A 144179-nucleotide genomic window follows, 5' to 3' on the forward strand; every position below is an offset into this window, starting at 1 on the left:
GAAGTTCAAATTTTAAATTGATTATGTAGCTAACGCAAGGCAGAGGAGATTGAGTTATGTTTCATTGACAAGTTGAACTCTCCTCACCATCAATGAGCAAGATACACTGCAAGGAAACTTAGTTGCAGTAGGTAGAATAAAGAAATCTCTAGTACAAGCAGTTTCTCTACTGCAACTTCACTGGACTCCTTCGGCTGTAATCACTATGCATTGTATTGTTAGGATAAACCACCGACCAAGTCTGCTAGAGACTGATGCCAGGAACAAGATTTGACAATGGCCAACAGGTTAACGATTTCTAAAGTCCCTTTTAATGCTTTATCCTGTAGAATTCTGACACCGATTTTGTCAGTGTGAATAAATGGCCAGGGAAGTGGCTGTTTTTCCCACTTACTGCCTCCCTCCATCCGTTAACAGCTGAGATGTGAGAAATAAAGGCTACATCAAGGGGAAACTTTCTACGGTTATATAGAGGTTTCAACACAGAAGTCATTATTCTTTGGTAAGATCAGATTCAACAGGAGTTTAAAGCAATGATCTCACTTCGATCTTCTGAGAGCAGTAACAGCCAGCTGTGCTGGAGGGAGCCCATCACCTGAGACTCAGAGGCTGTGAATCATCGTGTGCCAGGTGCGGTGAATGGTAACGAGTCAGGGTTTGCATCTTTATTGACCTTTTTAGCCCAAGTAAATCTTTAAGTACTCCAGATTTCTAAAGGCCAGCTTGGTTATGCATCTAAATTAGCTGCTGAAATCCCTCTTTGTCATATCAACTCTAATTAATAATCTGACAACATATACACCTATTCTCTCTGTCTAGCGGAAGGAAGGAACTACAATTTATTGAGCACTTACTACCTGTCAGATAGTTTGCCGAGCATTTTATGCATTCCTTCATTTAATTCTAACAGTTAGGCAAGGTTGATTTTATTATTCCTTTTTTAGAAGCTGAAACTAGGGGCAAGATTGTAATTAGCTAACTCGGGTGGTAAGATGTGGAATAAGACTATAGTTCCAAAGGACCTATTGCTCCCTCTATTTCATACTTCCATGGTAGGAGCTGACTTTCTCACTCTTCTGTGGTTTTCTTAACTATTTGTGGTGTAAGTTTATGTTCATCCTCATTTCTGTCTGATGGCAGCCTTCCTGATATAATAGGCTAAATATATTTTTAAAGTCTTTCTTACATATGCCAAGGGATGACTGCAATTTTGTGCACACACATAGAACATAGCAATGAGCAGAGAATTAGCATCTGTGAGATCCGGTTCCAAAAAAACCAAGTACTAAGATGATGTAAACAAACTAGGAATACTGAATAAATATATATAATTTTTAAAATGCAAGCAGAGCTCACAACAAAGTATTATTTGGGTACCAGAAATGAAGAGGAAACTAAAAAGCAAACATCTAAGCAACTGCGCTTATGCTTCATTCTCTTTGAGATTGTACTGGCAGTAAGTTTGGGTAAACTAGGAGCTTTAGTTTCAATGCCTACATTAAGATAGTAGACTAGAATTTCAACCCAAGTCAAGGGAGTATAAATACGGGACCCTCAAATAGCTGTTCCATGTATATACAACAAATAGTAAAAGATAAATAGAAAAAACCATGCCACTGGCCTAGCTACCCTACCTGTGCCTAGATCCTGGATGGGAAAAAAGCCTTCATAGGAACCTAAAACACCAAACTGTAAATCATATGGGTTAGAGAGTTATGCTTATTTTAACTCCATAATGCAGGAACTTGTAAGGAAAGTCATTCACATAAATTGGTTGGTAATTCCCCTGCACTGCCTGGCAGTTGCAAACACAAAACTACTCAGAAGGAACACATCCCCCTCCCTATCCAAATTGTATGGAGTTCCTATAGGGTAAGGGGAACAAAAAAGAGGACTGAGGGAAGAAAATCCAACACTGGGCAATAAACACCAGTACTCAATATGCAAAACAACATCTGAAAGGGTGCATCACACGAGGATGTATTTAAAATAATTAGAAACATAAAAGTGAATCAAAGTTCTAAGAAAAGAATACAGCACTATGCATAAATAGAAAAAAATTTAAGTAACAAAATAAAAATTCCAAAAATAATAATTTTAAAACTAGTCAAATTAAAACTGAATGAATGGGGTGAGCAGCAGATCAGGCTTGCTGAAGAGAAAGTTAAAATTTAGAAAACAGATTTGAAGAAATAATTCAGAATACAGCCTAAGTAAACACATATATGGAAAACAGCTAAGAGATTTAAAAGTTTTGAATGTAGAATGAGAAGGTTTATTCAATAGAATTTCAAGAACAAAAGGATGGAGAAAATAAGAGGCAACATTTAAAGAGAAAATGTGAGTTAATAAAAAGATAAATCCTTAGATTTTAAAACACAATAAATACATAACAGAATAAATAAAAAGAAATCTTATATCTGAACACATGGTGGTAAATGTCAGACCACTAAGACAAAGACAAAATTTAAATGCTGTCATAGAGGAAAAGATAGATTATCCTACAGATTTAAAAAAAAAAAAAAATCTGTTTGAAAGACTACAGACTTCTCAAGATCAATAATGGAGACTAAGAGTCCATGGAATACTAGCTTCAGAGTAAGAGAAAATTACTAGAGATGTAGAATACTATACCCACCTAAAATGCCATTCAAGAGTTAAGGTGAAATAAAGATGTTTCAGAAAAAGACTTAGGAAGTTTGCTATTCCAATGTCCTACTTAAATGAACTAGTGAAGATTATACTTTAGGAAAAAGGAAATTGAACCCAGAGAGAAGAAATACATCAAAAGTAGCAACCGTGAATTTAAAAGTTGCTAAAATTGGTAAATATAAATAACAATTGACCATGTAAAGACAGCAGAAATAACCATTTCTGGCTTAGAAGGACAAACGAACCAAATGCCTGGGTGGAGGGGTAGGGGGGTGCGGTATTTGACTTGACTAATTCTAATGTCCTTATTTTGTTCAGAAAGATAAAAAAAATAATATGCAAACTAGTAGAGAAAAAGGGGGATAAGGAGCCTTGATTTATTCAAAAAAAGGCAAGAAACAGAAAATAAAGAAGTTTAAAAAAAGCATGGTAAACAGATCAAAATAAGATGGTAGAAATAAATCATAGTAAATGTAAATTCTGGTGACCCTTGAACAAACAGGGGTTAGGGGTGCCACATAGTTTAAAGTACATGTATAACTTCAAATTCCCCCCAAACTTAACTATAGTCATTACTTGGCATCTGATACCAAAATCATGGATGTTCAAGTCCCATATATAAAAAATAAAATGGTGTAGAATAAGGGATCAGTCAGCCCTCAACATCCTCACATTCCTAACCTCAAATCAAAAATACTGTTTTTTGATCCATGGTTGGTTAAATTTACAAATGTGAAACCCAGGGATGCAGAGGGCTATTTATTGAAAAAAAGAATGTGTATAAGTGGATCAACCACAGTTCAAACCCATGTTGTTCAAGGCTCAGCTGTAGTCTAAACATGTTAGTAACAAGAACTTACTATTTAAATTTTTTAAATAACTGTATTTTGTTCCAAGAGATACAACTAGAACTTAATCACTCAAAAAAGTTGAAGGTAAGTGGATGAAAGAAGATAGGTAATAAAGCTAGTGGAGCTGCATTAGTGTTAAACACACTAGACTTTTAGGCAAAATGCATTTTCAGAATAAGGGGGGGTTCACTGCATAAAAATAAAAGAAGTCTTTTCAAACAACAAATTCTATCTCAGCAGTTCTCAATGCTACCTGTCCCTTATGACCATAGTGATCGTATATAACAAAAACAGTGGGTGAGAACTCTACTGAAAGGAATACAACGATTTGAAATCCCCACAGGTAAAAAAGATGTAACACAAATAACATGGGTGGTATAGTCCAACAGGCCTGGTTTGGGGTTCCAGCTCCCCACTTACCAGCTTTGTTGCCTTGTTTCAGTTCACCTCTTTGTGCCTCAGTTCCCCCTCTGTAAAATGTGGCCAGCAATACCTGCCTCTCATAGTTTGTACAGGATTAAAAGGATTAAACTAAATAAAAGACCCGTTTATACCAGCTTCTCAACAAATGTAAGCTCTCTAATACCCCATTTTTTAATTACAAATAAAAAACAAAACCTGTAAAAGATAACTTTAAAAGGCAAATAGCTGTTTAGAATTTCAAGTTGAAATTCTTTGTCTTATAAAGAGCTAATTATCCATGAAATTAAATATTTAATGAATTCACAGAACCAATGTATTTATGTTAGAATATAAAAGTGGCTAGTCTAGAAATTATAAGAAATTCTTAATGTCTTCACAGCTGATGTTTTTCTACCATGAGAATATTTTTAAATTACCTTTTACAATTATCCAAAGAGAATAGTGTACTGTAAGGTCACTTAGGAAAGTAACATGCAGTTGAACGTTTATATTCGGGTGTATAGTGATAGTTGGTTGACATGCACACTTAGAGTCTGGCACTCAAGGTATACAGGGGTGGACAAAAATATGTTTACAGTTTTAATACAAATAAGTAATACAGTAATTAATAAATAATACAAGAGTAAACTGTGTTTCACATACTCACAACTATAAATCTACTTTGGCCCACCCCTGTATTTTCCCTTAAAACAAGATCATAAATAGTGGTTTGTAGGGTGATTAACTGCCCTGGTTTGCCTGGGACTGAAGGGTTTCCCAAGATGCAGGATTTACAGTGCCAAACTTCAAAAAGTCTTGGTAAATCAGAATGATTGAGCACCCTTCCAGGCCAACACCCCAAAACTTATCTGTGTGCATCAGTCACAACTGCTGGAGCCCTTTGTGAGAACCCTGTGCTGCCGAGTGCCTAGAGTTTCCTGTTGACTGCTGGTCACAGCACTTGATCTCTGACGGTTACCTGAGTCCCCAGGCTTAAGTTACCCTGGAGTCTATGTGTGGGAGAGAAGTGTCTCTTCTCTGTTACACTTTGCCACTTAGACCCCAATGCAGCCTATGCCTAGAACATCACTTCTTTCAAAAACAATGTGTTTAGCTTTGTGTACTTATTTTTCTCACAGTGTTAGTTCAGAGTTAGTCCCTCATTTTCATGGTGAAGGTATCAGTCACCCATCCCCTTCATGGTCTTTACTTGCTCATCCCAGCTTCCAGGTACTTCAACTTAATAGATGCTCACTCTGAGGTGACAATTAATGCTCACTCTCAGGTGGATGGCCAATCCCTGTTCCCCAGACAACCATTTCAGAATCCCAGTTGGAACTGGCTTAGGCACCTGCACAGCCTTTTTTTTTTTTTCTAGGAACATAACATAGATCTTAATGACCTTGGGATCCACAAAAGAGCAGCCTATTGAACTGTTGCCATACACCACGATACATTTCAAATGGCACACCCCACTCCCTCCGCACAATAGTGGAAATGATATCAGCCTCCCCTGTTCTTCCATAGCAATTACTTTATGCTTCTATTTAAACCTCAATCATCATCTGCCTTATATTACAGTCACTTAAGCATGTGTCTCTCTCCTTCATAAATTGTTAGCTCTTTAAGAGCAGAGAAACTGCCTCACTTAATCTTTATATCACTCTTAGAACCTAGAAGCGTACCTGTCACAGAGAGACTACTCAATTAATATTTCAGGAGTTGATAACATCCTTGGGACGCTAGAAACTCATCAGAGATGAGCTGGCTCCATTTTAACTTGGTCAATAATTCAGTCTGTTAGGAAGAATGACTATATTAAATATGTTCTGCCAACATTGCTTATTCTTGCATTAAAATTCACAGGCCAGTTAATTTAGTAGGTTGCTATGATTTGAAAAGATTTGGCAGTGATCAAAAAGAAGTAGGAATCAGAATAAATACAATTCAAACTATTCCGGGCAAACTTTAATTGAAAAATTATTTGAATGCTGCAGCTTTCTCTAGTAGATACTATCCATGTAGTAAGGTGTTAACTAATGAGAAGAAGTGGTAAAATGTGATTTTTACATTTTACTAAAAGGTTTGCATTTCAACTTTAATTTCCCTCATAATACCATAGTATAGCAGTCAAGTCAAATTGAAGTAAATATACTGAACAACTCAAGTTTCAAACTTAACTTCTGAGAAAACAAAGAAACCTAAAATTAGGACTAAATTGGTAATTAAAGGAATCTGTGAGTTCTAAATAGAACAATTTGTTTAAAAAGATTCTTTGGATATCTAAATATCAAAATAACTTGCCTAAAGACAAAAACAATTATAAATCCCAAATTAGAGTCAATACATTAGTAATATGGGTAATAATGCTAATATGACAATCTAGTAATATGGCACTACATTAGCAATACAACCAGTAACGATTTGCAAGAACTCCAAAATGATCATTAAACTTAAAGCCAGGCAAAAATTATTAGTGACCCAAATGACACTCTGAAAATTTTGGTACCACAATATGCAGAGTTGAATAAAATTCTTTATGAATGGCATATTAAAGGTAATTTTAAGTGAATGAAACTTCTGAGATGATAGGAAAGAACACTCTATTCAATCAATAGATTTGAGGGCTCCAAGAAGTTTAAATAAACTCCTATAGTTCTGTCAAAAATGGTGCCTGTTCCTCCTGGAAGGATCACAAAGACCCCTTTGAGGTTATTCAAACATGGCATATGTTCTGGCTCCTCTGGGATCACTCTCGGTTATCACATTCAACGACAACGTGAACTGGCTCTCACTGAGCACCTACTATGTGTCTGGCAACAAGGCAGATATCATCCCATGCAATCACCATGCTCTCATAATTGCAAAAAGTTTCAATCCTACAGCATTAGAATGAGCTTAAACTGAGAGCTATTAGCACATTAAAAAATGAGCCCAGATGACACATACGATTAATTATGTTATTCCACTCTGATTTTAAAAAGAGAAAATGATTCTGTGTGATTTCACACTGTGCTAATTTTTTAATAGGCAGAAGAAAAGGCAATCATTTAGTTGTGACAATATCATAAAGCTCCTACCGTGAACCACAATAAAAGAATATCCCACTGAAACATCTTATTCAAAAGGCTGTTTTCCTTTATGATGATAGAAAAGGGTATTTGTTTAGTTCTGGTGACACTGTAACCCAGTCCAATGTTCTGCATGAAGGAGAAAAAACATTTTCTCTTGCCTGCATAGTAATAAGTAACATATAAGCATAATGCGTGTGTATTAGAAAGAGGGGGATAATTAAGTGCCATCATATTTACAGTCCTGTCATCAAAAGGGCCACAGAGTCTACACATGGGCATAGCCTTGACAGGGGCATCAGTCATCCTTACTTTACTTAGCGGGAAGCACTGGACCATGGTGTGGAAGTCCCAACTCAGTGCTGATTTTCCCTTTTCTTTGTATCTGCCTCTCTATTCTGACCCTTATCTAGACAGGGAAAAGAGGCTGGAGGATATTCAGGAAGCTCAAATATTGCAAAGGAAATAGTGAGTCCCCTTTTTGCTGAATTAGGGGATAGAACTGACCTTAGAACACTTATTCTCTGAACTTGCACATTTGTCCATAAGATCATGTTTAAGAGATCTCATATGGAAAAGTCTAGTCCTGATTTAGCTGAACGAAGAATACTATTCCAGGTGAGGGGGTTGGTTTGCCCCTGGAGCCAAGTCCACAAGAAGGACAAATGGGATTGGAAGTGGAGGGAGAAGGAAAGAAGGGCTGGGGGAAAAAAGAGTTGGGGCTGGCTAGAAGACTTGATTTCATACCTAACAGGGTTTTCCCTTTAGAATAGTTACCCAGTGGCCCACGCCTAGCATATGGTCAAATTCAAAGTAGAGGAATCACAAACAACTTTTAAAACACTCCAAATATGTATTGCTCTCTCATATCTGCAAGTCATCCACCTGCTATCTCATGGTCTTCTTCATCTAGCAATTGGTAGTCCTCCTTCAAGCGGCAGCAGCTCCAGGAAGTATGGTCTGCCTCCTCCTCTCTCCCCAGCCTGGGATGGGTACCCCTCCAGGCTCCTGTAACACCTCATGCCCACTTCTTGTTAGGGAAGGAGGAGACATCTCTGACCCTGCAATCGGGCCTAAACTGTGGCCTTGGCCCATAGAGACTCTGACCCCTTCCTCTCTTCTCTTCCTGTCCCCATCTGCATGGGAGGGCAGCTGCTGCTCTGATTGTTTCTTGAGACCACGTTGCACTGTGGGCAGGGACAATGTGTCGGAAGGCAACATGCATTCATGAGTGCCCATTCTCTTCTTCCACCTGCTGCTGCATGTGTGGGCTGGCGCTTCTTCTCTGCGTAGCTGTCTGGGTAAGTGGGTCGGGGAGGCTGCCCCGCAGAACTCACTAATTCCTGTCACTCACCTTCAGGATGCTGAGTTTGACATGGGGGCAGGGAGGTATTTCAGAATCTTGGGACTCAGTGAGGTGCTCTGACTCAGCCTAGAGCAGCCCTGATTCTGGCCTTGTTGGAATCTTGCCCATCTGGCATTTTGTTCCCCATTTGGCAGCTGATTCTCGTATCTACAACTCCTTTGTCAGGAAACTACAAAGGAAAGCATGACCAGTGAGAAGGACGACCTAACTATATCCCAAATCTCGGACACTCTCATCTTAGCACTTCTAATAATGCACTGCAATTACCTGTCTCCCTCATTAGATGGCAAATGGTCTGAGAAAGTATTATTGATCTTTATATCTCCAGTGCTTAGTACAATGTCCAATACATATTAGGTGCTCAAAAAATGTTAACTGAGTGAATGGATGAATGGGGGAGTTTGGCCATTCTTGGACCTACTTCATCAACCCAGCCCCAGGCTACTCCACCTCTGGTCCTGCCAGGTGGACACCTGGATGTTTCCTACACAAGCTGTAGCTGTCCTGCCTCTGTGTTTAGCTCAGCTGGTAACCTCACACAGAATGCCCTCCATTCCGGCTCAACACTCACATTCTCCATTAAGCCCTTTCAGCTACTTCTGCCCACGCTCATTTATTGTCTTTCCTAAATGTCTCTTGTACAATTTAGTGCTTTGTTAGTCTCTAATTGTTTTAAGTATGCCAGAGAGTCTTAACTAGATTGTGTATGGCCTGCTCTTGACTTACTTCTGTGAGACATCATCAGGCAGGGTAAAATTTGCAAGTAGAGGAGGTGCTGTCTGGTCCCTCAACTTGAATGAGGTGGGGAAGTCACTTAGTTTCCATATCTGCAAAAATTGGGGGGGGGGGGGGAGCGGATAATTATCCACTTGAATGTGTCATGGCAATCTAAGAATCAAAGTAAAAACATAATGACACCTGTAAAACACTTATGGACAATTTATACTTCTTAGAATGTAGAATAAAATTTGGATCAGAGGAGAGCTTAATAGTACTTATAGATTTACTTGATAATAATTGAGTCACTATAGGCATCTCATTAATAAATGCTGAGCTGTTCTTACTGTCACTCAAGTGAGGATTATGACTTGCAATGACAGGTGGGTGATCTGGTGTCTTCACACCTATTCCAAGGAAAGTCAACGGGCTGAAAATATTTGAGAAATACTACTAGGGAATCTCTTGGAATTTGGTTTTGCTATTTTAAGAAGTTTACCATTATTGTATTTCTCAAAGCTAGTTCTTCTCTATCAGGGATATCTTAGTCCATTTGGGCTACTATACAAACTACCATAAATGGGCAACTCACAGCCATGGAGGTAGGAAGTCCAGGATGAAGTCACCAGCACTTTCAGTTTCTGGTTAAGATCCTGCTTCCTGGTTTATGGACATCCATCCTCTCATGGCGTCCTATGTTATAGTAGGGACAAGAGAGCACTTGGGGGTCCCTTTAGTAACAGCATTAATCCCTTTCATGTGAGCTCATGACTTAATCACCCCCAAAGAACGCACCTCAGAATACCATCACAATGGAGGTTAGGGTTTCAACATATGGATTTGGAGACATAAACATTCAATCTATAACAAGGGATTTGTAATTCAACACAGAAATCAGCAAAACCTTTATCCTTATCCACTTCCCTACTATTACTTACTTGTAACAATATCCAAAGTTGAATTTTAATGCTAATAGACTTAAGTGGAAAGTTGGGCAGGATTTATTATTCCCATATTACAAGTGAGAACTTAGTTCAGAGAACATGAAGGCCAGAGAATGTGGAAGCCACTGAGTCAGCACCACAGAACTCACATAGTGTGAAAGTTCAGTCCTCTTTCTAGTAAGGTGAGGTGAAGAGGTGAGACAAGGTAAAATGTAGTCTATTTAATATTTAGCCTTCCAGGCATTTGTATTTGGTAGGATAATGTTTTATTTAAAACAAAATTCCCAGATCATCTTTCAGTGGTTCATATACATTTTTCCTATTTGCTCTGTTCTGTTTATGGTGATGAACATTTTAGCATACCTGTGCTTCCAAATAAATCATTGAGTCAGCTTTCTCTGCATAATGCTGACTTCAGTAAAGAAAAGCTCCAAATATGCTAGGTTAATAAAGAAGTTTGATGTTGTGTGATAATTAATTGTGACTTACTAAACATTATAAGTTTTTTAAAAATGCTTTTCTTACATATTGGTATTTAAAGCACAAAGAAACAAAAATAAGGAGAAATTTAGGCAGATTGTGGAACAGTTTTTATCTTAGTTTCATTAAAGGAAATTATGCTTTGTAGTGTTATTGACTTCACTGGCTAAAAAAATTAGGCTTTCTTGTATAGAGAATATTTTCTATATGACAGGTTTCCCTAAGTCATGATGTGTATAGGGTTTTTGTAAACAGTTTTAAGACCTCACATAAAAATACTTGTGCATATTTTTTGCAGTGTGGTACAAAGTACAAATATAGGATGACACCTGGCTGTTTTTATTTAGAAATTACAAGTAAGAACCTAATAATGTTAATTTTAAACTAAGCCCATGCAAATAAGTATACAAAGGAGGGGGTGTAATAACCACAGGCTAAACTGATTAACATACTGCATGTTGTGGGAAAAGGTAATCATCCTACTCAGTGTCTTTCTGCTTATGACTCAGATTCCAAGAGTAGGGGCCTAAGGAGCTGTATGTACCTGAGCTGTCTGACGCGGTAATTGCCAGAAACATGTGGTGATTTAAATTAAAATTCAATAACATTAAAAACTCAGCTTCTTATTTGCACTACCTACATTCAAGTGCTCAAAAGCCACATGTGGCTAATAGCTGCATATTACACAGGGCAGATGTAAGACATTTTGCAGAAAGTTCTGTTAGACAGCAATCCTTTCTGCTGACAGCACAGGCCAATGAGGTTAACAAAGAGTCCATGTGAAAGGGAGGAAAAATCATCCAATTGTTACAAATTAGCGCTCCCCCCACTCAATGTTTCCAAATACTTCTGTTGTTACACACACACACACACACAGCTGAGTCTTGGTCATCAAAATTCATCATATCTTTATATCTTCCATAGTCACTTTTATTTTTAAATTCTTACCCAAGGATATGTTCATTCATTTGAGACAGACAGACAGACAGACAGAAACGTCAATGTGAGAGAAACACAGATTAGTTTCCTCCCATATGTGTCCCGAAAGGGGATCGAACCCACAACCTAGGTATGTGCCCTGACCAGAAATCGAACCTGCGACCTTTTGGCACACTGGATGATGCTCCAAACAGCTGAGCCACCTGGCCAGGCAGTCACTGCTTTAATATGGGTGAAATAAGCCTTGAATCTGCTACTTGAAGGAGCCTGTGCTTTCATGAATAACTTCAAATAATTCTCACTGTTGCAACATCAGATTGAATGCATGTTACTTTATTGAAATGCACATATATACAATGATGACAAAGGAGAACTCTGCATAGTGGAGTACAGCGGCTGCATGCATTGGGAGAACAGGCAGACTCTAGTTTTACAGAATGAAATAGGGGTTGAAAGGTAGGCAAAGACCGGAGAGCTACTTTCATTTCCCATCACCACACAGAAGGGTCTTCCAGCCTGTCAAACATAAGAAAGCACAGCATGTAAGAGAAGCTTCCCAGCTTCCTGGGAGACTTACGAGAGTGAGACATTCCATTCTGAACTGAAAGGTGGTCAGAAACTGTTGAAAAGGCTCCAGCTGTCATTCCGAATGGGAGGCCGTGTAGAATATCAGCACGGAAGACAGTGGTTCAATGTGCCAAGACCCAGCTGAGTACCTTTCACTCGTGGTAACAGGAGTCTCAGACAAATCTCAGAGGGACTATCGAAAAGGCTCTGTATTTATCAAAGAAGCCAAAGAACTCTGCAATATTTCTGAAGATCAAAACTACAAGAATCACACAAAACTGTTAACAAGAAAGTTATTGTCGCTCAACTGTAAATATGCTTCCTTTGTTTTCCTGCAAAGCTCTCTATGCTATTTATTGGACTATAAAGAACACCTTTTAATAAAATAGCACTCACAGGCAACTTCAAGACTGTCGAGTTTTGTTTCCTTCTAACTGCACTTGATTGTCAATCTGCATTAACTTCATTTCATGCACTGACCATGCAACCTCAGGCCACAAAACAAAGAACAGCAGAAAGCTTATAAGTGGGTCTGGATAGTTGTTTTTCTTATCCTAAGTAGACATAGCGTACCCTAACTTCTTACTGTAGCAAACATCATATGCATGTCCACAAAATATGGAAAAGCATTTATTGGTTAATATGTAGGAAAAAAATCCTTATGAGTCTCCCATCTGCTTCCCTTGCATTTTTAATTAAACGTATTAGGGTGGCACTGGTTAATAAAATTATATAGGTTTCAGGTGTACGTACAACTCTATAATACATCATCCGTACATTGTACTGTATGTTCATCACTCCTGCTTTCCTTTGCATTTGCTGTTTAAATCTGGCTGCTACCTCCAGGGACAAGAGTACTGGAGTTGTATTCTAGTCCAAATGTCTGTTCCCTCAGAGAAAATGAACCTGACTCCTCTAGAGCTGCACCTTTGCCCTGGCCGCCCACTGCACAGGACAGCGGAGGGAAGGCTGGAGGGAAGCTAAGGGACAGCTCATCGGGTCATCTGCTTTATTTATTTTTTATTTATGTATTTTTATCTTATTAAGTGTATTGGGGTGACATTGGTTTATAAAGTCATGTAGGTTTCAGCTTTACATTTCCATGATAAGTCAGTCATCTGCTTTAATCTCTAAGGAGAACCCCAATGAGAGTGACACACCAGTCACACTCATTGAGCAAGTCTTCTAGTGACCTCTTCTGGGGAATTTGGTTCTTGCCATATGGAGTTCTGGGTTTAAGGCAGACAAGCTACCACAGAGATGGGTGAACCATATGCCATGAGATCTTACTGGGGCGGGGAGAGGCAGGCAGCAGAGGACAGAAGAACCAGTTATGAGAACCAAGGCACCAGAACATCCTGGCCCAATGATTGACCCCGAAATATTGGTGGGCACCTCTTCCCAAAACAGTCCACACTCCAAGAAAGCCCCAAGGCTACAGATAAGCCCCTAAGAACAATTCATTGTTCATCCATTCAGAGTGCTATAAATTACTGCATGACATCAGATGAACCAAAATACATTAAAAAGTAGATGAGCTCCCTGTAATTTATCTGCGGTTTCAGGTAAAACCAGAGGGACTAGAATAAGGCTGATGAGGGACATATCCTAGGATATCCAATCACTCCACGTAGATATAAAGACTAAACATTACTCTAGCCGGAGTTGGAGAATAGGTCATTTCAACATAGCATGAGGACCCACTCTGTGCTCCCCCAATTCTAACCCAGCAGAAATTCTATACAATTTCTAGAGTACAAGTCATCTATATTTAAAGCTTTCCAAGGAGCACCACGAAACTGCAGTAGAAATATTATCCCACAGAAGTTTAGAGATTTACAAATGACTACAAGAAAAGAAAGGTCCTCCCCACTTTGTTCCCCATCCTCATTTCTCTCCAAATCCTACTTAGTCTGGAAGACCTGGTTCCAAGGCTTCCTCCCCAGGCAGCCCTCTCTGATTTCCCTCCCTTGGGTACCTTGAGCTTTGCAACGATGTCCCCACAAAAGCTTTTTCATACCTAGTTCTGGGAATATTTTCTGTGCTTTCTCTCATCAAGAGGTCTGAAATCAGAGTCTCAGGGCTGGATCGCTTCCCATATCTAACAACAAAAAAAGGAAAAGTTCTTTAAATCAAGTTTGGCATATTCATAAAAATCTTTAGAAAAAAAAGAAGATAGTCTCCTATATGAGGTATTATATCTAAAAGTTATTTGCAGTTAATCTCTGCTAACAACTAATCTAGGTGTACAAAGTATACATTATCAAAAGTAGTATAAATATGATTTCAAATTAAATATATATAATTTTGTTTAAATACTCAAATAACATCAGATTATTTAAACTCAACCAAAATTCCAAATAACTTGTATTTTTATACCACAAATAATACATATGTAGATAACTTATATAACTAGGTAACAGAAAATAAAAAGACATCAAAGTATGATTTTAATGTTGTCATAGTTAATTGGCAATAGTTCTGACAACATACATCAGTTTAAATCTTAACTAAGAGACCAGGTGACATTTCAGAAACATCCCTGGGGGGGGGGAAATCAGTGACTCAAGTTCTAGACCCACCTGAGTCTTTCGTTCTGTTTTCTTGTATGTAAAAACAAAATTATAACTCATGATTATATCAGAGTCTTTGTGAAAATTCAATGTGAGTCACGATGCTGGAAAGTGACAAAGTGATGCACACATGCAAGTCACTGTTGTTGAAATCCACCCACTCTTACAGATGGCAACGGAGCCTGAGGCCTATACTTTTCATATTTATTAGGGGCACCACAAGCTAAAAGCCTTCTCTCATGCTGTGATTTTAATTTGCCCCGTAAATATAAAGAAATCCTACTGGCCCATAGAAATATTCCTGGTCTCTTTCTCCTGTTGTCAGACAATATACAAATGCAAGGCATTGCTTTCCTGCCAGGATGGCTTCTTTTATTGGCTCCAGCTGAGTGGAGTACACAGATCCACTCCGGCCTCCCTCTTTCTCGCTCTCTTTCTTTCTCGCTCTCTTTCTTTCTCGCTGCTAAAGAGTCTAATAAGTATCTAGTAACAAGTTGCATTTTTTTTTTGAAGAGGCTGTTTTTTCCCCTTTTTCAAAAAAGGCGTTGGACCCCAGCAGCCACTCTGTTCACAGATGAAAGATTAGCCAGGCATGGACTGATTAACTAATAGATATTTAGCTAATAGATGGAACAGGAACAAAGCTATCACGGTGTGTACTCTAACTGCCTGTAAAGCACAGTTAAATCTAAATTTGGGGGGAAATTTTCCTGTTGTTGCGCCTTTTTCGGGACTCGAGGGGGGAAAAAAAAGCAAACTCCCTTATCCCCATCATCTGTAAGATTTCCTCAAAGGGTTTCTGGAGTGGTGATATCAGACTGTAGGCTGCTACTTATGCTTATTTATTTTGTCCATCAGTTGGTTTTATTGATCTTAAAAAACTCTTGGGCAACCTTAATTCATTTATCTTTATCATACTCCAGTGAATGAAAGAACTGACCCAATATTTTTACGATTTACCAGTTAAAGAATCTAAATTATAAAGCAGGATTTGCACAAAACAGCACTGCTTACTGTTTGTCCTTCTCTAATTTATTCTGGATTATTCTTTTTCTCTACAATGCTTTAACTTTCAAAGATAGAGTCTTTGGGGGGGGGATCCCAACCTGGGCTGCACATTAGAGGCACCTGGAGAGCTCCTAAAACCACTGTGAAGTCCAAACCCACTCCCACCCCACCCCCAAGTTCTGATTTAACTGGTCAGGGGTGCAGCCCAGCATCAGATTGTATTTTTTATAAATTCCCCGGGTGATTCTAATGTGCAACCAGGATGGAGAATCACTCACTAATCTAGGACTGGGTTTCTCGGCCTCAGCACTAGGGACATTTTGGGCTGGATAATTCCTTGTTGTAGGAGGCTATCCTAAGTCTAATGGGATGGTGAGCATCATCCCTGGCCTCTACCCACCAGATGCCAGTAGCACCACCCCTCATTGTGACAACCAAAAATGTCTCCAGACATCGCCACATATCCTGGGGAGCAAAAAGTCAGCCTGCGTGGAGAACCACTGATCCAGCAAAAACTGACGTAGCTTTCAGAAGCAGTGAACCAGGGTATATAGCTTAAAAACATGGACTGTGCAGAAAAAGCAAGGAAAGAAAACATTTATGACAAAGCCAAACATATACACAAATGACACTATAATTTTCAAAAATACCAACATGTGCCTCTGAGCAGGTGTGTGTGGTGGGAAGCAATGAACATACAAAATGGCAATTATTGGTGCAGATTATAAACCTCTGCTGGTTTCTAGAGAGGAATTTATATGAAGATGAGACAGAAAACTACAGGACTAACTCATTTTTACTGAACCTGAATCTCTTCCCATGAAACTCAAGTCCCTTTCCCTTATTTTTTCCTCATCAAAAATCTTGGAGATCACACTAACAGCTGATGGTGGTGTCACATCCAAGGAACATCTGTAGGAGGGCTCCAATTCATCACCCCTAAAAATATTTCATGAAATGTTCCTAAATGGAAATAATTATACTCACTCCAAAGCGCTGAGGTCAAGACTGAACAAAATAATGCCTAGAAAAACATTTTGAAATGCTAGAGCTTTATACTGTATAATGGTAAAGCTTTATAGCACTGTCTTTGCAAAAATAAGTCCTCTGGTTTATAAAATAGCATAAGAAGAATTAGGAGCAATTAACTTTCTGAGAATCTATTAGGATATAAAATAGTGTTGCTTTTTACAAATTAATAGTATCAGGCTTCAGGGATCGTGAGCCAATACTATTTAATTTCTGGCACTTCACGTATTTCTGATTCTATATAAACTGAGATTTTTTATAAAACTTCTCAGGATTAAAGAGCTTTTTGATAAAACATAAAAAAGGAAATTTTAATAAACAGAAACTCTCCTCACTTTGCAACTTTCTGACTCTTCCCTGTCTTGTAAACAGTAAAAATGAGGTTAAAAAAAAAAAAAAAAAAAAAAAAAACACTTTAGAAAACACAATTTAAACATGTTAAGTAACATTAATGTTTTTAAAGGGTTCATTGTTTTTAGCTTATTAAGGTCATTTGATCTCAGGAAGTAAAATAAGATACTGAACAGTTTAGAACTAAGATGAACCAATTTTGGAAACAAATTTTAAATCCTATATTATTTGTAAAATTGATTGATTTTTTTGCTTAATATTTGATGTTGAAAGTGAAAATGTGGTATTTTATCTTAGCTTCCTGGGGGTTCAGAAGGAGGTTTACAGTTTCTCAAATTCCATGGAATCTCTGAATTCATCCTAGAGTGGCTAGACCAGTGTAAGTTTCTAACTAATACAGCACCAAGCAGGCACTTTTTTTCAGAACTCGCCTGGTGTAAAATGGGAACGACTCTGCATTTTAGATCAGATGTTTTCTGGGAATCTCTATTTATTTGGACCAGAATTTTCAAGTGAAGTTCTGAGACTGGGGGACAGGGGTAGGAGGTGGGGTGGGACACTGTACAGGAGGGAAAAAATATAGCTCTCCTTGTCTTTCCTAAATACTGTCATTCAATTCGCTCTGGGCAGGTTGCAATATTTGGCAATATCTTTAGCAGCCCAGCTGTTTCCTGCTTGGTTTTTGTTGTTTTTCCTGGACACCCTGCCCTCTGTTTCCCCTGCAGCCCTTCCCTGGGGGTTACTTCTGACTCCCTTCACAGAGTACTTTCCCATTCAGGTTTCCAAACTTTTCTAAGAACGAAAAAGACAAAGGGATGGGTAGGAGGAGGTGCCAGCCATATAGCCCAGAGAACTTGAACCTTCGGGTCAGGGATTTTTGCTGTAGTTGCAGAGGGAAAGTACTCAGGGCCCTGCACAAACAAAACTGGGAGCTGAGTAAGTCCTGATATTGTCCTGCCCTGGGATACAGCAAAGGAAAAGAAAGGATCCCTGTCTTCTTTGAGATCCACAGGATCTCTGGGTAAGCAGGCAAGACAGGAGCGCCCGGAGTAGATCCCGCCAAGCCCACCCACCTCTGCCTGGTGATGAGGTTGATGTAGTGTCGCAGCGCAGAGTAGTATCTGGCCAGGTCCTCCGCCGAGGCGTTCTCTCCCGGGTTTTCGGGCTTGGAGGGGTACGCCTCGGTCAGCGCGCCCAGGCACACGAGCAGGGACAGGGCGAGGGTCAGTCCCGACAGCCCCAGTCGCTTGCTCCCCAGCATCTGAGGGCACCAAAGGCACAGGGGAGGGGCTTGGAGGTTTAGAGGACACATGCCCCACACCTCCCTCCTTCGCTTCCGGGAGCCCGCCGGTCCCCCGCTACCACCCAGGACCCTCGCATCCTTGCTCAACCCAGTGATGCAGAGGAGAGGAGAGCGTGGCCAGCACCACCTGCGGGCTTGGGGCACAATCGGCGCTGGCCCGGCCCCTCTGCTCCACCTGAAGACTCCGTGCAACTTCGCTGTAAGTCACAGGGAGTCACAGAGGGGATGGCGGAGGGGGCGCCCATTTAGACACTAATAACAGAATTATAAGTTCTTCCTGCTGGGTTGAGGAGCATCACTTTCCTATCCTCTTCCCCAGAATCCCTGTCAGAGGAGGAAAGTTTCTTCTCTGATACTTTTGTTCTGTCCAGCTGCATTAGCCTGAACGAATGCCGAATGTTGGGACTGCTTCGGCGTGGCAATGTGGGAGAGACGGGAGAGAATTGCTCCCGGGCCAGTCAGTCTCAGGTAGGATCCCAGGTTGGATGCGCTGGGCGTCCAAGTTCTGGGGATTCCTCATTCAGGGAAACCTCCCTGCAGCCCGAGAACCCTGAGGATACTGCCAGCAGCTCCGGGTTGGGGGTCGTGTTCTCCCTCCATTTCCTCCAAAAGAGAACCCAGAGAACCGCCCAGCCCGGAGGATGCAGAAGAGGAGGTCGGATTTAGTCGCCCAGAGCAGCTGGAGCGCCTCGAGGCAGGGAAAGGACCTAGCGAGGAGCGCAGAGGCTAAGGAGCAGGGCACGACCCTCCCAGGGCGCCAGGGCTCCGCAGAAGCGAAACAGGACCCCAGCACCAACACCCCCCTCGGGTCCTGTCAAGCCCAGACGGTAGTGGCACTCACGGTGGCGGTGGCTGGCTGGCGTGCGGGAGTGGCTGGGCGATGAGTGCTCTGCTGTCCTGTCCGGAGCGCCTCTCCCAAGGGTGAGAGCTGGTGAAAAGAGGTGTGGAGAGCTGCTTGCGACGGGGCTTTTATGGTGCTCCTCGCAGCAGCAGGAGGGGCCTTGGACAAACGCGCTCCGCTCGGGTGACTCCCACCCTCTATTTCCCGCCCCCAGTGTGGGAAGGGGAGGGGTTGGAGCGGCAGCCACTGGAGTGTCTCTGCAGGAGCCACCCACAACCCAATTCTCCTGCCCCAGGCCCTGTCCCCGGGGAAGGGGACCTGGCACCGTGCGAGCAAGGCGGCGCATTCCCAAAGCGCTATACAGCGCCAGAACCAAGACCCTACCCTCCCGCTGCGCCCGAGTCACTCTTCCCTTCACGTCTGGTCAAGTCCTGCCAGAGATAGGAGCAGCCCAGCATCTTTGTCGCCTGTCACCAGGACCACCAACTCATTTGGCACCAGGGTAGGGTGTACCTGAATTCTCTCCTTAGTCGGGCATCTCCGGAATCCAAACAGAAACTGCAGCGGGCACAACTCCTGGGCACCTTCGGGACAGACAACTTGGCGCACAGATTTCCCTGCGCTGAAAGCAGGTGGGCGGCGCCTGCCCCAAGTCCCAAGTGAGAGGGTCCAGTCTCCTCCCAGGGGCTGAGAATGGGCTTCCGTGGCTTTGGCCCCTCTCCCGGCTGGTTTTGCAGGGATATCAGCCCTTCCCAAGTTCGCCCGCAAAGGCGGAACCTCAAAGTGTGGAGACCGAAAACTCAGTGAGGCGGCACATGGTAAACTCGCTTCCTCCGTTTGGTGGGAAAGAGCTGTGTTTCAGAAGGTCCAGAGACCTCTTAAAGCCCGATCAAAAGAAACATTTTGGTCCCCAGGTACATGTAGTTAAAAGAACAGCAATTTCTCGTTTATCTGCTAGCCCTTGATTAGTCTCAAATACGTGCAATCAACGATGATGAAGAATGTGGGTTCTGATGGAAATAAAACAGATTTTTAAAAAAGATCATTTATTTGAACAGCACGTTAAACTGTTGAATAAATATGAAAGATACAGAAACTATTTTTGCAGGTTCAGGATTTTATGTTGTGGACTACATCTTTAAATTTCCTGAATGCTCCTAAAAGCCTGAATCTTTCTAAATAAAATGGCACATTAGGATATTAAAGCGTTAAGTTACACGTTATTTTAATGTTAAAATGACGAGTGATTCTGTTAAATGGAGACACTTTATCTCTGTGTTTTCTGATAGAATTAATTTAAATACCAATTACTATGTAGCAAGCAATCCTGTCATGTGTGAGAAGTTTTGAAGACCAACATCCCTTTCACTTAGCTGAATGCTTCTCTTTCCACGTTACAAAATCAGATGCCAGAAAAAGAAATAGGGCTCTCAGCATTGCTCAGAGGTGCTTCTCTGGAAGAGTCTTTGGTAAAGTTAAAGCAGAACACCTTTTAATTTAGAGTCCCTTTCTTGATAAGGGGTAGAGCACAGTCCACTTTTCTATAATCTTATTTTTAGACTATATCACAGGTTTACATTATCTGAAACCCAGGCTTAGAAGTGTAATCCACCCCTCTATCCTTTTAATACTGCCTCTGTTAAAATTGTCCTTTTAAAAGATGAATTGTTAACTAATATGCAACCTGTAGATAAAGAGCATATTTGTGTAAAAGTTTCAAGAACTCACACCAAAAGAAGCTGACTCCAGCAACCCCATGTTCCTGCTCTGGGAGACTTGCTGATTTGCAACCATGCACACCAGGCCTTTGCTTGACCAGTTTTGATATAATCATTGGAATAGATTGTGTGCTGACTTACATGTAGAGAACTTTTAACTCCTCTCCCCCCCGATTTCTTTGTCTTCCTCTCCCTCTCCCTCCTAGTGAAACGCCTGCCTGCACTGAGATGTTAAGATGGTCTTTAGAACAAAACTCCACCATGTTCTCAGGCTGCTGGCACTTGAATAAACCTTCTTTCCTTCCATCAATAGATGTCTCTTGAGTATTGGCTTTCAAAGTGACAGGCAACCAAATCTGAGTTTGGTATCAGATAGAGTCATTGAATTAGGGAGAAATTACTTCTAAGGAGATATACTACTCTTGAGTGGGGAAGAATGTGTAAATTAGATTAATTTAGCTTAAGATAATGTCACTGGTACCCCCAAATAAGAGCTTATTCTCAGGGTTCAGCATTTGGAGAATAAAAAATAGAGCCATGTGTCCTACATAAATCCTTACATCTTTATCCCCTTCCTCTAGTCCCAACTGCTTCAGGCTCTGAATAATCCATTTTTTCTCTCAGGACTTTGCTTATTAATTGCCTCCTCTCTCCTCTATAATTTTCTATTTTTGAAATCTTCACCCCCAGGACATGTTTATTGATTTTTAGAGAGAGGAAGAGAGAGAGTGAGAGGGAAGGAAACATTGATCAGTTGCCTCTCACACATGCCCCAGCTGGAGACCAAACCTGCAACCCAGACATGTGCCCTGACTGAGAATTGAACCTGCAACATTTTGGTTTATGGGATGATGCTCCAACCAACTGAGCCACATAGTCCAGGGGTCTTTCCTGTCATTTTCTGTGCATACAAATATATTTACTTATAGCTTATAAATTTGCTTGAGTTTGTTTCATAAAAGAAACAAAGCAAAACCAAAATCACCCCCACAAATAAAACAACCATTACTCAACCTAGTATCTCCTTCTAGCTACGGAATCATTTGTCTCCTTTGTTTCAAAATTATTTATTATATGTATATATGCATTTATTCTTAACAAGTTTGTTGAGATACAACTGAGATATATTCCACTGGATATATTCTTACCTATATACTCCCATGAAGTCATCATCACAATCAAGGTAAGGAACGAACATCACACCAAATGTTTTCTCCTGTCCCTTTTTAATTCCCTCTTCCTGCCTCTTCCTACTTCCCTCCTCTGTTAAACTGCTTTCTCTCATTCACGATTTGTCTGCATTTTCTAGAATTGTGTATAAATACAAGTCCATATTATGTACTCCTTTGTTTTCCTTTAGCATCCTTATTTTCAGATCTACTCAATAGCTCATTTCTTTTTATTGGTGGTATTCCATGATGTGGGTATATATTAAATGTGTTGTTTAAAACATATTCAACTACCCATGAACTTAGGCTTGTTTCTAGTTTTTACTCCTGCAGATAAAGCTTTCGTGAACATCAGCTTACAAGTCTGTATGGACATATGGTTTCATCTGTTTTGGGAAAATACTTAAGAGCAGAATCATTGGGTCATATGGTAGGTGTATACTATCCCACAGTTTATTGATGATCTGTTTAGTTTTTATTTTATCTTGCTTTTTTCCCCTGTGTATGTTTTATTGGATAATTTCTATTGCTATGTCTTTGAGTTCACTAATTATTGCTTCTTCAATGTCTAACAATACAAAGCTCATGTAGCTATTATCTCTTGAATTTCAATTTGGATCTTTTTTATATCTTCAGTGCCTCCACATGTCTGATCTTTAGCTTTTGAATGTACATTAATAATAACTTATCTATTACTTCTATCATCTGTATCATTTCAGTATTGCTTTGGATTGATATTTTTCACTTCATTTTGGTTCCTATTTTCTTGTCTTCCTAATAATTTTTGATAAGTGTCAGATATTGTAAATTTTACCTTGTTGTTTGTTGGATGTTTTTGTATTTCTAAAACTATTCTTGGACAGTCATTTTGGGATAGAGTTAAAAACTTGGGAACAGTTTGTTGCATTCAGGTCTTCAACTTAAGTTTTTTAAGGAGAGACCTGAGCTGGCTTTATCTAGGTTTAATGTTTTTATTTATATCTACATTCCTAGTGTACTGAGTCATGGGAATGAGAAATGCCAAGTCATGAGTCCATGAAATTATGATAAATGGGTATGTGAAATGCTGAGTTGTAGATATGTAAAATGATGAGTCACATATCATGCTGAATCATGTTTTGACAAAAGCTAAGTCATTAATATGTGAAATGCTGTCATGTCCAGGAATGCTGAATTGTGGAGTAAAAAATGCTGAGTCATTGGTGCATAAAAGGCTGAGTTATGAGCACAAAAAATGCCAAGTAACAGTTTTTAAAAATGCTAAGTCATTGACAGGTAAAACATCAAGTCATGGTTACGTAAAATACAGAGTCATTGTTATGTGTCATGTTGAGTCATGTTTTCAACAAATGCTAGGTCATTGCAACATGAAAGGCTGAGTCATGGTTACGGAAAATGTGAGTTATGGTGTCAAAGAAGTGAGTCATTGATGCGTAGAATGCTGAGTCATTGTTACATGAAACGGTCAGTCATAGTGCCAAAAAATGCTATTAATTGGCCTGTGACATGCTGAGTCATGGTGTTGCAAAAGGTTGAGTTTGGTACATGAGGTGCTGAGACATGGTTTTGAGAAATTCTGAGTCATTGTGTCAATACTCAGGAGTCATTGAAACGTGACATGCCAAGTTGCGCTGCAGAAAAATGTTGAATCGTGGTGTGGAGAAATGCTTAGTCATAGTAAGGAAAAATGCAGAGCCAGAGTCATACTAACATAAAAGTGCCAAGTCATCATTTAAAAATGCTAAGTCATGGTAACATTAAAACGCCAAGTCAGAGATCCAAGATGGCGGAGGAGTAAGTGGAAGCTACACTAACCTCCTCCCAGGACCAGTCTGGATTTACAACTTAATTTTGGAGAAATCATCTGGAATAACCAACGGAACACTAGCTGGAAAGAAGTCTTATAACCACGGAGAGACAGAAAAGGCCGCTACATCACAACGTGACCGGTAGGGAGTGCGGAGACGCGGAAGGGCTGGCTGGGCTCACACGGGTGGCTGCTGAAGGGACTGAGAAACAGCTCAGCAGCCGGGGATTCCCCCTGAGAAGGGCAGGGTCTAAACCCCCAGCTGGGCTTCCCAGCCTACAGCGACAGAGTGGAAAGTAAAATAGTATCAGCTGTGAAAAGCGAAAAGCCACAGGCTTTCTTGCTAGCCGGAGAGAAACAGCAGGAGAAAAAGAGCTCTTAAGTGGATCACATACGAAAATATTTTGGCCACCACTTACCCTGGGCTCAAGCAGAGGGAAGGCAGAGAGGACTGGAGACACTTGGGGAGAATTTGGCACGGTGGCTTTGAGGGGAGAACTGGAGGAGCAGCTGACTGGGTCCCAGTGCTGACTCATCCCCAGTACTGCGGGTAGACCATTCCCCTCCAAGTGGCGTCAGCCTGAGGGGAAGCAAAAGCCCTGCCTACAGGAATTAAGCTGCCACACCCACAGTCCTTAAGCCTGACAGCTAATCACAGATTGAGCAGATTAACAATCAAAGAAGACAGACAACAGCAGTAGATCCCTGGAAGTCTCCAACAGGCTGCCTAGGGCCAGACTGGTACATGATCTGACGCCACCAGAGGCAGATCCAGGAAGTGCAGATCATTCCAAGAAGCACCAACAAACAATAGGAGTCAAAAAAATGGGGAGACAGAGAAACAACCTCCCATCAAAAGGAAAGGTAGAATCCCCAGAAAGAGTGCTAAATGAAATAGAGGGGAGCGAACTATCAGATATGGAATTCAAAACATGGATTATGGAGAAGCTGAATGAGCTCAGCGGAAACTTCAAAGAACTCCAGAAAAACTACAAGGAACTCACAGAAAATTACGTGAGCATGAAAAAGGACATAGAAGCTATCAATAAGAGCCAGGAGGAAATGAAAAATACGATCTCTGAATTGAAGAACACAGTAGAAGGAATTAAAAGCAGGCTAGAGGAAGCAGAAGATCGGATCAGCGAGCTGGAGGACAACCTACACAAAAACTCCCAGACAATGCAACAAAATGAAAAAAGACTGAACAAGACTGAAGAGGTTCTAAGACAGCTGCAGGACAACATGAAACGTAATAATATCCGTATCATAGGAGTTCCAGAAGGAGAAGAAGAAGAGCAAGGGATAGAAAACCTCTTTGAAAAACTAATGACAGAAAACTTTCCTAACATGACGAGAGAAAGAGTCACGCAAGTCCAGGAAGCACAGAGGGTCCCAATGAAGATGAACCCCAACAGGCCCACCTCAAGACACATCATAATTAAAATGGCAACATTCAAAGACAAAGAGAGGATCCTAAAAGCAGCAAGAGAAAAACAACTAATAACATACAAGGGTACTCCAATAAGGCTATCATCAGATTTCTCAGCAGAAACACTACAAGCCAGAAGGGAATGGCAAAAAGTATTCCAAGCAATGAAAAACAAAGGCCTACAACCTAGAATACTATACCCAGCAAAGCTCTCATTCAAAATGGAGGGTGAAATAAGGAGCTTCCAAGACAAAAGAAGGCTAAAAGAATACATCTCCACCAAACCAGCAATGCAAGAGATGCTAAAAGGTCTGCTCTAAGAAGATAAAGAAACAGAGAGAGACAGAGAAGAACACGAGTACAAAGGGGAAAAATGACAATGAATAAGTACTTATCGGTAATAACCTTAAATGTAAATGGATTAAATGCTCCAATTAAAAGACATAGGGTAGCTGAATGGATTAGAAAGAATGACCCACATATATGCTGTCTACAAGAGACCCACCTTAGAACAAAAGATCTACACAGACTGAAAGTAAAGGGATGGAAAAATGTATTCCAAGCAAATGGACATGAAAAAAAAGCCGGGGTAGCAATACTTATATCAGACAAAACAGATTTCACAGCAAAGTCCATAAAAAGAGACAAAGAAGGGCATTTCATAATACTTAAGGGAAAAATCCATCAAGAAGATATAACCCTTATAAATATATATGCACCAAACTTAGGAGCACCCAAATATGTAAGGAAACTTTTGAAAGACTCCAAGAAAGATATAGACAACAACACACTCATAGTAGGGGACTTTAACACCCCATTGTCAACAATGGACAGATCTTCGAAGCAAAGAAACACCAAAGATATGGAGGCACTGAACAACACTCTAGATCAAATGGACTTAGTCGATATATATAGAAGTTTTCACCCCAAAGAAGCAAAATATACATACTTCTCAAGTGCACATGGAACATTTTCAAAGATAGACCACATGGTAGGACACAAAACAAGCCTTAACAAATTCAAGAAATTTGAAATTATATCAAGCATCTTCTCAGATCACAATGGCTTAAAATTGGAAATCAACCTCAAGGAAAAAACTCAAAAACATTCAAACTGATGGAGAATGAATAACATGCTATTAAATAATGAATGGGTTAACAATGACATCAAGGAAGAAATCAAAAAGTTTCTGGAAACTAATGAGAATGAACACACAACAACCCAAAACCTATGGGATACAGCGAAAGCAGTCCTAAGAGGAAAGTTCATAGCAATACAGGCCTACCTAAAAAAGCTAGAGGAATATCTAATAAAAAATTTAACCCTACAGCTACAAGATCTAGAGGAAGAACAACAAGCAAAGCCCAGATCAAGTAGAAGGAAGGAAATCATCAAGATCAGAGCAGAATTAAATGACATAGAGTCTAAACTAACAATTCAAAAGATCAACAAAAGTAGGAGCTGGTTCTTTGAAAAAATAAACAAAATTGACAAGCCTTTAAGCAGGCTCATCAAGAAAAAAAGAGAGAGAACCCAAATAAATAAAATCAGAAATGAAAGAGGAGAAATCACAACTGATACCACAGAAATACAAAGGATTATAAGAAATTATTATGAACAACTGTATGGCAAGAAATTTGACAACCTAGAGGAAATGGACAGATTCCTGGAAACCTATAGTCTTCCCAAACTGAATCAAGAAGAAGCAGAAAGTCTGAATAGACCAATAACAGCTAGTGAAATTGAAGCAGTAATCAAAAAACTCCCAGCACACAAAAGCCCTGGACCGGATGGCTTCACAAGTGAATTCTACAAAACATTTAGGAAAGAACTAACTCCTATCCTTCTCAGACTATTCCAAAAGATACAAGAAGAGGGAAGACTGCCAAACTCATTCTATGAAGCCAGTATAACCCTAATTCCAAAACCAGGTCAAGACACAACAAAGAAAGAAAACTACAGGCCAATATCGCTGATGAACATAGATGCTAAAATCCTCAACAAAATATTGGCAAACCGGATCCAGCAACACATTAGAAAGATCATACACCACGATCAAGTAGGATTCATCCCAGGGATGCAAGGATGGTTTAACATTCGTAAATCAATAAACGTAATACACCACATAAACAAAATGAAAGACAAAAACCACATGATAATATCAATAGATGCAGAAAAAGCATTTGATAAAGTACAACACCCATTTATGATAAAAACTCTCAGCAAAATGGGAATAGAGGGAGCATACCTCAACATAATAAAGGCCATATATGAGAAACCTGAAGCCAACATCATACTTAATGGGCAAAAACTGAGAGCATTCCCCCTGAGATCAGGAACAAGACAAGGATGTCCGCTCTCCCCACTCCTATTCAACATAGTCTTGGAAGTTCTAGCCACCGCAATCAGACAAGAAAGAGAAATAAAAGGCATCCAAATTGGAAAAGAGGAAGTAAAACTGTCATTATTTGCAGATGACATGATAGTGTACATAGAAAACCCTATAGACTCCACAAAAAAACTACTCGACCTAATAAGTGAATTCGGCAAAATAGCAGGATACAAAGTCAATATTAAGAAATCAAAGGCATTTTTATACACCAACAATAAAAACTCAGAGATAGAAACTGAAAGAAAAATTCAATTTACCATAGCAACAAGAAAAATAAAATACCTAGGAATAAACTTAACCAAGGAGGTAAAAGACCTGTACTCAGAAAACTACATAACATTGAAGAAAGAAATTAAAGAAGATACAAATAAATGGAAGCATATACCATGCTCATGGATGGGAAGAATCAACATCATTAAAATGTCCATACTACCCAAAGCAATTTATAGATTCAATGCAATCCCTATTAAAATACCAGCAACATATTTCACAGACCTAGAACAAATACTTCAAAAATTTATATGGAACCAAAAAAGAGCCCGAATAGCCACAGCAATTTTGAGGAAGAAGAACACAGTAGGAGGAATCACAATACCTGATATCAAACTATACTACAAGGCCACGGTAATCAAAACAGTCTGGTACTGGCATAAAAACAGACATATAGATCAATGGAACAGAATAGAGAGCCCAGAAATAAACCCAGGTTCATATGGTCAACTAATATTTGACAAAGGGGGAAAGAACATCAAATGGAGTGAAAAGAGCCTCTTCAACAAATGGTGTTGGGAGAACTGGACAGGGACATGCAAAAAAATGAAACTAGACCACCAACTTACACCATACACCAGAATAAACTCAAAATGGATCAAAGACTTAAATGTAAGCCGTGATACCATAAAAGTCCTAGAGGAAAAAATAGGCAGGAAAATTTCAGATATCCCACGTAGCAACATTTTCACTGATATATCTCCTAAGGCAAGGGAAATAAAGGAAAGAATAAACAAATGGGACTACATCAAACTAAAAAGTTTCTGCTCAGCTAAAGAAAACATCAGCAAGATGAAAAGGAAACCAACCATATGGGAAAATATATTCGCCAATGACATCTCAGACAAGGGATTGATCTCCAAAATATATAAAGAACTCATACGACTCAACACCAAGAAGACAGACAACCCAATTAAAAAATGGGCAAAGGACCTGAACAAACACTTCTCCAAAGAAGACATACAGAGGGCCCATAGACATATGAAAATATGCTCAACATCACTAGCCATCAGAGAGATGCAAATAAAAACCACAATGAGATACCACCTCACACCAGTCAGAATGGCCATAATCAACAAATCAACAAACAACTTGTGCTGGAGAGGATGCGGAGAAACGGGAACCCTGGTGCATTGCTGGTGGGAATGCAGACTGGTGCAGCCACTATGGAAAACAGTTTGGAATTTCCTCAAAAAACTAAAAATGGAACTGCCTTTTGAACCAGCAATTCCATTACTGGGATTATATCCGAAAAATCCTGAAACACCAATTCAAAAGAACCTATGCACTCCAATGTTCATAGCAGCACTATTTACAATAGCCAAGTGCTGGAAACAACCTAAATGCCCATCTGTAGATGAGTGGATCAAAAAACTGTGGTACATTTACACAATGGAGTTCTATGTAGCAGAAAGAAAGAAGGAACTTCTACCATTTGCAACAACATGGATGGAACTAGAGAGAATTATGCTTAGCGAAATAAGCCAGGCAACGAAAGAAAAATACGTTATGCTGTCACCTATTACAGGAAACTAATGAACAACACAAACAAATGAGCAAAATTGAACCAGAGGGCATAAGCCTATGACCGCATTACCTGAGTGATTGTCTGTACGCATAAGCCTCACTTAATCCTCTCTGCAGCGCTGCCTCCGGAGACTCAACAGTTTGGCTGAACTAAATGGCTGAGTTGGTGAAGAATGGGGTGGTCTGTGGGCTTCACTTTAAAACTGAATTCTCTTTTCTATCCTAATGGCTTGGACAGAAAGGGCCCAGAGGTCTGAGAGGGGGGAAACATAAACTATTTCCCTCAGCCCAAACTAAATAAAATGGGCAAAAGGGTTTTGGACAGGAGAGATGTGCCTAGCACACCTTCCTCCAAAGAAGCCCTTTTTTTTTTTTTTTTTTTTCTCCTAATGTGGAACATTGAAAAATTAATCCCTGCCTTTTGCCACCTAGTAGTTATGGATTGAATGATGCTTTTTAACCCTTTTTGCCAAATCTGTTGCCCCCAGAACACAACAAGGATGCCAGCCTGCTAAACCAAGCACGCCGTTGTCCGGAGACAGCCAACTGACCTGGAGTCTGCATGATCCTTCCCCATGTGGGAAGGCCACCCTCCCCTCCACACCCCCACTCTTATTAGGGATTTCTGGACCCAAGGGTAGGTAGGACGACGACCATGTCCAGCTTGAAGCAGCTAGAGGAGCTTGAGACCTTCGCCCATTGTCCTTTACAAGATTACAAAGGGTCTTAATATCTGAGAGGGAGGGATAGTTATTTTTTACGAACCATGGGTATGGACTTGGGGGGGGATGCTGGGGGAGGGAGATACTGGGTGGAGGGGAGTAAAGGGGAAAAAATTGGAACTACTGTAACAGCATAATCAATAAAATATATTTAAAAAAAAAAAAAAAAAAAAAAAAACGCCAAGTCATGCTAACCTAAAAGTACCAAATCATGTTTATCAAAACACTGAGGCATTACATGCTAACCTAAAACTGCCAAGTCATAACCATGGCGAGTCATGGTTACATTAAAAAGCTGAATTTTACATTAAAACGCTGAATCATGGCTACCCCAAAATGCCAGGTCATGGTTATGTGAAAATGCCAACTCATGGTTATCAAAAATGCAATCATGGCTCCCCCAAAATGGTGATTCATGGTTGCCTAAAAATGCCAAGTCGTGATTACATAAAAATGCTGTCGTGGTTACCAAAAGCTGCCAGTCATGACACAAAAATGCCAAATCATGGTTATCAAAATGCAGTCATGGCTGCCCCAAAATGCTGATTCATGGTTACCTAAAAATGTCAAGTGATGGTCACAAAAAATGCTGGGTCATGATGAGCTAAAAATGTCCTCTGATGGTCACCTAAAAATTCCGAGTCATCGTTACCTAAAAACACCGAGTCATGGTTACCCTAAAATTCTGAATCATAGTTACCATGACTCTCACGTTAGTGGCTGCCTGTTGCGATAACAGCACGCTGTTACAATAGAGACCGGCTCTCATGATAGTAACTTCCTGTCCCGACAGTAGAGGCCTGTCGTGGTACAGGTGGTCTGTTGCAATGGTAGCTTTCTCTCATGACTATAACCACCTTCCATGATAGTTGCTTGCTATCTGGTGAGAGGCTAACTCTCAAGATATAGCCTGGCTCTCACAAGAGTGGCTGCCTCTCGTGATAATGGAGCACTATTGTGCTACAGATTGGCTCCTGGCACTGTAGCCTTCTGTCAAGACGATAGAGGCCCATTACCACAGTGGTGGCCTATTACAATATATTACAATAATGGCCACCTGTTGTGATGGCGGCTTTCTCTCGTCACTATAGCCACCTGTCGCAATAGTGGCTTGCTGTCGCGATAGAATCTAACTCTCAAGAGTGGCTACCTGTCTTGATAGTAGCTTTGTTGTCATGATATCGGCCGCATAGCGCGATAGTGGTCTCCTCTCACAATAGTGCCGTGCCTGTCGTGATAGCAGTCATATGTCGAGACAGTGGCCTTTTGCTGTCACGATAGAGGCCCCATATCGCGAAAGGGGCTGCGTATAGCAATAGTAACCTTTGTATCGCGATAGGGGCAGCATATCGCGATAGCAACCTTCGTATCATGATAGGGGCCGCATATTGCTCCATATGTCGCAACAGTGGCATGCCTGTCGCAATAGTGGTCGCATGTCGTGAGAGCAGTGCACCTGTCACAATAGCGGGTGCACGTCATGATGGTGGTCGCATATCACGATAGTGGCGCACTAGTCACGACAGGGGCCGTATGTCGTAACAGTGGCGCACCTGTCACGATAGGGGGTGCATGTCGCAATAGTGGTCGCATGTCGCGACAGCGGTGCACCTGTCGTGATAGTGTCCTTGCTGACCCAACATCAGTTTTACTGTCACAATAGTGGTTTTTGCTGTCGTGATAGTGGTTGCCTGTCATGATAGCGGTTTTGCTCTCAGGATAGAGTATAACTCTTGCGATAGAAGCTAACTTTCACGAGAGGGGCCACCTGTATCGATAGAAGCTAACTCTGGCGATAAGGCCGCCTATCACAATAGAAGCTAACTCTCACCATAGTGGCCACCTGTCTCCATAGAAGCTAACTCTCGCTGGAAAGGCTGCCTATCACAATAGAAGCTAACTCTCACCATATTGGCTACCTGTTTGATAGAAGCTAACTCTCACTAGAAAGGACGCCTGTCGCAATAGAAGCTAACTCTCACCATAGTGGCCACCTGTCTCGATAGAAGCTAACTCTCACGATAAAGGTCACCAATCGCGATAGAAGCTAAATCTTGTGAGAGTCGCCACCTCTCTCAATAGTGACTGTCTCTTGTGACATTGGCTGACTCACAATACTGGCTGCCTCATAACAGTGTCTTGCTCTCGTGATTCTTGCTACCTCTTACGATAGTGTCTGCCTCTCATGATATTGCTTGCCTCTTGTGATAGTGTCTCCTCTCATAAGTGGCCTCCTGTTTCAATACTGTCTGTCTATTGCGACACTGTCTGCCTCTTGTGATCGTGGTTGCCTCTTGCAACATTGGCTGCCTGTCATGATAATGGCTTCCTCTCCTGACAACTGTTATCTCTCATGATAGTGACTGGCCAGGTAGCTGCCTCTTGTGATAGTACCTACCTCTCACAATAGTACCCAACAGGAAAGTTGCCTCTCACAACAGTAGCTGCCTGTTGTGGTATTGCCCAGCCAGGAAGCTACCTCTGGTGATAGTAGCTGCCTGTTGCGATATAACTCAGCCAGGGAGATGCCTATTGTTATATTGTGGGGCCCAATAGTTGTCTGTCGTGTTATTGTCCTGTAGATGAAAAAGGGGCCATATATTAAACCTGACAAGCTCAGGTGAGGCCTGCATGGCAGTCTTACAAACAGAGACATAAAGTAAACACATAGGATGGTCTGAAATGTAAACTTTCTAATTAAAAGTGAGTCATGCTTTGTAGTTATGTCCCACACTGATGTCTTTCTTGACAAAGGTCAATCTTTACCTTAACTGAGCCTATTTTTTTTTTTTTTTTTTTGCATCTATGATAACATACCTTTGGAATGTCAGGGTAATTTCCTTTTTCCACATCTCTCAGGGCACAAACGCTGCACCAAAGTAGAGACCACAAATACCCTCATTGTTATTATTATCATGTTAAGTATGTGTCTTTTCATTTTACTTTTTATCCAGTCCCAGAGGTTTACCCCTTTGCTTCCTCCTGTCTTCCGAAACTATCACTAATGGGTTTCATGTAACCCCCTTACGTCTTCCCCCTTTTATTCCGATCTATAAAATAAGTGGTAAAACTGCCATTTTCTGGAGTATTTTCTCAATCCCTTGAGATTTTACTTCCCAGAAATTGTCAGTTTGGCTCAAAAATACTCATAACAATTCTTACAGGTTTGGACGTTTCTTATGTTAACAGTCCAGCTCCATAGCTGCATGTCATGAGATTTAGGGGATTCTCAGAGAATATATATATTTTGTTATTTAATTGAATTTATTGGGTGACATTGGTTAATAAAATTATATAGGTTTCAGGTGAACAAATCTATAATACATTATCTGTATATTATATTGTGTTTGTCACCCCAAGTCATGTTTCTTTCCATCACCAATTGTCTGCATTTTACCCTCTCCTGCCTCTCCCCACCCCCACTTCCCTTTAGTAATGACCATATTGTTGTCTGTCTATAAGATGGTGCTATTGTTTTCTTTTTGCTTAGTTCCCTCACCTTTTTGACCTGACAGCTATGAATCTGTTTCTATTTTGTTTGTTAGTTTATTCTGTTCATTAGGATCCACATATAAGCAAAATCACACGGCACCTGTCCTCCTCTGATTGACCCACCCCTCCAGGTCCATTCATGCCTTTACAAAAGGCAAGATTTCCTTCATTTCCATTGCCAAGCAACATTCTTTTGTGGAAATGCACTGCAGCTTTTTTATCCACCTACACTTATGGGCACTTGCTAACCTTACCAAAAGTTGTCTTATGGGTAAAGTTTCTACCCCAGGTCAAAATGGTTCCCAGGTCATAATTTGGAACCAGAAGCCATTGGCAACATCTGGCACCACGAAGGGCCCAGCATTCAAGGTCAAATGGGGCCAAAGTTGTGATCAGAAAGTGAGTAGGTGAGGTCAAATGCAGGGCCTGATGGAGAGGTGATGAAGCCAGTGGACCACACTGTGGAGGTGGTAAAGGATGGCATGAGAGTGCCTTCTTGGCTTGTCTTTAAGTGGAGCAGAAGGCACAACTGCATCAGCAAGATGATGTCACTCTGAGAGCATTAAAGGAAGGACTCCCTGTTCAAAAGTCCTTTGTCTGCTTTTAATAACCCCGCAGGCTATGTGGGATGCAGTGTAATTTGTATTAGTTTAACCCAGGAAGGGATAATGCCTTTCAGAAATTGGGACTAAACATGATGACAATGGAGAACATTATGCAAGATTATCCTCTCAACAACTGACTTTCATAATTAATGCTTGAATTTGGTCTAAAAATTTAATGGCAATGTCTACAAGGTGTGGAACACCATGGTTAAAGCAACAAGAATATGTGCATTCACTTAAAACAGAGGATTGCTGTTTTAATGAGGTCTTTTTAGGACAGAGGAAAAGAAAATAGTTTTGTAAACTAGCATGTATGAATATGTCTGATCTAAAATATACCTGATTTTTAAAAATGGGTCGGCTTTCACTAGAGCAAAGCAATGAAGGAATATTTGATATGGCACAGTCCTGGACCACACCTCCAATATGGAAAAACCATTTCTTGATACACACTGGAATAGGGTTTAACCTAAGATACAATATCACCCTCTACAGAGAACAGATCGGGCTCCTTGGACCTGATGCAAAAATGAAGCATTTGCTGACTCTCTCCCCAAGCATCTCCTGAGACAATTCACAGCAAGAGTTATAAGAGCTTAGTTGTGTAATGACAATCCACTGGGGATTATGCTTTGACCTTGAACACCTGGAAGAGCAGCAGCCTCCCTCAAGGACTAGTTAGTCAGGAGTGTTCTATACCCCTGGTAGGAGTCAGCTCATCGTTTTGTCTTCTTTTAACATTTCAATCACATTTAATTCAGTAGTTTTATTGTAAAATGAGATTAAGACTGCTTATCAGAGAAGGGTTACCATATATCAATATATTTTCAAATTGGACAATTTCCTTATATGTATTACTTTTTAAAATACTATAAAACATTTTAGCCACTTGATAAATCAATTTATAAAGTAGATGCTAATATGTAGTTCTGAAGACATCCTAACACTACTTAAGTCAGAACTTGCTTGCTAACTAGGAATTTGTAGTTACTCATCTCTCTAGAAGCTGAGCAGAATGGATTTCTGAATAAATCATGGAATTAGATGTAAAGGGGATTATTAAGCCAATAAGATTTTTCATGAACTCATACATTTTTGCCCAAACAACAACAAAAAGCTGATGATAAATAATTTATTATTAAAGAAGACCCCTTTAGAATCTCTCCTGGGATCTATTTATAGCCTAGTTCTGGTTACCATGTACAGCAATGAGAATCTGGCTTTGTTCAGACTGGCTAGTTATTCAGGGACTATGGATAAATGATACCCTGACTTTTCAGTAAAAGTAAATATAAAGAGTTCTGTGGAATAAAGGTTGTTTCTCCTGGGAAGGGTGGGGCTTTATTAGGGCTGCCCAGGGTCACCAGTTGGCTCCTGTGTCCTCAGAAGTGAAAAAAGCAGTTTGGATAGATGTGCCTATCTGTCCTAATTGAGCAACATGGCTGTCAAGGTGGAGACCACAGTTCCGACAAAGCCAGTGAGAGCCCACCAGGGGTTCTGGACCAGGAGTCCCACCAGAATCAGGATTCCACTGATGGGGTTGCTAACAAACACTACTTGGGCTAGGCCCCAAAGAACCCAGTCAAAGAACTGGAGCACTAGGGGTTTGTCTGGAAAAGATGAGATGGGCAGAGCTAAGAAGCTAGGTGTCCCTTCCCAAGTTTAGGGCCCTCTTGAGCAAAATTATCAAAATCCCCTCTAATGAAGGTGAAACTTATTTTTTATATTCTTTGAACCCTTTCCTCTTTAGTGGCATGCAGATCCTTAAAAGCATCCAGTTTCTTTATGCTCAACCCACAATGCCCCTACTAGAACCTCAGCCCCAGAAAAGCATCAAATGCACTTACTTACCATGCTTTGAGGTACAGACCTTTAAGCCAAAGGAATGAATTGAAAATAGTAAAAATTTAGATTTTAAGTACCAAAACTATAAAATGGAGCCAGTTGCCTTCCTCTGATATTAGCCAGACTCTGGCCCTGACCACCATCTCCAATACAAAAAAGTTTTAAGAGGCTTGCAGGTTAGGAGATAAAAAGTTTAAACATGAAGAGGAAAGAGATAGAAGGTAGGTGAATATAACTAAAAATGTGAGTAGAAGAACCAGCAAACATCAAGTACAGGAATAATTAGGTATACACAGGTTATTCCAGGGTGAACCAATTCACATTCTCAAACCTTCCAGCCCATATTTATTTATTTTAGAGGGTTTAAATTCACCATGGCCCCAGAGATTTTCAAGAGATAGATAGGAAACTTGATATTACAACTGGCCCGGATGTGCCTGGGAATCTGAATGGCCTGCATTCTCTGTAGAACCACTCAAAGTTAAATAAAGAGTGAATTATCCACCGCCCACCATAAAGAAGGCTTATTGCTGGGAATCGCTCCAGGATCCACATATTGGGATGGTGGTGGGGCTCCCCTGTCTAAGATGGGTCTTCTTCGTGGAGCAGGCAGTGGCCCGCTGATTCCCAGCCCCCAGGAACCATTTATTCTGAGCTTCTGGACACCGAGGGAGCACCGACTACTTGCTCCAGAACTCGGGCTTGAGTACTGGTTATGTGAAATTAATAACTTAAAGGCTGCAGTTCATCCTAAAATTTTATCACGCTAGAATTTGTGCATTTCTTTAGCGCACTTTAAGGATCCACACACCCTAATCGGGAAGACAGCGGAAGACAGTGGAGCAGGGACCATCTACTGATGCCTTCTCATATCCGACTAAGTTAGGCCATGAAATTTCAACTAAACAGGCATGACAGGAAAATGAAAAGAAGAAACCCTAATAAAATAGAAGCAGGATAAAGTCGTCGTCGTCGTCGTCGGCAGCCGTCCGTCTCGAGAGACGATGGTGTAGCTTCTTAAGAGTCTATCTGCACCGCCGAGAATGGCTGTGCAGTCCGACTCGGGAGTGACACGGTATCTGTCTCCTCCCGTGTTGAATCGACATCTTGCGATGACGCTGGAGTGTCCTCTCCAGTGAAGCTGAAGCTACAGAGCCTGGGCAGGGTGATATGGAGGGTCTGCTGTTGCCCATGCAGCAGACCCCCCCTCTCTTCGCAGCTGAAGGGTCCAAGGGAAAGACGGAGTCAATACAGCTTGGCTTCAGGTGCGCCGCAGGAGTTGCCGGTGTTGACTACAACGTCAAACCGCCTTAGGGACTCCGGCTCCGGATTTTCTGTCGGGGTTTACTCCCTTAGCCTTTCCCCTGAAGAGGTATGCCGCCAGGCAGCGGAGGTTTTTTGGAGTCAGAGTTTTCCTTCTCTGATGTGCCCTGACTGGAAGATCGAACCAGCGACACTTAGCTCGCAGGCCGACGCTCAATCCACTGAGCCAAACCAGCCAGTGTAGGAAGCAGGATAAAGTAAACACAAAAAAAGACTATCTTTCCCTAGCTTTTCTGTGGTTATCAAAATCCCACAGCTCACCGCGCAGCATCTGAACCATAGAAGTGCCATGTGAGTTTCCGGACAAAGCCCCACGTCACCCATCATCCGGTCAGCCCCAGCCGCACCGCTCAGCGGAGCAGGAGGACCCCAGTTCCCAGCCTCTGTTCAGGAAAGACACAGTGGCACAGGTGCTGACATTCCCAGAGACTGAGGCCGCATGAAGGAAGCAAACGTGTTCTGGTTGCCCTCGCGCCAAGGCCAGCTTTATCTGGGAGAAGCCTCCGCGTGTTTCTTCACCAGCTTTATTTCCAAAACGGTCCTTCCAAAAAGAAACAGGAGAGGAGTCATCAGTGCCGCCAGTCAAAGCCTGTCCATTCATCCTCCTTCCTCTCCACACTCTCGGTACACGACAAACACGACAAAGGGCAAAAAGCACATGATTCAGCAGGATGCATGCCCTGGCTCTGATGAGCAGGTGAACTGTAAGGTGAAGGGAGGCGGGAGCGCAGCAGGTGGGTTCCTGAGAAGAGATGTGGCCCGAGACCGAGACCTCTAACAGAGAGGGCGGACTTCTCCATGAGCCAAGAGCCCCAGCAGGAAGGAGACAATGAGTTGACTATAGACATTGAATGTTCATTTTACTTTGCTTAGAACAAAACACAACAAAGCAAAAATGACAGCAAACCATCCTGCAGAGAGACCAACGCACAGATCTTGTTCTGTTGCGCTTTTCCACGACCAGGAAGTTGGCAGATCTGAAGCCTGTTCCAGTGGGAGGGGTGGGCTTCAGGCTCTGAAATGCTTCGGGGCAAACTGTTAGGGTTCCATTTGGGGGACCAAGGCCAATGCAACCATTTCCTCAGTCTTGTTCTTTACAAATGTAAGAAGATGAGGTGTGGACTCTATTTTCTGTAATAAGATCCTAGCTACACTTAACGCACAGCAAAACCCCAGCTAAGAGAATGCTCAATGGCATTTTTTCCCCTTGTATCTGTATAGCAATTGTTACATATTGGACATCATCTTGTTAATAACAAATAATCCTTAGTTGAATTCTACAAGTGTGGCAGCTTCTTATGTATTCTTTCTTTTTAAACTTCGGTTGCATCCAAGGATATCATTCTTCCTTCAGCAGTTCCAGAAAACATTAAAAGTTGTATGTGTGGTATTTCTTTTCTTCTCCCCCTTTTATTTAACTTTTATTTTCTTCTACTGGCTTGGTTTTAAACCTGAGAACTTACACTCTACTAGAGTGATTCAGAACAATCTCCAATTGTGGAAAATATCACTGTCATGTCTTAGAAAAAAATTGCGTGCATGTGTTGTTTAACTGCGGTTAAACTATCTGATTAGGTAAGTACGAAACTGATGTGTCTATGGGCTACATTATGCACGTTTTTGTTTGAGAAAGAGCAACATTAAGAAGCCCAACAGTAGGACTCTCATCTTATACACAGCTAAAAAAAATGAAGAAAGAAAAAAGAAAAGAAAGCGATACGCAGGAACTGTCACATTTCGTCAGTGGTTCCTGCCTCTCGCCCACCACCAAAATCACACACATCTCAGAGAATCACATCCTTTAAGATTAAAATCAATCTTTACTTAGAGCCAAGAGATGGAAAAATTCCAGAGCTAGGTGAGGTTTGAGCGAGTGTATAGCTTAAACCTTCATTTTATAGAAGAGAAAACTGAGATTCAGAATCGGGGCATCCAAGCCCACTCAGCAAAGTCAGCCTTCTGGAATAGATAAGCCTTAGTGGTTCTATGTCTTCAGGTCTAGAACACATTAATGCCACCCAAGGTTGTATTGAAGTCAACAAACAGGGAGGAAAGAGTTTCTGAACGTAGCCTGCAGTGGGCTCTAAGGCTCAGTGAAGTATGATAGTAGAAACAGCCTGTCTCCATGACCACCTTGGAATAACTCTGAGATGGGGGTTGAACAATGACAAAGGGGTTGGCCATCCACAGTTTCAGCCTATGCCCTTGCCAGAACCAATAACTGTCCTGAAAAATAAACATCTCCTCGTGCCTCAAAGTAAGCCCCATTCCCTTATATCTCTGACACATCCATAACAAGGCCTGTGTGTGCAGAACTTAACATCCCAAGAATATTCTGGAAGCTGCTTTCTGGCAAGAGTCAGAAAGCCTGGATCATTAGTGAAACAAAACAGTGCTCATCATTCTAATACAAGGCAGTATCAAAATTTCAATCCAACCAACATTTCCTATTTTATTACACAAAGTAAAACTCATTCCATTGTCAGCACATATTAGAAATTTGTCCAATTGGAGAGACCTGAAAGTCTTCAATTATCTATGTTTCAAGTACAGGCATAATTTGGAGATATTGCAGGTTCAGTTCCAAGCCACTGCAATAAAGGGAATATCTCAATAAAGCAAGTCACACAAATGTTTTTGGTTTCCCAGTGCATATAAAAGTAATGTTTACACTGAACCATAGTCTGTTAAGTGTATAATAGTCTTATATCTAAAAACACAATGTACACATATTAATTAAAAATAATTTATTGCTAAAAATTGCTAATCGTGATCTGAGCCTTTGGTGAGTCATAATCTATTTTCTAACAGAGGGTTTTACCTTCCATTTGTAAAAAGAAACCCCACAATTTACACAAAGCACAATAAAGTGAAGCACAATAAAATGAGGTATTCTGGTATCACTTTTTTAAATAATCAAAGTTTTGGATATGGATATAGAATAAAGAATTTAAACACACATGCTTTATCATGTTAAAGAGATTTTCAATGTTGACATTTGGTACTTGCAATAATCTTTATTTTAGGTAGTTTTGATATTAAATGGTGGGCAGTGCTCAGTTTTCTTTAAAGCTATAAGCCGAAACAAAGAAAACTCTGTCAGGTATTGTTGTCTCCTGATTAAAGTACTTACCTCTTAGGAACACACAATTCCTAGCAGCCCTGAGGTCTGAATTGCACGTTAAAAAGTGCAGCTGCAAAGAACCTGCCAAATTCAAGACTTCGTTGTGACTGACAAGTTCTCCTGATGGGTGATCACACTGTTTTCAGCACGACAGCATAGGCAGAAGGACCCATTAAAGCCAGACTGCAAGGGCCATTGCTAGTACTTCACTTTTTAGAGCCACATTGATATGTCTCCAACTTTACTTAATTATTTCAAGAACACAGTCCAGAACTCCTATACAGCATTGATGAATCAGAGTCATTTAGCACATCTGGGAGACATCTTGCTGAAAACCCTCTTCTACATGGAACTGAGATCATAAACAAAGACATTGCTTTCAAGCTTCCAGGAAGAAGCCAGTGGCTTTGGGAACTTGTTTTCTAGTCTACCAGAACTCTGACTTTGCTCTTTCTACTCAGTTCCAATCATCTGAAACATTTCTCCATTAAAACAAAGAAAAGGGAAAAAGAGCAAAAACTAAAGGGCACCGAGCACCCAACAATTAAAAGTGACTAGAAATGAGGAGGGACTTACACTCCAGCTGGCTTCCCAGTGGCAGAAAGCGCTGGCTGATAAAGCCTGACCGTGCTCTGCTAAGAGGGAGGGTGCTTAGGAGGAGGCAGTGCTGGGACAGAGGCACCCAACAGTTTTATACTCAGAACCCCACTCTGCATATCCATGCCCTCAGCTGTCTCCTCCCACTTCAGGCACCGGTGACAAAGCATTGCTGGGAAACTGGCCCCCTACTTGTACCTGTCTCTCTCTTCTAAAAATGCCAAGCCATGATTACGTAAAAATGCCAAGTCATGCAGAATAAACAATAATTTTTAATATACCTAATACCCAGCTAATATTCTGGTTTCCCCAATTGACCTTCAAATGTCTTTACAGCTGGTTTGTTTATTCAAAGTGAGACCACTTACTATATTTGGTTGTTATGGCTCTTGAATTTCTTTTAATCTTGAATAAAATTCCCACTCTTGTCTTTCCTCCCACCCAAGGAAGTGATTTGCTGAAGAGACTGAGCCAGCTGAACTATAAAATGTCCCACCCACCTTCCAGGTTGCTTCTTTGTAGTTTTCTTATTTTCCACTGTAACTCATGTAAATTAAAGTTAGATCTAAATGTCTGATTAGATTTAGGTAAAGCACTTTGGCAAGAAGCTTTCATGGGTGACACCATGCACTGCTTATTGCACCCCATTAAGGGGGCAAATAATGTCCAGTGCCCACTATTACTGGTTCTGAAATGGAGTAGGTCAGAGCATCGGACCCTGGAAAAACAGGGGAACCCCACCATCCCCCCCAAATCCTGCAAAGAGGCAGGGGGAGGGGAAGGGTGCCCACAGAGCAGAAAGCACAGGTTTGAGGCACATTGCGCAACAAAGGCATATTAACAGCCCGGAGCCTTCCTGAAGGGAGGAGCTGCAGAAGAAGGCTGTTGCCCAGGGCAAATTGTGAAGGTGACTGTGTGAACATGCTGGCAGAGTAACTTGTGACATAGCTGGGGGCAGGCGGGGATTAGGGGAGCTCAAACAGCACCTGTGTGAGCTGTGGGACCAGATGCCCATTCTGGATGTCTGTGCATGGCTGGGAAACACTCTTGCCCTGAATAAAGATGGCAGCCAAAAGGGGGTCAAAGACACTGAGGAGCTGACAAAACTGGAGGACACTAACGTACCACAGGAAGAGCTAGACGTCCGGCCAAATTTCTGAGCCGAGCCTTTAAATGGGAAGTATGCCAAGAAACACGAGGTTGGTCCTGCTGCAGGGCTGGAGTTCAGTAGGTCCATTGCAAACATCTTTAGCACCCCTTTCACACAGAAGATAGTGACAGGGCTGGTGGCACTGCACGGGACCTGCCTGACCAAACACAGACACGTGATAGGTGCTAGGAGCTGAACTGGGACTGGGAATGCTGAGCTGCAGACTTCTACATTTGAGAGGGACTGTACTTCTGAATGGCATAGTTTGAAACTGATCTGGCTTGTCAGAGGGAGGCAAGGCTATTCATTTGTGGGTGTTTTAAACAGAGCAGGACTTAATGGCATAAATCCGCCATTACTCTAAATCTGTATAACCTTTAAATAAACAACCCCTTTCCTTTTTCACCAAACTCTTGCCTTGGGAGTCATGCTTCTTGGTGACGGGCATTTGAACCCCACGGTTGTTCTAGAACACCATTGACTGGTTCTGTAACAGTTCTACAATTCATTGGGTCAAGGTGCCAATAATCTGATCCTGCACTGTAAAATTATGTTTTTCTAGTTGTGACCAATATGAAATTTGCGAAGAGACATTCTGGTGATATGTGAATATCCAGTTCTCCAATATCTAATTCTTCATTTATTTCTCCACTAATCACTTCAGCATTCACTGATGATCTTAGCCTGAATAAATATTTTTCATTAGTGGTTGCAAAATGCCATTTTCTACTTTTATCATTTGCTCAACATTTATTAGCTGGCACTCTTCTCTGAGAAGCTATCCCTCATCAACAAGGGGCTACTGGATTATCCTAATACAGAGGTCATGCTGAAAGGGCAAGATTAGTAATTAATTCTTCTGCTTTCTATCCAGTTTTCAGAGGAAGGAGTTAGCTTAATCACTACCTCCAATAATGTTTCTCCTTTTGGCTTTCCAAAAAAAAAAATAGCTTTCTCTTTTTAAGTATCTATCCTATGGGGTTATGCTAGACAAGGCTCCTCCAACCCCATAATGGAAGGCTGGCCAGAGGACACCTGGCCAGAAGGAATGTATACTGCTTTGGAAATGGATTATAATTCCCTCCTTATCTCCTTTTGGGAGCAGCTCCTTGTCCTGTGCGACTGTTTCTTGACCTTTTCCCTCCACGTGTACACACTGAGGTAATGTAGTTTAGAGTCATGCATGAGACGTGTGCCCCCTTTGTCTGGGCCCCTAAAAACAAGTCTCAGACTCAGAGAGGTGCAGTCCTGCTTCACTGATCTGCCACCACTGGTGCTCCTTGTAATGTGAGTAATAAAGGCTGTGGCTGCTCCATCCAGTCCTCTTTGTGGTTTTTTGGCTTATCCAAATGAGCAGTTGAGATCCCCAGGCTTGACCTCCTGCGTTACACCTACCTACTTATCTGTCAGGGAAATAAGCAAACTCTGATGTCAGAGAATGACTTCACAGCTAGGCCTCAATGTTACAGATTGATCTAAAAGCTAAGCCACGTTCTCCTGTTGGACATAACATTCTCACAGAAAGCCATTTCACACAAAGTCACTATGTAACCCACAAAACACCATACATGCCCCTTTCTCAACTAATATGAGTGACTGCTGCATTCTGCCCTCCCTGTAGATAATATTTATTCAGATATTCAGTTACACTGTTGCCTCTGCTTTTTAACAACACACAAATCTCTGCTTTCTCAGGCCTCCCCAAAATTACTTAACCAAAGCCCAAATCACATAATAGATTCTTTCTAACACCTTCTTACTGGTGTTACCAGAGAAACACTGGTTCTTCTCATTGACGCAGTAAAGAATTACAGGTCAGCGAGCCTAGCAGTGTGCATGTGAAGCTTATTAGTGACTGGAAGAGCAAAGCAAGAGTGGCCAAAGGCCGGCGGCAAGCTCTCCCTAGGGCCAAGAGAGCCAAGAGAGTGAGTCCTTTGTTCTGAGAACTTGTATAGTTGGTGGGATGGGGGTGAGGAAGATACATATTGATTGATGAGTAAAGGTAGTGCCAGCTTTTCTTGGGGAAACATGACTACCCAACTTAGATATGTGTGGGAGTCTGTTAGCCCAAATCCTTATCTTGCTCCAGACTCCATTTGTTCATCTTGTTGTAAAACATGTAGTGGAGGGAGGTGGTTAATTAAAGTTGGGTCAGTTACCCAAAGTTCTTTATGGGCTCTTTCTGTAAGCATTAGGGACTCCCTCATAAAACAGAGAGTGACCAGAGCTAGGCAGTTAACCAAAGTTGTTTTTGGGGATTCTTCTTCGGGCCCTGTGGATCCTCTCCCACTTTGCTGGCCTTGGGATGAAAGCAGTTTCAAAGGCTTTCTTTCCCAGATAGTGGAGACCAATACATAGAATTTCAAGGACTTTCCTCCTCCAGTGCTAACATGGTGTTCCTTATGGTGTTGGAACACCGGGCAATATTACCGGACCAGGCCCAGGACTGCTGAGGTAGCAGGTGAGACATGTCTCCTCCTGCTACTCAGTCTACTGCAACACCTGGACGCCACCTTTACTGGCTGCGTTGTATATACCCTCCCTTGTCACTTGTTCAGTGATGAGTGTTCCTGGTAGTCTTTCAATGAAGAAAATTAAAGAAAAAAATTTTTTATAATACAGTGTGTTTCAACTCATTACATTTATTATTCTTTTTGATGCTTAAGTTGTCCCAATTTTGTTAGTGGGAGACCCTGCAAACCAACTCATGTGACTCTTTGGCAGAATACAATTAGTCTCTGAAAGCATCCTTCTGTTTTGGCACACAAAGATGTCCCAAGCTCACCTGGTATATTGCCTGACCCAGACCTGGGTGAAGGTCAGAAGAGTAATATGAGCTAATGACTTCAAGGATGTGGGAAGTCAAATACTTTCATACCTTGCTGCTGGAGGTTGAAATGTTCTAATGTTTTGGGAAAGACTTTTAAGGTATTTACAAATTTTTTAAGTATTCAGCAAGCCCATGTTTGGAAATTTAACAAGTAAATAAGAGCGAGAAAAAGTAAAAATGTAGGTACAAGAATGTTTAGTGCAACATCATTTATGTTGGCAGAAGAATGGAAAGTGAATATCCAGCAAAGAGAAACTGGGGACTAAATTACGGTACATAATCCAGAGTACAGAATATAGGCAGGTATTTTTTTTTAATGAGGTAGAGCTATAGCTCAAAAATATCCATGAAATACTGATAAACAAAAGAAACATGTTGCAGCATAGTCTAATCTGGAGGCAAAATTCACTCCATGCCTGTATTTTTGTTTGATCAAGAAGAATTGTATCACACTGTTAACTCCAAGGAGAGGAAATGGATCTAAATCACCTTTGATTTGTTTTGGTATGCAGCACATATTATTCCTTCTTTATTGATCCAAAAATGAAAACATGAAAAAAAATAAGAATAACAAAAGGAAAACCAGACTTAAAAAAAAAAGATATTTAATTTAAATGGTTCTTTTACTCACAGGTAATCTATAAGACAAAAAATAGACACTTGAGGGAGAGAGTTAACCAGCTTCTTTAAAAGGGCCTGTGTTTCTCCCAGGAGGCTATATCATGAAGGCCTCCATTGGAACATATCCTGTCTACTATACTGAGTCCCAGCTCTTCCATCAAGACTGTCATGGTGGCATGGATTGAGCCACTCATACTTCTTCACCCACTGTAACAAAGAGAAAAGCACTTGACTCCTTAGTCAATGCAGAAAGTTCACCTTGTAGCATTATAGACTGCCCAGTAACTAAAGTATGCATTCATCTTTTCACAGGAAATGTACATACGTATGCAAACTTTATGGGATTAGGGACAAAACAACTCTGGGAAAAGTATCTAAAGTCACTATATTTGGGGGATTTAAAAATAAATTAACAGAGCTTTTCAAAGATACGGGCACTAAAGCTAAATGAAAAAAAGAAAAAAAGAAAGCTGAAATAAGAAAAAGGTTCATCCTTACCACAGCAGAGGGACTTTTTGCCCAAAGTAATTTCCGTTTTCCAGGTAAGTGGGTTTGCATTCTGCCTACACTAATGCAATAGTTCTATGTATGAGTAATTTTAGAATTCTACTCAGCAATTCTAACTGCACTGATAAAGCCTTCTTGTGCATGAAATATGTTCACCTTTATCAAAAATGCATTTCTATATGAAAGCAAATTTAACAAACACAAAAAATATTACTACTAAATATACTATAAACAAACCATGGCTCTGTTCAAGGCCATGAGAACTTTCAGTAATCACATATTACATAGTTTAAGTATAATTTTCTGATGGCACAATAGCCCCGAGGAGTTGTTTTGTTTGTTATTTTTAAAGCATGAGGTATTATACAGAAAGTACACTGCCTTCAAGCCTAATGTTATAGGAACAGGAAGGCTATTAATTCCGCTCTTTGTCCAAACACATTTTTCATTTATCTTGCTGGGGTTTCAACAGAAGTGGGAGGAGGTGACTCTGCCCATGTTTAATCTTATGATTTGGCTGTAAGGTCTGTTGTTGAGGCACCCATTTGTCACTAGTTCCTGCTTAAATATCCTCAATAATTTAGATACATGGGGGTAAGTGTGGGGGATGGTGAGTATCAAATTTTCTCCCCAAGCAAAAGTTAAAAGTTTCAAGTTTCACTGCGGTCCTGCGTACTCTCCATAATTTATCTAATTTCTTCTAGTTAGGTGACTGTGTGGTTGGTTGTTCAATTTGCCTTCCCTTATTTTAACTCTAAGAGAATATCCTTGTCAAATAAGTTTTATCTTCTGTCAAAAAAAATTATTTCTTTATCTTCACTATCAATGGGGCACACTCTTTCCCTGTCCTCCCTGGGGTTGTTGGTGATGTAGGCATTGGAATATGTGTTCTGCTTAATGTAAACAGCTCTTCTGCTTTCCATTAATTGCAGGGAAAACCTCTATTACAGACATGGCAAATATCTCATGGACACTGCAGGCTATACATTCTATCTACTGAAGCTGGCACATGAGATGTCTTCTCTTAGGTATAAAATATTTTTATTTTCTATTTTAAATGATTTTCAATATAAACACAGTTCATATAAACTAGCACAATGCCAGCCACATGTCAAATAATAAATATCTGTTAGCTAAATATTCTCAGTCGTGAATCTGATTCTTACATACAAAGCTTGGGGTGATACATTGAGAAAAATGTGATAGGATGATGCTGATTTATAGTCAAGAAAATACAAAGGTGCTATACTCAATGGTCATGCATTTTTTGGTAGAAATACCACAGAAGTAATGCCATGTCCTTCTCAGGGCATCATATCAGGAGGCACATGATTTGTATTTGTTCCATTACTGGTGTTGGTGTCATTACCTTTACTTATTTAGTTTAGGTGTGTTCCAGGTTTTCCATTGTAATGTTGCTGGTGTTCCCCTTGGAATTAGTCAATGATTTGCGGAAAGGTACTTTGAGACTATTTAAATATCCCCTTTCTCATCAAATTTTCACCCTTTGAGGATTCTCTTCTGGTTCTTTTTAAGTTTGTTCTTGCATCAGACAGTATTTTCTCGAGGGAAACTAATAATATCCCTCCTTTCCTTATATAAAACATTCTGGAATGGTTTAGGCAATTCTACGGAAGTGTGATTTTTGCTGTAATAACTTTATCCATCAGAATGTTGTGAAAATTTGGTAGAAAAAAATTAAAATTTCTATTCCTCCCTTGTTTTATGTGTACAATTAGAGCAGATGATTCTAATACAATTAAACTAGTCCCATAATTCAGCAAAATGTTTAAAGCTCCATTAATTAAAATATACTAATATAATTAAAGAGACATAAATTCAAAAAATCACAAAATGGGCTTCTAGGAAAGAGGTGGAAGTAAGAAAGTTAGCGATGACGTGCTGATAAAGGAACTCAAGAATTAAAGACTTTTGCCTTAGTTGATGGGCTTAAGTGATTGCATGTAGAAAGCTGTTATTCCGGGAAATGGAAGGCATGTTCCACAGGAACCCAAGAGGTCAAAAAGCAATTTGACCTGATCAACAAACAAAGAAATACTAGGAAAATTACCTCTGACTGCAACTCTTACCCGATTAACCTTTTTTCTGAACCCCTTACCTACCCTTTCTTCTTCTTATAAAAAGTTCTGCTTGAGAAGGGATGTTAAGACAGTTTTTGAGGGTGCATAACCCACTGCCCACTGTCTTCTCAGAATGTGGGCATCTAAATAAAGCACCCTTGTCTCTACTTATTGGTTCTGGTAGTGATAGGCAGCACAAAAGCAGCTTTTTCTAGTTTCAGTGCTAATGCTGTTGTTATTTAAATTCACAACAAAAAGAAAGACCTGACTCAATCTGGGCATATTTAAATCAAGTTACACATTTTCTCCAGCAAAAGAGTAAGTGAAGGACTGAGGCATTCAATCTGAAATTAAAAATTGATGACTAATTACTTCCCACACTCTCTTTCCTTGAAGTTGCTGTTTCTTTGTTTTACAAATGTTTATTTGAATCATAGCTTTCTGTTTTATTCTGCATAACCTCTCCTTCTCTTGTGATGTTCCTTCTCTGCCTTCAGTTCGGGGAATGTAAAATTCACTCATGAATGGCAAATAGAGAAGAGTTGTAGAAAAATTTATGAAACTCCTACTGAGCGGAAAATATGAGATTATTCAACCAAACTAGAAATAGATTAATTCAGCTCTCTCAAGATTACCTACAACTGTTTGTAGCTGTATTTTCTCTGAAGTTCCCAGTAAGTGGTGGTTTAAAAAGTCTTCTGTAATCGAGAGAATATATTGTAACATAGAAAGGCCCTCCCCAAAGTCCCCACAGCCCATAGTTTTGGGAATGGGGAAGGAGATAGTACAGCTTTTAAGGTACTTTGCATATCTATGGCAGGCTGGTAGCTAGATAAAAGCTGTACTGCTGGCTGGGTAAAAGGCCAGTAAAAGGGAAGATGATACAGCTTAAGATACTTTTCACAACAACGAGGTATGGTGCTCTGAGTCAGCATTTAAAATTAGGGCGGCCAGCCAAGAGAAGAAGAGAGCCATAAGGGAGGGGGCCATGCTTTTCGTAGGATGAAGAAGGGCTTGCCCTCTGCCATGAAGTCTGATGTGAAAGAAGGACCATGCTATTTGAAAGGATGAAGAAAGACCCTTGTCCACCATGAGAAGAAGCATGATGGAAGGAGCACGTTAAAGGAGCATGATGGAGGAGCATGTTGTAGCAGCCATGTGAGAAAAAGTAGCTATGCAGTTTGTAGTCAGGACTCGGCCATGCAGCCTGTTCTAGTAAGAAAGCAGGCGCGCTGCTGCTTTGACCTTGCCCACTCTAGCTGACTCTAAAGCCACCAAGGACTCTGTCTTTCAGACTCGGACTCTTGGAACTCGGGACATATGGAGAGGACACTCTCTTAAGGCTTGTGCCTTTCCTGGACTTCACCACAATCCAGTGTAACACGGCACATGCTTTCCTGGACTGCTGTATGGAGGCTGAAGACAACGTACCCCAGATCCTAAAGGAGGGAGCTGACAGGTAAGGATTGGGGAGCTATTGGGCTTGGTTTTGGTTTATAGCCTTTTGGGGAGCAAGGGAAGTGCCTGGTCTCATGGGAGAACAGGGCTCCGAGCAGGAGTGCACCCAACACCCCCCACCGACTCCCAGTTGGAATATTGTAAACAAAACCCTGTTTTTCTCAACACTAATTGTTGGGTCTCACACCAAGGGGCCACGGGAATGAGCTTCCCTTTGCTGAGTAGCTCACTGAGCCCCTAGTAACTTGTCCATGATAGCACACTTTCTTGTTCCTGGAGGGTGGTTTCTGAGAGCCATGGCTCCCTGTATTTGTCATCTGCCTCTGCAGTCTTGGTGACGATGGTTTGCCCTGTGTTCTCCCATTTCTTACAGATCCAAGAAGAGTTGTTAATTTATCAGTCTGTTCAGTTTTTCACTCATTGTTAGGGTGAAATGCAGGTGCCCAGACTTCTGAAATGCAAAACTGGAAACTGGAAGTCCTGTCTGGAGCTTCTGAAGGTTCATTCAGTCCATGCCCCCAATTGAAATGGCTCAAGAGGGAAAAATGATCCTCTATGAATATTTCTATGGTCTATCTTATTTAATCCCGAATGCATTTGGCTGGACCTAGAAGTAGCAAGTGGACTCCAATGAACTGAGGCAGCTGAGCCTATTGCCTCCATTAACTTTCCAGAGTTCATAAAGGAAAAGAGTAAGGGAATGAGCCAAGATTATACTTTCAAACCCCAAGGCTGCAGACTGTTGCTCTTTACTCTTTGTCAATGAAACAACGATACTTTATTATTCTCTCTCCGAGCACTCAATGTGTTTTAATACTTGCATTTGCTAGGAAGGCATTCTGCAGCCAATCTATCTTTATAGTTATGGTCAAGTTCCTCTTTATTAATTCTTACAGAAATCAATACAAACAGTGCCCATCACTCAGATGGTTGTGAGAGGCCCCAGCCCATACATCAGACCCTTAGCTTTCACACTTTGTCACAATGATTCAGGCTAAGTACTTCTAGCTCCTCAATTATACTTTTGTTTTTATCCCTCTGGGACTTGTTTCTAAATATTTCAATAAGCAAAATAAAATAAACCTAGCAACTAGAGAGGTCCTTCCTGCTACTAAATAGCTTATAGACAATCACCAAACAATAAGGCCTCACTTAACATCAACATGGCCTTGGAAACTGCAACATTAAGCAAAATGACATATAACAAAACCAATTTTACCATAGGCTAATTGATATGAACAAGTCAAGTTCCTATGGCATATTTCTATTCACAAAAATATCACCAAACTTCTAAATGAGGTCCCCAAACCCTTATAATATTAAACATTAAAATAAGTGTGAGCAATATGTACACTTAAGAAAGATTAATAAAAACAAGTTAGAGGATTCTTTTCTAACCCACTTATTCCAGTTCAGGGTCATGGGTAGCCAGAGACTATCTGGGCAGCTCAGGATGCAAGTGAGACCCAATATGGACAAGATGCCCTCCCATTGCAGGGCCACTCACACACACGCCCTCATTTACTCAGACTGGAATAATTTAGATGCACCAGTACACCTAGCATGCCCATCTCTGGGATGTGGGGTAAACCAGAGTACCAAAAAAAACCCGCACAGACTTGGGGAGAGCGTGCAGGCTCCACACAGACAGTGGTCCCAGCCAGTCATCATTGTTATAGCTCATCAAGGTTATAACTAAATGACCTTGAACAAAATGATGTTATTGGAGGACCTGCTATATATATTTTATCCCTAAGATGGCCAATTTTCAAGAATTTGAACCCAGGAAGAAAGTGAACTAAACCCTGAAATACTTGTCAACCTTATTTAAACTTCCTTGGGTGATTTGTAAGGATCTCCTGATATCCTACAGCATCTTTTTCATAACCATCAATCACAATTGGGGAACAGATGTGCAGAAGTGACAGTCTGTAGAGAATTCTGGTTAACAGAATGTCAGCTAATCAGGAGTTCGCTCTTGGGGCAGTGTTTCATGCACCACGAAGAATTTATTTAAATATTGACATGATGACAATCCCTTCATCTGAAACACACACACACTTACTGACCTGTCTGAAACTTCCTATTGTGCCTACAGTCAACTCCTAGTCATGCCCAACCAGATTGTCACTATCTGGATCATAATACCAGAAAAACATGATACGTAGTAAAACTGATATGAGTGTGATATCAGGAGCTGCCCACATCATAATACATACATGGTGGGAAGAGGTATGAGTTTACCTTTCCCAGAGAAGCCATGACTTCCTCTGCAATGAGTCCCTGCTTCCTGTATCAGTTGCTCAGACAGTGGCATGGCTCATCTTTTTCTTGTTATCCAAGCATGACTTGCTGAGAGTCAGAGGTATCTTGAATTTCTATTACAACCTACATGATAGAAGAAAGAGAAACACGTGTAATCACTAATACTCATGCTCATCAGGACCCTCCAGTGGGGGACACTCCCTGCTTAGAAGGGGTTTCTTTCAGCCTTTTTCCCTATTCTTAACAATTGCATATACCCATACACAACTTCCACCATCCTCTGTCGGCATATAACATTAAGAGCTTAGAAATTGGAGTGTGGATTCTTTGGGAAAGTTATTAGGAAAGGGGTTATAATGACCCCTAACTTGCAGAAGCATTGTGTCTGGTGCACAGGATGTGCCCCAGAAGTGGAAACTGGCCCTGGCAATACCCTCTCCCCTGAGTTCTATTTACCAAATGAGGTCACCCTGCATCTTTCAAGCTGTACCTCATACCAACTCCAACTGTATGCATCACAGGGGACACACCAGAACATGCTCAATCGGCTTATAAATCATGAGGCCTGCTCTCAGCAGCTGATCTGTTTAAAACATATCCAGTATTTAAGACAATGGTTGGTGGGATCTGTTCAAATTGAGAAGGAAAAAGATAACTTGAAGAAACACAGAATCTAAGAAGAGAGGATAATTGCCTCATTATAAGCTCAAAAAAAAAAGTTTTTCAAGGGATGTCACTAACTTTAATGAAATATAAACATGTTTTAATAATGACATTATTTGTAAACTAGCTAATTTGTGAAGGTGTGTATAGATACATGCTTACCTCATATAGGGGTGAGGCAAAAGTAGGTTTATAGTTGTTCATAACGAAAATGATACAAGAATTAATAAATACTAATGCAAGAATAAACTGTTGCATGTACTCAGAGCTGTAAACCTACTTTTGCCCACTCTGTATATTCAGGTTCTTTTCCTGTGATGTTAGGCATTTCTGTTTTGTCACAATATTGCAGAAGTGTAAGCGCTCTTCTAAGTCCCTCAGGCAGGCAGAGGACTCTTTCCTTCCTATCGATGGCTTAATTCTACTGTTCCTCTCCTTTCTGGCTCCTCTGCTGAGAATAAGCTACATGTGAACCAACATTGCTTCCATATCATAGTGTCAGCAAACCCTTATTTAGCTGTCTTGCATGAGCTCATTAATTTACAGAAATGCACGTCAAGTCAAGCAGAGTGTATGTAATTTTAACTCAGATGTATGTAATCATTACTTGTCTCTTTCCTACTCAGGACGCAAGATCAAGTTATTCTGTGCTGCTGTTTCAGATATCTCAGCTGAAGTTCCTTGGTGCCAGTTTTGATGATCAATTTTACATATTTAGAAACTTAAAAAAACAATGGCCTCAGGGTGTATCAGTCTGTGGAAGAGGGCTCGCCTAAGCAACACTAACAATAGACAGATGTATAAGCTAAACTCTGTGGTAGTTTAATCCTCACCAAGGATATGTTTACTGATTTTAAATACAGAAAGGGGGAGAGAGAGAAACATTGATGTGAGAGACAGAGATAGGTTGGTTGCCTCCCATACGCTCTCCAACTGGGAATCAAACCCATAACCTAGGCATGTGCCCTGACCAGGGACCAAGCCTGCAGCCTTTTGGTGTATGGGACAATGCTCCAACCAACTGAGCCACTCAGCCAGGGCCTGTGTGGTAGTTTATAGGGAGATTCATATGCAGCTAAAGAGCCATAGCTGATAATAATTGGCAAGGCCTCCACGAAGGGCTAGTCCTACTTGGGGAAAGTTGAAATGGAACAGAAGGTCGTTTGGTGATCTAGCATGAGGACAATCTGTACTGGAGGCCCAGAAGGCAGTGATTTTCAACCAAGAATGATTTCTCCCCCAGGGCGTATCTCATAATGTCTGGAGATACGGGGATCATAGAGGCACAATGTATTGACTGTGAAGGCTTTGTGTAAAGGGGCACTTGAGCTGGGCCCTGATGGATGGGTAGGAGTTTGATAGGAGAGGTTGGGGGAGTACCCTGGCCAGAGCAGATACCATAAACAAAGGCTCAAAATGCAGGCAGAGGGAGAGAGAGGTCGATATGGCTGCCATGTGGGGTGGAGCTGAGTAAAGCCTGGACTACGGCTTGGGACCAGATACTTTTCCAGCGTGATTCTCTGGAGCATCTCTAATAAAACAGCATGTGAACGAAAACGTAGCTTGATAAATAATTGATATCTTTTTCGTTCGCAGTATTTTCTTCTACTTCTTGACTTTCCTTCATTTCATCATCTAGATATTACACACTATTCCTTCAGGGAAGAGATGATATCGCAGAAAGCAAAGAAAATAGTGATCAATTCTTGGCTTCTGAGTTCCCAAATACAAGCCTTCAGGAAAGGACCGTGGGTAGGTACAAAATAGAAATGCAACAGAGGAACACACCGAGAGAGAACCGATCCAATAAATATCATTCTAATCCCATTAAAATATAAAGAGGCCCCATGTCAAGGATGGGGGGCTTATTTTTCAAAAAGCAGCAGCAGCAACAGCTGGCTATGCCTTGTTGCTAACCTAGGCAGCTTCACTCCAGGCCACTTGAAAAAGTCACTGACGGAATCCCCAGTTCATCAGTCACCGCATGAAGCAGCTCAGCCAGCAAGGTGCGCAGAATTTCCAGAACATTTCCTGAGCATTAACAGTTCAATGCTGACTGCTGGGCAGCCTTCGGGAAAACTCCATGTCTGACTCCCTCTGCTCTCTTTAATTCTCAGCCCTTCAGCTGCCTTCCTTCGCTCTTCACCAAACCTGACGTTGTCTCATGCAGTCTTTCTTCTGATGCCAAGGCCCAGTCTCGCATAGGCCACATGTGCCTATTTTCCTGGTTACCCTCCACTTCCAGTCCCTCCCTCTGATTCTCCACCCATCGCTGCTGCGCCCTGTGTGCTGGAGGTGGACCTCCTCAGGCATCTCCCAGGCTCCCTCAGTTTCTGGCTCTCGGTAGGGTTCACCAAATAGGAGAAGCCAGGGGTTCAGAGGGTAGGAAGCATGGTGTAAAGAGCCAGGCCCATATTTATCTCTTGAACATCTTCAGTTATTGTTGCTGGTACACGGGGAAATCCTCTGCTGTCCAACATAGGACTAAGAAAATCATTGTAAAACTGACCTTAAAACTGAGATATACTCAGTTAATGTTAAAATAGTAATGTCGAAGTTGTAAAGGACGCTTCAAAGGATTTTAAAGGAATTTCTTAAAGAAAAGTGGAGTTAAGGCATGGTTCTCAACTGGGGGCAGGTTTGTCCCCAGGAGCCATTTTGGTTGTCACGAGCATAGACCAGGGTTGCTGCTAAGCATCTTACAATGCACAGGACAGCCGCCAACAACAAAGAGTTACCGGGCCAAAATGTCAACAGGGCCAACTTAATGTAAGGCAGTTCAGTTATGTACCTGGGACTCCCGAACTCCCAGGTGAGGGGCCCCTGAGTCTATCTGTGATCCTGGCTCCCTTATTTGGCAAAAGCTAAATACGTGCCTGGCTGTGCTCATGCAGCAGGTTGTACCCTCTCCTGTGCACTGTCTCCCAGCCCTGGAGGCAGCCCTGACACCAGAAGCAGGCCGCTTCCATCAGCATCCTCTAGAGTAATGTATTTTTAAATGTTTACAAAGCCACTGGGAAGAGTAAAGAATCATAGAACATTTGAGAAAACATCCATTCCCATTCATTTGTTCTTGGAATTCATGACCAGCATGAAAGCCATAAAGAACAGGGCTGGCGTTCCAGGTACCAGTACAGACCAGGGGACATTAGCAGCCACCTTGCTTGCCACAGCATGTTGCTTTATACGTTGTCTTTGCCAAGGTCAGGCTCTGTCATCATTACTTTTTTATTTTTATTTTTAATCGCACCATGTCATGCGCCTTTTGCTCCCTAAAAACTGTACTCTCACCATTTCATCTTGTATCGGGTTGGCCAAAAAGCCCATTTAGATTTTTTTGTAAAATAAAAGACACATTTTTTCATTTTCACCAAAAACCTTATTGACTTGGATATTTTGAGTATGTCTTCTAGCTCCTGCTATTGCCTTCCACTGGGTAGAGGTCAGAGTGCTACTAAACATCTTCCAATGCATAAAGCGGCCCCACAGCAAAGAATTGTTTGGCCACAGTGTCAACAATACCAGGAAACTTTGGAAACCACTTCTGACACGTTCTATCAGGCACAGCACTTTCTCTATACACTACTTAAATCTTTTTTTGCATTCCAGTTGTGTTTTTATCTTTACTGAAATAATAAAACATAATATGCCAAAAATGTTGCATATCTTCTTCCATCTTCAATATTAAAATGGCTGCAGAAAAATTCACCAATTTTCATAAGTTATTTTTTAATGCACGTTGATATGACAGCTGTCACAATACAATCTAACAAAACTGTTTCAAATGAAGTTAAAGACAAATAAGCACTACTAGAGCCATCCTACAGAAAAAAAAAAAAAGCTTTTTGGCCAACCCAATAAAAATCATCTTACTATCATGCATTTAATGCCCACTTAACTTATGGTATAATTTCAGAGATTTTTTTTCAACAGTTGATCCTTATTAGTTTTCACGCATCTAGCAGGAAATTTCATATTAATAATTGCTGGGGCAAATCCATACCTTGAAAGTAGTTAACTGAGTTCATCATCTAGTCATTCATGCTTCATTCCCTATTTGCTGAGCCCCTATAAAGTGAGTAGGATTGCTGTCCTAGGGTATGTGTAAAACAGTCCTGGTGCTAAGCTCAAGTTTACAAAAATGAAAACTACAGCTCACGATCTAGCTAGCTAAAACAGAATTATTGTAAAAACTGCTGCATGTCTTATAACTCAGCAACTCCAGTTTTCAGGAGCTAGGTTGGGAAATGCTCACATATGTGTACCAAGAGGCAGACAAAATGTTTCTTGTGGTATTTTGGGTCTAGAAATAAAATTGGAAACAACCCAAATCTACATCAGCATTATCAATGCTAAATAAAATGTGTCATAGGCATACCATGGAATTTTATGCAGCATTTAATAGGAAGCATCTATTTCTATATGTAACAACACAGACAGATATCTGAGACCTATAGTCTTAGCAGGAAAGTCCCCAGGGATACACACCAAACTCAAAGCAGTGGTTATCTCTGGGCACATGGGAGGGGAGGGGATGTAGATTAGACATGGTGGTCATAGAACACTTTAACCTTATGGAAAATAGTTTCATTTTTTTAAAGGATTAAATGTGTTGTTTATGCATTTTGCATATAAAAGTAACATTTTTTAAAAAACACAAACCATTGCAACTCTTAGGTAAAGCGGTAGAATAAAGGGAGGCTCCACTCTGTTTGAGTGTCTTGAGAAAGACGTCAAAGAAAAGGGGTGTGTGAACTGCATCCTTACAGGCTGAGGTAGAGGTAAGAAGAAATTATTACATACAGGGGACAGTAAAGATGCAAAGGTATAACACAGCTTGGAGCATTTCCACATGACTGGGCCATTCAGTGGCAAGGTGACCTTGAATGAGGCAGACACATATGGCCCATAAAGATGTATTAGAAAAATAAACGATGTTTATATCTTGCTGAGGAGTTTTGAATTTTCTCCTATAAGCAATGGAAAGCCTGCAAATGAAGGGTGACATGACCAGATGTTGAGTTTAGAAATATCAATCAAGTAAGAGGAAATTTTCTTTCCAAAGGCTGCAGAGGACAGATGTGGCCATTGCTCAACTCATCTATGGCATCACATCAAGCCATCCCTTGCCCATACTGGTTTTCTTGCATGGCCTAGTACATGTGGGTCACAATAATTATTTTTATAAAGATTTTCAAACTTAAAGGAAAGTGGTAAGTATAACACTAAAATATCCATATTTTCATAATTTTAAAATTAAAATACACCATACATAGGAAAGAGTGCACCAATCTTAAAAGTAAGTTTGATGCATATTTACAAAGTAAACACACCTAACTAACCACAATAGAAACCAAAGCATTAAGCATTACTAGCAGCATGTTATGGAGGTAATAACCCTAACCACTCTGTAGCCACTTGGCTCCCTGCCCTCTGCATCATAGCAACACTGTGCAAGTTTTATTTCCCTTGTCTTTTTTCTGTTATCACTTTTAATTCTATCTCAAGGCACATCATCCTTTATTGTTTTTTATTCCCTTCCTTTCTCCATGTCTCCTCTCCCTGTCTGTGTTCCATCTATGAATTAGGGAGGGAAAAACAAAGCTCAACTCATAAAATGAATGATAAAAATATGCTAGAGACACATGAAGGAAGAGGAGCTGAATGTTTTGGCATGTGCTTAGATCATCAATTTTTAACCCTTTGATCTCATGGCACACATAAACTAATTACTGTGTTTTTCACTCCATAGGACACAATTCTTTTCCCCAAAAGTGGGGGAGGGGGGTGTCTGTGTGTCTTATGGAGCAAACACTGCGTCACAGACTGTGATGTGTGTTACCTGACCTGTCAGCGGTGGCGACAGCTGTTAGAAGAGGAAGCGGTGGGCCCATGCGAGACCCTCGGGGAAGCTTAAATGTCCCACTTTACTGCTGAATCTCAGGGCGTCTGGTCAGTATGAAGGTAGCGAAGAAAGTGATATCAGTGATTGTGAGCAACTGAGCCTCATAAATTCTGACACTAGTGATGATGAGTTCTTGGGGTTCCCAGAAAACTAGAAGAGCACTTGAACCTTAAAGTCTCTCCTCATTTGTTAATGACAGCGATGACAGTTCTTAATACCCCAGTTGACTGCTGTTCACTTTACATGGTTGAAATACTATTCTGTTGTATTTTATTAAATATTTTAGTACACCATTTGGTTCAGAATATTTTTTTTCTTGTTTTCCTCCTCTAAACCTAGGTGCATCTTATGGTCAGGTGTGTCTTATAGTGCAAAAAATACAGTACTAAAATTCTGCAGCACACCAGAAAACATATTGTACCCTTTGCTGGCCTGACAAAAAAATAGGTATAATTTTCATTCATCCACACTGGACAGCTATTGTTGTGTTGACTGTTGTTATTATTTACTTACTTATTATTGACAATCTAAGGGAAAAGAGGTCAGTGCCCCTGACTAAATAGTCAGGTATTGCATGTTTTAAAAATTCTTGTGGCACACCAGCTGAAAAATCACTGGACACAGAAGGAGCAATGGAAGTCCTTCAGAGATAAGGAGGCCTTTTTCAGAATATGTGAAGTCTCTCTGTGCCTTTGTAGGTAAGGCAGATTTTCCTCAAGCTCAAAGATTTAAGATATATCAAAAACTCTGTTTTATCTTTTTTTTTCAGTTATATTACAGATCAAATAAGATTTCATGGTTTGGCCTGTCTATCCGCAATGCAATGGGGTTCCCATTACTCCACACCATGGTAAGATCTTGCAAATTCTTGTTAAACTATACATATTGATTATTAGATCTAGCCTAAAGGCAACTATAACACTCACTGATAGACTCCCCAATTCGTGCAAATGTGATACAGCTATTGTGAAACTACAGAAAAAGAAAAAACGATTGTTTCTGGCTTATTGCCACAGAAAACAATCTCCAATTGGCCAAAGAAATAAAAGCATGGCATAGTGGGGGTTTATTTCTTCAAGACTGTACCAGATCTTGAGCTTAGAATTACAAAGAAAAACAAACAGGACAATATTGAAGTCTCCTTTAGCAGAGCCCCAACGTGGCCATCTCTCACCACCAGGTAAGCGCCTGTACTCCAATGAACTAAAGCCAACTTTAGTCCCAGAGAAGCCAAGAATTCACGCATTAGTATTTTCATATTGCACAGTGAAATCAGTGACTGATCTTATTAATTTTTTTCATTAGTAAAGCATGTCACTCCAGTCAGTCTATATGTGCCCCCCATCAGTGTTCTCCCAGGACCATTATCATCCCCTGCATTGCAGGTACATTCCAAGACAGTCCCTTATGGAGACCACTTTAAATTCTACATTATTCCCAGTAGTTTCTTTCTTTAAGGGCCCTTTCATACAGGGGAATAATTTTCTAATTGGAAGTCAATAGACACAACTTAACATTTATTTTTTAAAGAAAAAAAAGTCAGCACTAACAGGTTTAGTCTCCTGGTGGGAAGTTAGGCTATCAACTAATTCTCCTCCAAGCTATTTGTAGAGCCATTAATTGGGAAATTAGAGAAAGAAAGGGCGAATACGCCTATGTAATTAAACTGCCCATTTTGCACTAGAGCTCCTGCTCTAAAGCAGTTTCCCAGGATGTTAGCTGTCTGGAGAGTTGCTCTGTGCCCAGGAAATCTTGATATTTTGTGCATTGAAAGGCACTGCTCCTACCCTGAACTGTCAGGGGGCTTTTTTCTTTCTTTTATTTATTTATTTATTTATTTATTTTTTGAAGCAGACTTAGTGCTTTGAAGAGTTAATTACAAATCCAAAGAATATTTCTATTTGGTGTGCCTCTTGGCAGACTGGATGCTAATGGCTCCATCCTGCCATTAAATGATAAAAACTTCCTATTGGATTTTCTGGTTTGCCTGGGGCTGGAGGGAGAGGCTTTCCTGAGAGTAGTCACCAGATTGCTGCTTTGTTTTCAGAAAACCATCAATTTCCTTGCTGTTTTGCTTTATAAGGAAACTCTATTGGATTTGTGTATCTGCCATCCTCCCCCCAGTCCGGTGCCTGCCCTTCATCACCCCCAGCTGTCCTGGTGTCTGCACATGCATTCCCCTTTTTATTAGGATTCTGGGAGAAATAACCATCCGAGTCCTTGGCTTCTATATGTCTTTATCAACCCTAACTCATTCATCTTGGTGGTTAATTGTCCCTTTTTTCCTGATTTTTATTTCTACAAACTAAAACACATGTATGCTTTCCTTTATTAAAAAATAGATAAATGACCAAAAAAAGAGACAAATTGAGTTTTGCTGTTTTTAAGCAACCAGTAATAACGACTGGCAACAGTCCTTTACATAGTTTTTTATATTGACAGTTTACAGCAACCATTTTCTGAAACAGCCTCAATTGCATATATTCTTTCCTGCACTGTCTCTTCAGATAAACGCATTCACAAATGAGAAAGAAAATAACTCCTTTGTTGATGAATATATACTAATTTTTATGTTCAAAATATATAAAGAAAATAATCATTTGAATAAAGGTTAGTGTAAAATTAGATAACACTCAGGCGAATCTGGCATATTATTTAATTTTGTATGTGTGTGTGTGCATGCACACACATGCACATGCTATTTTGTTGTATAGTAGAGGCAAATAAGCAGGTCAATAAATAAGTATAATTAGATGTATTGTCAATTTTTTTTTTAAATGCAAGTTTTTTGGGCAAAGGACTTTAATAGACACCTTTCCAAAGAGGGCATACAGATGGCCAATGGACATATGAAAAAATGCCCAACATCACTAGTCATCAGAGAAATGCAAATTATTTATAAAGCCACAATGAAATTTCACTTCACACCTGCCAGAATGGCCATCATCAATAAATCAACAAACAAGAAGTGTCGGCAAGGACACAGAGAAAAGAAAACACTGGTGCACTGTTGGTGGGAATGCAGACTGGTGGAGCTACTGCGGAAAGCAATATGAAGTTTCCTCAAAAACTTAAAAATAAAAAATGGAATTGCCTTTTGAACCAGTGATTCCACTGCTAGGATTATACCCGAAGAATCCTGAAACCCAAATTCAAAAGAACTTATGCACTCTATGTTCATAGCAGCGCTGTTTACAATAGCCAAGTGCTGGAAACAACCCAAGTGCCCATCTGTAGATGAGTGGATTAAAAAACTGTGGTACATTTACACAATGGAATCAGAGAAGGAAAACTCTGACTCCAAAAAACCTCCGCTGCCTTGCGGCATACCTCTTCTGGGGAAAGGCTAAGGGAGTAAACCCCGACAGAAAATCCGGAGCCGGAGTCCCTAAGGCGGTTTGACGTTGTAGTCAACACCGGCAACTCCTGCGGCGCACCTGAACCCAAGCTGTATCGACTCCGTCTTTCCCTTGGACCCTTCAGCTGCGAAGAGAGGGGGGGTCTGCTGCATGGGCAACAGCGGACCCTCCATATCACCCTGCCCAGGCTCTGTAGCTTCAGCTCCACTGGAAAGGACACTCCAGCGTCATCGCAAGATGTCGATTCAACACGGGAGGAGACAGATGCCGTGTCACTCCCGAGTCGGACTGCACAGCCATTCTCGGCGGTGCAGATAGACACTTAAGAAGCTACACCATCGTCTCTCGAGACGGACGGCTGCCGACGACGATTTACACAATGGAATACCATGCAGCAGAAAGAAAGAAGGAACTTCTGTCATTTGTGACAACATGTATGGAACTAGAGAGAATTATGCTTAGTGAAATAAGCCAGGCAAAGAAAGAAAAATACCGTATGCTATCACCCAATACAGGGGACTAATGAACAACACAAACAAATAAACAAAATTGAACAAGGAACAGAGTAACAGTTATCAGGGGGGAGAGGGAGGGGGAGGGAGGGAAGAGGGGAAGGGTTTAGCAAAGTAACTAATATGAATAACCCATGAACATGGACAATGGGGTTGGGATGGACTGTGGGAGAAGGAGTGGGCTGGGTCAGGGGTAGCAATGAGGAAAAAAGTGGAACAATTCTAATAGGAAAACAATAAAAAATAAAATTAAAAAAAAAAAAACTTAAAAATGGAACTGTCTTTGACCCAGCAATCCCACTTCTTTGAATATATCAGAAGAAACCCAAACCACTAATTCAAAAGAATATATTCACCTCTATGTTCATTGCAGTGTTGTTCAAAATAGCCTATATCTGGAAACAGCCCAAATGCTCATCAGTAGATGAATGGATAAAAAACATGGTGCATTTACACAATGGAATACTATTCAGCTATAAAAAAGAAGGAAATCTTTGCGACAGCATAGATGGACCTGGAGATATTGTGATAGCGAAATAAACCAGTCAGAGAAAGACAAATACCATACAATCTCAGTTGTGTGTTGAAACTAATGAACAAAATAAGCTGATGAACAAAATAGAAATAGAGGCATGGATACATGGGACAGACTGACAGCTGTTGGAGGGGAGGGAATTTGGGGGGCTGGATGAAAGAAGGTAAAGGGAGTAAGCAAAAAATATATATATGAATATATGTAATAGGGTCTGTCTGGAAAAAGTCCAGCCATTGTTAATATAACAAGAACAGTTTGCATGACATCAATGTAACCTGGCAGCCATGGAGAGTGGACTGGAATGCACATGCATGAACAATGACGACTTCACTGTACTTGTCAGTGGGGGTGATAGATGCCATCAAGTGAGCATTTATACTGTGTGGCCATCACATTAAAAATGACTGAGCAAGTAGAGGAACAAATCTGCATCAAATTTTGCACTAAGCTTGAATATTCCTCCATGGGAACTATGCAGATGATTCAGAAGGCCGCAGCTGTGGGCAACCAGTGATTGGCAGCTTCAGCAAGACAACGCACCCGCTCATACATCACATCTTGTGCAGAGTTTTTTGGTGAAACATCAAATTACCCAGGTGATTAAGCCCTGCTACAGTCTAGATTTGGTGCCCTGTAACTTCCAGCTTTTCCCAAAACTAAAATCACCTTTGAGAGGGAAGAGATTTCAGACCCTCAATGAGATTCGGGAAAATACAACAGGATGGCTAATGGCAATTGGGAGAACTCTGTGAGGTCCCAACATGCCTACTTTGAAGGGGACTGAGGCATCATTGTCCTGTGTACAGTGTTTCTTGTATCTTATATCTTCTTCAATTAATGTCTCTATTTTTCATATTACATAGCTAGATACTTTATGGACAGACCATTTTATATTTATATATAAATACAGTCTATATATAAAATATAAATATTTAAATATATATAAGTAACACATAGACACAGACAACAGCATGGTGATAGCCAGAGGGAAAGGGGGTGGGGGAGTGGAGGTGGGCAAAGGGAGGATAAATGGGAACGGAGACTTTGCTTTGGGTGATGGGCACATGATGCAGTGTGCAGATGATGTTTTGTTTAGTTGTATACTTGAAACCTGTATGGTGTGGTGAAACAATGTCACCCCAATAAATTTTTTCCTAAGTGCAAGCTTTGAGACCAAATAAATCTGGGTTGAAAGCCTTCCTGTCGTTAAGGAACAAGCCCCCACCTAACATGTCTGAGCCTCATCTTGAATGAGAATGTAATAAGAGCTGAGATTTGTAAAGTCCCTAACACAGTGCCTAACATTAAAAGAAAAAGACATTCATATTAGTATTTTTTTGGAGAAATACACATGCAGTTAAATAAAAAAAGACTTTCTGGATGGGGCTGTAAGGAGAAAACTAGACCAGGAAAAGGAACGCAGAAGTTCTTCCCATGTCCTCGAGACAGAGCAAGCGCTAGGGAAGCACTTCTTTATTCACCAGATCTTGTCTTAAATCAGGCTCTGAGCAGATCTGAGCTGTACTGCCCAGGAGCAGATGAACCGGAGTGGCCCCAGCGCACCCCCTGGATTTCCCTTGTCAGAGGTGTGTGCCCCTGAAACACAGACTCAGCTCTTTTGATCTCATCTTCGTGGTTGGGCAGGGCAGCCCGCCTGCCACATGTACTCTCCTTGTCCTCATTCCAGGGCCCCACAGGATGAGTGAGAAGCAACTTGCTGCCTCAGACCACCTTGTCCACAGCTGCTTAAAAGTCCGCCATTTCCAGATTCATTTTAGTGAACTAGGAGACTTCACAGCAACTGCAGGTCAATTCCACTTTAGGATGGATTCCAAAAGTGGGTTCTGAGCTAGATGCAGGTAGGAATGATCTGGTTAAACAACGGCTCTCGAAACTCAGATGCATTAGCCTCACCTAGTGGGCTTATTTAAAATGCAGATTCCTAAACCGTTCCCGAAAACATTCTGATCCAGTAGAAAGTTCAATAACCTAAAAGAATGAGTTTCTCGATTTATCTGTTATTTGTTAGTTACTGTGTGCCAAGCCCAATGCTAGGTCCTTGCCATATATAATCCATTTTTAGATCCAGTGAGGTGGTAACATTTAGGACAGGAACCATAACCTGGACAGAAATCAAAAGGGCCCATAGGAGGAGCTGTCACACTCACTCCATGTCATTGTGTGAGCCCTCCGGGAAGACCTCTGTGGATGAGTCACCCCTGAAGCCTGTGCCGCAGGCCGCACTTGCCTGGGGTCATCGGCTCTCATGCTCATCAACTTCTAACCAGCATCCCAAACCTTCTCCACATCAGCTAAACCAAATTTTGGACTTGCGTTGGCCAAGTACATGGTTCTAACTTTGTTCATGAAACAAACAAGGAAAACTTCAACAGCACTTGCAGAGGACCCCAGGCCCTAAGGGTCTCACCTGGCATTGTAAAAGAACCATTACCAGGCACAAAAGAAGAACCACTTCCCCAATGTTCTTGCTGCCCTGCAGTAAAAGAGTTATTGCAGACTTCTTTCTACATATCTTTGATTTATGAAGTAAAGATGTCCTAGACCATCACTTCCATAAATCCTTCTAGGTTTTTCTTTCTATACATCAAAAGCAGGAATATTCCATCAAAATGCTTTTTTCAAAAGGCAAGAGACAGTTTGAACTGCTAGGCTTTGTTATAATTCTGATGTTTCTATTGGTTTCTATTTAATAAAAAAACATGTAACCAGAGGCTTACAGACCAATTCTTAGAGTGCTACAATTTCCCAAGGGTGTTATCATTATCTTTCAGGTGGTACTCAAAATAAATAAATATTATTGCGCCAGCCATTCTACTTAGCATGGACTCTGGATATCAGAATTGTGCCCAAAGACTGAAAAATCCTTTATTAATTTCACTAGAAATAAAAATGTGCATTCGTTCTTAGCACTGAGGAGAAATTTATATTTTTAGTTACAAAGACTGTGGAGAAGAATAATTTTAAGAAGCAGTTAGGAAATCTTTTCAGATGTTTTATTTTGTAACATGAGGAACATAGCGGTGACATGTGGAAGTAATGGGGTGCCCCTCCCCTTATCTGGAGGCTGTGTCTATCACTTTAAAAATATTAACCAGAACCAGCACTATTTTGCTCCCCTTCCCCCCAGAGGACATTAGGCAATGCCTGGAGATGTCTGGTTGCTGACTAGGGAGTGCTCTGGCTTTGAGTGGACAGAGGTTAGGGATGCTGCCAAACATCCTACAAAGGACAACACCCCCTTCAGACAAAGAATTATCTAGTCCAGTATGTCTGCAGAGCTGAGGTCATTGGGAAACTCTGCTCTATTAGAATTGAATTCAACCCTGAGCAAGAGAAAACACCCTAGTGTTGCAGCGACTTAAATAATTTAGAGGCTTATTTATTTTTCACAGTAAGTAGCATAAGGGTTTCCAGGCCACAGCTTGGTGCAGCTCAGTGGTGTCATTAAGTTAAGGGCCCAGGACTCCTGATGCAGTCCTAGAAGATGTCATTTTCGCTGGGCACATTACAGCCCAAAAGCAAATTGAGCTTGCTAGTAAGAAAGAAGGGTTATAGTGGATATTATACAGACAAATGGCATGGTTGCCCACAGATACATTTTTTCTTTTCTGTGATGCCTCTCTCTCTAGCCTGACTTAAGGACCAGCAGAACTCTACCCAGTCATGCCCTACCCAAATCAAGCTCTTCCGTTGCATCTTCCATGCCATTCCCAGGCAGTGCTAAATTCTCTGAGCCAGAAGTTTCTGTCTTTGGGGACAAGGAGAACATCAGGGCCAGAACAAGGCCCCAAAAGAACAGAAATGGAACCATACCTAGTGCATCGAACATGTTACCACACAAATGGAAAGGTTACAGTAGGAAGCCATGGGTATCTGAGAGCAGGATAAAGAAATGCCAGTGGAGGAAAGGAAAAGCTTTTTTAATTGGGCAATAAAATCAATAGCAAACTCAAAAATAGAGTTTGAGGAATTTTTAAAGGGTTTCTGACAACCAACATATAACAAATGGTGGGAAAGAGAACATAAAAGGTAAACCCAAACAACAGGCTTATTATTATTAAAATGCTAATAATGATAAAGATGACAAAAATTAATCATAAGGCAAAGTCTTGGAGTCAATCCCCAGTTCATTGGATACTACTGCAAAGAAGAATTCTGAGGTTTCATCTGAGCTCAAGGGGACAGGGCAATAATGTGACATAATTAATAATTAGTAAAATCTTCTATAAATCTGGAAGAAGAAGTGATGTGAGATGAGACATGGTTTCCTATAAGTTCAGGTAAGTATCTGACCATCCATTGAGACACTGATTCTGAGGAGAGCTCAGTGAGGGGAGGGGAGGAATAACTGGAAGAGTTGCCTTCCTGAAATTGCCAAAGAAGTTCCCAAGACTCAGGTTTTCTTACCAGCCCAGAGAAAATTGATGAGATTTCCTTCCGTTTTTCTTTACATCATCCTTGAACTAACCATTTATACATTTGTTAATAGCTTTCAGGGGCAGCTGCTACTTCCAAAGGACCCTATAATCTTAAAGTGGCCCATTATGCTAATCTAATGAACCAGTTTTCCTCCACAAATTGAAAGCCCTTCAGACAGTTTGAAAATGAAATCTTAACAGTCACACGGAAATAAACTTCTGTTAAGCAATTCTAAAAAGACTGCTTGGTAGGGGCTAGATCAGGATTTTTCCTGATTTGTTTGGTATACTTTTATTTCTTTTTCTTTTCTATTTCTGTTCTGATTTCCCTCGAAACACAATATTCGTATCTTTCAGAAAACCCTATATGACTGAAAGATTTGTACTATTTTTAAGCACTTTGACTCTCCCTGAGAATTGTATTCAGTTGGTAAGGAACACTATATTTAATTCTGTGTTCTGAAGAGGTCACTAAAATACAGTAGAAGTTCAGTTAATTCTTAGTAATCGATATCTGTGGCATTTTTATAGAATGATCAAAATGGCATGGCTGTACTATTGCACATGGATTCTGTGAGATTACAGTGATATGTTTTAACCTATTTTCAGACCTATTAAGAGTGTACTTTAGCTACATGTTTGATATAACAGAGCATGTGTTTTGAAGGAAGCTAAGGGACAAAAAAAAAAAAAAAAAGATCTGTACATAATGACCATAAGCGTGTCCTCAAATTGCTTTTCTATTTCAGGAGGCATGTTGGATGTACTTGAAAGGTCACTGATTAGTCCACTTCAACATCAGTAAATTATTGTTTGGAAACAGACAAAAGAAAATAATAGCCAACAGTATTACCAATATAATGAAGAAAAACAGGGAAATATGGTTTATATATTATTTTCTCTAGCAGGATGCTTTTAAATTTGACTGCATGGCACCTTAATAGCACACTGTGGACATATTTCACTGGTCTGTCAACAGACTTGATTTCTAGATTGGATGTTTATTTTCCATTAAAATGTCGATTGATGTGGCAAATTTCAGTACAAAATACTGTTAAATAAACAGTACAGGAAAGGATATTATGCTGAAGAAAGTGGAAATACTTGGTTGCTCTAAACATATTTTTAAAGCAAGCACCTCCTGTTTTAGGGAGACACAATGTCAAGAAACAGTTTGATCACCCCAGCATTAACTAGTCAAGGTCTTTGGGAAATCTAGCCCATAGATGCAGAGCATTCATGGTGGCCTTGGTAGCTGATCTTAATATGGATGTGTCTGTGCACTGCTTTTCTGCCCTTTTCCTATCTTACGCCAAACTGACATGAGTCTAAGATCTACAGTTGTATCATTTGACCTACACAACAGCCCTTCCACCTTGAGAAAGGAACCTTCATTTTGTTTGCCCACCCACCTGTCTCACTGCAGAGGAAGAATCTTAATCAATGTAAGCCATTCATGGGTTAATTCCATTCTCCTCCACTTGGGCTGGTTTAGGAAGGGGCATGTAACACAATTCTGGTCACTGAATTATGAGAAGAAACCTGTGGGGGCTTTTGAGAATATTTCCCTTGTTTTTAAAAATATTTCCTATGTTTTTAAAAAGTTCCTAAGACAGCAACCTATCCTTATCTTTTCTGGAAGTCTATATCTTCATGAATGTCAGCAATCATCTTGGGGCCATGAGAACATCCAGCCTATGAGAAAAAGCCAACACTCTGAGATGGCAGAAAAGAAGGAAGGAAAGAAACCGAGCCTTCACGATACCTTTGAGATGCTAATTAACCCACCTTGTCCACTAACATCAACCACTATATCTTGATGTAATGAAGTTGTGACGCTGCCCAGTTCCTTCTCAGGACAAAGGCACTCCTTCCCTCAGCTACCAGAAGTATTCTTTCTCTAGAAATCACCTTCTTGGGGAGTTGCGTCACTCCAGACTTGCCCTCTCCCACGGGAAAGCCTGTATCCAATGAATGATTTATGGTGGGGGGGGGGGGGGGCACAAAGGCATAGCTCTGAAGACCATCAAGCTCTAGAGTTTTTCCTGTAGACCAACAATTTTCAAACTTTTTCATCTCATGGCACACATAAAGTAATTGCTAAAATTTTTCAACACACCCCAAAAGTTTTTCTTCTGATCTGACAAAAAAAAAAAAATAGTTATAATTTTGATTCATTCACACTAGATGGCTATTGTTGTGTTGGTTGTTGTCATATTTTTATTTGTCATTCTAAGGGAAAAGAGGTCAGTGCCCATGACTAACTAGTCAGGTACTGCATGTTTAAAAACTTCCTGTAGCACACTGGCTAAAAACCACTGCTGTAGATCATCAAAGAATTTTTCAAGCCCCAAAATGCGATATCATCCTTGACAACAAATATATTCTGAAGTCAATCACCTTTTGCCAATCTCTGTAGATACCACCCTGGTTGTTTTGTGTGTGTCAATGAAGAACGGCTGGAGTTGGAAGTTACTCAGCTGCAGTAGCTTAAACTAGGGATCGGCGAACTATAACTCTGGGCCATATCAGGTCTGTCAGCTATTTTGGTAAATAAAGTTTCATTGGAATACAACCATTCTCATTCTTCTTACATACTATCTCTGGCTGCTTTTGTGCAAAACAGCAGAGTTGAGTAGTTGTGACAGAATCTGTCTGGCCTACCAAGCCTAAAGAATTTACTCTATGACCTTTTACAGAAAACCTTTGCTGACCCCTGTGTCTTTAGGGGGTCATCATGTCCATGTAAAGGACCCCCAAGGTATGCAGTGAAGGATTGCTGCAGTGACCCAATGATGTCATGAAGAACATAAGCTCTTTCTAGTTTTCTGCTCTCCCATTCTTGACCTATTGCCTCCCAGTCACAAACTGATGACTGCACCTCCAGGCATTATGTCCACAGTCCAGATAGGAAAAAGGATTAGGCCGCATAAAGAGAAAAAGAGGAGAAAAGCCATGTCAGTCAGCCTTCTCGTCAAGAAAACAGATTTTCCCAAAGCTTTCTCAGCAGACTACCACTTCTATCTCATCGGCCACAGCCATGTTACATTGTCACCTTGAGCTGTAAGGGCAGCTAGGAAATCAAGAATTTGGTTCCCCAGCTCCAATAATAGAAAGAGGAAAGGGAAAAGAAACTAAGACTTGGTTCTGGATGACCCAATATGTGGTGTGTGCCACATGGAGCCATTGCTATTCCGCTCCTGAACTACCTACCAGGTTTCCTTGCTTACACTTCTGCCTCTTTTTAGTCTATCAGTCACACTGAAACCAGGCTGATCTTTCTCAAAATAAATCACATCACATCACTACTTTGCTCAAAATTCTCCAATGGTTCCCATCATTCTTAAAACCCAAAGCCATCAGGATCTGACCCCTGGTACTCTCCAGACCTCTTCCTACCTCTCCCTCCCTGGTCCACCCTTACCCAGGCATACTGGCTCCTGATGTTCTTTCAACGCACACAGTCTTGCCTCAGGGCTTCTGGCTGGCACTCTGCTCCCAAGTCTTTACACAGCTTCCTTCCTCACTCCGTCCTGGCCTCTAATCAAATGTGACCTTCTCAGAGAGGGCCTCCTTGCCATCTAAAACGGCACTTGGATCACTTTCCTCTCCTAACCTGCTTTATTTTGTTTTTAGCACTTATTAGGATGTAACAATATTGTTTATTTGCTTAGTTGTATGTAGAATATGAGGCAAGGACTGTTTGTTTCAGGCCCTAAAAATGGGTCTTGTAACAGAATAGAGCTAATGTTTGTTGAATAAATTCTCATTGTCGCCAGTTGTGTCTACTCTATAAACTTGTTCTTATTGGTTTAACAAGGGCACAGTATGATCTGAGAGTCTGAGCCTTAGCTTGTTCCCACTTTGTCTCTGGGTAACCCTGCGGATGTCAATCAATTTCTGAGTCTTGGTCCCATTACCTGAAAACTAGGGAGAGAGGGGGTGTTGCTCTCTAAAGCAGTTGTGGTTTGTGGTCCTGCTCAATTCTGTGTCCTTGAGGAGTATTAGCAAAAGGATACCCACCAACTCAGAGATGGGGCAGGGGTTCCTTTGCTGTTCTATACACACCTCCTGTGCTTCCTTCTGTGTGGTTTTTCACTCTTTTGAGCCTGTCTCTTTCACAGAGATTTATTATACAGAACGGAAGTGAGGTAATAAATTCTCACTCTTTCAAAGAACATTTCATTCCCCTGTAAATGGCCAGAGTCATGACAGACTATAAGCACTGGGCATAGTTACCCATTTTCCACAGTCGAGCTTTTGTTGCTGCATTGTGTTTCGGGCTATTTTGCAGTCTCTCCCTGTTTTCATGCCCAATCTTCTGACACAAACACACTGCCATTCTGTAATTCTGAGAAAGGGCAGAACAGGAGGATCAGAAAACCACGGAATTGGAGCAAGTCAAGAGTGAGACCTCTGCAGGTAACCAGAGAGGGAAAGGTCTCAGGACTGTGTCTGATGGTCAGGTCCACCGACTGAGGACAGCAGAGTAAGAAAAACCTGAAACCTCCTTTTGTGGCAACCTTCTGGAAAACAATACAGTCACGAATGACCAATTTAGAACAGACTCAAACCAAAAGAGCAGATGGAAAATTCTCCACATCTCTAGCTCGTACTATTGATGTTTGATAGATGGATTAGGGGAGGCAGCTCCTCAGAGGGTTCTTACCCTCAGCAACTGGCCAAAACATTTTCTTCTCTTCAAGGTACAAATAGGTTAAATTATTTGTCATGGTGTAATGTGTCATGGGATGAACTTTTATACCATCACAAGCGAAGCAGAGATAAACAAAGCTCATAAGACTTGTTTTCATGTTAGAGTTGACCTGAAAACATCCACATCATATATTTGTGACTCAGTTCACCTTTGCACATCCAAGGCATAAATACAATGTACTCTATTTAAACTACTACACAGTGAGCCACTGTTTTAATTTTATCCTTTCTTCAATCAATATTTACTGCTCATTGTCATCAATAATTTCTGAGAACCTATAATGAGGTCTAATGCATCCCAGACTGTACTGAGTTTAAGATCAGCTTTGAAAACATTGATTTTCCCATAACAAGAAGTGCATTCATTTAGAATAAAGGAAAATATTGTATTCTCAGTAACACACGTTATACACTGCCACACAAGAACAGTATATCTGCTTGATTTAAGCTGGCCTTGTAGTGAATCCTTTCTCTGTATCAAGGGATATATGTCAACCATTGTCTTGCTACTTCCAGGTCAAAATTAATATTTCTCTCCCAATGGAATCCTTCATCCTGCTGATCTTCTCCAATATGTGATTAGCAAACTAACCTAAGCATATCCAGGACAAGCATCTTTTATTCTCCTTTCTGCAAAGCACAAAGAAGTCAGTTCACAAAATTGTTAATGCTGAAAGGAACCCTAGAGTCATTCTACAGATGATTAACAAATATTATGAATGACTTATTCTAGGTAATCAGCCAATGTGTGATTAAATTAGGACTCTTTCATCTTTATACCAACCTTTCTGTCATTTTCACCCTGTCGTTTTTGAATTTGACACAGAAGATATGGTTTTTCAAAGTCTGGATGAACATAAATATGACATTAAAAATACTATCTTAAACTTTTCATGGGGGGAAATCTATAACTTAATGTACTTGAATTCTCATTTGGATATTTAATTCAAAACCACCCAGCAATGAACTATCCCTCTAGGGACATTCCATACTTTTCTGGGGGACATAACTTCTAATAGTTAAAATAACCAAAAATTTGACACTAGACATTCAGACTACTCATTTACATTAAAGTTGTCAAGGACTTAAGTTTCTAAAATGTAAACTAGAAATATAAAGTTCTTTTTATGTGATTTGCTGTTTACATGTATATATCAGATACATTTATATCTGCAAATAATCTAGTTATCCACACCAGTGGCATTCAGGGAGGAACTGAAGTGTCTGGTATCAAGGCAAGAGCCAGAGAACAGCTTTCACCCAGACAGAAAGGTAGGCAGAGGCCATTGTCCCTTTCCTGAACCCTCCCCCACACAGAGCCACAAAGCCTGAAGGTGGGTGCCATATCTGAGACTCCATCAACCTGGCTAACACTATTTGCCCCACCCTGGAGATTCCCTGAGGATCCGCCCCACCCAACTACAGCTGTAACAGTGGCTTTTCCATATGAATGGCAGTTCTTGGCTCATACTTCTTAACTTCCTAAATTCTCTCAAACAAGCCACAGCTGGCCCCAGTGAACTCCAAACTTGGCACTAATATCAGCCAGTCTAGATTCACAGCTTGGCTTCACCTGGGAATCTCCAAGCCCAGCACAAGTAGCAACCATCTCAGATTGCTTTATAGCTCAGGCAGGGTACCCAGGCAAAACACAGGTGGGGGCTGACCTTAATCTGAAGCCACCTGGGAAACCCCAGGGCCAGCACACCCAGAGGACAGCTACAGACCATGTCAGAGCACCACTACCCTGCCCCTGCACAGCTGATCCTCCACAGAGGGCAGAGGTTGGTGGTCAGTGGTCACATTCAGTCCTTGCAGCTGACTGGCCTGGGTAAATCCCTCCCATTGATCTGCCAACAGCAACCAAGGTTCAACTACAAGAGGAGGGTGTACTCAGCCCACACAGAGGGTGCACCTTGAGTGACCAGCTTGGGTGATAGGGAAGGCTGTGCCACTGGGTCCTACAGGACACTTACTACATTAGACACAGAGTCAAAACAGCTCTACCCGCTACACAGAAATAAACACAGGGAGGATGCCAAATTGAGGAGGCAAAGAAGTGTGGCCCAAATGAAAGAACAGAACAAAATCTCGGAAAAAGAACTAAATGAAACAGAGCTAGTCAATCTATACTGCAGAGTTCAAAACACTGTTGATCTGGATGCTCAGAGAAATAATTGAGAACACCAACACAATAAAGGAAGCAGTGATGGTTATACAAAGTGAAATATAAAAATATATATAGTAATGGGAAAGAAGCTGGGATTCAAATCAACATTTTGGAACAAAAGGAAGAAATAAACATTCACCCAGAGCAGAAAGAAGAAACAAGAATTGCAAAACACTATGAGACAATTAGGAACCTCTGGGACAACTTTAAAAGTACCAACATCAGAATCATAGGGATGGCAGAAGAAGAAGATTAAGAACAAGAAATTGAAAACTTATTTGAAAAAATAATGAAAGAAAAGTTCCCTAATTTGGTGAAGGAAATAGACATACAAGTCCAAGAAGCACAGAGAGTCCCAAACAAGTTGGACCCAAAGAGGACCACACCAAGACACATCATAATTAAAATGTCAAAGGTTAAAGATAAAGAGAGAATCTTAAAAGTAACAAAATAAGAGAGTTACCTACAAAAGAGTTACCATAAGACAATCAACTGATTTCTCAAAAGAATCTTTGCAGGCAAGAAAGGACTGGCAAGGAGTATTCAAAGTGATGAAAAGCAAGGACCTACAATCAAGATTATTCTATCCAGCAAAACTATCATTTAGAATGGAAGGGCTGAAGTGCTTTCCAGACAAGGTAAAGCTAAAGGAGTTCATCATGACCAAGCCATTACTACAGGAAATGTTAAAGGGACTTAATTAAGAAAAAGAAGAAGGTCAAAATTATGAACATTAAAATGACAACAAACTCCCAACTATCAACAACTGAATCTAAAAAAATTAAAACAAAAACAAACTAAGCGAACAACCAGAACAGGAACAGAATCATAGGTATGGAGATTACTTGGAGGGTTATCAGCTAGGAAGGAGAAGGGGGATAAAGGGGAAAATGGTGCAGGGATCAAGAAACATAATTGGTAGGTACAAAATAGACAGGGGGAAGCCAAAGAATTTACACGCACGACCTATGAGCATGAACTAAGGGGGTAGATTGCTGGAGGGATGAGGTTCTGGGCAGAGGGGAGCAAAGGGAAAAAATTGGGAAAATGTAACAGCATAATCAATAAAATACATTTTAAAAAGACTTTTACGACAGCACCTTTCTTCTGTAACAATTTCTATATTAAGATAATGTTAACTGTTGTGAAAAACATACCTCAAAAGGTCACAGTAAATGTTTCTTGCTCACATAACAGTTCAATGTCAGTATCCCCCCTGGCCAGGGGTGGAGGAGCCAGGGAGTGACTCTGGCCACACAGTCACCTAGGGACCCAGGCTCCTAAAGCCCTTTTCTTTTCATCTTCCTTCAATATGTAACTTCCAACATTTCTCCTGACATCAAATTCCAACCAGCAGATGCCAGAAGCGAGGGAGGTGATTGATGTTAACTAAAGTCATTATGATGATCATTTCACAATATATATCTATATCAAATCATTATGTTGTACATCTTGGACTAATATAATGTTATACATCAATTATATCTCAATAAAACTGGAGTGGGTAGGGCAGGGGCCAGTAGTTTACTGCTGGTTTTGACAGTTCTGCACGGGCTGACTCAGTGATCAGTCTTGTGGCAACTACATCTTAACTCAAGGTTTCCTCTGCAACTGTTGTGGCAAGGAAGAGGAGGTCTAGAGAACTGCTCCAGGCTTTCCACTGTCTCCTTCTAGAAGTGACACATCACTTCTTACATGTTATCAGCCCCACCGTACTACCAGAGAATCCAGAAATGTAAAGTCCCATATGCCCAGGAAGTAAAGGAGGACCAGATATTAGTGAACACTTGTGATGTTTGTCACAAATGACATTACCTTGATGAATTCAAGGTCCACTGACTTCCGCTCCTCCAGCCCTTCCAAGGGTTCCAGAAGCACTGAATTGCCTGATTGATATCCCTTTGTTTTTTTTTTTAATATCCAGTGGTTTGGAGTTCCTCCAGTGAACACTGCCTGAATCAGGTGTGTGCTGGTAGCTCTCTGTCCCCTTACCGTCATCCACTCTCCACCCTTGTGTGCCCTCCTCTGTGCCCCGGGGTGGGGGGGGGGGAGCAGGGGGCCTCCTCTGTGAACTAGATCTTCAAGATTCCATTGCCCTCCGGCCTTGGTTCGTTTTGGATAATGGGAATTACCACCAGACTGAGGGTCCCTTACCCTGACCTATAAGGGTTCTATAAAGAGTCCTTCCTTTAACCTTTTTATTTAAGAAAACAAAAGTGCTTTATCTCCAACTCCTGCATGCACCCTGCATGCCTTCTCCCTCGTAAATCACTCTTCACTGCAACACCCACCCTTTACAAAGCACTTGAGGCCCAGGCAAGCTTCTCTCCTATTTTCACTTAAGGCTAGAACTCATAAACAGGTTTCTTGCACCCCGCTTTGTAATCTTTTCCTCATTTTACACAACTGTTAGAAGCAACAGAGGCCAGTGTGGTGAGAAGCAGCCAGGGTAGGTGTACTGACAACAGATGTCAGCGTCCTCGTTCCAACCATGACACCCCTTTTCAATACATAAACTTCTCACCAGGCTGAAATGTTCATTACGCCATTCAGAAGTAGAGGTCTAGCCTGACAGTTTGCTGTAAAGCGCCTCCCTGATTATAAAGAGAAAATCAGTCACTTATTCTGCTGGGATTGTTCCTAAGACTGACAGACATGCTCAGTAAGGAGCGGAGCGCTTGCACCTGGTCAGGAAACAGCAGGATGAGACGACGGTCCCTCTGTTACTAATAATTATGCCTTGGGTTTAATCACCAACTTCATGCCTGACAAAATGGAAGCCGAAGACTGGGGAAATGATGAAGCAATAGGTATTTAAATCATGGAACATTTTTCGTTCAATTAGTATGGTGATGAGGCGCTACATTTGTTAGGGATTCTGGCTGATGCTGACGGTATTTTAAATTAAGGTTAGTTGAAATGACGGCAGCAGGGTTTGAGGAGCGACACACTACAATGAATATGTCAGCTCTCTATAGGCTGGAGACAGACTTTTGATGTCTTGACTCACAGCTCAGAAAGCTGAGATTAAATAAAAGAAAGTAATTTACAGCCTAGCTGGTGCTTATGATAGTTTCTCTTCCTTTTAGCTAAAGCAGGGAGTGGGGTTAGGCAAAGACAGGCAGCTGGGAGGGAGGAAGCGATGGTTATCATCTGTAGATTCTATTTGCATGTCATTAATCAATTTAGACAGCTGGATGGTCTAGGCCTATTACTTAAAATATAGCCCAGTTTATATTCATCTAATTGCTCCACTGTACAGAGAATGCACCATGAAGTGATAACATCACTGCTCTGGCTTTGAAGCTGGCAACTCTATAGACAATTTTTCTTCCCAACAAATTTCACAATGACACTCAATCACATCTCTCCCTGGGAGCCTGCTTCTTGATACCATATTTTTAGCTCATGAAATGCTGTTTCCCATTTCCCCTCTCTCCTTTCCCACCATCTGCAAAACCCCATACATTCTATGAATCACTAATTTCCGTTAATTTGTATAATGCCACGCGAAATTGCTGCAAGGAGGTCTCCTATTTTGACACCCACCCTGTCATGAACATTAATGGTGGAATAGACTCTTCCCAACAACTCAGGGAAAAAAACTTGAGAGGCAGGTTCTATCAAGATGCCCATGTTTACTGCTGCAAAGTGGTAACAGAAAAGAAGTTCAATTAATTGAACAATTGGGAGCTAGCTATTCACTTTATCAACTCAAGGCAGAAGATAAATAAGATGACAAGAATAACTTGCTGGATGGAGATAAAAGGGCCAGTTGTGGTATCTGTTAATTAGCCACATGTGTGATGCAATCTTTAACTGCCAGCTTATTCTCCCTAGCCTGGTGGGCACACAGGTGTGTCCTCCCGTAATGTACCTGCTGGTGTGGGCTAAGACAAAACTGAAGAGTAACTTATTAGCCCAGGCACTTGGTGGTTGTTTATTACACATATTTCTGTTCTCATTCCCATGGATGGATAAAGAGCTAGTCTGCAGGAGACTAAAGTTCTGCTATAACCAGTCCTAACATTACATGACTTTATCCTTTCTTTTTAAAATTAACATGTAGTAAGTTCATGAAGGGCCACATACGGTTCTGTATTCGCTCATTTTCTCCTCCCAGCAACCCTCAGAAGCAGGTACTATTATTTCCCCCATTTATAGATGAGGACACTGAGGCCTAGAGAGAGAAAGTTAATACCAAAACTATAAGCTTTGAATCTAATACTATTGTTTTTATGAAAAATCTATTTGGGTATTATTTAGAAATCAATCGACACAGAAAAGCACCAATAATAAAACAAAAATAATCTCCACCACTCAGGAAAAAATTATTCATATTAGATGAGCATTATGCCAGATGCATCCATATACACATACACACCTAGCTGGAGCTGGATAGACACATAGCGAGAAGATTTTTTTAAGTGCAATTATTTCTGAAGTAAACTATATTAAATTACATTTTACTTGATTCTAATAATGGAAAAGAACGAAACTGAATACACTACTAGTCTTTAAGTAAGTCTTCTGCAGGAGATATTATTTTCCAAGGAAGTTCCCTAGGGTTAAGTAAATGAGATTATTTAAATATTTAGAGATTGGAGTTGATCTATCTATGTTTTACTTCACATTTCAATTTCAGACAGCATTAACTAATTCTCTGCCCTGAAAGGTGAGGTAAGTGGGATTTATGTTCACCTTGAAATTTTCACTCCATCAAGATTTTTAACATTTACATTCTATTCTATATTCCTAATTCCCAGGGTGTAGCTATAACTCTATGGCTCCAAGATCTGTAGTTTTGGATCTAAGTTTAAATGGATTTATTGCTCACTTTCTTTTTCACACAGAGTTTCTTCATTCCTGAGTACTTTTGTTTTGATTCATGTCTTGGCTGGCTGGAGTTTACCATCAAGTAAATTATTGAAGGACTCAGAAATGCTGAGTTCTCTCATTCTCCTGTGCTTGGGACTATCTGCCTCATGCCTTCATACACATACAAACACTTGGCCAGATTTTTAGGGTCATAGATTTTTTTCCTCAGAATTTTGTAGACATTGCTACATTGTCTCCTGATTGTGTGTTTATGGAGAAGTCCGAGGTTGACATGATTTCTTCCCTTGTGGGTAACTTATTTTTCTCTGGCTTGATGCCTAAAGAATTCTCCCTCTATTCTTATTTTAATAACTTAACACAATATGCCTCCATGTTGAATAATCTCCATAAATTTGTCCTGAGGGAAGAAATCAAATTATTTTATGCTGCAGATCCAGTTCTCCATATATTTCAGGGATTTTTTTTTTTTTTTAAATCAGATCAAACCTTCAAAAAGACATCCATGAGGTGGGGTAAGAAAATGCTTTCATAACATTATTTAGAGGGTACTAGGTAGGCTTTTATCCAAAATAAAAGTCTCCCCTCCCCCATTGCCTCCTAACTAGAAAACTATTCCACTTTATCTAAAACTATATCTTGTTCAGTTGTTTCCCTAGTGCTAAACAGTGTCTGGCACACAATGGATGCTCCATAAAAATTGGTGAAAGAGAACACAGGAAAACTGCTGTGGGGAGGGTGGGAGAGCAGCCAGGACTGAGGAATAGGGACTGGAAGGTGAGATGATAGGCTCTACTATATAAACTTCACTCTCTTGTCCTGCTTTGTCTAAAGCAGTAATGCTTTAACAGTCCTGTTTGATTTAATCCACTCAGGAGATTCACTAGTGGGGTGAACCACTGTCAATGAAGTGGTATGCCTATCCTTCAGTTGGGGGTGGGGTGGGGATAGTCGCTAATTAAAAGGTTAAAAAGTACTGGATGGGGCAAGAAGAATTCAAGCCCTTCATCTTGTACACTAGTTTCTGAACTGGTTTCCTCCTGAAGCAGCTCCCTGATCCAATCAATCTTCACTGCCCCAGAAGTAATTGTTCTAAAAGAAGTGCTAATGGAGATAGTTTGAAGTCTTAGACTTTAGTATTTCCCTACTGCTTTCCCCTCAGAAAGAAGCCAAGAAGTCCAAGTTCTCTGGTTTAAGATGCTCTTAAATTCTTCTTTTTAAAAAAATATTCATGTATTTATTTATGAAAGTGAGGGAGGGAGGGAGACAGAGTGAAAGAAGCACTGATGTGACTGAGCAACATCAATCAGTAGCATCCCGTATGTGCCCCTACTGGGAACTGAACCCAAAACCTAGGCATGTGCCCTGACTGGGAATCGAACCAGCAAACTTTTGCTTTGCAGAGTGACATCCAACCAACCGAGCCACACTAGTCAGGTCTCTCAAATTCTTTAGTTTGAGACACTAGTCTCCTAGCTTGTCTTCTTGCTTTAAGAATCTCTCCAAGTATGAAGTTGACACAGTTCCTGTCAATGTTAAGCACAAAGTAAATGTTAGTTCCTGACCTTGCCCCATCTTGGTATATCGGTCAATTGCTATCTGGTCATATTGTATTGGAGTTAATTCTTAGAATGTCTGTCTCCTTCTAGACTGTGAGACTCTCTGGGCAAGATCAATAAATGTTAGATCAAATTGAATTCTAGCAGCCGGTGTTCCAGAAAGATACAAATCCTATCTATAACCTCTTTCTTTGTGTCCACCTTCTCTCCAATCTTAGGCAATCTAAAGAGTGCGGCAGCAATGATGAGATCTGTATATAGCAGAAAAAAACATCTTACACTGCACAAAAATCCCAGAACTTTCAGGGTGCAGGGAGGCCTGGGTTTGACCCATGATTCTGCCACATTCTCACTGAGTGAGCCAAGACAACTTCTTTCCTCTCTGGGTCTGGTCCTCACATGTCCTTCTCACTTTTGCCCCTGGGGGTGCTGCTGGAGGCGATCTCACCACAGGTGTGGTATGGTCTCCAGCAGAGGTCTGTAATCCTTCTAGTGTTGCTGTCCCATGCCCTCCATTCCCTCACTCTCCTTGGGTCACTGAACCTCGCTTCCCCCTCTATCCTCGCTCGGTAGCTTACCTTGATCTTGTCTTCTTTACAGTGCACATAGAGGTCCCTCTTATGAATACCACTCCCTTTTCCTGGACAGACAGGGGTAGATTGTCTGCAAAGATGGCCACCAACAGTCCCTCTCATTCCTGTACACGCATGTTGCTCCTCCCACTAAAGATGTAGTCAGTTTCCTTCCCCTTGAATCAAAACTGGCTGATGACTTGCCTTGGCCAATAGAAAAATGGCAGAAGTGATGTTGTATGACTTCTGGCTCTAGACCTTCAGAGGTCCTGCAACTTTCATTTTTCCTTCCTGGGATCTAGCCGCCATGTAACGAAGTTTGGGCTAGACAACTGAATGGCAAAAGACCTCATGGGGAGAGAGAAAGAGAAAGGGATTGAGAGAGAGAAATTCAGCTGGACTCTAGTCATTCCACCACTCCATGTGAAGCACCAAACAAGTAACTGAAGCTACCCTGCATCTCCCAGGCCCATCAAAGCTTCCAGCATTAGTGATTCCCGCCAACACCCACTGAGCCCAACCAATGCATAGAAACATGAGAAATAAAAAGTTGATGTTGTTTTAAGCTCCTAAGTTTTGGAGTGGTTCATTATGCCAAAAATGACTGGAATTTGAACCCTCCTTCACCCCTAATGCCAGCCTAGCAAATATGGACTCATGTTTCAAGTCTTGGTTCAAGGGTCAACTCCTTATGAACTCTGTGTCCTTACCCTGCCCACTACAGTCCTATTTTCACTCCTCCTCTTCAAAATTACACAGTATTTTGTATTATAAACCATGTACTTATTCCTCCCAAAAGCTCTGGATATGGAGGACAGGGCTTTGATCTAATTCATTTTTGCCTGTGCTTAGCAAAGTACCTGGCATATTTAAATATTCAGTCATTGTTTTCTGAATGAATGAATGAATGAATGAATGCATGAATGAGAAAATTTAACAGATGATATCTACACACTCTTCTGGCTCCAAAAGTTAACCATAAAATCTAGCAATGCACAGGAAAGTCGACATAAATGATTTCTCATACTAAAGTGAAACAATGAAAGATGGCAGACTACACAGAAGAGTTTCAGAGTCCAGAAATTAAATTCCTCATTTAAAGGCACTGTTTGAACCAAAGCAAACCAATTAACAAACGTGCACTAAGCACAGTTTGTGACAAGGTGTAAGATTTAGTCACCCTTCAAGGAGCCACCGGCTTAGCCAATGCTACGACTGTCCTTGCTTCCATGACCTGTGGTGGCCGTGAGCATGCGCAGACCTACAATACTTAAGCAGCTGATATTTATGAAGGCACCACAGATAAGGTACGTTAGGCCAAAGAGGCCAGTTATCTCCCTCAAGCCACACAGCTGAAACAAGGAAGAGGCAGGATTCAAATGCAAGCCCGTCAGACACTCAGCCAGAGCACTGCTTTACCCGGTTTGGGCAAAAGCACAAAAGGTGAGAGAAGACCAGAACCCCCTCCGGTCGCGCAGCCAGGCAAGCAATGAGGAAAGCTGTGTCTTTTGGCAAACGGCCTTGTCTAATAACAGCAAAGACCTAAACAGAACCTCAGCCACGGTCTAGCACACACCTTCCCCCGCCCTCAGCACTGCATCGCCTTCTTAACGTCTGTGCACTCTGGTCCCTCTTTCATTTCTGCTCATTTCCATGCCACCTCCAGAGTTGTCTTCCTAAACACAGATCTGGGCCTCCTTTAAGTCCACAGCATAATGCCCAATGTCCTCCCCAACCTCACCCCAACATTCTTCTCTTGTGTTACCTCCATTCATTTTTAAGCACAGGGGTCAAGATGACTCACCATCTCCTGCCAGAGCTGTGGGTTAGTTTCAGGCCTCTATGCCTTTGCATGTGCTGCTGCCTCTTCCCAAATGCCCTGCTCTCCCCAGGAAACATGTAAACATCCTGCAGGCTCAGTTCAAACCTCCCCTCTGCTGCAAAGCCTTCTTACTCTCCCAAGCAAAATTGCACACTTCTGCATTCATAGACGTCATACACCGCTCGATCGCTATACGTACATTTGTACATATCTCTCGTCAAATCTCAGGGCATATTTGTGCCTTACCCAAGCCCGTCCTCACCCCTAGCACCTAGCACAATTTCTGACAGCCACTGTGTTCTCCATATGCTTGCTGAATGCAGGAAAACATATTCTCCTGACCCACATCCCTGGCTTGCTGGAGGAATACAGCGTCTACAGTCTCAATGCTTATCTTTTCCTCATAATAGAAAGCATGATATTTCTTAATAATAATCTTTCTCAAAAACGTTTTTTTCTTCAGAAAGAGCTCTTGCAAATCCCAAGACCATTCCCTATAGCAAACGTCTGACATGCCATTTGTGAAGCCGAGATAAATACATTGTCGCTGTTTGATTTTCTGGCACAAGTGCCACCATGTGGCACAGACTTCCCATTTCTTCCATTTGTCCTCATGACAGCTCCCGCGGGAAGCAGCCTTGTGCCTTTGGGCACGCTCTGCATTTCCATCTTCGTCAGTGACGCTGCGCCTGCCCAGAACAGTGCACAGCAGGGACTTTAAGAAACTTGAAGGTTTTCTGAGCCTTCCATTTTTCTCCTGCTCTGAAAGATGCTTTCAGTTAATGATACCACAAAATTCAAAGAGGCAAACACACGCAGAGCTCGCCCATGAGGTGCATGACGCACCGTGCTGCTGAACGGCCTGTTTCGGAAGACACCTCACTGCGCTCACCTGCAACGGGTTGCTGTTTTTGTGGTTTTACCAGTCTCAGGTACATTTCAGGATCACCCAAGTGTTTAATGGCATGGAGTCAGACAACCCCTTTAAAACGTTGTACAACTCCATTGGCAAGGGCAGCAGGGCCCACAGAGGATGCCCCTTAAAAGGCCAAATCACCCTGCAACTGCGACCATTACATAGAGCAGTGCGGGGAGGGGCTGGGGGAACCTCAAGAGTGCCAGCTGCCCTTCGCCGGTGGAAGGGGTATCATGTTATCTCTGTGTATGGAAAGCTAATACTGGAAGTCTAACAGAGATTATCTTTCTGAATTTTTATTGTTGATTCATTATCTGATTCCTTGAAAGGCTTATCCTGACTTGTTGACAGTCTGCTCTAGAGCCTAGCAAAGGCCCAGAAGGTGCTAGTGAGTATATGAAGAAACATATTTCAGAATGACTTGCTCTTTCAGTGCTAAGCTTTTACAGTCTGCACACTCTGCCCACCTCTTCCACCAGGGAGAGAACCAAATCACTGAGCACTCAATCCAAAGGAACTTTCTCATTAGCTTAACAAATGCATAAATTAGCACACCTAGGATATAGCCGCACTAGCTTTCAGCAGATGGTAGGGTAGTACTTTATAGAAAAAGCACAGGCTTTAGAGAAAGGCTTGGATGTAAACCTCTATATATAACCTTGAAATACTACAGATAACTAAAAGCATATGAGAAAAATTTATAAACACCTTTTTGCCAATAAATTTGTAAACAGGTGAAATAGGTGAATTCTTAGAATGTATCTTTCTAAATTTGACCCAAGAAGAAAAAGAAAACGTAAGTAATTGTATGCCTATCAAAGTAATTAAATGAATGGTTTGATTTCTTCCCACAAACATCAGGATAGTGATGATCTCTAGGTTTGGGGGAAGTAGGGGATGGACGAGGGGTCATACACAAAGAACGTCATAGGTATTACTAATATCCTATTTCCTTTTCTGGTCAAAATGCACTTATTTATTTATGTTTGACTTTAAGTTTTGTTTTCCAATTAAGTTAACATACAAGACCATATTAGTTTCAGGCGTACAACCCAGGGATTAAACATTACATAACTTACTAAGTAATCGCCTCGATAAATCTAGCACACATCTGGCACCATACACAGGTATCACTATATTATTGACTGTATTCCTTGTGCTGTACTTTACATCCCCATGACTATTCTAAAACTACCAATTTGTACTTAATCCCTTCACCTTTTTTGCCTACCCCGTCAACCACCTCCCTTCTGGCAACCATCAAAACATTCTCTGTATCTGTGAGCTAATGTCCTGTTTCTTAAGCTAGTGTAAAAAATGTGGCTGTGCTTTTTATTATTATTTATATTTAGAAAATACATTAGATGTATTCTGTAGTTTGCATTATGTATATTTTTTATTGTTGACCTTCATTTTTACTTAATTTTAGTGATCTTTTAAGCGAATAAACCAAAAGGAACTTTACACAACAAATATTTTACACAAATGTAAATTAAGCATGCACATCTACTTCATAATTAAGCAAAATAAAATTTTAAGCATAACATTTTAAAGGTTATTGAAGAGTGAGACAATGAACCCAAAACAGAAATAACAGGAACAAAAGAAACACCATTTCATGAAGCTTCAGTAGGTCTTGTCTTCCAACCTACTGGTTAAGGCCTGAGTTTCAGAAATCCTACCATCCTTGCTAAACAGAAACATTCAATTTGGCTGTATAATGTATTGTAAATCCACATAACAGAATATCACTCTTTCAAAATAATGGAATCAATACATCACACACACACACACACACACATCATATCGTGTTTTTAAATATTATGTGTACTAAGTCAAAAGTCGCATTCTACCTTTCTATAAGCTAGATAATCTAATACATATGTTAGCCTAGCACTCTCCTCAAGGCAGATTTCAGTATTAGCAGTACTAGAAAGGACTCATATGAAGAATTTACCATACAAAGGGCTATCCTTGAAACTGAAACTATGATATAATCAGAACTGTTGTACCATATTAATAACATGGTTTTACACATAATTACACACAAGTTTCCACGGATGATTCCCCAGGACTATTGCTGCACTTTGATGTTAATGTGTTGGGTTGGCCTAAAAGTTTGTTTGGTTTATTCCATAGGATGGCTCTAGTAGCACTTAGTTATCTTTAACTTCATTCAAAACAATTCTGTTAGATTTTATTGTGACAGCTATAATATCAACATGCATTTAAAAAACTTATAGAAATTGGTGAATTTTTGTGTAGCCATTTTAACCTTGAAGATGGAAGAAAATATGCAATGTTTTTGGCATATTATACTTTATTATTTCAAGAAAGTTAAAAACACTACTGAAATGCAAAAAAAAGATTTGTGTAGTGTATGGAGAAGGTGCTGTGACTGATTGAACGTGTCAAAAGTGATTTGCGAAGTTTCATGCTAGAGATTTCTTGCTGAATGATGCTCCACAGTCAGGTAGACCAGTTGAAGTTGATAGCGATCAAATCAAGGTAGTAACTGAGAACAATCAACATTATACAATTGGGAGATAACCAATATACTCAAATTTTTCAAATAAAGTTATTGGTGGAAATATAAAATATCTTATATTTTATGGAAAATACCATACAAAAAATTTGGCCAACCCAATAGTATTGGAAAACACCAATGACTTTAACAGTCAAGAATATTTAGTGAGGTCCTTACCATACCTAAATTAAAAAATAGAAAATAGTCTACTACAAGTATTAAAACACACATATAAGTTTGTCTGAGCTCTGTATCCAGAAGTAGAATTGCTGAGCCAAAAGTAATATGTTTTCAACTTGATTAGATTTTCTCAAATTGCTCTATGAAGTGTTTTTACCTATTTAAACTACCATTTAAGTGCATGAAGGTTTCTATTTCCTCCTGTCTTCAAAATAGTTTGTCAAAGTATAAAATGTTTACCACTCAGATAAGCATGAAATATTTCTATGCTTATTTTATTTGGCTTTCCAGATTTTTAGTGAGCATATTTTCATATGCTTACTATCTATATACAGTGGATGTGTGTTTGTGTGTGTGTGCAGCTGATTCTCATTATTAAACATATTTAAAATTATAAATACACTGCAGGCAATGGGATATCTGGTGAAGATAGAGGCACAGGTGAACACGCTTTGCCTCTGTGCAGAAGTACAGCAAAAATTACAACTAGATTACAAAACAAATATCACCCAGATTCATCAGAAAATCTAACTGTATGGTCAGACAACCAAAGATTTAAAGAAGTGTCATTCATCCAGACAGGTAGGAAGGGCAGAGATGTGGAGAGGCCCGGAGAGGTACAGAGAGGCAGCAGAATGGGTGGTCCCATATCTACATGTGCTGAATAAAAATTGGGAGTTCTACCTCAGGAGCGAGGGATTCCAGTCCCCAGTCAGACCACCCAGCCCAGAGTTCCAGCACCAGGAAGACAAGTTCCCATAACTTCTAGCTGTAAAAACCAGTGGGGATTAGAGTGGCAGAAGAAACTGCAGGACTCTCAAGATACTCCTCTTAAAGGGCCCACAATGGACTTAGGACTCACACAGACCACCCCCACCCCCCCGGGATTCAGCACCAGGGTAACAGCTGGAAGGGCACCACGGGCTTACAGGGAGAAGGGAAGAAAGTGAAATGACTGGCAAGGGGGCAAGTGCTGAGAGCTTCCTCCCAGGCAACCTCCAGAGGCCAGGCAGTGGCATTGTCCCCTCTCTGATGCCTTCCCCACACAGCCACAAAGAGATGAAACAAGTTGCCCTGCCCTGGTGACTATGTAAGGCTCTGCTCACACAATTTACAGGTGCCTTTTCTACAATAGGCCACGCTAGTAAGACAGGGAGTCAAAGAAGCTCTACCTAATGTATAGAAACAAACGCAGAAAAGCTGCCAAATTGAGGAGACAAAGAAACATGTCCCAATGAAATAACAGAATAAAGGTACAGAAAAAGAACTAAATGAAATGGAGATAAGCAACCTATCAGATGCAGAGCTCAAAACACTTGTTATCAGGATGCTCAAAGAAATCACTGGGTACTGCAACAGCATAAAAAAGACCCATGGAGAAATGGAAGTTTCATTAGGTGAAATAATCAAAAATTGACAAGGAACCAACAGTGGAGGGGATGAAGCCAAGATTCAAATCAATGATTTGGAACATAAGAGAGAAAAAAGCATTCAATCAAAATAGCAAGAAGAAAAAAGAATTTTAAAAAAATGAAGATAGAATAAGGAGCCTCTGGGACATTTCTAAATATGCCAACATCTGAATTATATGGGTGCCAAAAGGAGAAGAGAAAGAGCAAGAAATTGAAAACTTATTTGAAAAAATAATGGAAGAAAATTTCCCTAATCTGGTGAAGGAAATAGACATACAAGTCCAGGAAGCACAGAGAGTCCCCAACAAATCCCAAAGAGGACCGCACCAAGACACATCATAATTAAAATGCCAAAGGTTAAAGATAAAGAGAGAATCTTAAAAGCAGCAAGAGAAAAACAAAAAGTTACCTACAAAGGAGTTCCCATAAGACTATCAGCTGGTTTCTCAAAAGAAACTTTGCAGGTAAGAGGGGCTGGCAAGAACTATTCAAAGTGATGAAAAGCAATGACCTACAATCAAGAGTACTCTATCCAGCAAAGCTATCATTTAGAATGGAAGGGCAGGTAAAGTGCTTCCCAGACAAGGTAAAGCTAAAGGAGTTCATTATCGCCAAGCCATTATTACATGAACTGTTAAAGGGACTTACTTAAGAAAAATAAGAAGATCAAAACTATGAACATTAAAATGACAACAAACTCACAATTATCAACAACTGAATCTAAAAAAACAAACTAAGCAAACAAGCAAAACAGGAATAGAATCATAGATATGGACATCATTTGCAGGGTTATCAGCTAGGAGGGGGAAGGGGAGAATGGGGGAAAAGGTGCATGGATAAAGAAGTACAAATTGGTAGGTACAACATAGACAGGGGGATATTAAGAACAGTGTAGGAAATGGAGAAGTCAAAGAACTTACATGCATGGTCCATGAACAAGAACTAAGGGAGGAGATTGTTGGAGGAAATGGGGGTACCAGGTGGAGGGAGGTAAAGGGGGAATAGTTGGAAAACTGTAATAACATAATCAATAAAATATATTTTAAAATACACTGCAAACACTAAATTTTCAAATACTGAACCATTACTACTAAGGAAAATACACGGTTAGGTTTCTGTGTACCTCTGGTCACAACGTTTTCATCACCAATCAACACATAACTTTGTATTGAGTGTGTCTCTGTATAAAGATACCTTTTAAAATATATATTGTTGATATACCATATTAATATTGAATTGGCAGCCAATAGCACTGCACCACATGTCTGAATTCCCACGAGGTACATCACAGCCTTCTTGTACTTAGGAACACTAGACAGAATGTTCGCTACCAATTTAAACATGAAATCACGCACACACAAAAAGCACAAAAATGCAAAAAAAAATGTGGCACTAACTAGACCATGGAAAGGACACTTACAAACAGTATGAGAACTGAAACAAGAAGGCAGAGCATTACCTTGTTCAACCTGAGCTGAGAACATGTGCACTTGGCGACGCCCATTTCTCGGCTGCCCTGCATACTTCCTCGAATGCCCAGGAAAGCACTGTGAGTACTGATGTTGGAGGTAACAAGTAAATTTTAGCAAGGAGGCAATTTTGCAAATATTGAATTGTGAATAATGGGGATATATATATACTCATCTATTATTATATAATCACTTGCGAACTTTCCTATCATATTGATTATATTTTCTTAATTTGTACAAATTATTTTCTTAAGCCCGCTGGATGTTGATTGAGATTGCATATGAATCTATGGATCAATTTAGGGATAATTGATACTTTAACAATTCTGAGTCTTCTGACTTCCATACAAAGTATTTCTTCTTTTATTTGGTCCTACTTTAATTTTACCTAACAATATTTTCTATTTTTCATTGTATATATCTTACATATCTTTTGAAAGATTTACCTCTAAATATTTGGTAATTTTTGATGCTACTGTAAATAGTATTTTTTTAAATTTAAATTTCAGATTGTTTATTGCAATATATAAACCAATCATTGATTTTTGTATTCTGCCCCTTGATAAACTCAATTATTATTAGGCCTAGTAGCTCTTGCATAGATTCCATCACATTTCTGCATCAACAATCATGTCTCTGAATAAAGACAGATTTAATTGCTCCTTTACAATATAGATGCCTTTTATTTCTTTTTCTTACCCTGTTATACTGGCTAGAACCTCCAATACAATATTGAATATAAGTGGCAAGAACAGACAGATATATTTGTATTGGTCCTGATCTTTAGAGGGAAGCATTTGGTCCTTCATCAGTCACCCACCATCCTGTCTTACTAGTTCAGGAAACTACAGTAAGCCCTCCATGTCAGTGACAGGCTCGGTGAATTGAAGCGAAACGATGTATAACGAAACCAATTTTACCACAGGCTTGTTAATATAATCAAGAATTAAGTTCCTAGGCATGTCATCAACATTGTAACATAAGGATATTGAATGAAAGGACATTATTTGGGAACTTACTGTGTTCATTTTCCATGTTCTTTTCCGGCTGATGATCTGATAAATAGTTTTGAGCACTTCCTGCTAAGCATGAGGCTGTGGCAGATGTTGTGGGTACAGCTCAGAGCAGGTGCGTGGCTTGCAGTCCTCACCTGTGTGTAGCTGCAGGAATGCAAGGTGCTGACGGCTGTGTTAGGCAAGAGCAGCTGCATGGAGCACAGAGAAGGCACCTGGAGGCCTCCGAGGTTTCCAAGAGTAAGTGATAAATATGGGGAGACAAACAATGCACAGAAGCTGACCAGGGGAAGAGCCTGGGAGGAGAGGGCAGGGGCCAGAGCATATAACATGAGCCCAGAGACTTCGAAGACATTCTCTCGGAGGACAAAGTGAAGTTCGAAAGGGCTGCAGCATAGAGTAAAGGTAGAGCTGAAGGTGAGTAGGGACCCAGGGAGGGAAGCAGGGTCAGGCCTTACAAATCTTGATGAGAAATATGAATTTTTAAGACAACTACTATACCATATAGACATAATACTTACACAGCTGATTTCTTAATTTCTATGGAATTCTTAATTTTTTAAAAAATTCCTATGCAACAGAATGAATTTGAAGCTTTTCTAGCCTTCTAGAATATTTTCAATTCTCCTTGTTTAGGTTCTTGGAGTTTGCACCATTCTGGGACGCAAAGCAAGCGTTTGGAAGATGCAGGATTTTACTGGGAAGTCTCTGGGCAGGCATTGGGCACACAGGTTTCATCCACAGCATTTTGTCCTCTCTGCACCTCCAGAAAAGGATGGCCTTCCTTGTAGTTACTCTCAGAATTTACAGGCATAACCTTCCCCACCCATGGAAAGGTGGCAAAGAAACTTGGAGGATTTCTAGCCATTAATTCAGATTCACTAGTTCCAGCTTATTTTCATCCACCTGGAGACTCATCAGGGCCAAGTCTGGGTTTCTAACAATTTCTCACACAGGACAGAGCTGAAGTAAAAGGTATGAGGGGGAATTCTGCTGCTGACAGGGAAGTGCTTCAAGTGTGGGTCTCGGCAATGAACTATTCCCTCAAGGTTTAGGAGGCAATGATGAGACAGCGTGAAAACAGCAAATCTCTCAGACATGACAGTTCAGGCCCGAAGACCGATACAGAGGTCAGCTCATCCAGCCAATCAGCAGACATGGAACAGGGCAGGCTCCGTGCAAACACACGCATCAGAGTGATGGCCGCAGCTTTGCACTAAATCTGACACCAGTGCCAAGTGACCTGGAGTTCACTCCCCATGGCCACAGGCTTCAAAGGAGCTGCTTGTCTCCACTAAAAAGCTCAAGGAGACAATCTGGAGGAAATGTTGTGAGAGTGAATTTTTTTCCCTTAGAATCTGTTTAAGTTTGAATATGCTTTTTGTAGGAATGATACCGAACTCAGGTTCGACTGCCTGCTGCTTTGAAAGCAACACTCGAGAGACAAGTCAGTCTGTTCAAGGGCCGGCAGCCTGAGAAGACAGCAGACTCTGGTCCTTAACATCCCAGTGCAGGCAGGGGCATCATTAAGAAGAGGAGGAGGGAAAGCAGAACAAAGAAATTGCTGGGGGAGGGGTTGAAAGTTCTCTATGCATAAGTCAGCACAATTTATTCTGATGATTATCTTGATTATCTTAAAACTGGTCAAGCAGAGGTCTGGTGTTTATTGGTTGCAAATCAGCAAGTCTCCCGGAGCAGGAACGTGAGGTTGCTGGAGTCAGCTTCCTTTGAGGTTAGTTCCTTGAAACCTTTCACAAATATGCTGCTTATCCACAGGTTACATATTAGTTAACAATTCATCTTTTTACAAAAACACTTTTAACAGAAACAATGTTAAAAGAATGGAGGGGTGGGTTATAGGAATAATGAATAAAGTTATTAATTAATCATATTTGCAACAGAGTAAAAAGCTTCCACTTTAATTATGACTAGGTTTCATGTAGCTTAAACACAATCAGAAAGCTAAATGAGTTTAGATTATTCCTCTCATATTTTCCTTACACAATCACATCTGTGACTTTTTTAACTTGTAAAAAATAGCAATTTGTGACAAGTTATATATGTTTTGTGTATATATAAATATAACATATGTAGAAGTAAACATACACATATGTCGGAGTCGGCAGCCGTCCGTCTCGAGAGACGATGGTGTAGCTTCTTAAGAGTCTATCTGCACCGCCGAGAATGGCTGTGCAGTCCGACTCGGGAGTGACACGGTATCTGTCTCCTCCCGTGTTGAATCGACATCTTGCGATGACGCTGGAGTGTCCTCTCCAGTGAAGCTGAAGCTACAGAGCCTGGGCAGGGTGATATGGAGGGTCTGCTGTTGCCCATGCAGCAGACCCCCCCTCTCTTCGCAGCTGAAGGATCCAAGGGAAAGACGGAGTCAATACAGCTTGGCTTCAGGTGCGCCGCAGGAGTTGCCGGTGTTGACTACAACGTCAAACCGCCTTAGGGACTCCGGCTCCGGATTTTCTGTCGGGGGTTTACTCCCTTAGCCTTTCCCCTGAAGAGGTATGCCGCAAGGCAGCGGAGGTTTTTTGGAGTCAGAGTTTTCCTTCTCTGATGTGCCCTGACTGGAAGATCGAACCAGCGACACTTAGCTCGCAGGCTGACGCTCAATCCACTGAGCCAAACCAGCCAGGGCTGATACACATATGTACCTATATACAAATAGGTGTGCATATCTATATACGTGTGTGTATACACACATATGTGTACTTTACATAAGATTATAACATGTAAAGAAAAGCCTATACCCACCCATCCCCATCCATGATCATAAATGGTTCAGCTGTGAAAACCCACAAGACCTTCCTCTCCTAATAGTGTTTGCAGAACGTTTCCCCTGTGAAAATGGATGCCTTAGAAAAGATTGTTGTATTGTTCTGTTAGCAGGTGCTTTAAAAATTATTTTTGTAATGTTTTTATTATAACATGTTTATTGTAAATTTATAATAAAGCAACAATAATCAAAAGAATGAGGATAACTATTGCCTTAAATCCTGCCATTCAGCAATACTTAGTATTAACTTGTATACAGATGAATGATTATGTTCTACATGTTGCAACCTTTTCTTTCTTTCTCACTGGATCAATGAACACCTTCCCATGCAATTATAAAATTTCTACAGCCTTGCTATTCAAAATGTGGTCCAAGGATCATCACCTGGGAGCTTGCTGGACATGCAAAATCTGAGACCCACCTCCTGGATCTAATCTTAATTTAAACAAGATCCCCAAGTGATTCGTGAGCACATTAAAGTATGAGAAGTGGTATCTACCATGGCCTTTTTAATGGCTGACAAGTGTACCGTTGTATGTTTTGCCACAGGGCTAGAATTTAATCATTTAATTCTAACCAGTGTTAGGAGAGGTTATTATCCGTCTAGATGGCCAGCAACCATCTCCTAGAAATCCTTGTTAGAGCGGTTCTTGTTGCCCTTGGGTAACAGAGACAATTCCTGCTGGGAGAGGTTGTGGGAAAATCAAAGTCTGAGCCTAAGGCTACACTGGAAAAGTATCTTGTAAATGACGGTTCTCAGAATGGTTAAAAAAAATATTTACTATGTTATGGTAACAGATGCTTCCAAACAAAGAGAACAGGAAGTTGATGCCTTCTCTGTCTGCCATTCAGCAGGGCTGAATGTGGGCCATTAAATTTGCCTACAAACTTTGTTGAAGAGCCCAGCGAGCAGCAGATGAAAATTACAGAGTGGCTCCCAGGCACTTCAGTGGGTAATCAGCTGAAATTGAGCTGTTTTACATATTCTTTGCTGATAATGCAAATGGAAGCTTTAAAGCAAATGGCTCTGAGTTACCACACATCCTACAAGCTGAGAAGGCCCATGTGGTCCACCCAGATGCTGCCACTGCACCCCAAGCCCTGCCACAGAATGGATTCCCATGGCTATCAGCCACAGGATGCACCGACCTGTCTGCGCTGCACCGTAACAAACGGCCAGGCTGGGGTAGAGGGTTGCGGCACCGGGCCAATTATTCGGATAACTTAGGTGTCAGGAAGTAAAAGCAGCTCTAGCAAAAAGCCGGGGTCTGTCTAAAATCTCTGTTCCTTCACACCAGCCTCAGCTTTCCTTGAAAGGTGAGTTCCCTTGTGCCGTCCAGGAGAAAAGGACTCAGGGTTAAAGTACAGAAGACAGGACTTTCGGTCTAAACTGTCCTCAGGCTTGTAGGTACCCCAAGATCATCAACCAGAGCAGAAAGCAGCTGTAGGGATTAGTGACTGGGGGAAAGTTGGCTGTTTCTAGGTTCTGAATGAGACACCTGGGGAAAAACCTCACTTTGGGACTTGCTAAGAGCCCAAGAGAAGGAGCGGTGGAAAGGAAGATGGCACTGGATTCTAATGTCAGCTCACTGTGTTCCAGCTATGTGGCTGACTCTCTGACCCTTACCTTCTATGAAATAAGATAACAATACTTGTGAAGTGTCACTAGGGACATGGCAGGTATTTGATAAACGCTCTTTTCCCTCCTCCATCCCCTGCAAATGAACCAAACTTCTCCCTCTCTTTAGTTACTCTCCCTCCTACTCCACCCTCCGGCCTCCCACCATTTCACCAAATCCCAACTGCATACCTCTCAGCCACACCGAATCCCACTTAGTTTCATGAACACGCCATGCTGGCTGGCTCTGGCTTCTGGACCTTGACATATCATTTTCTCTCTGGGAAACATTTTCTCATTTCTACTCCTTTAACTGAATAGCTCCCGCTCATCCTTCAGGTGTGAAGATGGACGTGAGTTTCTCCAGAAAGCCTTCAGTCAATGTTAGGGAGTCTTCAGCTCCCCTAGCACTTCCATTTGACAGCTTCGAGCTGTGGGAAGCTCCAAAGGCACCTGTTGGCTCTGTACATGTAGTTCTTCTTTGTTTCTAAAACCCATCAGTGAACTAGTGCCCACAAAGACAGCCGCTGCTCCTTGGGCATTGTTGATCTCTCCTTCTCTGTAAAGCTGTGAAGAAATCAAAGACTATTCCTTCCGCATGCTATAGAATCACTAACAGAAAATAACAAAGTTTAAGCAAGTGGAATCCAGGCCACTGAAAAATAATCTTGAGCCTGTTCACCTCTATTAAGTCCAAACCCATCCTATGAGTCACCATCTTAAAAATCTAACACATTAAAATTCCAGTTTATGCTCACAGTCCTCAGAACCTATTTTGATCCCTTGGTTAATGTACAATTGTTTGAACAATAAAAACTAATTTTTTTAAATTCACAATAGAGCTTTGTGTGAGCAAATGCATGTGCCTTTTATTCAAACGTAAATAGCCCCACTTGGTTATGAATGAAATCAGTGTTTATTGTACTAATAATACACACACATGAATTAAACATACCTAGAGTTCAACAAGATTTATTCTCCACCTCCCACCCCAATGCCTCTCCCTTTCTCATCATCTGCTTCAAAATAATATTTAGAAATAAATTATGGATTTGGAAGAAAAAAGGGTGAGCAATACAGTTATATCTGTTGTAATCTTAGCAAATATGAGTAAAGCCTACTTAGACATTAAATCTTCAGTCTCCAATCCTCTGCCTGTGTACTGATTTCATATCACACTCAGTGCCTCTTGCTTATGGGAAGTTAGGGGAAAAGTAATGCAGCTTCTGGTACATCTGCTTTCTTTAATGAAAACCTTGACTTTCACCATGGGCAGTGTGGCTCAGTTGGTTGGGTGTCATCCTGCAAACTGACAGGTCGCAGGTTTAATTCCTGGTCAGGCACATGCCTAAGTTGCGGGTTCGGTCCCCAGTTGGGGCACATACAAAAGGCAACTGGTCAATGTTTCTCTTCTCTCTCTCCCTCCCTTTCCCTCTCTCTAAATCCTTTTCCCCTTCCTCTCTCTCTAAAAGCAATGAGAAAACTGTCCTCAGGTAAAGGGGGAAAAAGCCCCTCAGCCTTCTAAATAATGAAGGTCCCATTCTAGCTATGATATCAATGACTTACCTTTACAATTTATAATAATAATATATATCACTTATTAGATGATTCCCATGTGTTAGGCATGCTCACGCTTATAGCAACTCTATCAGGTAGTTATCATCCCCGTTCTAAGAAAGCAGAACCCAAGTCTTACCTAGGTGAGGTACCATGTCCATGGTCACAGCTACTAAATGGAGAAGCCTAGGCTAGAATCCAGTCCTTTTTCTTTCTGTAAAATGAGTAGAGAGAGTAAAACCACAAAAATCATCCCCAACATTACTGGACTGTTTTTCACAAAGAACAATCATAGATTTCCTTCAAGTTTCTATTTGTCTTGGGCTCTCAAGCTAACTCCTTCACAGATAAAGTTGAGTGATCATGAAAAAGCTGCCTTTGTTGAGCGTCGGCCTTCGAGCCAAGTGTTGCTGGTTCGATTCCCAGTCAGGGCACATGACTAGGTTACAGGTCAGGTCCCCAGTTGGGGGTGCAAGTGAGAGGCAACCACACAGTGATGTTTCTCTCCCTCTCTTTCCCCTTTCCCCTCTCTCTAAACATAAAACAAACAAACAAACAAATAAATAATTTTAAAAATAGTAATATAAAAAGAAAAAGCTACCTTTGGCCAAGATTCCCACATCCCTTGCAAAATGGGGTTATGAGAACTAAAGTAGTGGGAGGTTATGGTATGAACTCTGAGGTAGGAAATTTGGAAAAATTCAAAGATTAGAAATTTGGAGTACAGGATTCCAGGTATAAAATTCAAAGAGAGGTTACGACCACAGTCTCCCTTTCCTGACTTACAAATCTCTTGAAACCACAAAGCACTAATATGTTATCATAAGGAGCTGTACTTCTGAGAAGTACAAGAAACCTGCTATTCATGTCTTCATCAGTGATGCACTTGGCATCCAAAGGAATACAGTAGTCCCTCTCTATATCGTGGTTCACTTATTGCAGCCTCAGTGTATCGCAGGATTTTTTAAAATATTATATTTAATTATTTATTGCGAATTTTTCGCTATATCATGGGGTTTTACGGTACTATACTATACAATAAATACTAAAATAAATGTAAGGTTCTTACTTTGCAGATTTTCACCTATCGCGGGGGCGTCTAGAACGTAATACCCCCAGTAAGTGAGGGATCACTGTAGTGTTGCGCTGTGGCCAGACAAAAAGGTGTTTCTGGTAGAGCACATGATTCTCAAATCAAATGAAACTAAAAATATAGCAATTAAGTCCAGCTAAGTTAACAGCTAGTACAAGTTTCTAATGTGCATATCACTTGGTAATACAGACCCTGTCCTGGTATCCAAGGCTGAAGGTGGAGTAAGGAGGACTGAATTAGTACTCCTTCTGCCCAAGTCCTTGCTTTTCAATGCCTAAAACAGAAGGAGACAGGTGCATTTCCTTCTACTTAGAGGGTAAGAAGACAAGTAGAGCTGATAGGGTTCCAGATGACTCCTTAGCTACATTAATATGAGAGGAGAACATTCCTCTCATCCAAGGTCATGGTAAATATCAAAAGCTGAGGGGCAAGAATTGCTGAATGGGAGGGCCAGGCACAAGTTTCCAAAAGCAGAGTCTGGGAGGAAAGGAAGTATCCTCAAATAAATGGGGCCAGAAGCCCAGATGAAGTCATCAGGAGTCAATCATCTAAGAACCAAGATCAAAGAGTTTGGGAGTGAACAAGGGGGTGGGGGGAGGGCATTTGAATAATTCTCAAGAGCAAGAGCTGCTCTTTGAGACCCTTAAAGCATCAATAAACAGAGCAAAGAGAACGTGAGACAGCCCATGAAATTAATGCTGGAGAGGCTCAACAACTGTCATCACAGTGGGTGACATTCACTGTGCATTTACAGTATTCCCTCACTTATCGTGGGTATTACATTTGACACACACACACACATACCTGCAATAGGTGAAAATCCGTGAAGTAGAAACCTTATATTTATTTTAGTATTTATATATATTTTAAGGTTTTATAAACCCTTCCCACACACTTATAAACCATTCCCAGTCCCTTATTAACCTTTCCCACTCCCTTATTAACATTTTCCACACTTTTTTAAACACTACTTATGTTCTTAAACATATTCTACACTCTTAAACCTATGTAACTTTAACAACATATGTATACAGTACCGCAAAATCCCGCGATATAGCGAAAAATCCGCGATAAATAATTAAATATAAAAATTTTAAAACCCCGTGATACAGTGAAGCCGCGATAAGTGAACCGCGATATAGAAAGGGACTGCCGTACTTCATGCCAACCTTGGGCTAAGTGCTCTGAAAGTAACATCTCATTTAATCATCACAAACCCTGTAAGAGGAAGCTGGCCTCAGAACTCGTACTTTGAACCATTCTGCTGCTACCTAAAGAACCTCATGCCTCCCTGAGACCAGGACGTGTCCTCCTTTGATGGGAGCCACTGTTCTGAACCAAATAAGGGACTAATCCTAGAACCTCCTTCAGCTGCTATGACGAACGGTTTTACAGATGCTGTGCTCTGCAGGGGTGACCACGCTCTAATTGTCCTGTGAAAGAACAGCACCCAGCTGTGAGCTACAGGAACGCAAAATCTCCACTGAGTAACTGAAAGCCTCCACTGAATCCAACTGGAAGGCAGGGAAATCTTTTTGGTGTTTAAAAATAAGATCAAAAAAATAATAATAATAAAATAAAATAAAAATAAAAATAAGATCAAGCCTTGGCTGATGGGGGAGCTCAGCTCATTGGAAATGTTGTCTGTAAACTGAAAGGTCATAGATTCAGTTCCCAGTCAGGGTATAAACCTAGGTTGTAGGGTCAGTCCCTAGCTGGGGGCACTTGTGAGAGGTCAATGTTTCTCTCTCGCATTGATGTTTCTTCCCGTCTTTCTTCCTTTCCCTTCTCCTCTTTCTAAAAATCAATAAGCATGTCCTCAGGTGAGGATAAAATAAATAAATAAAAATAAAAATAAGATCAAATCAGGAAGCATGGGAAAAGCAGACTCAAGATCCCCAAAAAGTACTTGTTGTAACATCTTCAAAATACCTCATCTTCCAGTTTGAGGACACATTGAAAAAGTGATGTTCATGTTTTCATGTTCTGAGGAATCTGGTCTGCTACTCCACAAAATTTTAATCCATCAGGATTTTTTTACTTTACTATCTTCTCTCACTGTTCAGCATTCACCCTTGTTCTCTCCCCGCTTTCCCCTTAAGATCGCCCACCACCCACATTCTTGTTCTCCAACATTCCCATGGGTCCAAGAAAGTATTCAGCATGCTGGTCTGCATTCTATTTCTTCCAAAATAAAATATTTATAGGCCACTGTCTCAGAGTAGGATCCCTAGTAGCAGAGCTGGAGACAAGGATTCTCATAGAGGGGATTTACCAGGGGTAGGCTTTCCGATGGGGAACGAGAAAAACTGGAGCGGTGGTGGGGGTGGGGGTGGGGACAGAGCAAGGAGCTGAGCAAGTGTGTGATTTCCGCAGGAGTCTGGCTTCCGCCTGGTCCCGCAGAGGGCTCTGGAACAAAAAACGCACCCCAGAGCCAGTCCCCATGTGAGCAAGGACACCAGTCTTCTGTCCCCCACGTCTGTTAGTTCTTGGCTATGTGCAAGGAAGCAGGGCATGAGGAAGGGCATTACCTCTTAGGGAGGCAGCCTATATTTGACCTGGGGCAGTTCTCCTAAGAAAAGGAACAGCTCTATCTTGACTGCTTTCCTTTTTTAAAAAAAATTCATATTTACTGTATTCTTTTCCATTACCATTTAGTCCCCCTTATGCCTCCCTCCCCCCAGCAATCAGACACTGTTCTTCGTGTCCGTGAGTCTATTTTCCTTTTTGCTCAATCCCTCCACCCCCTAACCTCCCCTCGCCCCACTAGCTGTCATCTGCTCTCCATCTGAGTCTGTCTCTATTTTGCTTGTGAGTTCAGTTTGTTCATTAGATCCCACACATGACTGAAATCATATGGTATTTGTCTTGCTCTGACATTTTCATAGTTGTATTAATTCTGTGCTGTGTTCCCAGAGGGAGGGGTTTCACACTTCCAATCACTTACTATAGGCTGTTTAAAGGAAGCACAAATCTTGTTTCAGTGATTCAAGAATATAGCATTTCTCAGTAACCTGTCAAGCTATTTACTGGGGTTATGCTTTTTTGTAAAATCTCTGTTTTAAAATTTTTATAGAGAACAACCAAATCTCTCCTGACTAGAAGAACTGCAACACATAAAAGCCTCTGCAGTTCCTTTGCATCTTGTATTATGTCTGTCCTCTCACAAGATGTAATTTGTTCTGCTTCTTCTGACTTTGACACCAACAGAAATGCAGCCTATTTGTGGAGATGGCAAAGATATGGTAGCCATTAAATCTGAGGCTTTTCCTTTCCTTATCTGTGATAGGAATGAAACTGATTATCTTCTACTTCCAAATGACATGTGCTGATGAGAAAAAGAATTAATTCCTGGCTGGTGCCACTGTCTGTGTGGAGTTTGTACCTTCTGCCCATTGCTGCGTGAATTTTCTGTGGGTACCCTGGTTTCCTGCCACATCCCAAAGCTGTGCAGGGGAGGGGAATAGGCGTGTCTAAATTGTCCCAGTCTGAGTGTGTGCAGGTGTGAGTGGCCCTGTGATAGGGGGACATCCTACCCAGGGCGGGACCCCCTTGCACCCTGAGCTGCCAGGAAAGGTAGACTCCCGCTGCCCATGAACCTACCCTGAACTGAAATAAGCAGTTGGAAAAGATCACCTTGTTTTTTATTAGTCTTCCTTAAAATATGTGTAGCTCATGTTTATTTCAATGTTTAATAATAAAAGTGTTTGGGGACTTTTTCTGGAAGTCAGGTGAAATTCTGTGACCAGAAATATGCTGTAGGAACTTAACTCTTGCTTATATCAATTAGCATAAGGTAAACCTGGTTTCCTTACAGACGTCATTTTTGCTTAAAGTCACAGTTTTCAAGAATTTGTTGAGTATGTTAAGTGAGGACTCACTGTACTTGGGGCTCTAGTAGAAATTCTGATCCAAATGGCCTGGAGTGGGAACCTGGTATATAAAAGCTTCCTCTGCTGATTCTAACATGGTTGGGCTGAGAACCTTAGTCTGGTCCCTTGCTCTCATGCCCCCAGACCCCCACACCTAGCCACCCTCACATTCTCTGATCTCAGGCAAAGTGACTCATAGATACTTGTGAAAACCCAGCTGATGGAGATGTAGGCGAGGTCAGGTTTTTCTCCTGAAGAGAACTCTGGAAGTCTAGGCCTCTGTGGCCACAGCCCCTGAGGCAGAGCTTGAAACACACCCAGCGAGAACCCTCAGTTCCTGGTCTGGCTCAACACTCCCCCCTTTGCTGCACTCTCCGCTGGCTACTCCAGCTGTGGCGATGACCCGCAGCAGCCGTGACGAGGTACGCCTGCTCTGAAGTGCAAGGTGAGGTTGTCCAGTAAGGAGAGATGCTGGAAATATCCCAGAAACACCAGCAGATCGATGCAGGCAGGCAGATGGCGGATGAAAAGTGGGCCAAACACTCTGTGGTTCAGAGCTGACTCCCTGCCTGTAATAGCAGCTTACCTAGGTATCTCGTCATCAGCATGATGATGGCCAGTTCGTGCCGTCTGTGTTTACTCTAGGCACCACGTGGGATCTGCCAAACTAAGAAGGTGGGAAGTTGTTGCCTTCTTAATCAATCCTGGGTAGTGCCATTTCCACAAATACAGTGATCCCTCACTGATCACAGGTATTACGCTCTAGACCTCCCCCACCTCCCCCGCGAAGTAGGAACCTTACATTTATTCTACACTCTGAAACCTACGTAACTTTAACAACATACATATACAGTACTGCAAAATCCCACAAAACAGTGAAAAGTCCACGATAAATGACTAAATATAATATATTTTTTAATCCCGCGATACAGTGAGGCTGCGATAAGTGAACCGCGATACAGAGAGGGACCACATACCTCTTCCTCCACCACCCTACCCGGGCCCCCAGACACGATTTGCATTCTTGGTCTAGAAAACTGGGAGACAATAGTAAAGAAGTTTTGGCCATTTGCTTTACACACACACACACACACACCCCCACACACCCCGCCAACATTCTCACTCTAGACAAATCACTATGGGAAGGCCTCTGCCAGCAAGTCATTGATTTTCCAGGGAAAACCTCTACATCCTGCTTCCATATTACCAGTATTGCAAATCAAAACTGATCAGGCTACCTGTTTCCCCCACACAAGTGATGGTACCGCATGTACTCACACACACATGTGCACATACACACACATGCCCACACATACCTCATAGGTCAGGCATATATCATTGTGCAGAACTGTTCTACGAGGGGCAGGAGGTGTTTAATGTTCCTGGCCCACCCACCCCCCATGCAAGGCCCACCCCCCTAAATGCAGGAAACAACCCAAACTCCCTCTCCTATTCCTCAGTGTTCCCAGATGCGGGCTGTACCACTGGCATGAGAACTGCTGGCTGGCTCTGTACTGGATCCTTGCTGTTATTCTTCAGTACAGTCATTCCAACCTTGGGGAGACTTCAAACCCCCTGATGCTTAGGTACCACCTCCAGAGATTCTGATGGAATTGGTGTGAACTGCATCTTAGGCATCAGGATTTTAAAAACTGCTTCCAGGTGATTCTAATGTGCAGTCAAGGTCAACCTTTCCAGGGCTGACTCCACAAGCCTGGGACTCCCAACGCAGCACCTGGCCAGCGTCTCCCGCTTCAGTATAAGGGCTGGCACAGAATAAAGCCAAAGCAGCTGCCCTGAGTCAGGATGAACTTTCCACTCCGTTCCCCAGGCCCTCAACACTCGATCTGACATCTACTTGGCTTTTCTGCACCATGTCCCCAGCTCCAGAGCCATGCATGGGCCAGCGAGAGAGAGGCTAACTGCTAACCGAAGCAGCCCTGGCTCCTTCTTTCTAGGAGATACCAGAAAAGAGGGAAGAAAAGCCGTCTATATCCTGCTGGCCAGAGAAAGAAAGAAAGAAGGAGGGACCCCTGGCTTGGGAGCGGGAGTCCTTAAGGGTGCCCTAGGCTTTCTGGGAGGGATCATCCCCAGCAATGATCTGCTTAATTATTCCGGCATTTAGCTATAATGAGTATCTCCTCTTTCCTGGACCCTGGGACACACCGCCCCTCTGCGGTTCTCATTTATTGGGCCAGAGTCTCCTGGGAAGCTTGTTTAGTAGGGCAATGGAGATAGGTGTCTCAGAAAAATTCAGTGTTGTTTGTTAAATCTCACTATCTAAAGGTCTTTTTGTTTTTGCTGTTGTTTTAGGAAGTGCAAAACTTGAATTCTATGGAAGTGAGCCAATCTTTTAAGAGGACAGGGGAGAGAACACACACACCTCTGGTTTGTTTTCAAGTCCATGTTCCCTCTTATTTGTAAATTATGCCAGAAATGTCAAAAAATGGGGTGGAGTGCAGTCTACATTTGCCAAGTTTCATAATGTAAATATTCCCACCATAGAATGTAAATATTCCTACCATCATTTTAATAACTAGCTGTCTTATCGCCATTCCCATCCTCTCAAATACATTCACAATGGGAAGCTCCCTAAGATCAACCAATTTATATCTCAAAGTCACATAATTTAAATGCTAGAACTGTACCCCATGAAAGGGCGGTGGAATGGATCTTGGGAAGAAAGATGTGCAGATTCTCTGAGAACAGGCCCCAGGAAGACTGGCAATGCTAGCCAGTCGTGGCTATGAACATGTGGAGAAGAGACAGAGGGGAAAGTGTGGAGGGAACTCACGATGCCACCCCCAGAGCAAGGTGCCCAGCTTCATTAAGGTCTCCCATTTACTTAGCCCTTTCCTTCTCATTAGAAATCCAAGAGGTGTGAACAAGGTATTTCAAAATAACCCAGGGAAGGAAACACAAAACTGAAGACAAAGCTACTGTGGGGGTCCAAAAGAACTGGGGACGACGCTTGCAGAGTCCCTGGGCAACATGGCATGACCACAGGGGATCCTCCTGTTCAGCTGCATGGGTGCAGGGCTCATCTGGGAAGGGGATTTGAGCTGCACAGGGAAGTCTGGCCTTGGTGTGCAGATACCGACTTGGCGCTTGTTGGAGGCTATTTCTAAAGGTTCACTGCATTGCTATGCAGGTAACGTCTTTACAAAATGAGCCAGAAAGGGAGAGAGAAAATTCATACACTATTGCTTTAGGAGGTCAATACAGGTTTTATAGTAGTACATAACAAGCAGATATAGATGATAATACCAATAATACTATGCGCCAGGCACTGTTCTAGACATTTTTCATATACTGACATTTAATCCTCAGGACTATTTCATGAGGTAGGTGCTAGTTTTTTTTTTAATCCTACCCTGAGGGTATGTTTTCATTATTTTTGTTGTTCTTGTTTTGGTTTTGGGTTTTTGTTTGTTTTTCTTTTCTTTAGAGAGAGAGATACATTAACATGAGAGAGAAATGTCGATTGGTTGCCTTCCATATGCACCCTGACCTGGGATCGAACCTGCAACCTAGGTCTGTGCCCTGACCGGAATTGAACCTGTAACATTTTGGTGCATGGGACAATGCTCCAACCAGCTTCAGCCAGGGTGAAGGAGGTACTATTTGAAGCCATTTTACAAATGAGGAAACTGAGGCACAGAATGCTTAACTAACTTGCCCAATTCACATGCTAGTAAGTAGCAGATAAGATGGAAGCCTGGCAGTTTGGCTGAGAGTGTGGGCTCCACCAAGGATCAGGTCTCCTCTCTGAATCACTTAGCCCTGGACTTTGGACATTCTGAGTATGTGCATGTTTTCTGCATTTTCTTTTTCACTGTAACCTTCTCCAAAGTGAGACCCTGAGTGTCTGGCTCATCCAGAGTCCCCAAAGAAGTCAGTTCCTGACTCACCGTAGGGTCTTGCTGGGCAGAGGCACTGTTTGGTTGGGGCTTCCGGGCACTGACTGCTTTCTCCTTCCCGAGGAAGGAAGGAGGGTTTACACAAGGAGCAGGAGAAGAAATATTTATAATAATCCCCTAAGTGAAAGCAAATAGGCCACTAGGGTCAGTACCTCATAATGAGGTAAGAATAGAGGTTTCCAGATTGGTCCAGAGGGGGCAGATGTGTCCCTGTATGCAGAGCATCTGGGTGGGACTCCACATCCAAGGAATGCTCTGTTGAAAAGTGCTACTCCTGCTCCTACCTTCAGGGCCATCTCCCTGTGGAAGAAAATTAAAATATGATCCTGGAAATTAAGCTGGGAACTTTAAACTTACATACCCCACCTGCAACATTGGGTTATATGAGTATTTGTCGGGGGAGGGAAGGAGGGAGGGAGCCTTTCCTTCCATGCCTGGTGCCACTAGAGAACCTCACCACCAGTAACTCACACCAGAGAGAGATTTTCCTCCTGGACCACAGACCCCCTTTCCTCAGACCCCTGGGTCTCCTCAGCCGCTGCTTTTGAGACACTGGCTCCCCAAGACTTTATCTTTGACTTTGCCTCCCTTCACCCCATGTGATGTCCTGAATGCATGTGGCAGAAACCTCACAGGGGACTAGCGTGTGGCTGGGCCTCAAAGGTGTCACACCTTTGAGCCAGGGAGGAAGCAAGGCTTCAAGTTCTTTGCTCATAGCCCCATAGTCACACACTGGCCACCAGCACAGGACAGCAATGCAGCCTCTCCCACCCCTCACCCCACTCCACTCTCCGTGGTAAGGTCAGATCTGACATAACTCAGACTCACATCTGAGGATTTCTTCTTCCATGTGAGTCACATTTAAACCCCAAACAATATTTTCCCCTTGTTATATCAAAAAGAAAATTCTTTGTTTATAATGTCCTGGTCTTTTGTTTGTTTTGCCTTCCAAAAGAAGAAATAAAATATAAGTCCTTCATAATAATGTATTATCAAAGCCGCAATGATTTTTTTAAAGATTTTATTTATTTTTTAAATTTATTTTTAATTGTTGTTCTATTATAGTTGTCCCCTTTTTCCTGTTGCTCTCCCTGCCCCGCCTACCCTGCCCCTGTCCCACAGTCAGTCCCCGTTGTCCATGTCCATGGGTCATTTACACTAGTTTCTTGTCAAAGGTTTTTATGGACATATTTTCTAAAGAACGAGAAGGCATTACTGCATACCCAAAATCTTTCCTGACACCCCATCACAGAAAGGGCCTTGGGACCTGCAAATGTGAAATTATTATTGCACTTTTCCTACCATTCGGCTGAACTATTTCCTGCCTCTATCAAGGAATCCCATTACCCGATGAGTGCACTCCGCCATTGTTTCAAACAAGGGGAATATTCCTCGGGTCCGAATCTGCCACTGCTAACGTGCACCGATGGTCTAAGGCACAGCCCTGACTAGAGTGTCATGCAGAAACAGAAGTTGTAACAACTTAAAAGATAGCATGATTCATTTCTTGAACTTGTCTAGTGACTAATGTTATGAGAAATGCCCACAGAGCTGTGCTCAGCCCAGGAAAACTTTTTAATTAAAAAAGAGATTTTCAAAGCTCCCACCTTGGGATGGCCCACTTGGTTTAGGAATGGAAAGTTACTGGGCTAGCCAGGGTAAGACGCTCCACTCTAAGTTGGGATCCTTCGTGCTGTCAGGGGAAAGAAAAAATGCAAATGACTAAAAGTTTATAAGGTGCTTTATTAAGGCAGGCCTTGCGTTGTAATAGCAAGGGTCCCTGGCTTCTATCTAACAGGTCACTAGGTGTCTGAGGCTCAGTTTTCCCTTCTGCTACCAGGCAGGCATTACACCAAAAGTGCCTGGCACATCGCAGACACTTAAGTAATGACCAGGGAAGGAAGGAAGGAAGGGAAGAAGGAAGAAAGGAAGGGAGGGAGGGAGGGAGGATAGATTTTCAAATGCTACTGCAACTCAAAATAACACATGACCTCTCGCTCTACTCCCTTTCTAAAGCTGAACTACCTTCCATGAGAACGGGGCAGCGACACTGTCCTGAGAACAATAGATACATGTGGCCACTTCAATAAGATGCAGAGGGAAGAAGCATCTCAGATCATAAACCAGTTACAGGGAGAGTAAGTTATGGACCCACAGTCCCTCCTTCCCCAACTAGCATGATGGGGTTTAATGCCTTGTCCAAGTCCTTTCTGCTTTATCTCAGGTTGTGCCGAATTTCCCGCAGCCCCGAACTTCAGGCTGCTCTGCCCTTCCTGTGTCACGGCCAGACGGCCTTCTTGAAGAGCCCTTGGTCACGAGCAAAGCAATGACCTTGCTTCCTAATGCTCTAGAGCATCCCTGTTTAGGAGAAACCACCGCCTTCACAACCACCTACCTGCCCAGGCAGCGTCTCAGTCCTGCCTTCAGAAGCACCCTGACTAGGTAGGCCACGCCCCTCCCCACCTGCACCCCGGGATCAACCAGCAGAAGGGCCTGGCGGGTCTCAGCTTTCACCCCACTCCCTCGGATCCCTTGTGGACCCCGCAGTTCCTCTGCGATTGACTCACACATCCTTCTTTCAACATGATGAGACACGGGCAAAAAATTATGAATGTCTGAAAATTCATGGCCCTTTTCTGCTCCCCCTCAATTACGTGAAAGCCTGGTGGAGCCAGCATGGCATTCTCCACTCTCTTTCCACCTCCTCTCCCAACTTCATTGTGCACCCTGAGGCCAGGAGCAGAAGATGTGTAGAAGATATATGGAAAAGGAAAGGGGAAAAAAACAATTTTAATAGAAAAAAAGATAAAAACAGATCTGAAAGTGAAGGGTGATGTGGACAGAGGCCATGTGGGTTTTAGGAAGCTTGGGTTTAAGACTTGAGAAAGTGAAAAAGGGAGTCTCCAGGATTAGCTACATTCTGCGTAGAATGAGGGAACGTAGTTAACTATACTGGAGGCAGAAAATAGGAACCCAAATTGAAATATCTGACCTTGAACCCCAGAGTTAAGCCTGTGCTCTCAGTAAGAAGAAGGTAGACTTGTGAATGTGAAACGAAGAATCGGATCCAACTGTCCCAGTAGATGGAGCCGTGGGAAGATGAATTTTTATATTGTTGGCCAACAGTGTTCAGACATAAGATGTAAATAATTTTCTCCCTGCATTTCTGTGAGGAAACACACACACACACACACACACACACACACACACACACACACACACGCCATGGCAGTTGGCTTCTCATGAAGGTCATGAGAAAAAAGCACCCCAGGTACCCCCCACTTGTTCTAGGATATGACCAGCCACAGAGAACCCTCCTTCCCAACACTGAACTATCTTTCCCGTTTTGAAATGTCCCCTAACTGCTCTCTTGACCCCTTGCAGCCAACCCAAACTGTCAAATGTACCTAGAGACCAACTGGAAAGTTCTCTTCACTTTCAAAAATCCCACCTCAATCGAACGCTTGCCAATCAGACAGTGTCTCAAGTGTCTCTTCTTTTTACTCTATAGAACTGACTTTCCTTTCTAGCACCCCCTAACTGCTAAAAGGAAAAGGACAGCAGATGGGCCCTGGTGCCACAAATTTATGAAAAAGCAGCGTTGGTTAATTTTTTGTCTCATAAAATGGAGTGAGAAGAGCCTCTTTAACAAATGGTGCTGGGAGAACTGGACAGGGACGTGCAAAAAAATGAAACTAGGCCACCAACTTACACCACACACAAGAATAAACTCAAGATGGATTAAAGACTTAAATGTAAGCCGTGATACCATAAAAGTCCTAGAGGAAAACATAGGCAGGAAAATTCCAGATATCACACATAACAATATCTTCACAGATACATCTCCCAAGGCAAGAGAAATAAAGGAAAGAATAAACAACTGGGACTACATCAAACTAAAGAGTTTCTGCTCAGCAAAAGAAAACATCAGCAAGATGAAAAGGAAACCAACCATATGGGAAAACATATTTGCCAATGACATCACAGACAGGGGACTGATCTCCAGAATATATAAAGAGCTGATACGACTCAACATCAAGAAAACAAACAACCCAATTAAAAAATGGGTAAAGGACCTGAACAAACACTTCTCCGAAGATGACATACAGAAGGTCCATAGACACTTGAAAAAATGCTCAACATCATTAGCCATCAGGGAGATGCAAATAAAAACCACAATGAGATACCACTTTACACCAGTCAGAATGGCCATCATCAACAAATCAACAAGCAACAAGTGCTGGCGAGGATGCGGAGAAACGGGAACCCTACTGCACTGTTGGTGGGAATGCAGACTGGTGCAGCCACTATGGAGAACAGTATGGAATTACCTCAAAAAACTAAAAATGGAACTGCCATTTGAACCAGTGATTCCACTGCAAGGATTATACCCGAAAAATCCTGAAACCCTAATTCAAGAGAACTTATGCACCCCTATGTTCATTGCAGCACTGTTTACAATAGCTAAGTGCTGGAAACAGCCTAAGTGCCCATCTGTGGATGAGTGGATCAAAAAACTGTGGTACATCTACACAATGGAATACTATGTAGCAGAAAGAAAGAAGGAACTCCTGCCATTTGCGACAACATGGATGGAATTAGAGAGAATTATGCTTAGTGAAATAAGCCAGGCAAAGAAAGAAAAATACCATATGATATCACCCAATACAGGAAACTAAAGAGCAACACAAACAAACGAACTAAATAGGCAAAGACTAGAATAGTAGTCAGTAGGGGGGAGGGGGAGGGAGAGAAGGGGGATAAGTAAGGGAAGGGTCTAGTCAAGGAACGTGTATGAATGACTCATGGACATGACAACGGGGAGGGATATGATTCTGGGAGAAGGGATGGGCTGGGTGGGGGGAGCAATGGGGGAAAAATGGGACAACTGTAATTGAATAACCAAAAAATAAAATTAAAAAAAAAAAAAATTTTGGTGTCAGACTTCATTTTCTTAGATACGTATGAGGGGGTCATTGTTACCCCTGAGCACAGGCAGAGTACTGACAAGGAATCGGAAGTCCCCTGAGATAACTGCCCAGTCACACAGCGAAGCTGGAATTTGACCTCAGCTCTGTCTGCCTCCAAGGTCATGCATTTTCCCGTAGTCCCCTTGCCATCCCCACTGCTTGGTTTGTGTCACTTCTACTTCTAGGACCAGGCTGCTCTGGCAAGTGAGAGAGGGCAGGTCCAGAGGGAGGTGGCTCTGGTGCCCGGGGCTAAGACAAGCAAATGGCCAACCTGACCTCAGTTAAAAACGGGCTCACAAGCACATGCTCGTTTTACTGTTGAACTCGTGGTCACCGGTGCCAAGTGCACAGGCCTGGCACGCACGCTCTCTGTGTGTGGGTGCCTGTGGTTAACTATGTGCATCACTGAGGCAGCACGTGAGGTGCATTTTAACTTAATTTCACTTATGACACAATATTAAGGTAAGAGGCAGAGGGAGATGGGACAGGGTTTGGTTTGTCCAACGCAGAGTCTTAAAGGTCCTGACTCCTTCAGGGATGGTACCCGAAACTATCAGTGCTTCTAAGAGGAGAGGATCTGGTTAAAATGCAGATTCTGGGTCTGTAGGTCTGGTCTGGGTTTGAGGTCCTGGGCATCTGATCACTGTCCAGGTGCAGCCACCGCTGACAGCCGGAGTATCAGGTAGTCACTCTCAGCCCTGGCTGCCTATGAGGACCACCTAGGAGCTTCTTAAAGCTACTCAAGCCAAGGTCCTAAAGATTTCTATTAAATTAACCAGCAGTGGGGCTTGGGCATGCCATCAACATTCTAGAATCCCCTCAGCAGTCAGGCATGAGAACTGCTGCCCAAGAGCCTCAAGGTAATTAATTCTGGCAAGTCACTCAGACACATCAGGATGAGGTGGCTGTACCCAAAATGAGAAGCTCTGTTAGTGACTACTTTTTTTTGAATTTCAGTGCTAATGGCCTTTCTTTTACTCAGTTTAAATGTTTGTGTATTTGTGCCAATATTTTAAAATATGTTTCCTCTCCAGGGAGCTAGTTTCTCTCTGTGGTCCCAGCAGTCATTAAGACAAGGAGTAAGGTTCATTGTGCCAGGAAGATGGGGACAGGAAGTGCCTAAATCAGGGGAGTCCCTTTGACTAGGGCTGGAGATTAAAGCTATGGGGGAGGGGAGTAGAGGGAGTGGGAGAGACAGAAAGGGCAGGAGAAGCCAGCATTTCAGAGGAGCGTGAGCAGGAGATGGAGTTGAAAACTGTCTGTCCCTGACCAGGTCAACAGAAAGGACCAGGAGTTTGGCCCACAGTTGGACTTTGACAGTGGATACCAAGAGAAGGCTCAGCAATGAAGGAGACTAAAGGCATTCCCACAGAGGTAGAAAAACCCACAGGACCACACAGATGCCAGCACCTGGGTCCAGCTTCCTTCGCTGAAAGCTTCCTCCTTATACCTAGACACCATGTTGGCTAACAAAAGACAGGGGAGAGAAATCCACAAGATCAATATAGATCATTTACTCAACAGAGACCATTTTGGTTTACCAAAAGACTAAGTATCTTCCAACAGCAAAGTTAAAATTCCCTGGCCATGCCCTTACCACTACCGGCAGGGAGAAGGCAGCCATGTTCCCAGACAATTATAGGAAGTAAAGGATCCTGTTTCCCTTTGGGTACAATTGAGTTGTTCTCTGTGACCTGTTGATGCCACCTACCTAAGCCATACTGAGCAGAGAAAGCCTGTTTTTTCCCTGTAAAGATAGCCAGAGAGGAAAAGAACTTGAAGTGACCCACATTTCTTTTATGGCACCTTAATGGAAACAGTAGGAAGATCTTTCTAGAAAGAATAATACAAAAAATAATTGCTTATCTGCTGAGTGCTGCACCCAAGTAAAGTACCCATATCAAAATGTTTTTTTAAATCTGGCCAGGTAATAAAGTCATCCCTTGACTATCTGTGAAATGGGTAGGAAAGAGTTTTTTATGTCATTTAATAGTCAAATCCAGTGTCCTAAAGAAGTCCTTTTCAGACTTTCCACATCTTCTTAGGACACTATTTGGTGTTTAGTTCCTCCTGCCTCCCATGAGTTCTTGCCCAGCACCTGCTGGGCCTCCAACCCATCCCAAGCTAGGATCACAGGGAATTCTCAACATGACACATGCTCTCCAGTACACACATATACATGGGGATGCTGTGTTGAGAGGCCACCAATCTAAGTAGTAGAAATACTTCAAGTCTTCTCTTGTATTAGGCATGTCCTTGTTTTGTTTTCTTATTTTTCTTTTTGTATTCTGATGCTTTTGTAACAGAACCCCTGGGTTGCTCTGACTGAAACAGAACCCACGGGGTGTTTAGTTAGGGGCCTGATTGCCTGCCGCCAGAATTATAACTCTCAATACCAGAGTTTAGTGAAAAGAAAAAGAACTGTTTATTTAATGGTTATATAGATTTAGATTATTTGCAGACTTCTGCCATTAAGTCTTATGTTCCTTAAAACACCCACAAACACATATTTCTGCCTCCCCCTACCAAACCACGCTAGTTTTAGAAAAGTTAGAAATACCGTTTCCCTACTTCCTAGACACAGTTCAGCTTCACTGGTAGCTGCCAATCATTCAATTCTGATTGGGGAGGTCTTTCTGTGTGGTGGTGCCCTTCAGCTTTCAATCCAAAACTGCATGGATTCTCAGACTCCTTGTAAACTGCCTTCTCAAAGCTGCATGGTGTTTCCCTCTGAAAACAGCATGGAGAACCTTCTCAAAACCGCATGGAGAACTCCCTTCTTAAAGCAGCCTGGAGAGCCCCACTAAAGTGTCTGCAGCTGCTTTTTAAATTCCCGACTGCATCCTCTGACCCAGTGGGTATGGTAACCAGTTCTGACCATTCACAGAATCTTACACAGGTTCTGTAAGCTCTTTCAATACCATCCCATGGTCTGAGACCCCTCCCATCTTCCTGGGCCCCTGGAAGCATCAAAGCCATTTGCACAACAAAGTTACCAGCCACTAGCCCCAGGTATGCAAAGGCATCCTAAAAGCTGCTTCCTTTTCCCCATCCCCCAGCCGCAAGCTCTGGGACACCCCCATTCTGTAACACTTTGACATCTGGGACCTTGTGGACTCGAACAGATTGCCCATTCCAGGGCTAGCCAATTCCTAAAGATAGTCAATTACTCACCTGTTAGCATACCTTTCCTATGCAAACCAACTAACCCAGAATGCACACCTCCAAGTAGCTCCTCTACAGGGCTATCACACTCAGGGTGACTATTCCTGTGCCCTAATCACCCAAGGCCAACTACCAGAGAACTAGGGACAGTCCTTATGCCATGAGCCCTCTGAAATTACCCAAACTAGCCAATCCTAAACCTGCTTACCTGCCCCACCTGTATCTTCCCAGGAAACCGCAATAAAGGCTCTGACCCATGTTATCCCCTCACCCTCTCTGCATCTTGCCTGACCTGGTGCTTCCCATGTGGCCCTGCATGGCATGCTATCCCTCCTCTTTCTAGGGAACTGTAGGTAAACTTCTTCCTTTTTGACAACCTTTTTCCTGTCTGTGTGCCTTACCACACCTAATTAAAACAAATCTTTGTTACTGTTCTAGCCCCAGGCCTGAAAGGGCCACTTCCCTCATCCCTCCTCTTTGAAGAATGCTTAGCTTCTCTTCTTCCACTCCAACCCCAAACTCCACACCATGGAGAGGAGAATGGAATATAACAGGATGACTGATGTCCCGGGAGAGATAATTAACAGGAGTTAAGAAATGATAGGATTGGAGAGAAGAAAGAAGAAATGCAGGCAAGAGAGAGTTAGTTGGCTCAGTACATATTGAGAGGCAACTCAAACAGATAAGTAAAGAATTTTTGGCACCACGTTTTTTCGTTCCTCATTCAGGCTTGGTGCTCTAATAGGAAAAGTTCCCATGCCTCCCCCATCTCACTACCATTATAAACAGTACTGTCCTGCCCTGCCAATGGTCAAAAACAAAAGGGGTTAAGGTCATTTCACTGCCATTTGCGATGACCCTGCAAACAGCCTCTGTTGTATCCTTACTAAACCTTCCGCTTACTCACCATCACCACATGGCTAAAGCTTAACCTGGTTACGTGGCATTCTTATAAGGCATTTTGCCATTTACAAAGCACTTCAGCTCCCATAATCTCATTGGATTCTCCCCACAACCCTGTGAGGTCAACGGGAATTTAGGTGCCTGATAAAATCCCTCTCTGTTCACCAATCCTTCAATATCTAAGGAAACCTCAACAAAATTTCGTAACCAGAACATGCTGCATATCCAAGGGGATTCAAAATCTTCTGAGGTTATTTCCACCAATCCTCACAAGCTTCTCTCTAAAAAGCCGAACAGGTCTCCCTTCAGTAAGGGCTGAATCCTGACGTGAATCTTTAGACAAGGGAACTTATTTGAACACCATTTGCATCTCTAATATTTACATCTAGACCACATGCAAAGAAACATCCACAGTCTACTCATTCATTCATCACTCAGGGAAAACTCAGATGCAAGAGGTTCAGGAAGTAATTGTGGAAAAATATATTCAGAATCTAACTACAGCCAAAGCCATAATTAGGAGCCTTGTACTTGCCGGCTCCTAAATGCTAATCTTAAAGATGGTGCAGATATTCAGAAAAACTAATAACTCCTTATTTGTGCTATGCTTTTCTTTATGGCATACAAAAAATGTGATCTTAAAAAAAATTAAAATTGGATGATAACTTACAGATAAACCTTGCTTTGTACAATTGGATCCTTTTTTTTTTTTTTAATGAGTGAGCTAACTGCACTTTTGTGAGGCAGACTGCATTTTATATGAAAGGATATGGGGAGGGAGCCAGAGTTTGCTTTTTAAAGGTCTCCAATAGATATTGTTCATAACTGGAAGAATAATCACCTTATAAAACTGGTTATCTTCTAATTTATATATTGTATAAACCAATAAGTGGGATATATATATATATATAGTTTGCTTAAAAAATTCATTTAAACTCCCTTAATTATGAGTTTTTATGTATGAAAATGTGGTTTCATAAGTAATTACTGGTGCTTGCACTTAGTAGGGATCTGAATGTCCTTTATCAGTTCCTGTTTTGATAAAACTAGTTGCACGACTTTAAGCAAATTACTTAACTTTTCATCTTTGGTTTCTTCCATAACATGAGAAGTTTGGATTGTTTTTTATTCACTAATTTTCTATATATACTCATTGGTTTAACTTTTCTACTTAACATATATCAGGATGTTAATATATATCAGGATGTTAATATCGTCGTCGGCAGCCGTCCGTCTCGAGAGACGATGGCGTAGCTTCTTGAGAGTCTATCTGCACCGCCGAGAATGGCTGTGCAGTCCGACTCGGGAGTGACAATCCCTGCCGCACTTGTTACAGGTGAAGGCAGATGGCTGTTGTTGCTGCTGCTGACGCTGCTTCCGCCTCGATCTTTTCTGGACCGCCTCCTCGTGGCGCGCAGCCTCCGCGCGTGACGTACCTTGCCTGACCGCGAGCCTCCAGGCTAGGCGGTCGTCTGCTTGAACTTCCCATGTGTTGAGATTGATGGAGCATTGTGTCATGTCCTTTTTGCAGATGTCTTTGAACCGCAGTTTTGGGCGCCCTGTCATCCTCTTGCCTTCTGCTAGCTCGCCGTAGAGGAGGTCTTTGGGGATACGGCCTGCATCCATTCTTTTGACATGGCCGAGCCACCTGAGGCGTCTCTCGCTAAGAACTGCATGCAAACTGCTCATATTGGCTCGCTTCAGCACCTCGGTGTTGGGGACCTTATCCTGCCAGGCGACATGCAGGACGCGTCGCAGGCACCTCATGTGGAAGCTGTTGAGTTTCCTTTCGTGCCTTGCGTAGGTGGTCCACGTCTCGCTGCCATAGAGGAGAGTGCTGAGTACGCAGGCTTGGTAGATGCGCAGTCTGGTTTTCTCAGTGAGGCTGGAATTGTTCCACGCTCGCCGGTTCAGTCTGGCCATAACTGTGGCTGCCCTGGCGATTCTCCGGTTGACCTCCAAGTCGACTGACAGAGAGCTCGAGATGGTGGACCCGAGGTAAGTGAAGTCGTTGACAACCTCCAGGGTGTATCCGTCGATGGTGATGCATGGGGGAGTCCCCGTGCCTTGAGCCATAACATTCGTCTTCGTCAGGCTGATGGCTAGTCCGAACTCCTTGCATGCGTGGGAAAGGCAAGTGACTAGCTGCTGGAGTCCCTCTTCGGAGTGTGATGTCAAAGCTGCGTCGTCGGCGAAGAGCATCTCACGGATGAGCACCTCTTTGACTTTGGTCTTGGCTCGTAGACGGGCCAGGTTGTAGAGCTTGCCATCGGATCTGGTGTGAATGAAGACACCCTCGCTGCAGTCCTTAAAGGCGTATTGGAGGAGCATGGAGAAGAAGATTCCGAACAGCGTAGGCGCGAGGACGCAGCCCTGCTTTACTCCGCTGCTGACTGGGAAGGCCTCAGAGGTTGCGCCGTTGTAGGACACCGTGCTGTGCATGTTGTCGTGAAGGATGTTAATATACATCAAGATAAATATTCTAAGAGCAATATTTACTCCCCCCCCCCCAAGGTTTTAATGCTATTAAATTCAAGCCTCTTTAATGTCTCCACTAGATTGTGGTTGAAAGATGTTGTATGTATTCAGCCTTGTTTACTCTTGTGAAGCAAGAAATATTGTTTGCAAAAACCCAAAAAACCTCTGTACTGCTATTCAATGGATAATCATTAGATTTATGACCTTAGATTCCTATTAAATTTCTCTCTATGTGTTTATTATCTCATTTTCAGCCAATCACCATATGTTCTCTTTTGGATGGCTATGATTACTGTCAGGGATAGCCTTATAAGATTTACTTTTTGTCATTACTTATTTCTTAATCATGGTTATATTCTGGCCATAAATGAGACAAAACAGATGTATCATTTCCCCCACTTTAGCAGACAAAGAGGGATAGATTCAGAGGCAGACAAAAAATGTAGCACATAATCCCTTCTTTGCTTCAAGACACACAGCACTGGACTCAGGGCTGCTATGTATGGCTGTGCAGGTTGTATACTGCACAAGTCTCAGGGTTGCCATTAGCATCCTGAGACTGTACTCCTGGCCTCAGGCAGACTACAACCTGCTGAGCTCTAGGCTGACACTCTTACTGGAATATATGCAGGGCTGGGACAGGTCAGCTTATGTCCAGGGGGAAAAGGCAATTCTAAGAGTACTGTGTACAATACTGTAGGGTTTACATTAGATCGGCTGTAACCAGAGACAAGATCAGTCAAACAGAGTCAAACACCTAGTGTCTATAACTGACATATTTTTCTTTACCACTAAATTTCTACCACGTGAAGGTACATTTACTGTCTCCATTTTCTCATTACGTTAAAAAAAAAATCCCTCCAGTTACAGCTTCTGCTGACCCAACTTACTGAAATTGTGTTCTCCCAGGTCACCAGAGACATGATATGGACTCAATTCCTTAGTTCTCTTTCTGTTTGGCTTTTCTCCAGCATTTAATTCCCTCGGCCACCCTCCTTTTTCTATGCCCTTTCTTGTTGAAATGGTTTCTTCCTCTCAGTTCAGTGATGAAAGGTGGAGATCCTGGATGAATGAAACCTGTGTTTTGCTAGAAAAGCTGCCAACTACATCCCACATAAGGCAAAGAAACTGCCTGGAATACGCCTGGAGGGGCCTTCCTCATCCCAGTTTCTCCCATGCGTAGGCAATCAGCATGTGTTAATAAACTTTCGTTTGTTTTATTGCCCTTAGTAATATTTTTTTAGATATGTTTCCTTGTGCAAGAGAAACAAATGAAAAAGTAAACACATGGGACTACATCAAACTAATAAGTTTTTGCACAGCAAAGGAAACTATCAACAAAATCAAAAAACCAACTGAATGGGAAAATATTCACCAATGATACATATGACAAGGGGTTAATATTCAAAATTTATTTTAAAAACTTAGATAACTCAACACCAAATAATTTTAAAACCAGTCCAATTAAAAAATGGGCAAAGGACCTGAATATACATTTCCCCAAAGAAGACATACAGATGGCCAATAGACACATGAAAAGATGCTCAACATCGCTAATCATCAGAGAAATACAAATTAAAACCATGAAGAGATATCACCTCACACCTGTCAGAATGGCTGTCATCAATAAATCAACAAACAGGTGTTAATGAGGATGTGGAGAAAAGGGAACCCTCGTGCACTGCTGGTGGGAATGCAGACTGGTGCAGCCACTGTCGAAAATAGTATGGAGGTTCCTCAAAAAATTTAAAATAGAACCTTCATATGACCCAGCAATCTCACTTCTGGATATTTATTTAAAGAAATTCAAAACATTAATTCAAAAAGACACATGTACAATAGGAAGCTAAATAGAAGTAGGGAGACTGGGTAGAAGACTATAGTAATAATAAAAGCAAGAAATTATGGTGGCTTGAATTAGGGTGAAAGCCACAGCGATGATGATAACTTGTGGATTCTGAATATACTTTGGACACATACCCCCAACAATTTGCTGATGAGTTGGACACAAAGTGGGAAAAAAATAGAAAAGCCAAAGGTCATGTCAATATTTTTTATTTGAGCAACAGGAAGGGTGGCGTGGGCATTTACCAGATAAAGAAAACCAGGAAGATCAGGACTGGGAGAGAATAGATGGTCATGTTGAGTTCAGAATGACTTTTAGAGTTTCAAGTGTAGCTCTATAATAGGAAGGGAAACATATAATTAATTGTATGCATATGTGTTTCTACATGTATACACCACATACTTCTAATGCATAAAAATTTTGGAAATATACATTAAAAATTACTCATAATTGTTTAAGAAAAGACACATGTATGCATTCCTAAGTTTACTGCAGCATTCTTTACAATAGCCAAGATACAGAGGCATCCTAAGTGTCCATTAGGACACTGCTAGTGCTCCTCCATAGCCTCTACCTATTAACATACTAACACTATACACACAGCTCTGCACTTGGGCATACTCGGCTGCGAGGACTATAGACTATAAGACCCTTGAGGGCAGGAACTGCCCTTAAGATATCACCAATGCCTAGCACAGTGCTGGTCACAGAGAAGAGGCACAGTAAGTAAATGGCTTAAAAAATGTAATATAGATGCAATATTAGTAATAATATACTGAAATAAGGTCTAGCTGGATTGAAAGACTTCAGCAATTAAGAACTAAAATAAAATTGGAGAAAGCATATGGCATCTCTGTAAAGAGGAGAAATTATTCTAAATACTGAAAATATTGAAGTTGTCATCACAGAAAAGATGGATATTTTTATAAATATAAACATGAAAACAAAATATGGTTAAAATATATTTAAATAAGTAGAAATGAGACAGAATTGGAGAAATATAACTGAAGTTTAGCATTCAAAATACACAGATTATTGATATAAGTATGCAAGACTTCACTTGGTAACTTAAAAGTGGAAATACAGGCTTAAAAGTACAAACTGTAAAAATTCTCTGCCTAGTAACAACTCAAGAAATGCATATTTTAGCTTGAGGTGACATAATATACCTAATAAAACAAGTAAAAATAATAAACCTCAATATGTATAATACTGTGGGAAAATAGTTATTACTGTTGACATTATTGTAAGACTCTGGGTCCCTTGGAGTGGATGAAGAAACTACTCAGACATTCACCATCTGAGGAAGAAAGGGAAGGGGTTTTCTCTGAGGAAAATTGCCCTCATTTTCTTTATTAGCCAGGGTTTTTATCTACTTTCCACACACAGAAATGCATAAGGAAAACATGTAGCCCTTCCTCAAATGGTAGGGAGGGAAAGAGAAATACGGATCAATACAGGGTTGAAACGCCCAGGTATTTTACACAAAGACAAAAACATTTCCTCTTACTCAATCGTTCTGCTTTTCACACTCTACTCACAAGGATTTGAGGCTACTCAGAGAAAAACAGAGCAGGTTCCCTTTTCCTTAAAAGCCACTTTGTATTCCTATTCTATCTTTAAAATCCCATGGAGGGTGGGGTTCATAGCAAGCATGAAAGATAAGAAACCTGCTGGTTAAGACCCAAGTTCTCGTTTTGGGGCTGGGCTCCACACAGCAGTCGTCAAAGTCTTTCAAACCATGCCTGCCTGTCTCCCACACTTTCTAAGTTGCTTCAGTCTAGAGAGCAAGCTGGCTATATGAGCAAAGAACTATCAGATGTTTATATACAATACTTTACAATTTCACTCCAAGAAGTTCATCCTAATGTGAGAAACGCTCACAATGAAAAAAATAACTGGGACACAGGACTTGAGCAGCAAAGCGAGGCGTTTATTCACGAGTCTGCAAGAGCTGAGCGCACCCTCACAGCCAGGAAAATGTGAGCGCCAAGTAGACAAAGATGGCTGGTTTTATAGTCTTAGCTTCCCCACCCTGAAATTGCCACCCTAAAGTGAAATTGATTAGCTTCCTCGCCCTAAAGTGAGAGAGACCAGCTCCCCCTCCCCTGTCCTCCTTCCCTGTTTCTCCATTACTGGTTACTCCAGAGTTACAATCTAACACATTCATCTAAATGCCCCTATTCTGATTTGTAAATATGCTAATGGTATCAATTCCCTTCTCAGAGATCCTCTAATTACATTTGCCCTTAAGACCCTCTAATTACATTTGCCCTTTGTTACTAATGACTTGCTACTGGTTTGGGAGTCACTATGTCCTTGTTTCTTACACTAAGAAATTAACCTAAAAGATGAGTTGTATGAGGAGGTTCACAGCAGGGCTATTTAGGAATTATGAAAACTGGGAATAGTCCAAGTGCCAGTTGATGGAATTAGGGCACACAACATAATGTAACAGAACCCCTGGGCTGCTCCAATTGAAACAGAACCCACGGGCTGTTTAGTTAGGGGCCCGATTGCCCGCTGCCAGAATTATAACTCTCAATACCAGAGTTTGGTGAAAAGAAAAAGAATTGTTTATTTGCACATAGTTCTGCCTCCCCCTCCCAGACCTGGCCAGTCTTAGGAAAGTCAGAAATACCGTTTCCCTACTTCCTAGGCACAGTTCAGCTTTACCAGTAGCTACCAATCAATCAGTTATGATTGGGGAGGTCCTTTCTGTGCTGTGGTGCCCTCCAGCTCTCAATGCAGAACCGCCTTGATTCTCAGCCTCCTTGTAAACTGCCTTCTTCCTGCAAACCCCGTAGATCTCTTCTCCTTCTCAAAACCGCATGGCGAGAGCTGCTTCTTTAGGCAGCCTGGAGATCCCTTCTCCAAGCCACATGGAGGGAGCCCACGATAGCCAGAGCCAGCCTCTTAAAGCAGCCTGGAGACCCCTGCTCCTCCAAGCCACATGGAGGGAGCCCACGAGAGCCAGGGCCAGAGAGCAAGCGAGCCCCAGAGAGCCAGAGCGCCGGAGCGAGAGGGCCAGAGCCCCAGAGCTAAAAACCCGTAGCTGCTTATCTATCCCTGACTGCGTCCTCTGACACAGTGGGTGTTGCAAACAGCTCTGACCATTCACAGAACCTTAGGCAGGCTCTGCAGGCTCCTTCCATACCAGCCCACAGTCCAAGACCCCTCCCATCTTCCTGAGCCTTGGAAGTAAAGCGGATCTTTGTGCAACAAGTTTCCAGCCACTAACTCCAGGCATCCAAGGGCATCCTGAAAGCTGCTTCCTTTTCCCTATCTCCCAGCCGCAAATTCTGGGGTTTGTTTTTGGACTCCCCTGTTTCTGTAACAATAACAGGCACCTATCAGGGTGGTGTTAGTATGATAAGCTCATGGGCTATGTGCAGCTGTGGGAGTCTGATATGAAATGAGGGAAAGAGAACATGCAAAATCCAAAACATGTACACAGCGGTTGCAGCCACATAAAGATCAGAAGGGAATTTAGGGATAACACATCTTGCTTAGCTTTTAATCTGCCCTGGCTTCATTTTTCAGTAAAATTGCTTTTTTTCCCTCTCCCTCGGGTATTTAAGTGAGAAAAAAGATATCTAAAAAATGGAAGTAAGATGTGATTGTACAAGCACTTTAATTGGTATGCAACATACATAAAGTTTATTGCTGGCTATTATGATCACAATCATTGTTACTTAATATACCATGACCAGAATTAGAATTTTTTTATTAAATAAAAGCCAACTAATTAAAAGAAAGTGGATGCAGTGGCTGCAACAACACTTCCTCCATTACACTTCAGTTCCCATGTTCTGGAATATTCTCTCCCAGCCATGCTGCGTGTATATGTCCCCCTTCCCTGCTCTGGGCCCACCATCCCTCTCCTCTCGCTAGTCATTTCTGTTGCTTGGTTATAGTTAAGCAAAATTTGTAGGGATTATGCCTTGATTTCTTTGGAGTAGTGATACTTTATGAATCTCAATAGATAAAACCAAGAACAATTTGAGGCAAGAAGGAGACCAGCAAAGATGCACCCAGAAGCCATATCCCCCTAAAGCACCAACCCAGCCCTAACGGTTCAGTTCCTGACCTCAGACAAGCTCCTCCATCTCTCTGAACTTCAGCTTCCTCGGGTTTCATATCACAGTTGAACTACAATCATGTGCTGTGTAACAACGTTTCAGTCAAGGATGGATGGCATATTTGAGAGAGGTTTTGAGCTGAAAAATTGCTATCACCTACTGACGTAGTAGCCATAGTAACGTCATAAGTAGTGATGTCTTCACGCCGTAAAGTTGTAAAGCAACACATTACTCACGTTTGTGATGCTGGCGTAAGCAAGCTCACTGCGCTGCCAGTCTTACAAAAGTATGGCAAATACAGTTGTGTATAGTATATAACACTTGACAATAAATAACTATGTTACTGGTTTATGTATCCTTTTTATCACTATTTTAGAGCACTAGTTATTAAAAAAATAGTTTTCTGTAAAACAGCATGCCATACTATGCTGGCAGCAACCTCATACGTCTTGTGTTTACCGTGTCTTTTGATTTTATCATTTTCTCTTGTGCTCGATTTAATCTTGTATTGTTTTGTACAGTAACATGCTGTGCAGGCTTGTAGCCTAGGAGCAATAGGACCGTATAGCCTAGGTGTGGTGCAGGCTATACCAAGCACCTATCAATAGGCTTGTGTGAGTGAATTCTGTGATGTTCCTACAGTGACAAAGTCACCTAATGACACATTTCTCAGAGCATATCTCATGGTTAAGCTGCGCATGACTGTACATGATTTTTCAGGTCCTTTCCTCCCATTTTATCCTTCTTCTGAGGTGGGGAGTGTGGTCTGTTATGTTGACCCATGGTCAAGGAAGCATCATGTCTCTGTACTTTGGTTCGTCCTTTTTGCCCTACCCACAATTCCTGGGGTAATTCTTTTATTCATTGTCTCAGTTTTCTCCTAAATCTGTTGATGTGACATTTTGTCTGGCTGTCACATTTTCATTTTTCTAACAGTTTTTTGAAGAATTTTTTTTCATTAACTTATTTTAAGAAAAGTTTTAGATTTACAGACTCTGAAGCACTTTGAGACATGTAAAAACAGAAGATTTTTTTTAATAACATGTAAAACATACAAAATACTCAGAGTTTTAAATAAAATAGTCACTTTGTAAATGTTAAAGTATTTCTACATTTTCTTTTACTAGAAAAAGAATGGAGATAAAGCAGTTGCTAGTTAAGAATGTTGTCTTGATTTCCAACCAGTTGCTGTGCACAGTTAAGCAGCTAAACTATTTCTTTTTAAAAAATTTTTAAATAGCATTGCTCTTCTTTGATGAAACAGAAAAGTGGCATAAAATTAAGTTATTAAAAATTCCATCCTATATAAATTTAATGTCAACTATTTAAATAGAAACAAATAGATTAAAATTTAAATGATGAAATTAATTCATCAAAATGTTAACTTTTGTGAAAGAGCCAATTATTCATCAATCACATGTCTGTTAGAGGTTCTTATAGGATTTTACTGCATTATACAGCTTTTTGGAGCCCACCACTTTGCATCAGTTACAACTATTAAAGATGGACTCCTTCCAGAAATAGCTAAAGATTTAGGGACTAACTTGAAACATCAAGGCAACCTTGAGAAGACTGACAAAGTAGAGATTTGTACATGAACCACAGAAAGATCAGGTGGCATGATGGTTCAAGTTCATCTGATCACAGGTTGTGGACTTCATGACAGATAAAATTGATCCCTTGCTTATCATAGTATTTGCTTCCCAGAAATAGGGTTAAATTCCTGAGAAATCCCATAGCAAGAGAATTTACATGTGAGAAATTTGTAACAAACTAGAAACAGAGCTAAGGTTGAAAGTGACCCAATGAAAGTTTTTATGAACAGTCTTTCTATTCTTGAAATAAGGTATTAAGACAGGGAGAACACAGGATTTTTGTCCAAATCCACTGAACGTACAACACCAAGAGGGAACTCTAACGTAAACTATGCACGTTAGGTGATAATGATATAGTTTCATCAATTGTAACAAATGGTACCACTCTGGTGGGGGATGCTGGTATGCGGGAGATTACGCATGTGTAGGGACAGAGAGTATGTGGGAAATCTCTATCTTCTGCTCAATTTTGGTATGAATGTAAAACTACTCCAAAAAATAAAGTCTAATTTTTTAAAAGTCCACTAAATAAAAAAAAAAAAAAATACAAATGACACTTTACATATCTTAAATTAGTAGCAGTCGGAAATTATTCATTTCCATGTACTATTCCTCACTTACTAAAAACTTTTTTGCTTACTTTCCTTAGAGCTTCATTGGGACATTTATAAATTCATTTTGCTTTGTCGTGGAAATTTGCACAATAATGGGTCTTCTGACTCAGAGTTCCTGTATCCTGCTTCTGAGAAATTGCCTCATTCCCAAACGCCAAGAATAACCTGGCAATTTTATATATATATATATATAAAAGGGTTCAGATAACCTCTATTCGCCCTACTTGTTAGATAGCTCTCAATTTCCTCCTCAATAACCTCATGTCAAAGCATCTACTGAAATCATCCCCACACCCCAAACACCATTCAGTCCCTCTCTCCTCTAATGTCCTCTGTGCAGTTGTGCAGTTCAGAGCTGCCTCCATCACCCCTGACTTCTTCAAAGGTTTCATTAAATAGGTACCCACTTTTTTTTCACCATCTACTTTTACCGACTTTTCTTTGACTATTCCCCAGTTTACTCGTTTTCAAAGTATCTCCAAGGAGAATGTATCAGCTTCCTGCTTGCCTTCCTACATTACTGCTTTTCCTGGCTGCATTCTTGCCTTTCTAAATAATACAGTCTAAGCCCGTTGCATAGACCAAGCAAGGTAGGCATGTACGTTTAGGGTGCTTTCATGGCCAATGGTAACAACATGGCCTGATGTGGAGTACTGGAGGCTGGGTGGGGTAAGGAGGGAGTCTGTGTGGTGGACAGGGAGGCTCCATGGATGCCAAGAGTCAGGTGTTAGAGCCCAAGAAAAGTCAGAACAACATCCGCTTGGGGCAAGGGTGGAAGAAAGTTATACAGGGAAGGTTGATCCAATTACTAAGGATCATTGGAATCAAGTTTCTTATTGTTATACAAGGCAGTTACAAATGTAATGTTGAATTAAAATTGGAAATATCAGTATGAACACATGTCTCAGTATAGAGAGATACAGAAATAAAAATAAATCTGTGTGTGTGTAGCAATGAGCAGACCTGGTAATAAGATATTGGTTTTTAAATACCATTTGTCTTAAAAGGAACCAGTATTCCTTGGAGAAATATCAGATTCAGGGATGGGGCAGGGAATGTATGAGATTGATCTGAAACATTGTATTATGCTGGAAAGTAAGAAAGAGCTCAAAGAGTAATGAGCATATGTCAAAGGGATGTGAGATCCAGCTTGAAGGGGATCCCACCTGCCAAATCTGGGACCATTTCAGACTCAATATGAATAATGATATTAGGAGAGTATAACCCATTGACTACAATAGGAATTCATGATATAAATGACTAAATAAACAAATGGGGAGAAGGAGAAGTTACCCCTTATGGTATAACTGAGAAATAAATGTAGAAATAATAATAGAATTAGAAAATCACCACATGACAATCACTATAATAATAATTAATTGACCCAAGAAACATCAATTGACTCTTAAACTAGTGGATGAAAGTTTGGTAAGAACAAATATTTACATAATTTCAAAGCACCGCCTTACAAAATTCTCATTAATCATAAAGAGAAAAATATCTAGAAACTTCATAGTGAAGAAGTCAGGCAAACATCGAGTGATCAAAGGTAACATCACCAGCATTGGATCAAATCAAAATCATGTACCAGCTGATGGGCTACAAGGAGAACACAGTGTCATTTCTGTGACACTCCTGCCCACCTACAACTCCCTGCCCCCAATGTATAATCTGAGTCTAATCAGGAGGAAAAATCAGACAAACCTAATTGGGGGGACATTCTGCAAAATAATTGTCCTGTCATCTATCAAAGTGTAAAGTCGTGTTAGTCAAGGAAGCACTAAGAAACCTCCCAGATTGAAGGAGATTAGACATGACAGTAAATACTAGACAGTATCTCAGACTGGACTCTCTATGAAGGATGTTATTTTGATAATTGGTGAAACTTGAATAGCATGTGATGGTTAGATAGCAGTAATAAATGAATATTAACGTCCTGATTTTGATGGTTGTATCATGACTATGTGAGAGAAGGTTCTAGTATGTAGCAAATACATGCTAAAGTATTCCAGGGTAAATGTATCAGGTCTGCATCTTACCAAATGATTCAGTGGGGGGGAAAAAAAGTTCTTTGTACTATTCTTGCAAGACTTTTTTAAGTTCCAAAGGATTTCTAAATAAAAAGCTAAAACATAAAATAGAATATGCTGACTAGGGAGTCTTTGGTTAGAAGGAAGAAAACTGATGGTGACCAACTTAAAAATAAAGAAATGTACTTACTGGCAGGAGACTGAATAAAAACCAAGCCACCGAGAGAACAGGCAGCAGGCAGCACTGGGAAGTCTGGTTCAACCCTACCCTGGGGCTGGGAGCATTTACAGTCTCCTCTTAGAATCTCCACCTCAAAAGCCTTGAGCTTCAATGTCTCTTTGCCTCCCCAAGTTCGTTTTCCAAAAGCAGCCACTCATTGTTCCACTTGCCTCTCTGGCTTCCTGACTTCCCTTGGTTTTACCAGCTTGTCAGCACTTCCATGCTCTCAAGAAGATGTATTTTCAGTGGGAGGGTTTGTCCAAACAATCTAGCAGACCATATTCCCAGAAAAAGAAATCCTTGATTTATTCTTGTTGTAGCCCTTACCACTTTCTAAAGTATTTCTGCTTACTTTCTGTCTCCCTGCACCATGGGCCTTCTTCACTATTGTATCCCCTTCCAGGGAAGAAGCCTGGCCACAAAGACCCTCTGCTGCCAGACCCCACAGATCCTCCTAAAGACAGACCCATGCACATACCCTTCAGATTACCCTGAGACAATAAGAACATGCCCATTCTTCTACGTGCTGTTCTTGAAACCATCTTCAAGATCTGCCTTCCCTGGGCTCAGTGTCCCCAGCTGCCCGTTTCAGATCGAATGGACCTTCCAATGCACCCTCCACCTTCATCCAAGGATGTGTGCTGGAATGGCTCTTCCTTGTTTGGGAAATGACAATTATCTTTGAATACCCTGCTGAAATGGTAGCTGCTCTGGGAAGCTTTCCTCTCATCCCTAGGTAGGGCCCTATAGCATCTGTGACCTATCTCTACTATAGAGAGCCCTAACATACTGCACTAACATTTTTCATTTATTTTTCTGGTCTCCTCATTGTAATGTTCATGTCCATCACTGTATCCGCAATACCTTGTACAGCTCCTGGAACATCTGGTGAGCCCTATGCATGTTGAACACTCTAGAGCCTCACTGTAGATTAGTGCTCTCTGGTCAATGTCTTCTCAACTGCTTGCTGCTGACTCAACTTTTCTCAGAACTGAATAAAAATGCACTAAAATATTAAATATTAAAATATCCTCTTAGCCCCATAATAATTAACCTCATTCTTTTTACATAGGAGTCTAACACTCCATGTTTTGAACAAACATCCTGGTGATTTTGGAACAAATTTTGAGAAACACTGTTACAGACCATTTTAAATCTTCCACCATTCTCCCCCATTCCATTGTGGGCTGGTCCCCTTTCTAGGTACATTAGTCTCTACAGAGCAAGGCAGATACCCCACACAGCTTTGCTTATTGGCATTTTGATGCCAATTGTCACTCTCTTAGTTGGATTTCCACAAAGACTTGAGGCCTCAATTGTTTGGCTGAACTCTACTTTAGGATTTGATGTGACTGGACGTCCTGCATCCACTCATATTCATTTGACTTGTAGTTTCCATACTTCACAGTTTCCAGTTCCAGTTCCAAGTGAGCCACCTGAGACTCCCAGTTCTATCTTCACCCATGTAATTTCCCATAATACAACCCCTGGGCCTCCTGGGCCTTGAAGGCCACTCTCTGCCCAGGGCTCCCAGAAGCCTCTACCCATGTTTTTCCTCACATCCACAGTTCTCCCTTCAATGCTGTGACAGGAGGCAAGACGAAAGCAAGTTTTGAAGAAAAAGTCACTTCTTCAGTTATAAAATCGACTTTTTGGTTTCACTTGACGCTGATTTAAAGGGCTGAAATATTTGAGTTCTCAAGCCTCATTAACCACTATCTCATTAAATGTCATGTCAAGTGAAAAATAATCCTGAGGCTCCCTGCTTCCTGGGGTTTGCCATGTTTTATCTTCACCCCCCTTGGTGAACCCCACTAAATCGGTGTTCTTGTCTGCTTCCCCCAGGAATGTGAGTAGAGATCTGGCATATTTATCCAACATCCAGCAGTACAGCACTTCTCACAGTTATTTTCAGGCCCCAGGGAAGGTCAGTAAGTGACGTGATCTGGTCTACATTACCATATCCAGCCTACAACATGTTAAAGAAACCCTGCTTATTAGCATAGGGTGATAATAAATAAGAGTTTTCAAGTGGTAAAAAAACTGTCTGGATTGTTCTCAGTGATAACAAACTCAATGTCCGTAAGAGCCAGAAGGATAATATGAATGTGTGACTCCAATAGATGTTAGAAAATAAGGCTTGGAGGTGAAGAGGGGGGATAAATCATGATGGATAAATAAACAAACAAACAAACAAATGCAAGCTAAAGAAAATAAGGCTTGGTGGAGATTGTAGAAAAATGAGAAAATATTTTTACTAAAGGTATTCAGACTGGAAAAAAAAATCTATAAACTACCCTAAAAAATACAGTCTGCTGATCTGCTACCCTGCCACATCCATCTATCTAAAAAGATGCATTTGATCCACCTGAAGTTTTTTTCAAACCAGATATTTTTGTTAGGTTCAAGGTTAAGTTACTATTTAAAAAGAGACCTGAAAATTTGACAGCTTAAGTGCGACAGAAGTTATTTCTCTAAGAGACCAGAAGTAAGTGGACAGGCCAGAGCTCTAGGCAGCTCTGCTCCATGAGAATTCTCAGGTCTCCAAGCTGGTGGAGCAGTGCAGACAGCCTCCAACAAGCTTCCATCCGTGTGTCAAAGTGTCTGTTCCAGCCTCCACCACTCCCCAAGAGGCAAGGGAAAGACAGGGAGCAGATTCTTTTAAGAGCGTGTCTCAGAAGTTGTCCACATTATTTCCGTTCAGTTATATTGTCTGTACTGAGGCAGCATGAGCACTGCTAAAACCGAGAGAAGGGGTTACAATACCAAAACACAGAAGGGGATATTTCTGACCTACTGAGAACCTGTTGGTCCTAGAAGGTAGTAACAGTTTCTGCCACACTAGGTTTTCAGGTAAACCCAAATACATTTCCATAAACCTGAGTCTACTCCTGTTCTTTAAAAATCTTTTTATTGGTCAATCATTTCTGACCAATCAGCTTTTGTGCTTTGGCATTTGACTTTGCTCCAGACTCTCTTTATATGACTGAAGAGAACTACTCACAAATTCACTTGAGCAGCAGGGTTCTAGAAAAGGCACGAATAATGTAGAGAAGGCTAGGTGGTAATGAGCCTTAGAGACTCATTTAATTGGTGCAATGAAAGCAATTAACTACAATTATTACTAATACATTACACACCAAGACAACAACTGCAAAAAAAGAGAAAAACAAAAATAAGATAAAGGCTGATCCAATTCAGGGCAAATGTAATGGGCAAAATGTCCTATTTTTTATTACTTACGCATTTACTCATTGCTGCTGTTTTAACCCATTTTATTCCATGAAGAAATAATGGAAACCCAGTAGGAATACATAAAATACAGAAGGCAACAGGATAGACCTAAATAAGGCATTTTTAAAAACAAAGCTGTGGCCCTGGGCAGCATGGCTCGGTTGGGAGTCTTCCTGCACATGACTGGGTTGTGGGCGTGGTCCCTGGTTGGGGCACATGGGGGAGGCAACTGGTTGATACATCTCTCACACATCAATGTTTCTCTCCCTCTCTTTCTCCTTCCTTTCCCCTCTCTCTAAAATAAATAAATAAAATCTTTTTTTAAATCTGTGGATACAAAATGGCTGGCACTACTTTGATGATGAGCTTCAGTGGGTGGCAGTCTAGACCGCCAAGAAGGCTGACTGGCTGCACATTTCACATCATTCCTAACATCTTTTCCATTTAATTTCTATTCTGTGGACTTAGTTCCCAGCATGTGTCTTGCATTTTCATGCACCTGTGACCTTATCCATCTGTTGCTTCTGTGGTACCTCTGCTCTACCTGCTCCTTACCATACTCTCCCCTGTCCCAGGGCAGGCAGTAGCTTTAGCTGGGGGTCTTCCCAGATCTCCCCAGGAGACTTAGTCATTACTTTCCTTACTCCTATGTTTATATTATAGAATTCATCATCTAAAATTATATTGAATTTGCACTGGCTGGTGTGGCTCAGTGAATTGAGCGCCAACCTGTGAACCAAAGTGTCCCCAGTTCAATTCCCAGTTAGGGCATATACCTGTGGTGCAGGCCAGGTCCCCAGTTGGGGGCGTGTGGGCAGCAACCACACATTGATGTTTCTTTTCCTCTCTTTCTCCCTCCCTTTCCCTCTCTCTAAAAATAAATAAATAAATTATTTTTAAAAATAAAATTATGCTGAATTCCATTTATTTTGTGTTATTATTCTCTTCAATGAAGAATATACTCAAGGGCAAGGCCTATGCTTCCTTTACTCACCTCAGCTTTTACCTCTTTCTGAGATAATATCACACATATCTCAGGTGCTCAGGTGTTTGTTGAATCTACAAACAGAAGCTTGCATTTCTGCTGCCCACTCGACTGAAAATGCTCCTTATTGCCCATTCTTTCCTGCCATCCCTGGAGCTTCCCAAACCTGCACAAGAGCCACATATAAGGATGCTCACTGATGCATTATATACCATTGTGAGAAGCTAACATCCGCCTACTCTGTCAGGGTGGAGATGTAGACATAAACTGTTTAATTCACTTACTAGAATATTATATAGCAGTTCAAGTAAATTAATTAATGCACACTCATCAGTCAATGAGAATAAATCTCAAAAAGCATTACATGGAAAAACTCAAGTGCATGAACAATATGTACAGTATAATACTATATAATACCATATAATACTATTTATGTAAATTGCATGTATTATCTTTCACTAAAAACAGGTAACTACTTTAAAAGAAAAATAAATTTAAAAAAATAAGAACCCCCTCCCTTGACCCCACTGTCCCTCTAGCTTCTGCGCTGTCATTATATGGTTTGCTCCAGTAGGAAGCTCAGGAACCAGGAAAACATTTCCATAAGCAGGGAAGACAAGAGCTTAGATCTCTTCCCCCATATAGTTCTCAAGTTTCTATCACATGAGGAAGTTCAAACCCCACACCTAGACACCCCTGAAGAATCTCTAAGTCATCATTTGACCACATGTGAGAAAAAAAAACCTGAGAGGGATGTTAATAGCCTTTAGCTCCAAGAAACTACCCTTAGAGTACTCAGGGAAAATGGAATTTAAATGTATATATTTAAAAACCTTGGGAATTAACTAAGGCTTTACATTGCAGGAAGAAAGACTGGGGAAAAAAATCTCTGTTCCTAAGAGAGAGATCTCAACGCTTCCTCCCCTTCAGGGCAGAGCATTAAACTCAACCCACTCTACCGAATCTCCAGTGTCTAGGGGAAAATGACGTCAAGAGGAACATTAAATGAAAAATCAGGAGATGTGGGCTTCTGATTATTCCACCCTTAACTCCGCCTCCAGATCCATTCTCTGTCTCTTCCAAGATCCCAAAGGCTGGGCTCTCCAGACTGTGCTGATGGACCCTTTCAAATAATTCTTCACCCCATCATTCCCAGGTTGGAAACCAACCTTCTAGGGAATGTCCCTGTGGCAGGAACATGTTAGTCTGGGATTTTAAAAGCATGGCCATGGGTAATGAATGAGAAGTGGAGAGCATCGTAAAAGGGAAAAGAAAAACAATGTACAAGTGATGTGGAGGTTTTGCTGAGATGTCCTAAGGTGTTGCTCAGGAGCACAAAGCCTGCTGGATAGGTAGCTCTACCAGACATGGGATTGTTATATCAAGGCGAGTCTTTTCCAGGTCCTAGGGAGAATCTCGTCTCACAATACAGCTTTTGCTTTTACTCTTTTTCTGTGTTTCTGTTTCTTTCCTGATGTTTTGTTTCTGGCAGTTTGCATTGGCTGCCATTTTCTACGACTTTCGTTGGAAGCCATTGCAGTTTGATAACAACGGTGTGGATGAGCCAGAACATGGGTTGGCATGGGCAGGGCAAGAACAGGTGCTTTATAATCTCCAGGAAAAAGCATGCATGAGTGCATGATTTTTCTCTCCACACTCAAAAGAAAATAGATAATTATGTAGAAATATCCAAATTAGCCAACTCAAATATAAAAATAAATAAATAAACCTTAGAGTTCTACCCTATCTCCACTTACGATATGAATGAAGAAGCACCATAGAAAATAGCATGCAATAAGAAGAATAGAAACCCAGCTACAAACTCTAATTTGCCCAGGAGTTGATAAGATTCTTCAACTGTGTGACTGAAATATTTGCTAAGCAAACAAATTGGTATGTCTTGTCTACCTCCACTGTAAATTAATAAATTAGATTATAAATTGAGCCAAAAGGAGAAAGGACTCATGGACGTGGACAACAGTGTGGTGATTGCTGGGCAGAGGGGGGCATACGGGGACTAAATGGCAATGGAAAAATAATAATAAAATAAATAACTGAGTTAGATTATAAATTCTCTAAAATTCAGCAGCCCTCCTGCTTTGATTGGCTTAAAAACACTCATAAGCACATATATACATTTAAAATATAAATAAATAATTTATAAATCAAGAATTTCCGCTATGTAAACAATTATTTTAACTTCAAATGCTGTAAATGTGCTAGTCCTTTGAGAAAGCTTCAGACACCAAAACAGTATCTCGAGAAAGAAAACAATGAGGACCTGAACAAACACTTCTCCGAAGAGGACATACAGAAGGTCCATAGACACATGAAAAAATGCTCAACATCATTAGCCATCAGGGAGATGCAAATAAAAACCACAATGAGATACCATTTTACACCAGTCAGAATGGCCATCATCAACAAATCAACAAGCAACAAGTGCTGGCGAGGATGTGGAGAAACGGGAACCCTACTGCACTGTTGGTGGGAATGCAGACTGGTGCAGCCACTATGGAGAACAGTATGGAATTACCTCAAAAGATTAAAAATGGAACTGCCTTTTGAACCAGCGACTCCACTACTAGGATTATACCCGAAGAATCTTGAAACCCCAATTCAAAAGAACTTATGCACCCCTATGTTCATTGCAGCACTGTTTACAATAGCTAAGTGCTGGAAACAGCCTAAGTGCCCATCTGTAGATGAGTGGATCAAAAAACTGTGGTACATTTACACAATGGAATACTATGTAGCAGAAAGAAAGAAGGAACTCCTGCCATTTGCAACAACATGGATGGAACTAGAGAGAATTATGCTTAGTGAAATAAGCCAGGCAAAGAAAGAAAAATACCATATGATATCACCTAATACAGGAAACTAAAGAACAACACAAACAAAGGAACTAAATAGAACGAAGAGCGGAATAGCAGTAAATAGAGGGGAGGGGAGAGGAAGAGAAGGGGGATAAGTAAGGGAAGGGTTTAGTCAAAGAACCTGTATAAATGACTCATGGACATGGACAACGGGGAGGGATATGATTACGGGAGAGGGGGTGGGTTGGGTGGGAGAGAGAAATTGGGGGGAAAAGGGACAACTGTAATTGAAAAACCAAAAAGAAAAAAAGGAAAAAAAAAGGAAAAAAACAAAAGAAAGAAAGAAAACAATGTGAGAGTAAGGTGGGGGGAGAATTTAGCTTGAAATTAAATTATTGCCTTTGGTTCCTAAGTTCCAAGATAAGAAGGAAAGGATTGCAAGTTGTAGGAGAAAATAATTCCAAGAAAGCTTCAGTATTTTTAAACAAAAGTGTTAGAGTTTTTAATGTGTACATCAACACAAACTGAAGTTCAGACAATATTTCTAATCAAGGTTAATCTTTGACAAAATAAACTTTTCCCAGCTTTTTCACAGCATGAAAAATGTTAATAAAACTTGGTCTTATTTTCCTATATAAAGTCTATTTTAAGCTATCTAAATTTTCTAAAATAATTTTATGGGTCAAGTAAATTATCATTTCCACAGTATAGTTGTAATTACGGAGAATATCAATCATGAAATCTAAATTGAATTAAAATAAGCTGTGTCTTTATTAAAGAGAATTAATTCTTATGAATCTGTACTAAAAAAAATTTTTTAATCATTTCTCTGGTAATCTCAAAATACCAACAGGAATTGTGTTTTTTCTGTATTCCATAAACATAAATAAACACAACTTCCAAAATCCTCAGTTAACTTTGAGAATTTTGACTAATATGAAATTGAGAAATATTTGGTGACTTGAACAATCCTTTAAAAATTCAAATTCATAGCAATAAAAAGAATTCAAAACACCAAGTACAGTTTTACATATCTTTTTAGGTATCATAGAGAAGCTATCAGTTAATAGATAGAAAAGCCTGTGCAGATACCTTGGGGGCATATTAGCACAGAAGTTTATTTTTCCTACCTCGAGAAGGCAGACATGGATGGTGGCAGCCACTGTGTGTGCACGTGAACCTGAACAGCCCAGACAGGAGCTCTGCTAGTCTGCAAGGTGCTGTGCGGACAAGACTGTTCTCACGACCTGCCTCCCAGAAGTCTCTGCCTGTAGAGAGAAGTCAGTTGCCTCTATTAAAAGCGGAAACCGATATAAGAGCTTGAGACTCCACTAGGTACAGTCATTACAAAGAAATATGAATGCATTTATAAAATAATGGATGTGATTTGCCTAATGATGTAGATAGGCCAAAGGAGAAATATTTTGTCCTAAAGTTCAATCATGTAAGAATGTGAAAAGAAATCGTAAAGAAGGAAATTTTGAGGGTATATAGTAAGTTGTAGAAGGTCAGAGGGGAAATGAATTATACTGTCCTTGGTTTTATAATATCTGCCAAAAAATAAGTTTGAAAGAAGTACTAAGAAGTATAAAAATGCTTACCAAAATTGGCTTACATTTGATAGATTTATTTATAAGGTAGAATTCAGGGACTGGCAACTTTTCCTGCGAAGAGACACATAGTAAATACTTTCAGTGTGTGGACCACAGGTTTCTGCTGCAACTATTCAGTTCCTCTGTTTAAGCTTCAAAAGCACCAACAACCACAAGTGAACAAATGGAGGGGCTAGATTTGACCTGCGGGCCCTAGCTTGTAGACCCCAGAGACAGATAAAAGGTTGTGGATTCTTTTTTTTTAAAATGTTAAAGGTGATATACAAAAAGAGTAAAACTAGAACATTTTCTTCCTGTGAAAATGACAAATTGATCTTCGAGTAACAGTTTACTCAACAAGAAACAGTAAAGATCATTCTATACCTTCTCTATACTCATCAGAATCTTAACTACCTGTACTTGTTCATGAAATCAATTTTAATAAAATGCCACCTTTGAAAAAACTAGAATTTCTAATAATTAGAGTAAAGGTTCCTATGGCTATTTTCTTTCTTGTCTGAGACTAACCATTTCTTGCCTTTAGGCACCTGTGACTTTAGCTCATAACTTATTTCCTCTGACACATATTTTGGATATTGCCTTTTCCAACTTAGGCCCCACCTTCAAAATAATTCATCTTTTATAATCTAACTAATGTCGGGGGATTTTCCAGGCTGGAAAATATCAAAGATTTGCTCCCCCTCCTTATGGAAGAAGAATTAGTGTAAATAATGGGATATGTTGGAAAGTCTTTACATTTTTATTTACCGCCACATGATCAGATCCCACAAGAACAGAAGAGCTAGCATATCAGAAGGGATGCTCAATCTCCCTAAGTTAATTATATACAAGTGGAATCTTATTAATATGAATAGGCTATGGAATGGAATATCTTTCAGATTGGATAGAAATATCCTGCTGGTCATGTACAAAGACTGGCATAGTAACTCCCAGTAGATGATTTATTTAATTAAAATTTTGTTTCTTGGTTAAAATACTCTTGCTAATTAGACAAAATGATAACATTCACATTATGATATGACTTAAAAGGCCCTGAAAACTTGTCAATGCCCACCTTATCCATCACATGTTTTTACTCTAGGGGTAATTACTAGCTCGTTAGAAATTCCATATTGTGTATACATCAAGGAAGGAGTCTACCATCTGTCTCTCTGATATAATGTTACTTATTTTATTGATAATGAATTAACTTGAGTTATTTTATCTTATCACTGATGAGTGTTTTTTGTTCTTCCCTCAAAGTTGCCTAAAGGTTCCTGCTAGAAACTAAAGATCAGAAATGTGAATCTTCTAGAAGAAATATCAAAAGAGCCTCAGTAAGTCCAATTCTCTTAACTAGTAATGTTAAAACAATAGGCCAAGGTGTAGGCTTGCCGGGCAAGCTGATGCTGTCATCACTGACAAACCACTGTCAGCCGGTACCAAGGGCCTGCATTGGTAATGCCACAGCTCTTAGTCCAGAAGCAGAACAGATCATGAAAGGAGGCTGTTAACTAACCTAAGATCAGCAGAACAAGAATTAATTGCCCAGGAACAATTAAAACCGATGTAGGTGTGATTAATGGTGTATTTTATTAATGGGCATATGAGAAAATCCTTTTATTTCTTCTCGATCTGTCTCTAAACCTCAATTTAATAGGCTGTGCATATATTAAACTAAAATGAAATATTCTTCAGTGGTATCTTGTTTCAGCTGAACTCTCAAAATTCAGAGAAGAAAATCTATGAAAGATATTAATAAAATTATAAGCTAATACATTTTTTAAATCTAAGATATATGATTCCGGAAAAAGTGACATAAATCAAACAGCCTTTTCTACAAAATGAGTCAAAATAGGGATAACCATAATTAATATTATGCAAAGTGCTTTAATAAATCTTTTTACTTTCCAAAATCAGATTATTTACATAGACTTAGTAAGAATGTATCCTCCTTGCTCCCAGAATATAATTGGAAATTTTTAATTTATAATCTTGGTCTTGCTTGAAATGTCACATAGAAGAACAAATCTCATTTATCATAACCTATGATTAAGGAGCAGGAACTATACATCACATGTGAACATGATGTTTTTAAATTTCGTATAGAAAATTTTGGCGTGGCACCTGTTCACTGGCTTATGAAATCCTGGCTTCATCGATGGTAAAGAATGTCATGTCCTGGCTGGCCAGGAACAGTGAGAACTGCAGGAAGCCCTTATAGTTACAGGTTCTGCAGGTGAAACCTGGGAGAGCAGAATTGGACAGTTCTTGGTTCCTGGTCTCCATAGACAAACAAATAGGGGCAATAAAAATACTTCTAGCACATAAAAAGGATAACAATTCATCCCTGAGGGCTTTATATAACTTTCAGACAGAAACTAACTCTCAAGCCGAGTATCCTAAGGGCTCTAGTTTTATTACGCACAACCTAAGGAGGTATTTGTGCATTAATCAACATCTCTTGTTACACCCATGTTTGTAAAACCGGCCAAATAGAAAGAAAACACCAAAGTAATTGTGTGAATCATAAAAGTGCTAAACAAATGCACATGATCCAATCCGCACCTTTGTACGAGTGTCTGCGAAAGCAAAACTGACCCCTGGCTCTGCCTTGTTTATGAGCAAACCATGCCCCACGCCAGCAAGCACTGTGCACTCAGATCAGCAAGAACAAAACAAGAAATGAATCAGGGCTGCACTGTCTAGTTCTGCTTCTCAAAATAAATGACACCTTGAGTCATTAGATGATGAGTCCTTTAAAAATGACAAAAAATAAAATAAAATAAAATCACTTTAATCCTAACTTCTCAAGTCCTGATATCTCCAGATACAGAATCACTTTTCAGTATATGATAATTGAGTGAGCAAACAATAGCCTGGGTAACGTCCCTCTCTTTTCTTTAAATACCTGTTTTGTATTTTATTTGGAGAGAACGCTTTAAAAGCCTAAACTCCCTTGCAAAACCTCTTTGCAAGTAAGTTCCTTTCTGTTCTCAAAGCCTTTGTCTCAGTGGCTTCCTTCCATATGCACACCCCTGCGCTTCTACAGGTAGCCCCCCCAAAGTCCCTTTGACCAGTTCCTCGGGAACCTGCTTCAGTCAGATGCCCTGACCCCGGCTCAGCTGCACCTGGCAGGCAGCTGTCCTCTTCCAGGCCACCAGTCTGTGTGCCTCCTCAAAGCCCGCAACAGCTCTGAGCCTCTGGTGTTTTGCATCTGGCAGTAACACGCAGCCACCTCTCCGGCACCCCAGGTTACCACCCCTTTTCAGTCCCACGGGCTTCATTCGACATAAATGCTCCCTTTCCAATTCAAAAATGATCCTGAGAGGGAGGAAAGAGAAGGCAGGCTCAGAGGAGGTCTTTGGATGAGAAATTAGCCCAAGCGTGGAGAATCCACCGCGGATTAATCTTCTATTTCCTTTCCATGATGGGCCTGTCTATGAGAACAGAGTCGCCCCGCTTCTCAGCTGTTAACCTGCCTCTTTAAAAAGTTAATACAGCTTCCAATTAGATTTTTTTTTTCCCCTCTTCATCTTGGTTCTGAAACCAGATGACTGCTCTATTTCTGATGACATCCCAGTAATCCAAGTCTCAATTAGCCAGCCTGCAGGTGTTACCATCTTGTCGCTTCACCGTTCAGACATTCTGTAATTTTCTGCAGCGTGCCAGCCCCTTCCTCCTCTCTTCCTTCCCTCCAAAGTACCTTCGCTAAAACAACAGCACACGATGTCTCAGGCTGTATTATTGTGCAGAGGGGACAGGGCTGACAGATAGTGATACCGACCTCAGGTTCAGCTGCCTGCTGCTTCGAATGCCAATACTGGAGAGACAGGGGCTGATGGAAGGAAAGAAGGTTTATTAAAGTGCCCACAGCCTGAGAAGACAGTGGATTCATGTCCTAAAGACCATCTTGATTCTAACTAGCACTGTTAGACTCAGAGTTAAAAATATAAATTTATTCCCCATATTCTATTCTGAAACAGTGACCAACTGTATTTAGCTAATCATTTAGAAAAGAAAGGTGAGCAAAGGGAACTGGACATTGTGTTTAATAAAATGGGGGTCACGAGCATGCCTGCTTAGCCAGGAAGCTACAGCTTCACACCCCAGGGGATTATACAATAGCATTGCTCTGCCAAGGGGATTAGCACTCCTCCCTTCCCCTCTCCAGTACCAGATCGTTGGAGGGCCCAGATAGGACCATAGAGGCCTATCAACCTAACTAGGGAGGTTGGATCCAACCAAATCTCACAAAAGCCTGGGAAATTGGTTGGTTGTTGTGAAAAAAAATGTCTGGTCTTTTCTAAACCCAACCTAATATAATCCCAGGGGAACAAGGAATGTGTGTGTGTGTGTGTGTGTGTGTGTGTGTGTGTGTGTGTGTGTTTCTCTTTGTCTCTCACCCAGGTGGCCTGCACTCTCACAGAACACTTGCACGACCTTTCTCCATAGTCATGTGGCCTTAGCAGCTGCATGGCCCATGGCTGTGTGGCCTCCACGCATAGGTTCCAGGAGGGAGCCTGAATACTGCAAGACGGCAATGGGATGCAGCTAGAAACACATGCTAAGCCAGTGGACGCTGCACTGGACTGGACTTTAATATGGAGCAGAAACTCTGGGCAGTTGCCTCTGTACTAGCTCTGCTGAAGACAATGCTGGACTTTTTCCACGGCAGGATGGATGGAGATAGGACACTGGGAGGTCAAGAGAAGAACCCCTTAATTTTACATCATCAATAAAGTAAACTACAGAGCTCCATCCTTCCATGCAGGTCTCAGGAAATTATTTTCCTCATGACACCACAAGAACTCGTTTCCCACGGATAACAAAATCACACCAGAATGAGTACATGGGAGAAAAGACAAAGAAAATGGCAGACAAGCAGATAAGAGATGTCTACAAAATTGAGAAGCTGGAATATGGATGGAGAAATTAGAGGAGATAAAAAAGTATATAAATACCGTGCCATCCTCCCAAGCTGCTTGAAGATTAGCCACCATCATGCACAACACAGTGCCTATCTGGACCAGGAAGTTCATGACCAACAGACTACTTCAGCGGAAACAAACGGTCATTGATGTCCTTCACCCTGACAAGGCAACAGCACCCAAGACAGAAACTTGGGAAAAACTAGCCACAATGTATAAAACCACACCAGATGTCATCTTTGTGTTTTGATTCAGAACCCATTTTTGTGGTGGCAAGACAACTGGCTTTGGCATGATTTATGATTCCTTGCATTATGCAAAGAAAAATGAACCCAAACATAGACTTGCAAGACATGGCCAGTATGAGAAGAAGAAGAAGACCTCAAGAAGACAGAGAAAGGAATGCAAGAACAGAATGAAGAAAGTCAGGGGACTGCAAAGGCCAATGTTGGTGCTGGCAGAAAGTAAGCTGGAGACTGAACAACAGAAGGAGTAAAGATTCTTCAGTGACTTTATCTGTGCTGATGATGCAGATTTTTCATGAGGATTAATAAAAGACCTTTTATGTTAAAAATAAATAAAATAAAAATAAACAAACAAACAAATAAATAAATACCGTGCCATCAGAGAGAGGTGAAAGTGAGAATCAAGCCATTTCATACTGCAGACCCTCAGAAAGAACCAGAAACTAGAGACAATAAGAGCCACGAATGGCGGGCCAAGGTGGGCAGCTGGAAAAGGCAGCGGGTGGGGGGAGGCATTGAAAAAGCCATTGGCAGAAGGGCAAACCCCAGCCCACCTGCCAGACTACCCACCTTCCTTTTCCAATGCCAGGCACTGGAGCTTTACTCTGTAGGGGGAAATGGAATCAGAGTGTCTCCAGACCCCAGTGCAGCAGGCAGGGCAGAGGCATCTACTGAAAACCGAGGCTAAGTGGATAAATGGAAGTCTACACGCTGAACCAGAAGACCACCAGCCCCCAACTCAGCTTCAGAATTACCCAGCTAATCAGAGGGCAGTGAAGCAAGAGGATATTGGTAGATTCTTCTCTGGGGAAATCAAATAATCCCAGAAAAATGACTGTCGAAGAGGGAAAAATCCTCTACTCTCTTAGACTCAGTGGCCGGGCCTGCAACATAAACTGACAAAAAGACATTAACAAGAGAAAAACAGAATTTACTAACAAGTGCAACGCACATACACGTGAGGCAGCTTGTGGTGAGTCACTCCACGGAGTGTTCAGAACAGGGATTTATGAGCATCTTAACAAAGAACGATAAATTTGTGGAGAAGTGACAAGAAGTGACAGTTTAGAAATGGCAAAAATGTGGGAAGGTAAATATATGGGGAAACTAAATGAAGATAAAAGAGTTATTTAGCAACTTGTTATATAGATTCTTCTTGGTGTCCATCACTGGGTTGATAAGAATCTAGAGCTCTCTCCTAATGATTAAGAGTTCTGCCCTGCCTGATAAAGGAAAGGGGAACATCTTCACAAATTTAGACAAATAGGGGAGAGCACAGAGCTTTTATTGTATCTGTTTTTCCCCAATTGCCTTCAGCTCAAACTAATCCTTATACTCAATGGCATATTTTTGGATGGTCTGTTCTGATACTCTATATGACCCATAAAATGATTCATTAGTGCTGAGTATCTGGGTATCCCAAAGAGATGGCCAGTCATTCTACATGAACTCTATCAAATGACAGATACACACACACAGAGCTTTCAGTCAGCTTTTTAGCACATTGTTCCCAAAGGTGAATGCCTCAAAAACATCCTCAGGTATTTGACAGCCTCACCTGAAAGACTAAGAATCAAACATAAAAAGAGAAGAAACTCAAAAGAACCAGAGATACAGCAGGCAATAGCAAAAACTAAAAATAAATAAGAGACCAACAAACTATAATTGATATCATCAGCAGTAAGAGAAGATATTGTATACCTAAAACAAGATCAGTATACGGAAGGAAGAGAAAGAGGGAGGGAAGGCAGTGGGGATGAAGGAGGTTAAAGAAAGGAGAGAAGAAAAACCAAGAATAAGAAAGAGCTCTGGCAAAAAGAATAGTTGGTAAATGAAGTTGAGAAAATCTCCAAGAATGTAGACCCAAAAGACAAAGAAAAGAAAAAGAAAAGACTGGAAAATCAGAGAATTATACCCATGACCAAATCTGATGAATAATTCTAGAAAGAAAATAAAATAAAATTATTATTAAATAAATAATACAAGGAAAAAATTAAAGAACATAAATTTCCAGCTATGAAAGAAAGATCCTCCCAAGAAGAATCAAGAATCAGAATGGCATTGGACCTCCCAACAGAAGCAGTGAATATTTAAAGGCAACAACATACATTCAAAAATCTTACAGAGAGTGTTTTCTATGCTTCCATACCTATGCAGATGATCCGTCATTTGCACAGGGAAGTAAAATCATTTCAGACATACAATGTCTTTAAGAAGTTATCTCAATAAGCCCTTTCTCGGGAAGCAGTTTCATCAGTTAGAAATTATATAGTTCCAGAGCCAAATACAGTCAGCTGAAACACATAAAGGTCTCTTTCTTCGTGTCTAGTAAAAATAAGTCTAGAGGTAGAAAGTTAATGCTATTATCTATACATTCATCCTCATGGTCATTATATAGCTTTCAGAACACCAGCCATCACATCCACATTTCAGGCAGAAGAGATGGAGGATGAAGAAAGCACAGAGGGAAGACTTTCGGCCAACATGGAGGCTTAGACTGACACGCTCAGTCTCCCTCCACAACTAAGAAGGAATACAACTACCTCAAAACCAAAGAAAACCAGAAATTCCAGAAAATAAAACTGCATGGAAGTCCAACATATGAAGTTATAAACCAGTGGTGCTCGTCCGGACGGGTAGGAGGGTGTGAAACTGGGACGGAAAGGTCGGGTTGTGCTGTCTGCGGTAGCAGTGGGGATAGTGGCGGGACTGCAAGAAACGCCAGGGAAGCAATCCTGGCTGCAGTCGAGACCTGTCAGCTCGCGATTCCAACACTGGGGAAGGCAGACCCCCATTGCCTCAGACTGTGAGACCCAGAGGGCATGGGGAAGGAGGAAGAGGCTCCTGGTCTCTCAGCGGAGAGTAGTGGCAGGAATCCATTTGGACCCCCGCCACCACACAAAGCACCACAGTGTGGTGAGAACGGTCACCGGGTTGTGACGAGTGCTCAGGGCGCTGCACCCGATAGCGTAGGTGGTGTGACAGCCCCGCCCAGGA

At 41.3% G+C, this 144179-nt stretch overlaps 1 protein-coding gene, 1 long non-coding RNA gene and 1 pseudogene across 2 annotated transcripts; 1 reads left to right on the forward strand and 2 right to left on the reverse strand.

Moving 5' to 3' along the window:
• Positions 1-11739: 11739 nt before the first annotated feature.
• On the reverse strand, positions 11740-19871 carry NPY (neuropeptide Y). Its single transcript, XM_090287105.1, has 5 exons — positions 19608-19871; positions 19095-19181; positions 18024-18211; positions 14010-14090; positions 11740-11938 (listed from the first exon to the last, which is right to left on the reverse strand). Exons 3-5 carry the CDS (start codon positions 18209-18211, stop codon positions 11914-11916), a joined length of 294 nt encoding a protein of 97 aa, XP_090143231.1. The 5' UTR covers positions 19095-19181; positions 19608-19871; the 3' UTR covers positions 11740-11913.
• Positions 19872-37780: 17909 nt separating this feature from the next.
• On the reverse strand, positions 37781-95741 carry LOC150001327 (uncharacterized). The gene is made up of 3 exons (XR_016513020.1): positions 95227-95741; positions 52006-52149; positions 37781-37934 (listed from the first exon to the last, which is right to left on the reverse strand). It is a non-coding gene; the product is annotated as an uncharacterized LOC150001327 (long non-coding RNA).
• Positions 95742-141010: 45269 nt separating this feature from the next.
• On the forward strand, positions 141011-141405 carry LOC150001328 (small ribosomal subunit protein eS24 pseudogene; annotated as a pseudogene).
• The last annotated feature ends 2774 nt before the right edge of the window (positions 141406-144179 follow it).

Source organism: Furipterus horrens, unplaced genomic scaffold (assembly GCF_987537825.1).
Source record: "Furipterus horrens unplaced genomic scaffold, mFurHor1.1.pri manual_scaffold_9, whole genome shotgun sequence".
NCBI classification, from domain to species: domain Eukaryota; kingdom Metazoa; phylum Chordata; class Mammalia; order Chiroptera; family Furipteridae; genus Furipterus; species Furipterus horrens.

What these genes read in the sequence shown, in the direction of transcription:
- NPY (XM_090287105.1), bottom strand. Translation starts at nt 18,211, where the DNA reads ATGCTGGGGAGCAAGCGACTGGGGCTGTCGGGACTGACCCTCGCCCTG. An exon ending in AACCTCATCACCAGGCAGAG is followed by an intron (nt 14,091 to 18,023) that starts GTGGGTGGGCTT and finishes TTTTGTTGTTAG; the next exon opens with ATATGGGAAGCGATCCAGCC. An exon ending in GAAAATATTCCCAGAACTAG is followed by an intron (nt 11,939 to 14,009) that starts GTATGAAAAAGC and finishes TATGTTTGACAG; the next exon opens with GCTGGAAGACCCTTCTGTGT.